The following is a 130464-nucleotide window of genomic DNA, read 5'->3' on the forward strand; positions in this document are numbered from 1 at the left end:
GGGTCTGTATTTAGCTCTTATTTAACAGTACTCCCGTGGAGATGAGTAGCACAGATCTTTTCTCATCCATTCTTGAATGGGGTGTAATTGCCAGCATCACGGAGAGATGTCCCACCAGCTTATGCGTACATGCTGCAGCAGGAACCTCAGTACAATAGTATTCAAGGAATGAGAACATTTCTCCCACTGCTGCCCCTTGGGATATGGAGGAGTCACCATACTAAATGCAATTCTTTCCTAGCTGGGAAAAAAATCCTGAGCAACTGCAAGACAATAGGCAGACGAGCCTCGCTGTCACTCCTCGTCTTCAGGAGACACGTGTGGTAGCTATGTGAGGCTTTTCTTGCTGCCCACTGAACTGGCAGTGCCACAGAGGGGTGATTTCTCCTCTGCTTTGTGTGCATAGACGATTTTGGAAGCCAAAATCACACCTTATCCATGAAGAGAAGCAATTCTGGAAGGCCAGCTTTCTGTTCCATGAGGTAAATGGAGATACGCGTGCTTATCTCTTTTGGTTATTGGAGTGACAGAGGTTCTCTATCTGTCGTGGAAAACTCATGGACAAAGCAGAAATGAAACAAAGCTGCAGTTGACTGATTAGGTGCTTTGCATGCCTCTGCTTCCCTCTGTTTCCGTTTCGGTCATTGACATTGTACGTCTGGGAAGATGAAAATGTCCTGGCATTCAGATACGGTCTCATATGAGCAATTTCTGCTGGGCGCACTCTTGCATCCCACTCTCAAATGGCAGCAATGTACATCTTGTCCTTCAGCATTTTGCCAGGTTTTCTTAAGGCAGGCCAGAAAAACTGTAGAGAAAACTAGCTCCAAAGAGCCTAATCCTCCACAGAAAGTGTTGTCTCTGGTTTCTGATGTCAAAAAAAAAAACCCTCCAAGAAGCTGGATAAAATGAGGAGTTACTTCCAAAGTCTGGACAAAAAGAAACTTTAGCCTTTGAGATACAGTAAAAGCTGTTGCAGGGAGTGGGCTTGTGGAAGAAGGTCACCAGCATCAGGGATGTAGGATTGAAAGCCAGGCTTGTCTTTGGAGAAACATCTTCCAGCCAATCTCATCATCACACCACCTACAGTCTTCAATGAGGAGCACATCGCAGCCCTATTGGTCAACTTGGATTAATACTTCTTCTGGCCCTGAAGAATGGAAAAAGCGAGGCTAAATCCAAAGTAAGGAGATGTCTAACATTCTGCTTCAGTGGAAAGGTCTCATCTTCACCATCACAGAGCAAATGGTGTCACACCAGCAAACACACCCACTCACCCCACTAGGAACTGGAGAAAGGAAGGTCAGATAAGAGATGTGGTACCGGTGAGCATGCTCAGGTCTGGTGGCAGTGGGGTGTAATGAGACCTTAAACCAAGCAGAACCAAAAGGAAAAGAGAGGAAGAAGGTGGCTAAATACAGAAGTGTAAAGGCAGGCTGGAAGTCACGTTTGCTGTTGTGAAAGGCCAGCCTGACAGCAGATCCCAAGACTTTTAGGGTTTTCCAGCATGGCCTAAGCCCAAGCTCATCCCAACGCATCATCAAAGACCTTTGGCACGGAAGTGCCAAGGAAGGTGGAACCACTCTTGCTCCATTATCAGCAGGTTTTTACCTCTTGCCCAAGCCTGTCCTGCTACCAAGGAACCGATCCAGGGGATATTTTGGTTCAGGGCTGGTTGTGACTGAAGGTCTAGCTCAAGTGATTCCAGTTGGAGTTCAGCATCATTCGAAGCCCAGGTGTGGCTGGGCGCTGTTTTGAGAAAAAAAGCCACAGCCTCCTGCAGGACGTGGCTATTCACACAGTGCATGGATCACATGCGATGTAGGAGTGGATTTTGGGGCACTTGTCTGTGAAGGAAGGACCGTGTAGTTTTTTGTTTAGTCTAGTTATAAACGTCATGCATTATATATCCTTTACCATTTCCTCCTAAGACCACTTTGCTAATGGATATCTGCCTCAGGAAACTTTTGTGGCTAGGCAGCCAAAATTTTACCTCCTTCACTTTCAGCCTTTCCTTATAACTCTGTAATTCCTCAGGATTTATGTCATTCCAATATTTGTTTCATTCTCCCCCAGTTGCTGCTAGCCAAGACAGTGATATTTTATTTATTTTAATCTTTCTTCCAGAATTTCCATTTTTCCAAGCTGATTCTCGGTGCCTTTTTCCCCCCTGGTGCTCATCACCTTTGCCAAGGAAAGGCTAAGGCGATATTGCACTAGATTCACAGTGAAAATCCTTTTATTAGAATAGTCAACTGGGCTAATAGAAGAACTTGTCTTAACCAGAGCTGATCACCTGCTTTGCCTTTTTAACTTTGACAGCAGTGAAAAAAAACTAAGTCACTAAATTGAGCTGCTGGCACTACCTAATTTCAGTGGGGAAAAATAAAGAATTCAATTGAGACTTTCGGGGTTTTTTGTATTGCTGACACTACTCATATTTAAGCACCAGCAGTATCACATAACACAAATTACTATTTTGTGTGGAATAACACAATAAGGTATTTTTCTCAGGAAGACTTAGCTCAGTTACGTGTATTCTCTGGTCATTACCATTTATAATTTTCATGGAATCAGAATTTTGGAAAGGTTTGGGTCAGAAGGAACCTTAAAGCCCATCCAATTCCAACCTTCCAGCCATGGGCAGGGACACCTCCCACTGGATCAGGGGCTCCAAGCCCCATCCAACCTGGCCTTGAACCCCTCCAGTGATGGGGCAGCCACCCCTGCTCTGGGCAACCTGGGCCAGGGCCTCCCCACCCTCACAGGAAACCATTTCTGCCTAAGATCTCATCTCAATCTCCCCTCTTTCAGCTTGAAGCCATTCCTTCTCACCCTGTCCCTGCACTCCCTGATCAAGGACCCCTCCCCAGCTTTCCTGGAGCCCCCTTTAAATAATGGAAGGGAGTTTTGTGTGTAAGGAATTTAAACTTTGAGTTGTGTTGCCTTGTGTGGAGAGGAAAGTTTGGCTGACTAAATCTGAGAAACTCTTACATCAGACCCACAGCAGGCAGCTCCCAAATACTGAAGGAAATAGCTTCATACATCAGCTGATAAATCATGTTATAATTATTTTAACATTAAAAGAAGAAAAATCAATTTGGATAGGTGTGAGGCTGTAGTAATAAATTGGGTTTGGGTGCTTCCTACTCCATTTGTGTCAGCCTTTTTCCAGGGGATAAGATTTGTCTTTGAAGTTTTGTTGAAATATTGGCCAACAGACCTATGTTGGAAATTATTTGACTAGTGAGAGAGAAGGTGAAAGTCAAATGATGGTTATGCTCTTTGGTTTGCATTTTTGAAAAACGCACCAAGTTGTTTACAGAATTTGAAGATATAAAGAGTTTTCCAACCTTTCCATAAAACTCTGATTTCCTTTGTATGCGTTCTTTCACTGACTGGAAGCTGTGTATTCTGTAATATATATTTTTTTCTGTAAACCAAACATTTCAACCTAATCTTGACAGTCTAGGGGAAAAAACAAAACAGATAAAACAAAACAATGTAATGCATGTCTCTTTTAAGCCACAAAAAAAATGTTTTCCAACCCTTTTTTAAAATACATTTGACTTTTTTTTGAGCTACCCTCCAGTCCACTTTCCCTTTGTAAAAGAAATCTGTCAAGAATGCTCACGTCACATTTTTTAAACACCAGATTGGCTTACTGGATAAACGTTCCTCAGAAAACAGTATTGACAAGGAAGTCCATCAATTAGCTATACAATTGATAACACTAATTGAATACATTTACCCTCTCTTCTGTATATAAGATAAAGTGACTTTGGGGCTCAAACCTGGGTGTAGTGGTTGAGTCCCTTTCCCTGGAGGGGTTTAAGGGACGAGTGGACGAGGTGCTGAGGGACATGGGTTAGTGTTTGATGGGAATGGTTGGACTCGATGATCCGGTGGGTCTCTTCCAACATGGTGATTCTATGATTCTATGATTCACACCAAGAGGAAGGGGGAAGACCTATTATTTCCACAGGAGGCAAAGGAGATGTCTAGGCAGAAAGGTTCTTGGTTTCAAGCACATAGATGGCATTAAGCTGGGGTAAGGGACCTCATAAAGTCCTCTGGTGGTGGCTCGGGGTGGGAGATGTGTGCACGGTCCCCCAGTGCTGGTTTCTGCGTCTGCCCAACGCTGTGCATGTGATTTTCCATCTCTTTCACCCTTGGGAACAGAGCCATTCAACCTTTTTCTGCAGAAGACTCCACAGCCTTTCCCTCCTGAAGAAGGACCCCTACGCGCACCCCCTGCCTGGGCCTTTCAAACTTCCCCTGGCCCCTAACCCTAGACCACAATTTCCTCCTTCATCCTCCTTCCCAATCCAGCAGCCACAGTCCCTCCCCAGAGCTCTGATCCCTTTCATCTCTTGTTTCTCCTTCCTAACTCATGGCCTACCTTTGATTTTCAAATGCTCATATTCCAGTCCCTCCTTCTCTGGTGGAAACTTTAACAAATGCACCAACATCTGCTATAGTTAGTCATCACACTTAATGTACAGGATATTCCAGCTGGCTTCACTCTCTTTTTATTATGTATTGGAAAGAGGCTTCATCTGTGTTCCTCTGGCTTGGCCAGACACACACCCAGCCTCACCTCCACGTGGTGTGGACGCAGCTGGGGTACCACGGGGTGCCTCTTGGCCACTTGCCCACGGCATCTTCTAGTCCAGCATCTCCTCTGCTCTCGTGATTGCCTGTACGACCAGGGAGGGACGTGCCTCGCCTGCAGGATCCTTCTTTGAGCAGTTGTGGTGCCCCATGAAGACAGCTTGAGGAGCAGAGGGGCATGGTTTAGTGTTTGATAGGAATGGTTGGACTCGATGATCCGATGGGTCTTTTCCAACCTGGTGATTCTATGATTCTATGAGAAGCTGGTAGATAGACAGATTCCACCCACCCCCCCCCCCGAAACATTTTCATATGGCTGGAGAGATGATCCCTTGCCCTTACTTCCCACAGCACAGCAGCAAATCACCAGCCCACATGACAAGACCTCCTGGCTTGTGGTTGGGTGTGCAAGTACGTGATGCCTGCGGCGTTTTCAGACACATCGTTAAAAGCTCCTGATTGCAGGAAATCAGTCCCTTTCCAAATCTGAGGGCAGAGCAACCACCCTCCATCCTTGACCCCAGGGAAGGAACTCAGCTCGTTGGCAGAAGGAGGGAGCTGAAATTACAGAAACACCAGCCCAAAACCCTCATCTAATGGAAAGCATGAGCCAGACTGACCTCAGACACCATCACACGGGCTTTCCCCACAGCAAAATGAAAATGTGAAGGCTGCATAACCGCATCATTTGGAGCTGGGTTTGTCTGAGGCATCAGGCAGGGAAGGGCAGCTGGGAGGAGAGACAAAAACACTGGGCATGGTCCTGAGGGAAGGGAGAGCCAGCTCCCCAAAGAATGAATAAATATCTTCAATTAATAAAAAGAAAGAATTTATGAAGAATATGATGTTTGGGTGCAAAAATACACGTTGCCCCTTGTCTTCCAGTGGGTGTTCCTTCCAGCACCGTGATCTTCAGCTCTGTGTGTTAAGCCCCGGCAGTCACTGAACGGCACTGGAGAGCCTGAGTTTGGTTCAGAAAGACAGGTTACAAGGAACTGTCATAAGGTTATTGCATGAATCAAAAGTAAAAACATGAAGAGGGACTGAGGATTTAAAGACTTCAAGGCGCACGCATTGACGTGGTGGCCTGGCTGGAGAGCGAACGCCTTCAGTGCACTGGAAGCACATTAGTCACATCAGGTGTGGGGCGAAGAAAAACACAACAGAAACACGCTGAGGCCATGAATGTGCCAAAACAGGTCTTGTGGCTGACTTCACACATGATCTGTGTCCTGGGGAGTTTCCATTTAATACCCTTTGTGAGATGAGTGGTTTATTTGGTTTCCTAGATAAATATGGACCCACGTCATGCACTTGTTCCCCCGACAACACTTCACAAAGGAGCATTTTTTTTTCCAAGTGTTTGATCGTCTTCAAATAAAGAAACAGCAGATGGTTAACACAGTTTCTGATTTTCTCTAATTGTAGGTGAAACTCCAGGGTCAGGAGGATTTCCAGCTGCTCATTCTGGTGTCAAATCAGTAAATGCAGAAACTGTGCTTCTAGACTCCAAGATGTTTATATGCCTCAACTTGGGGTCTTTTGGTAAGTATTATTCCGGTTAAATGAAAGCTGCCCTAGGACAGCTGTGTGCTTTTCAGTAGATTTGATGGAAAATACAGAAGTTCCTGCTAAAAATCTTTTTTGGTTATATTTCCTTTCATTGCCCAAGAATTCCCCAACTCCTCCAGAGATCAGCTGGTTTCATATTAAAAATAAAAGACGAGAGTGATCTAAAAAGAGTGTGTTTATTTACCAGATGCAGTGAGACAAAAGGAGCAGGCACAAGATGCGTTGTGGGGTCCATGTGAGGTCTGGGCTAATGTCCTGGGTCCATGCTGGGCTTTGGGGTGCAATGGAGGGGGCACAGGAGGGGTTTCTTGGCTGAGCTCAGGGTAAGCTGTGCAGAAAGGTCCCAGAGGAAAACCGGTTCTGTTATTTCAGAAGACTGAGAGTGTGCGGTAACAAAATGATAGAGCCTATCTATGTGACCGATGAGAAAGAAACCCAAGTGGAATCCATTTAAGGTTAAGTTTGGTACTTTCAATTTGAAATATTGACAATAAGTGGAGGAGTCATTCCCTCTAAAGAGAGTGACATCATCACAAATGGAGCTATCGATGTGTTTCATAAATTTCCCTGAAGTTACTGCAGGTGACAGACAATGTCTTCTAGGAACTGGAGGATGTTCAGGGAAGCCATAAATAACTCCTGTACTGCTAGAACTGCAAACTTTGACGCAATAAAATATAAAAGAATACAGCAAGATCTGTTGGGAAATGGCTGATTTACTCACAAAGAATGCTAGGTACTCTCAAAATAGTAGATCTTGAAAGCACTTGAAACACAATATCAGAGCAGACCTTCCAATTGCTGGAGCATGCCCAGAGGAGGGCACTGAAACTGGTGAAAGGTCTGGAGAACAAGTCTTATGAAGAGCAGCTGAGGGAACTGGGATGGTTTACCTTGCAGAAGAGGAGGCTGAGGGGAGACTTCATTGCTCTCTACGACTACCTAAAAGCTAGTTGTAGCGATGTGGGTGCTGGTCTCTTCTCCCAAGTGACAGGCAATAGGACAAGACGAAATGGCCTCAAGTTGCTCCAGGGGAGGTTTAAATGGGATATTAGAAAAAAATTCTTTACTAAAAGAGTGGTGAAGCATTTGACAAGGCTGCCCAGGCAAGGGTGAAGTCTCCATCCCTGGAGGTATTCAAAGAATGTCTAGCTGTGGCACTTTGGGACATGGTTTAGTGGGCACGGTGGTGTTGGGCTGGATGATCTCAGAGATCTTTTCCAAATTTAATGATTCTATGATCCTATGAATTCAAAAAGTGAGATTAATTTCCTCATGACTTAAAAGAGATGGGAAAATAAAGAGAACTCCGCTGGAATAGAGACATGTCCTTTCCTGAATTAATCTGCTACCGTCAGCGTTATCCTACACCTTATATTTGGTAAGAGTTCAAAAAACATCCAATTAATTTCGAAAAATTTAGGAACTTAATAACTCAGGTGCTCTGATAGTAGTGCCTCAGATGTCTGGGCGTGCTTCACTTCAGACTCTGACTGCTTTATTTTAACACTAGTATCAGCAATAAATTGCAAGGGGAATTTTATTTTTACTTAATTGCATGCTTGAAAATAGGTTGCTGTCTAAATGTCACATAGAAAAAGTGGATGTATTTTTAAAAAACAATCTCAATATGGTTAGTCTGAGTACCATATCACTGCATAAACTCTGGTATATGGTGAGGCAAATCCCAAATAAATTAATATTTTCATAGAATCATAGAATCACAGAATTGTTTGGGTTGGAAGGGACCTTAAAGCCCATCCAGTTCCACCCCTACCATGGGCAGGGACACCTCCCACTGCATTAGATTGACCAAAGCCTCATCCAACCTGGCCTTGAACCCCTCCAGGGATGGGGCAACCAGGGCTTTGCTGAGCAGGGGAGGAGCTGTTTAAAATATGCAAAATTGATAAAATTTGTGGTAGGTGCTGACATGAATCGCCAAAACACGTGTTGATTTAGCCTCGCTCCTCTCTAAAAAGAAATATTAGATCTTCCCTGCAAGGAAGCCACGCTTATTTAAAAATGAAAGAGTGCAATACTTAGCACTCTATCATGAACATATTCTTTTAGTAAAAACAGCCCTCCGAGGCCTGGAACAGTGACAAACTCAGGCAGGTTCAGAGGGGCAACAGGTAAAATGGGTTCAGTCTTTTGCTGGTGTAAATCAGTGCTACTGATCTGCACCAGCTTCTGTCCCCCTCCCGCACTACCATTGTTTGAAAGGACACGCTATAATTTAAGCCAGTGAGTTACTGTAATTAAAAAAATACACAAGTGACAGCATTTGACTCAAACTCCACCATCTTTCATGGTTTACATTTCCTACAAAGGGAGTTAACCGGTAAGATGTACATGTTTATTGGTTTCCTTCTTTGTGCTTTTACAAGTATTTTTCTCTTTGATGATCTAAACCATATGCTGAGGTACTTTGGAGGATTATTTTATCAGTTCCTCTGCAGAACGAGAGAAATACCAGGGCCGAGCCCATAGGTTTGCACACATACACACCACTAAATCATCCCTTGTTCCTGAGCAGCCAAGCTGCCATATTGATAAATAGCCCGTGTCACATTAATTTAATTCTGAATCACTCTGAGACATCGTTTTGCTACAAATATAAATTTTGTGGTGTAATGGAATGTGTTAAGCCTTTGACAAATGAACATTTAATGGCCGCTCATGGAAAAACATAAATAATCAGAAATAAAATTAGCGGGACTGGTAATGAGCTTACGAAGCAGCGTGGCACGGCCCTACTTCCCTGGGGCAGGGGACAGGTGGGAACTGCATCCACATTTTCCCTTCTTTGGTGGCTCTAACTGGGCTATAACTATCTGAACTAAACATTCAGAATCACAGAATGACTAGGTTGGAAAAGACCTCCAGGATCATCAAGTCCAACCAGCGAAGGGTTAATCTTTTTTTAACAAACTCAGTTTTAAAAAATTATCTGTTGGATCATTTTTTTGTAATAACATTGAAAAACACCTGTCCTTCCCTCAGTTCCTCTCTGTCTTTACTTTACTATTATTATTCCCAAGTTGCCTTTCATTTATTCCCTTCCACTACCAGCTAAAGCCCATCAATGTCCCACGCTCCGAAGAAACTCATTTTCTCATCAACAATTCTTTACTACTTCATGCCTCTGCTGTGCATCAGCATTTCACAGTGCATGGAACAGCCAGCATTGATATATAGAAATAACAATAATGTGTGCTTGCAGCCTGGAAAGCCAACCTTGTCCTGGGCTTCACCTGGAGCAGTGGGACCAGCAGGGAGGGAGGGGATCCTGCCCCTCTTCTCTGCTCTGGTGAGACCCACCTGGAGCCCTGTGTCCAGTTCTGGAGTCCTCAGCACAGGAAGGACATGGATCTGTCCAGAGGAGGCCACGAAGATGATCTGAGGACTGGAGCACCTCCAATGCAAAGACAGGCTGAGACAGTTGGGGTAGTTCAGCCCGGAGAAGAGAAGGCTGCAGGGAGACCTTAGAGCCACTTCCAGCATTGAAAGGGGCTCCAGGAAAGCTGGGGAGGGGCTCTTTATCGGGGAGTGCAGGGATAGGATGAGGGGGAATGGTTATAAGCTGAAAGAGGGGATATTTAGATGAGATCTTAGGAAGAAATATTTTCCTATGAGGGTGATGATGCCCTGGCACAGGTTGCCCAGATAATTCCTTTATGCCTCATCCCTGGAGGTGTTCAATATCAGGTTGGATGGGGCTTGGAGCACCACGATCCAGTGGGAGGTGTCCCTGCCTGTGGCAGCAGGTGGAAGCCCATGGACTTTGAGGTCCCTTCCAACCAAAATCATTCCATGATTCTACATTTCTTTTCTCTTTTTATTTTTTTTCCACAGAACCACCTGAATATATATATTTATTTAATTGTTTGTTTATATTTATATACATAATATACTCTTAATTGAACTCTTGCAGCCAGTACCTGTTAGAGGCAGCAGCTTCCCAGGCTGCACCAGCCTTATTGGACTTTTCTGCATGCCATTTTGGGGGGAAGCTGAAACCTCAGCATGCAGGAATGGGGATCCGTTAGTCCCTGGGTCAACTCGAGGGCAAGATGTTAAGCACAAAGGTGTTATGTGATTACTGGCAGTCATTGGAAAGAAGTTTTAGTATCTGTGACTATAGGCAGCTTGTGGCCTTCAGCCAAAATATTCTTTTTTAAAATATCAGAAAGTATCCCTAAAATTGCAAGAGACCACGGCATTCCGCAAACTGCCAAGAAAAACAACACGTAGCGCGTAAATCTGAAACAATCACTTCTTCCAGCTATGAAGGGACCAAACGACAAAACACTTGCCTAAATGCTTTTTATTTGCATTAGCATTTATTCAGAAATTATCCGAAAGTCTCAGTCACTTCGCCTTTGTGCGTACGTATGCTAAGGATTCCTGAGTGGGAACTCCCATTGCTGGGGTGGTGGGGTTAGTCAGACTCATTGTTTATGAAAAATGGGACACAAAAGGAGGCATAAAACCACCCTGTCTGCTCTTCAGTTTCTCTCTGTCACTTCTCTTTCATTTGCACCTGGGCTGACAACTTGTTTGCGGCTAAAGCCGTCTGAATGCAGAGGGAACTCATCCTGGTTTTAAATTTACAATGGTTAAAACTCACATCTGTGTTGGGAAGGTTCTGCTTCCAGGATCTATGTGTGTGACAATGTCCTCCTGTCCATCTATCCAGCCAGAAAGGTGGTCCTGGTTCTGGTCCTGGTAACTACCCCCAGCTCCTGCTCTGCATTTTCCTTACCTGAGGCATGGGATGGTGATATGTTCTCAAGATCCACTGTAAATCAGCAAATCTCTCTCCCTAGGATTTGCTCGCAAGTTGAAAATCTGACTTGAAACAATCGCCTTTCCCCTAGGGCACCATACGCAACTTCAATATATTAGTGGCGAAGGAAAATATGCTGGGCTTGGCGTTTACAATTCCCTCTCTAATTTACCAGACAGGTGTTTTTGAGGAACGGCTCATCTGGCAAGAAGAAGGAGAGTCACTGGGTTGGGGCTTTTTTTCACTCCCTCTTATTTTCATTAAGGGGACAGACTTGCAAAAGGTTGGTAGAAGGAATTGCTATGGGGGACGTTGTCCCTCCACGTTAATGAGACGAAGATGATCCAAGGGCTGATCTAGTGGGAGGTGTCCCTGCCTGTGGCAAGGGGGTGGAACTAGCTGGGCGTTAAGGTCCCTTCCAACCCAAACCAATCTATGATTCTATGATTAATGGTTGCATGGTAGATGGACAGAAGAAGATAACCACACTTGCTCAAAAAGGGTCCAGACAAAACTCCTGATTTTGTATGAAACAGCTCCCTCATTATCAAAGGTGGCTGGTGAGCAAGACTACCAGGACCCCAGCTCTGCAGGGTACCAGGATCTTGTCCTTCCCCTTCAAAATAGCCTTTTTCTGAGACTGTCTGCAGGATGAGTACCAACTTTATTGGTCCTGAAACTTGTGACTTGAATTCCTGCCATCCAGCCAGCAATTTCTTCCTTAGAGAGAAGGAAAAAAAAAAAAAGAAAAGAAAAAAAAACAGAAAAAAAATTAAGCTAAAGTAAATTAATCCCATTCTGAGAGCTAAATATGGTCAGGACATCTGTGACCTCCCCCGACTTCACCCTGGCTGAGCAGGGACAATAGCTGCCATGTGCCACTCTTTGTTGTTGAGCGTGGAAAAGATTTCTAGTCCCAGAATAACGCACATGTGCACCCATGCACGTAGGCACTCTCACACACACACACACACACACATGAGTGCTGCTAAACTCGCATTTCACATCCAAAAGGGAAGAGTTGGCAGCTGGGCTGCCCTCGCCGCGTTGGAGGGATGAAAGAGCTCCCCTGCTCTTTGCTTCATAAAATCTGTGTGTACACAGGGGTTTTTCTTTCGCCTACAGATGTCCATTCCTAGTGTTACAAGGTACAAATTCCGAGGTTCGGCAGACGCTGGAAGCTGTGTTCTCGTGTTGAAAAGCCGGTATGTGGTCCGCGTGTCTCTGATCTCCAGAGTTTCCTAGCATGACATCTTTCATCATCACCATCAAGTCGGAGGACGTAGATACATGTGGCCACCAGATTCCCTTCCAGCATGAAGGCGGGATGCATCCTTTAACTCCCCTCTTTCCCCTGTTATGGATGATGCTTTAAAGTCGCTCTTGCCCGGCTTCATGGGATGCCTGGCCTCGCAGCGCCAAGCTGAAGAAGTCCTGTAAATAAGGGCACATGCTGAAAGGAGACGGTTGGAGCCCTCGCTCCAGCCAGCAATGTTCTAACCTCTGCCGGCCCCTCTTTGAAGGGGATGGGCAAGGGTCATCCTGCAAGCTCCTGCTGCTCGGCTCATCTTGCCCCATGTCATTAAATGGTGGCCTTTTTCTTTATTTTTCTGAAAGGAATGGAATTCATTTGCAAACGCGCTCTTCCATCAAGAGCGAGGGAGGCTGCAGATCTGGCTTGTGTGGGAGGGAAACAGGGCTCTGTGGGAAGCCTGCAGAGAACAGCCAGAAGCAAAGCATCCCCTACCCCTGGCACACCCTGTTAAAGTCCTCTCGGCCACCCCACCACTCCTGGTCCCACAGGTGCCGTGTTCCCCGTGTGGGAGATCTCCCGCAAGGGCTATCACGCGCGTTCGGTGGATGTTTCTGATTCACATCAAAGTGGAAGCTGCAGCAAGTGTGCGTCAAGTCAGCTTTGGCAAGCCTCGTGGCCCTCCCTTTTTTATTTTTTATTCTTTTTCCCCTTTACTTTTTCTTGTTGCTGCTCGGCCCCGCAGAATGTAATTAGAAAATGAGCCATTTATAAAACAAATGTTTCCGGGAGAAACTCCCCTGAACACCCGTGTAATAAAATTATTGAACACAGCGTCTGAGAGCGTTCAGGGTCTAAAATTTCCTCGGGGCTCACCCCTATCCATTATTTTGTCACTGCTTCAACTGGGCGGTGACATTTTACTGGCGGCACCCGGTTCCCCTCCAGAAGAAGTTGGCCTTGTGTCTGTTCTGCTCGTAAACCAACGCGCCGCTCCCTTGCTGTCCTCCTCTGTCTGCTAAAACCATGGTGGGGATGTAGCAATCCTGGGGTTGCCTGGCTTATCTCCTGGGTGGGCTTTGCTCTCGCTCCCTTTCCCAGCACATCCAAGCGGACAGAGGGCAGCGGAGGTCCCCCACCCAGGTACCAGCACCACTTTCAGGCTGAGCAAAGCAGCTGGCTTTCCAGAGCTGTGCTGTCCCCCTTCTTCTAGAAATGCTCACAGCTTTCACTCAAGGTAAACACTTTGGCTGGAACATCCCATATTTCACCCTCCGCTGGGATCGCTTTTTCCCAACAAGTCCGTTCCCACTGGAGCACCATACAACTCGCAAGACTTTCCAACACACTCTACAAAGTGCTTTGAGATCCCTGCCAGCTCCTTCTCTGGTCTTCTGGTGCAGTTCAAGAGGCAGATATTAATCTTAACAGCTATACGCTGTCCAGGCCCTGGTTGCCTAAGAGATTCTCCGTGAATTTATTTATTTGGATTTATACAAAAGAGCATAGAAAGGAACACTCCTCCCAGACTCCAGGCTCACTAGCCATAAATTACAAAAACAAACTACAATGAAACCACCCACGGTACGTCCCGCCCCCGACACGACTGTTTTCCTCCAACACCCAGCTCCCCAGCAGCAACATTGAGCTTCTCCACATGCCTCGGCGTTCCCATGTGGAGCCATAGACTGCAGGCAGCCAAAGGTTGGGGCTTTAGGAAGCTCTTGTCCTCACTCCTTCATCAGACATGCTGGGGAAGCACTTGTGTGAGAAGTGGAAGAAACATTGGATGTGATTTCCAGCAGACAGGATGATCCCCTAGCCATTTCTCCCATATGGATGAAGCTAGAGTAGCTCAGCTTATGAATCCACACGAGATAGGGGTGGCCGGAGAGATCTCAAGAGGTCTTCCGATCCCAACAGGTCTTCTCCTCCACCTAGTCTGTCCTGACACATGGCTAAATAACTTGTTATTGAAAGGCTCCAGTGATGGAGTTTCAACCACCTCCCACACCAGGAATCCCAGTTCTCGCCCTTGGAAAATGTTTCCTAAAGTCTGACCTCAGTCACCTTTGCCCTTAGCCTAATCCCTTTATGTGCTAGCCCCAGAAGACATGGAAGACTGCTTCCTATCTCCTATCCAGTAGGGAAATTCAAAATACTTGAAGGCTGTTATCATGTTTTCCCTCAGTTTTCTCCTCTCTAGACTAAACAACCCCATTTTTTTCAGCGTCTCCTTGCAGGTCTTGTTTTCTAGAGCTCCATTCCTCTTTGTTCTCCTCCTCTGGACCCTATCCAAGGAGTCCGCATCTTTTCTCAAGTGTAGTGCCAAAAGCTGGATTCAATATCCATCTGAGGTCTTCCTGGGGCTGTGCAGAGCAGATGGGTAGCTTTGCATGTCTTCTGTGTAGCACTGTAAGCCTGATGACTGTTCTGCTTGCAAAAGGCAGAGCACCGCTGGCTCCTTCTCAGCCCGCGATACACTCTGCCCTCTGCAAATGCAACAGAGCCCCAGACAGGGTCTCTCCTTATCAGCAGAGCCCTCTCTGACTGAAGGTTCTTTGGCTTTGCTTTACAACTCTTCTTGCTGCTCGTGCTGAGTTTTGGCAATTTTAGCAATGTCGGAGCAATCCCTTGGGGTTTGAGTGCCCCGGGGCTACGTTTCTGCTGGGGGAAGGAAGACGGCCCATAGCTCTCTAAACATACTGCCATGAATTCACACTCATGTCCTCACTTTCCTTCTGAGCCCAAAAGTTTTTTTCCCAAGAAGGTAGGATGTCTCCCAGGACTTCTTTCCTTCCTTGAGGCAGCTGCACCCTAATCCCAGAGAGATGCTATGAATGCCGTGTGGACTCAATTTTTGAGGTCATGCTCAAGGTTTCCATACCACCCCAACACATCTCAGGAGCCACTTTCTTCCCTGAGTTGTGAAGACCCCTTAGAGCCTGCCTTGTCCTTCCTTGGAGGCTTGTCCTTTCCTTACGCCGCGGTGAAGGGTGGAATGAGAACAGAGAAAGAAGAAGTGATGGGGAGGCCACCAGTGAGCAGGCACCTTGATCTCCAGTCTCAGATACCACGGAAATTCCCAGCACGTGGCTGGGCTGGCATGAGGAGAGACGATGAGGCTCATGCATTCCTCATGCCAGATTGCACCACACCTAAAGTCTAAACTGAACGCGTGACAGGGTGCATCAGCTGTAGGTGACCACATGGTCTAGGAAATGATCCAATAAAAAAATAAGTGTTATAGGATCACAGCATAACTCAGGATGGAAGGAGCATTGGGAGGTCCCTAATCCCACCTCTGAGCTCAGCCCACGTTGCTCAGAACTTTGTCCAGTTCAGCTTCAAAAACCTCCAAGGTTGGAGACTGCACAGCCTCCTTGGGTCACCTGCTGGAATGGTTGACACCTCATCATGGAAAATATTTTCCTTTATATCCAGAAATTATATTCATGTATCACGCTTGTGTTTTTCTCTCAGTGCATCTGCCCCGGTCCTAAAACCTAGACACAGACCTAAACCAATCCTAAGGTCTTAGTTACAGCTTTACTGACATTCTACTGCCCCTTTTGTCCAGAGCATAGTCACATAGTGGGATTTAATGACAAATTAGGAACGAAATGGTGCAGAAGTACCTAAGTCACTGAGTTAGCAGGAGTAAGAAGCAAAGGGAACAAACTGAAGGCAGAAGGTGAATCATAGAATCACAGAATAATAGAATCATTAAGGCTGGAAAGACCTCTAAAATTAATCAGCCCAGCACCATCGTGCCTACTAAACCATGTCCTGAAGCGCTACGTCTACATGCTTTTTGAGCCTCCCTAGGGATGGAGAATCCACCACCACCCTCGGCAGCCTCTTCTAATGTTTCACCTCCTCTAATTTTACTCTTTGGGTAAAAAAAAATCTGAATCTCAGCTAAGGTGTGGGACCTCCCCCTCCAATGCAGCAGCGAGTCTTTTGAGCCGAAGCCACTTCAGAGGTAGATGTTGGTGCAAGTTCTCGGGCAGCGGGGTCTGCTGCTCAAGGGCGTCTTCAGACACTGCTGCAATTTAGACAAACACGCAGTCTCTAACAGGCATTCACGCTGAAGCGCAGGCTGCAGGTGGAGTAACACCACACAGAGATGTTGGATTCATCCCAAGCCCTGGGAGCTAAGGTCAGAAAAATCAGAATTAAATTGAAACGAGACAGAAATCCAAACCCGTCCAGGGTGTGTTCGTTCAGGATATTCTTTCTTTAACTCTGCCCTACAGTCAAGAAATAATGATGCAGTTATAATACGAGCATAGTTATGTTTGTAGCCCTTGTTTAGTTTCAACTAATTAGATTCAGCAAAGGTATTTCTTTCTCTCTTTTGCTTTCCTTCATGCTCTTTAAAGTCACGGTGTCATTCTGGGTGGGTGAAGGCTGCCAAATTATTAAGAAACTAACCAGCAGACACTCAGATCATCTTCTGTTGTTCCCAGGCAGAAGCAGACTTCAAGTTGCTGTCAGCATAGCCCAGACTTGGATGGGAATTACAAGCTTAATGATGGACCTCGGAAAACTGCAGTTAAGACAGTGCTAGTGAATTCTGTGGGTTTTTTTTTTTAAAGTAGCACACTGCTCTGTCATGTTATGATGCATTTTTACACCTGAGATCAAAGAATATAGAGATGGAAAACCCACTCCCACTGAGTCCAAACCACCTGGGTCTGCCAGGCTGAGGCTGTGACCTCATGGAAATGAACAGACAAAATGTCCCTAAGTTAGGAAGGGAATCACAGAATCATAAAATCATGAAGTAGCTTGGTTTGGAAGGGACCTGCCATGGGCAGGGACACCTCCCACTGGATCAGGGGCTCCAAGCCCCATCCAACCTGGCCTTGAACCCCTCCAGGGACGGAGCAGCCACAGCTTCCCCGGGCAACCTGTTCCAGGGCCTCCCCACCTTCATTGTGAAGAAATTCCTCCTTATGTCTAGTCTAAATCTGTCCCTCTCCAGTTTATACCCAGTACCCCTTGCCGCATCACTAACAAGCCTTGGTGAACAGCCCCTCCCCAGGTTTCCTGTAGCCCCTTCAGGTACTGGAAGGTCACTATTAGATCTCCTCAGAGCCTTCTCTTCTCCAGGCTGAACAACCCCAACTCTCTCAGACTGTCCTCATACGGGAGGTGCTCCAGCCATTAGATCATCTTTGTAGCCTCCTCTGGACCTGTTCCAGCAGTTCCTTCTCCTTCTCATGTTGAGGATGCCAGACACAGTACTCCAGATGAGGTCTCACAAGAGAGGAATAGAGGTACCGAATCCCCTCCCTTGCCCTGCTGGCCGCGTTGTTTTTGATGCAGCCCAGGACACAGTTGTCCTTCTGGGCTGTGAGCGCACGTTGCCGGCTCCTGTCAAGCTTCTCATTGACCAGAACCCCCAAGTCCTTCTCCTCAGGGCTGCTCTCAATCACATCATCCCCCAGCCTCTATTGAAACCATGGATTGTCCCTAACCAGGTGTAGGACCTTGCACTTGGTCTTGTTGAATCTCATGAGGTTCGCAAAGGCCCCCTTCTCCAGCCTGTAAGGGAAGCGGTACTGCCACAAGAAAGTCTCAGGTGAGAATGGCTGCATCCTGTCTTCAGGAGAAAACAAAAATTCGGAAGGAATTAAAAACACCTAAGTGTTTTGCCTTGGGTGATCAAAGACATCTGGGAGAGCAATGCACAACCGGAGAAGAAAACCCAGCAAGATGCTGCTGTGCAAATAAAAACCAGCAGATAAAAAGAAGATTAATGCATGTATATCCTTGGGCACAGAGGTGGCCAGGAAACTGCAGAAGGCCAGAGAGGAGAGAAGGGATCCATCTTGGACTGTCTGTACCCAAAACTGACTCCAATAATGCCACAAATCTGATCACAAACTACACCTGCCCACAGACCAAAGCTACACGCTAACAAAAGTCAAGAGGACTCGCGAGAACTGGCGGGTTGCTTTCTGTACCAAATGTCATAGCTATCCATGCTAGATCCACAATTCAGCCTGCATAGTGGTCATCAGCATTAAGATAAACTATTTATGGGAGGCAGGAATGAGTTGAAATTACATAAAATTAGTTCCTGGGTATCACTGAAAGGAGCAACAACTATGAGGTTTCACCTGAGGGCTCATGAAAGGAAACACTAGATCTCTTGGTCCAGAGAAGTCATGGCTGTCCCATCACTGGAGGGGTTCAAGGCCAGGCTGGATGGAGCTTGGAGACCCTGATCCAGTGGGAGGTGTCCCTGTCCATGGCGAAGGGTTGGAACTGGATGGGCTTTAAGTTCTCTTCCAAGCCAAACCATTCTATGACTCTGTGATTAATTAACCTGCTATTAATTTGGGTACTGGCTCAAGGTCAAAATTTATGAATGTATCCATACTCAGCCTTACTCCAAGCACAGCGTGTTGGGGCAGGGGAGTCAGTCCCTAAACAACAGCAGGCAGGACAGGATGAAGCTGGCATTGATTAACTGAGCTGATTTTCCCAGAAAAAGCAGTAAGGGGGATCTCGCAGCCGGGTCCAGACACGGGTGGGACCCATGGGTGCCAGCTGGATGAGAGGGTCAGCACAAGCAAGAGGCGTTGTGCATTCTTCTGTGCATCCCTCACCTACAGCTGGGCTCGAGGAGGAGGCAGCCAGCTTGCCTCCGAAGGGAGGGGTGTGTTAGTGCAAAATCTCAGTTCCCATGTGAGCCACCCCTGAGCCAAGCTACCGTTCAATTAATCAATCGTTCAATCCAGGTCCCTGCCTCCTTCCGCGTGCAACAAACATGAGCCGAACCGCACGCACTCATGGCCTTGAAGGGCTGGCTTAGGCAGCCCCTGATAGTGCTGTTTATACAGCTTCCCAATGGAAACAATGTGGATTTTATTAAACCATCCTATTAATGTTTCTCCATGTTGTCATTGCAGACTTCAAACGATGATTTATGTTGGCTCGTAGGTCTTTGTCCTCGCACCACGAGCAGCATCCAAGGACAAAGTGTTCTGGGATGGGACAGTGGGAGTCCTGCTGCTCCGACTGTGCAGCCACGCCGAGGTCTGCTCCTCTGGTGCCACGTGCCGGGGAACAAAGGGGACCGCCGACCGGCCGAGGACAGTGACACAAGACTCATGTCCACCTGGGACCATCCTTGGTGCTGCATCCTTGATCTCCCATGCTGATGGCTTAAAGGCAGAGCTGCATAGCGCTGCACCTCAAGGGAGCCCCCACAACCACCGGCCAATTTTTTACCCTATTATTTGAAGCATCACAGCTCCTTTTATCCCAGAAAGATCTTACCTGGTTGTCCCACGCTAGTTCTTAGCCCTAAGAATTAAATTTATACTGCCAGGGTGCTTTTCCCCCAGTTTTTCCCATTTTTCCAGACCATCATTCCCTGGCCAATTCAACTCAAATCAACCTTGCCTCCTTGCACTCAATTTTGCATATATGCCAGTTTTCCCCTGTGAAGTGAACCAAATAATCCACTTAGCAGAGCAAATCCAGGTATGGAGTGGAGCATTGCCCCCATCAACAAGCCCCAGAAAGCCATTCTTAGCCAAAGAAGGTGAAGGTGCTGTTCTCAAAGCTCCCCTTGAACATCCTTCTAGATTATTTTGATCACCCAGTCTTCCTGCCAGCGAGCGAGGACCTCACAGCCCTCACGCAATCTGCCCTGACCGCGTCCTTCAACATGAGTGGGGTGGTGACAAAAACACATCCAGCAACTGCATGGCCACATGCAGATGCTGAAAAATACAAATACAACCCCTGCCCTTGGCTGCAGTCTGGTGATATTTCACCCTGGGAAGACCTTGCTCTTTGGGGAACTGCAGTCACACTCTGACGCTGTGAGCAGATATCGTGAGGGGATTCAAAACTCCTCTCACACACACACTTAAGGTCACTGTAAGCACTGCAAACCAGAGCTTTTTGGAGTATAAGCTGTGATTTTCACACACTGGTTTTGTCGGCACCTGCGTGCACCAGAAATTTCCAAGCCTAAAACAGAGAACTGCAAGGTGATGTACTGAGGATTTTGAGCCTGTGCAGAATAGTAAAATGCAGCTCAGCTTCCTGCATATTTTTCCTTTAAAAATCACCACAAGCTGAAAGCAAAAGGTGGAATTACACCAAATAAAAAAGCCTCTTGTCATCCACAGATGAGTTTAAGATCATGGAGCATCAACAGACTTTTCTTGCCCAGCTTTGGAAAGCTCATGTCCTTGAGCTACAGCCCTCCTTGTGCTTCTTATTTCTTCTTTGTTGGCCTATTACTATCCTCAGGCCTTGAGATTCCCATGCACATTCCCTGGCCAGACAGGATTTCATCTCCATAGCGCTGTAACAAGCCTCAGATCAAACCCTGGGACCAGCTCTCCAGGTTTCTGGGATTGGAACATGATGGTCACCACATACGCCAGGTGACCCTGCAGAGGACAGTCACACGCACGCAGCTGCTCTCCTTGCCCTCCAGGGTGTCTCCTTGGAAGGGGGACCTGTGTCACCTTCTGGCTGCAAAGAAAGAGGATTCAGAGTTTTGCAGTGGTAAAAATTAAACCAGTCTTGACTTTCCTTCCTTCTCGGGAGGAAGACGGCTGTGTCTAGTTCGCAGCATCATTTAAAAGACCGTTGAACGACCAGATTTCTCTCCACTCCAGAGGGAAATGTGGGTTTGAAAGCCCAAGTCTAAGAAACCCACTGGAGCTGCCCAAGCAGGGATGAACCAAGGGCTGTATCCGAGCAGGTCTGTGTGACCTTTGCAGGTAATCCCTCTCCTGTGCAAGGTGGGAGGCGATGAGGTCTCATCCGCAGGTTTTTGCAGGGTAATCTTTCTCCTGAAATCTTTCTCCTTGAAAATGCAAAATACAGATGATGGAAAGAATATATTGGGGAGTCATATGGCTGGCTGGGAAATGCAGAGCTTTGAAAGGGGATGGGGCGGGACAGGAAGAACATTCCTTTCTCACTACAAATGCCTCAATCCGCTTGGGAAACATCCCACTGGGCCGCCTGCTCCGCACCCTGGGGCCAGCAGCTTGGGTCCTGCTCTCCAGCAGATGCTGCACCACCGAGCCGCAGGCTCATCCGAGACCACCACCGGAGATGGAGAGGGAAGAGGTGCCCGCGAAGAGGCAGCCTGAGCCCCCAGTGCTCTGGGTGGAGATCACCACGTGCACGAGGTGCAGGTGGCTGCAGGCAGCAGGTTCACCTCATCCGTGGCCACGGCTGCTGCCCCAGAGCTGCTGAGCTGTGTGCGTGGGAAAGGAGGGAGAGGGAAGCATGTTGCTGCGGGGATGGTTTTTGCAGCTTCATGTGGTGCTTACACTAGGACGCCTTCCCTCTTTCCTGAGTGGATGGAGAGAAGTGTAGTTCCTTTGTACTTTGGCCTGAAACAAGTCTCCTTTCATAGAATCATGGAATCACCAGGTTGGAAGAGACCCACCGGATCATCAAGTCCAACCATTCCCATCAATCACTAACCCATGTCCCTCAGTGCCTCGTCCACCCGTCCCTTAAACCCCTCCAGGGAAGGGGACTCAACCCCCTCCCTGGGCAGCCTCTGCCACTGCCCAATGACCCTTTCTGTGAAATTTTTTTCCTAATGTCCAGCCTGAACCTCCCCTGGTGGAGCTTGAGGCCATTCCCTCTCGTCCTGTCCCCTGTCCCTTGGGAGAAGAGCCCAGCTCCCTCCTCTCCACAACCTCTTTTCAAGTAGTTGTAGAGAGCAATGAGGTCTCCCCTTTCCACCACATTCTTCCTTCTCCCTCTGCCCTTGCCTCTTCCCTGCCCCACTGTTTAATCTCTATGTTATTCCTCAAATTTCTGAATTCCTGTTAAAATGACACACAATTACAGTACAAATACAGGCCAGGCAGGGAATGGATTGAGAGCAACCGTGAAGGGAAGGACCTGGTGGTGCTGGTGGATGAGAAGCTCAACATGAGCCAGTGAAGTGCACTTGCACTCCAGAAATCCAACCGTATCCTGGGCTGCATCCAAAGAAGTGTGACCAGCAAGGTGAGGGAAGAGATTCTACCCCTCTACCCCACCTGGAGTCCTGCATTAATTTCTGGAGTCTTCAGCACAGGAAGGACATGGATCTGTTGGAGTGAGTCCAGACTAAGACAGTCTGAGGGCTATGAGGACAAGCTGAGAGAGTTGGGGTTGTTCAGCCTGGAGAAGAGAAGGCTCCAAGGAGACCTTAGAGCAGCCTTCCAGTGCTGAAAGGGGCTCCAGGAGAGCTGGGGAGGGACTCTTGATCAGGGAGTGCAGGGATAGGATGAGGGGAAATGTTTTTAAGCTGTAAGAAGGGAGATTGAGATGAGATCTTGGGAAGAAATATTTTTCTGTGAGGGTGGGGAGGCCCTGGCCCAGGCTTCCTAGAGAGGTTTTGGCTGCCCCATCCCTGGAGGGGTTCAAGGCCAGGTTGGATGGGGCTTGGAGCCCCTGATCCAGTGAGAGGTGATCCAGGAGGGTGGGACTGAATGGCTTTTAAGGTCCCTTCCAACCCAAACCATTCTATGATTCCTTTTAAGATTCTATGAAGAGCAAAGCACATGGAAGTGAAGAATTAACCCCCCACTCTGCATCTCGATGCTGACAAAGCCATCACTTGGGACATCAAGGCCACCGCAAATGACCAAATGAGAATAACGACTTCTGAGCAAGCCCTAGGCTCCTGTGTAAGCAGCATAACCCTTTATATTGACTTTCACAGACACCAGAGAGAGGACCCAGCACTGTTTCCCCACTGCTGCATGCAATGCCACCAAAACTGGTGTGAGAACAGACCCCTTCCTGCAGTGGTGTTGGTTTTCTTCTTATTTACAAAGGGCTGGGTTTTTTCTTCCTTTTGATAATTATCAACCACACTGATGTGCTTTTGTTCCCTTTGAAGTCATTCATTTGTCCACACATGCTTATTGCTGCTTTGAGTCATGTTTTTGTCCCAGATTGCTGAGGACGCCCATGAAGAGTCATGGAAGCAAAGTGGCTCAGCTGTTTCCTCCCTGGCACAAAACTGCATAGGGAAGGTCTGTGCTCCTTCCCAAACAGGCACTGGCTTCCCAGAGAGAACCAACATTGCTTGTTTCCTGCAGGCAGGACGTTGAGGGAGCTCTTCTTGTGTAGAAACGTGCCACGCTGGCCTTTCCCTCCTCCTAGGTGGCTGGCGCTTGGCATTTTTTAAATTGATGTCTTAGTATCATAGAATCATGGAATGGTTTGAGTTGGAAGGGATCTGAAAGCCCATCCAGTTCACCACCCTGGTGACACAGAGCAGGGCACGGGAGGAGCACAAGGAGACCCCGAGTGGAGCCATGAGCCTAATTGCAGCAGATACGGGTGCAGGGTTTCTCTGATCTATGCAGCCCAGGACCTGGCAGGGTTCAGCATCCCCAGAGCTCAGCCCTTCCCACACCTGGAAAAAGCCCCTGCAGAAGCTGCAAGAGCAGGGATGCAGGCAGAGCGCATCTCACCGCTGACAGGCAACAGGTAGGGAGCAGAATTTCACCCTTTAACTTCCCCTCCTGACCAGAAAGGAAGATTTTTGGAGCTGGTGGGAGAGGCGTGATACTTTAAATCAACAGTTTGCTGTTAGTACTGAAGAGGCCCACTCTGCACATTGCCCAGTAAACAGACCGTGCTCTGAGAAAGAAAGGCCTGTTTATAAAAGCTCCTCTCGACATTCGCCTCCTCAAACATAGCAGAGCATGTGCTAGAAATAGATGCATAAATGATCGAGTCTGTTTTGAGTCTCCTCTCTTCAACAACCAAGGAAATCCCTATGTACAAACATTTAAACTGGAACATCTGGAGCACAGTAATTTTATCTTGAAGATCCACATCAAACAAACCTGCAGCTCAGCCCAAGAAGATATACAAATACTTCCCCAAGGAGACCCCGGTCTCATAACTTGAGTACCAGGAGACTTGTGATTTAAAAGGAAGATAATTCAGCATCTCTTTATCCACGCCTGACAAGTGTACCTTCAGAGGGCATTAGCATGAAATTATCGCTCTTAATCAAACCCAAAGCAAAACAGATTTGTCCCAATTATTTGATGCAGGCCTTGAAATACCCGGTTTAAAATTTATAATCCAAGAAACCCTATGCGTCATTTGCAGCTAGAATTTTACCCAAGAAATTTCACTTCGGTTGCCCTCTTTCTGTTCAGCTGAATCGCTAAAATAAGCCCCCAGCCATATATAGCCCTGGCACCCACAGCAGTGGGGAATGAGTGGATTCAATTTTCCATAGAAGAGGACAATTAAAATTACTTTCTTTGGTATATCCCATCCTTTCTGCTGGTTTGGGTTGGTTTTTTTTCTGTACTCTCCAAGCGCAGCGTAAATTTGGGACGCCGAGCTCCTTTTCCTTCAAAATCTCACTTCCAGTTTCCATCTTATTAAAGACATGTCTTAACTTTAATGTGTGTAACATAAACGGTATCATAAAGAGGAAGAATTAAAACAGCATGGGAACATTTGTAGTTTCAAGAGGGGGGAAATGGCACGGCATATTTCCTTTTAGGTTGTTATTGTTTATTCAGTGGATAAACCTTGGTGTTCCCTCTCCTACCGAATACTTCGCCTGCCTTGCAATAATTGGGAATTCCACGTTTCGCAAAGTTATTATATTATATCCACAAATAATCCATCTTGTCAAGTCCATCCCGTACATCGAAGATAAAGTTGGAGCTGAGTCACTGCAGACATCTGGAGAAGGTTCATTACTTGTAATTGCGAGCCCCTCTGTTAATGCACCCCATGAGAAAGGAGCTGACAGGCTGCATATTTCTGCAAACTGTTCCCAGAAAGAACCAATTTCCTGACTTCCATGTGGTGTCAATAATATAGGCATGAGATGGAGCAGTGCTTATGAAATATTAAATCTGCTTACAGGACCGAGCTATAAGCAAATTCAGACCACCTGGGAGATGAAGGTTTGCACTGGGTACCTCGAGTTGGGCACTCACCTGGTGGATGGGATCGATGGGCTCTAACCTATGGATTTTGACTTATTTACCACGAAACTTCCTGACAGTAGTAGAGGTGGGGGGTGAAAAAGGCAGAGGGTGGAGGGGGTAAAACACATTTCTTCACGTTTAGTATTCAAACCTTTCAAATCACTGACATTATTAAATTTACTATCACAAGCAGCCAGAGATCTTATTATTCATCAGCAAAAAAAAAAGAAAACGAAAAGGAAAAAGAAAAAAAGGCTGATATTTCATGGCTTTTGAGTTAGATCATTTTGCTTCGTGCCAATGAAAACAAAGCATTAGTGTTTTGATGTTTTAATATAATGATTTAATTCTCTCATTGATATTAGAACCCAGAAACACAACAAACACGAAGACCCCTTCGAAATCCTCGTGTCGGAGCAAAGGCTCTTAAATCACTTCAGCACTCCCACCTCTCGCTTCACAGCGCGTATTTTATGCCGCGGACACTGCAAAGAAGGGGTCCCCACGGCAAACGCCTGGAGCGATAGCGCTAACCTGCGCTCGGCGAGCCGGCCTGTGTAGACTGAGAAACATCTGGGCTCTTTCTCGCTGGAAAAAGCCTCAACTCCTTAACCTCTGAGCAGATCCATCGACTTGAGCTGCTACCCAGCCTTTTCCACTCTTTGTGCGCTGCTCCCCAGGAGCCAACCCAGCACCTGTGCGCTGGGAGCAGGCAGAGACCTGGAGCCACAAGCATGGGGAGAAAGCAATTTTAATGGCATTAGGCCTCCACCTATATTGTACCCCCCAGTATCCAGGGCTGGGGATGAACAGCGGTCTCTCTTTTCCCTAGATGAGAATAAAAGGCAGGTTTCCCTCAAGAAAGATGAGAGGAACCAGCAGGGGAGAAACAACAGCAAGATGCCAAGAAGCCTAACAGGGACATTTTGCTTAGTGCTGCACAGAAAATAGAGGTAAAACATTGCACGGGACTTACTAGCAACACGTTCCGGGAGGAGAAGTTGTCTGTGATGATGAGGACAGACCCCAGAGGGGATAGAAGATGGGATATGTACGTGGTACTGCAGATCAAGAGCTGGCCTGTGCCAAGCTGGGACACCAGGTTGGAAGAGACTCATCGGATCATCGAGTCCAACCATCCCCATCAATCACTAACCCATGTCCCTCAGCACCTCGTCCACCAGTCCCTTAAACCCCTCCAGGGAAGGGGACTCAACCCCCTCCCTGGGCAGCCTGTTGAGCAGGGCTGTATGTTGGCAGAGGGTTTGTGACCCCTCTGGCTTCTCTGCCATCTCAGCTCCAGCTCTGAGACCCCAAATCCCTCCATTCTGGCCCAATCCTGCCTGGCACTGAGTATGGAAGAAGACAAAAGCAGGGACCCAATTTCACCAATCGTTTCCTGCGTCAGCAAGAAGAGCTTGGTGACAGTCTGTTATCTTTAGAAGAAAGAAGCAGCAGAAAGGAGACACCAGGACTAGTTCACCAACCCCAGGTCATCTCCCAGGCCCATGCCGTTTTCAGTTATCTGTGCCTGCAGCTCTCCAGGTGCTCAGGGAACAGAGATACTCCTCACCACCCATGGATCATCTTACCCACCTATCGAAACTAGAGTCAGCTGCGTGTCACTGCCCGTCAGTTCATGCGAAGGCTTTTGCCAGCAGAGGTTTGAGATGGGGTGTGAGTCACCCCCCTGAGCTGTGCTGATTTACCCCAAAACAGACCTGCCCTGGCCTTCCAAGTGCAAGGAAGATAGAATCATAAGGTTGGAAAAGACCTCTAAGGTCATCCAGTCCAGCTATCGGCCCGGCACCACCATGCCTACTAAGCCATGTCCACAAGTGACATGTCTACATGCTTTTTAAACACCTCCATAGGCTTTTTAAACACCTCCAGGGAAGGAGACCCCATCACCACCTCTTGTGGTGGTAGCTTGTTCCGTGTTTGACCACTCAAACATGTTGCATCACCCTCAGCCTTCCTGTCTGCTTGTTTCTGATGGATCGTGGTGACCTTTTCAACATATTTTCTGGAGAGCTATAAAGCGTTATCTGAACGGGTCTCTTGCAAAAAAACAGCATAAACCAAAGCAGTTTGGGAAACGATGGCCTTTTGGTCCTGTTTATCCTGCACCAAACTCCATAGATGGCAACTCCGAGAGTTTCCCAGACCTTCACAGTAGACCTTGGAACTGTCTCTTTGATTTATCGGTTGTTTCACGACACATGCATTTCTCCTATATAATCCAAGTGTTTTGCTTAAAAGCCGTATTACAACCGGGAATCAATCTTCTTTATTTGAACATTTAGGACAGATTCACACATCATTTTACCATTAATTAGAATAGACTCAGCCTCACGGATCTTTCAGGTTTCCAGCCTGGCTGTGGTGTTTCGGTTCTTTGCTGCTGCTGGTGTCAAATGAAAAAAAATCAGAGACTTCAGGGTTTTCTGTTGCGGCTTGAAGAAGAACACAGGTTATTTCATCACTGGTTGTGAGACATGTGTTACCCGGCTCATTAATTCACAACAGTTCTTGTTTTCTCTGCCTTTTTCATGTTGATCTGATACATTTGTGAAGTCCGGGGCTGTACTGCAAGTGATTAATGCTGTTGTGAAGTCTAATAAACCGAAATTCCAACCAAAAAGTGTGAAAAATGTAATCTCTAATGTTCTGAAAGCTCACATATGACAAAACCCATAAATCACCCCAGAAGTAGTCATTATGGTGAGTTACTAACTAGATTATACAGCTGCATTTGTCATAATTTCCCATTACGTAGAGAATAAACCTATCAGCCTGATTTATGGCAGGGAGCTTCACAATATGGGAACTGGGACCTGTGCTGTTCTGCGGCAAACGAAGAGAAATGTTGTGTCTGCTCAAGTGCACGGTGGAAAAGGCAGGAGGGGAGATCTTTCCTTTGACTCACTGTCATTTGAAGGCACCGATTCAGGGTCAACGAGCACAGAGAGAGGAGTCAGGCTTACGCCCGTGGGATGGCAAGAGAGAGGATCCACCAACCCTGTCCCAGGGCCGGCAGCAGATGATACTCTCCACAATTAGGGGGAAGAGAGAAGCCTGGAGGTCTTTAGGGAGGACCAAAGCTGGTTATGAGGAAAGTGGGTGCTTTGGTCATGTCTGGGCATACATCATAGGATCATAGAATCACCAGGTTGGAAGAGACCCACCGGATCATCGAGTCCAACCATTCCTATCAACCACTAAACCATGTCCCTCAGCACCTCATCCACCTGTGCCTTAAACCTCTCCAGGGAAGGGGACTCAACCCCCTCCCTGGGCAGCCTCTACCAGTGCCCAACGACCCTTTCTGTGAAAACTTTTTTCCTAATCTCCAGGCTCCTTATATACACCAAACAGCCATGATTTGATCACGGACCTCAGCACAGGCTTTCTGCTTTTATGGAAGAGAGAACACAGAGGACTGGCTTGGGACAAAAATGGTTGAGTTCAGCCTGGAGAAGAGAATTTATCCGACTCAGAGAAATGGCCTCACAAACAAGAGTAGGCTTTGTTTCTCCAGAGCTTCAGTGTGGTTTTCAGATGACTGCAGAGCAAGTGACGTCCCTCTACAGTGACCTCCACATCTCCACGCCATTCTGGACTGTATGAGAACGTCTGCAGCAATCTGAGATAATTCCCAGCCCCTCCACAGAGGCAAGAAGTGAGCTGAAGTGTCTGAATTACTAGCAATGAAGGCAACATCAATGAGGACATTTGGCAAGCCTGGCTCCACGCAACCAGAGCCTGCCTGCCTGTGGTGGTACAGCCTGTAATTAGCTAACGCTCATCTGCTATATGCAGAAAGCATAAATATTGACAAACTTTGCAAGGGCCTCCATTTACTTGGCAGCTGCTGAAGCACCAGGTGGTTTTGGTATCCTGGTGCATCTGTCTGTCACTCCGAGCTGCCACCCACCCCTACGAACGCTCACAGCCAAGCACAAGGAAGAGGTTGCCCGTGTCCTCCTCTTCTAATTAAACATCATAAGGGCCGGTAAATCCAACCCAAGGCTCAGTGCAGCAGTGTGAACTCCTCCTTGCCTCAGTTTGCTGCTAGAGATCAGACACTGGAAGCTGCTAACAGCCACGCAGAAGGGACCGGAGAACCAAATTTTGGTGCTGGGTTCTTGCAGGAGTTTGGGCAGATCTCCTCGACCCTCTGTGTCTCAGGTCCTCACCTGCAAAATGAGTGGAGGAAAGACTGCTGTTTCTGACCCATCCAAATGAACCTGCTGAGATCCTCCCTCCAGAACATCCTGGAACGATGGGGACTTTGTGTTTTTTATTTTCAGATGGAGCAGCTACAGCCACCATAGAATCATTAAGGCTGGAAAAGACCTCTAAGCTCATCCAGTCCAACCATCAGCCCAACTCCACCATGCCTACTAAATCCAGTCCAAATGCTCCACACAATCCTTCACCCACAGGCCAAGGAGCCAGAGACGGGGAGAAACCTGAACAAGCACTTTTGCATTCCTGGTTGTGGAGAATCAAAAGCAGTTTGTGGGTTGTGGGAGGAAGGATCTGACAGGCTGGAGTAAGTCAGGAGCTCAGCAACCACAGGCCAGATGCCCAGAGCTCCTACGCTCTCCCGAGAGTCTCTCACTATGGTCTTCACTGCCTAAGAACCCCAGAGAGGGGCTAAATGTGCAAGAAAAGAGGGTGTGTTTGTCTCCCGGGGGGTTCTGCTCGTTGCAATTGTGCGACAGGTAAATACAGTGAAAAAAACCAGTGACCCTAAAGGTGATGGAGATCCCTAGGCGATGTCACTCAACAGACTCCACAGTCCCAACTCTCTCATGGGCCAGGTTGCCAGGTATTGCGTGGAGCGAAACAACATGGCTTTTTGGTTATTTATAGAGAACTCTGTCCTCTGTGTCACCTTCTGAGGGTATAAGCAGCACAAAAGAACTCAGAAAACAATTGGACAGGAGATGGGGGAGAGGATGTGCTGCCTCATTGCTCTCTCCAACTACCTGAAAGGAGGTTGTGGAGAGGAGGGAGCTGGGCTCTTCTCCCAAGGGACAGGGGACAGGACGAGAGGGAATGGCCTCAAGCTCCACCAGGGGAGGGTCAGGCTGGACATCAGGGAAAAAATTTTCATGGAAAGGGTCACTGGGCACTGGCAGAGGCTGCCCAGGGAGGGGGTTGAGTCACTTTCCCTGGAGGGGTTTAAGGGACGAGTGGACAAGGTGCTGAGGGACGTGGTTTAGTGTTTGATAGGAATGGTTGGACTCGATGATCCGGTGGGTCTCTTCCAACGTGGTGATTCTATGATTCTATGATTCTGAAAACCAGGAAAAGGTCTTTCAAGAATGATCCCCGAAGTGAGCTCACGTTGTTTGTGCTCGCTGTAGTGACAGCAAGGGCTAGCAACAGGTAAGCGTCACCTGAGCAAAGCACCTTATCTCTGTAACACCTGGAAGGCGACTTGCTAGATGTTATCGCTGAGCAATACTTTGATCTACCAGATGGGAGATCTACAAAGGGATCCCACATGTTTCTCAGGAGACTTCTCCATTCCAAGCTCCTGATCCACCTGAACCCGCATGCGACATCGAGCTCCGTCTCAGATTCCCAGCCCAGCAAAGCACCTGTGGAGCTGAAATCTACCTTGAAAAACAACTGGGAAAAAAAAAAATCAAACAGGAGGAGAAATTTTCTTTTGCAGCAGCCAGGAGAGGTTGCTTGGGCCAGACAGCAGAGCCCTCTTCAGTCCAGCAGTGGGTAGTGAAGAAGTGGTTGAACCAATGTGACCTTGCAAGCTCTGGCAATCTCCCAGTTGGGCCAAGCCGGGGTTTATCTGATTCCTGGGGACAGAGGAGACACAACCAAATGGAGCTCACCATCCAAGTTCTCACCACAGTCAGAAGACAAGGATCTATCAAAAGCAGAGGGTGGGAAACGCATCATATAATTACAGATTACGGTTCTAGGAGGAAGAAGTATCTCATGGAGAAATCTTCGGGTGGAAGAAGAAAAAAAAGAGGGAGAAAGGGAAGAAACCCACATTCTGGAGCTAATAAATAAAAAAGGAGATTTAACAAAACAATTCATCATGTGACAAGGTAGTTTTTCTTGCAAGCAGGTGCACCACGGTTTTAGAAATATGAAATCTTAAGAGGTTTGCATTGCACAATAGATGGCAGGCAGAAAGCATGTTGATGTTTTTTGGCCGGGTTTCAGATGTCATGGTATTTTTTTTTTTCTTTAAAGCTTCCATCAGCAGGAGGGAAAGCTGTGCCAAGGAAAAGGAATCAAATCTGGATGCAGCAAGACTCACATTCAGACGGAGGCTCCCTGCCAGATGCTACAGGGCCAGATCGGAAACAACCACATTGAGTTCATTACGGCAACTGCATAATCAAAAGCCTGCATAAAGGCAAAAAAAAAAATTTAATCTATTTAATCCTTAGCTAAATTCTCAACTGTTGAAATAGATTTGAAGAAAAATTCATCATAATCTCCCCTTCCTGTTGAGAAATTCCTCCGTGTTCTCCAAGACGTCCATGAGATGGCAGGAGCACACTCTCCAAAGGGCTGAAGGGACCATGATATGGGTACCATTTCCACACCCTTGCTCTGGCTATGGGCACTGCTGAGAAAACATTGATTTATCTTTCTGTTTATTGCTACTGGAAAGAGATGAGGGAGCCACACCTAAAGGCACATTCTCAGAGAAGGAATCAACGGATACCACTTTCCCAGAGAGGCTGGGAATGGCTCCATTTGCTCCTCTTGCTTTCAGCCCCTCTAAACTGCTTTGGGTGATGCCACCCTGCTCGCTGCAGACCCCGGGTCCACATGCTTTTCTTGTGCTGTGCACAGGAATTTATGAAAGAGCCTGAAGGAACTGAAAGAGTGCAACGAGAAAAGGACCCAGACATCCACCCGAAAGAAATCTGGAGGCTGTGATTTAGAAATCATAGCTCGGGCATTTATTTCCAGGGATGATTATACATATAAACTCTCAGGGATGCCCCAGCTGTCACGTGGGAGAAGAGACCAACACCCACCTCTCTACAACCTCCTTTTAGGTAGTTGTAAAGAGCAATAAGGTCTCCCCTCAGCCTCCTTTCCCCCAGGTTAAACAACCCCAGTTCCCTCAGCTGCTCATCATAACACTTGTTCTCCAACCCCTTCACCAGCTTTATGCTCAGCTCATGAAGTCACGTACAGTTATTGCAATTTTACATAGAGGGAAAGGGTCCATGTGCATATGCTGGCACTGTGAAGGGTAAAACCACCTGTTCACCAGGTTCATGCTTGCTCAGGGACCTTCAGCTCAAGTCCTACCAGGACAGGAAAGCAAAAAGAGCTCCAGCAGCCTCACGCTGGGTCCTCTCCAGCAGAGGACATAATTGGGACATTACAGCCAACCCTTTTTCCCACTGATCTGCTCACTGCCTCTGCACTGAGGGACCTGAGCTCAGAGGTCCCTCTGCATCTGTGAGTTCACACCACTGCGATCAAATACGTGGATGAGTCACCGGGTATATCTGCCTTGGACTGAGCAGCAGAGAATGAGGGTCCAGGAAACACTGATTGGGATGATCTCAAACACTTTGATGATCTCAAAGGTCTTTTCCAACCTAGTGATTCTATGATTCCTTAACTATCACCTGGCTTTCAAGCTTTGCAGCTCACTATCCCGAATGTGATCTACAAGAATGGGTTCCTGCTGCCTTACTTCTCCCTCACTTCTGCGCGGTACATCAATTGGTATCCTAGCTCCTGATTGCAGAACCAGTTTCCTATCGAGACACACAGACCCGATGTATCAGATTGCACAGGTGAATCATCACAAGAAGCTTATGTTTACCTGCCTCCATGGACCGTTACCTTGCTGGTTATGGATAATGTTCAGAAAACAGTGGGACAGGAGCAGCGTGACTCCATCAGCACGTGAGCTCTACTATCTGGCTTTGAGAGCCCATAGAGCCCCAAGGACAACAAAGGCACGTCATCAGGATACAACAGCTTTGAAGATGAGGGGACTGTGGAGCAGGAATCATCCCTTTCTCATGAGGACCATGTCATTCACAAAGTTAATGCCTTACAAACAACATGCAGACCCACAAGATTTGGCACTCGAGAGAGCCCTAATCTTGAACCCTCAATCTGACTTCAATCACTGCTGCTCTCTTCAGTGTTTAAATAAATTATTAGAAAACCTCTGCCAAATGCATAAATCCCATCCTAATGCCCCCTGATGTCAGAGGGAAGGTGCCTGGTAACATTACTGAGCTTTGGATCAGGCCTCAGAAGAGCAGCTGCAAGATATTAACCAGCAGACTTAGAAATTCATCTTTGCTTTAACTTGGTCTAAACCTTTGTAAATAACTCACAATAGGTCACGGGGAAAAAAAAAGAAGCTAACAGCTCATATCTGGCTGTGTTCCAGTGTCCTATAAAATAAGCTTACGCTCCTAAGAAAGAGGAAAGTTCGCTAAACAAATTCATTGAGAGTGGTTGTTCCAAAACCCAAACCATTCAAGAAGTGTAGAAATGGCTGGAATGGTTCTTCACCTTTTCCTGTGGCCGATAACCATTTCCTCCTTGTTCTGCTCGGCATTCCCGCTGCGAGTGTGTCCTACTGACTCCCAGTCGCTGCAAAACCTCCAGGGAGGGGGTTGAGTCCCCTTCCCTGGAGGGGTTTAAGGGACGGGTGGACGAGGCGCTGAGGGACATGGGTTAGTGATTGATGGGAATGGTTGGACTCAATGATCCGGTGGGTCTCTTCCAACCTGGTTTTTCTGTGATTCTGTGATTCTAAAACCCCTCCTGCCGCCACGAGAAGCTCCTAGGAACTATCTGCTCAGCCATGTAGAAGCAAGAAGCAAGTACAGGGAGGAGAAGCAGGTATGTCTTCTTCTGGCAGGAGATATCATGGACAATGTGGTCAGCCTGGGGGAGCACCAGGCTTTAGGGGACGAATTCTGTCCTAGCGTGGGGTACGGGTAAATTATTCCACCTTACTTTAGCTCCAGTTGTGTCAACCAGGATCTCAGAGTGCCACAATAACACAAATCATCAACAGAATGTCTAATTAATGGGGGTGAGGGGGTTGAGGTGGTTCTGAAGTGGCAGGTGCTGTTACCTGGATCAGTTGTGAAATTGTTTGGCGCTGCAGCAGGTCTGTAGAGCAATTATCACCGCTCCGACTGGGAAAACAACAGCTCGACAGGGAAATACAAAGCTGGGACAGACAGTAATAGCCGCACATCATGGGAAGATCCCCCACAGGCAGAAATATGGAAATATTAGCATATTTTCCATTATGCAAAGGACAGGATTCCCGTGCGGCATTGGCATATGCTGAGCAGCTGCGAAAGGTGGGGATCAAGCGTACCATGCTGTCACTTCTGGGGAAAGCAGCCAAATGCTACGAAGCTTTTCGAGTTCGCTGGCTCTGGACCAAATGGCTTTATAGCAGGACTTCCAAATTACTGCTTTGACCACCACACGTGCTGCTTTGATGGTCTCAAATTCCACCTATGTAAATTCTCATTCCTTTCTTCTACCGGGACAATTAATTTTTGCCCTAAAACTACATTTTTTCGTTCTCAGGTCTCCATAAAGATCTTAACAAGGCTGAGAAATCTCAGGACTCGTGCTGCCTGCATCGAGGGGTGTTTAACTTTATCTGTGAATCATCTCCCAACCCTCGGTGAGGGCAGCTCTGGTGAGAACAACCCCGTGTCACAGACCTTTGTGGGGCCAGAGCCCAACTGAACCGAACTGCGAAGAAGAAGGGCATCCCAGGGCTTGCTTAAACTGCTGCTGAAATGTGGTCTCTTCTGGAATGAAACACAATCGCCAGCTAACAACACACACCAGCGGCCGTTCGAAGCAGCGAGTGGAAGAGCTTCCAGGAGAAATTACAGACAGAAGTGGTCGTGGCACGAGGAGGGCAGAGCATCTGGCTGCGGATCTTGGTTGAATTAGGTGTTGGAGGAGCCTAGATCGTAACAGCAGCGTTAAACCCGATGCACTGCTGCTTTCCTATCAACAGGGATTACACTGGTTAAATCATTTATTTGATACTAACTAATTGAGGGAGGCTCGGAGGAGCTGGGAAATGAAAAGGGTAATCAGATATTCCGGAGCTCGCCTCCTTTGAGCGCACGTGCAAAACGTTCAAAGCCAAAGCGGTGCAGGTGCGTATTCCCAACCGCAGACCCTTGTCTTGTGCGATTTAAAACTGGGTTGGCTAATGACTCAGTTTTCCATGGGAGCTCCTACTGTATCTGCAAAGACTTCCCAGACTCCAGCTGCCATCTCGTGGTCGGATGAGACATATTCCTATTTTTCCCCTCGTGATCCATCACCACTCGTGGCTCCAGCAGTACTTTTCCGGGACTGATAAGGTCAAAAATTTCTGGAAAATGTTTTCCCCCAGGAAAGTCCTGGTTGGAAGCATCATATTCCCAGACTGCAGTGGTTTTGACCTTTCCACCGAACATTAGAGACGATACTTTATTTTCCATCAAGTGACGTTTGAAAAATGGGGACTCTAAAGGAGGGGGATGTTTAACGTTGCTTGTCATCCTTGAAAGCCCCAGGATGTCCAGGAATTGAACTTTGCTGCTGTTTTCTCCTGACTCACACCCTCCATCCCCCCACCCCAAGAAGGGAGGCTTCAGAAGGCTGGAGGCTGTGAAAAGCCAGTAGGTCAAGCTGCAGCACACTGTAGCCCCTCCAAGATGGAAATGTCTGCTGGCTCCTTCCTCTGTGAAGTTGCTCCATGCAGTAGATCTCAGTGCCATCTGCAGCCCAAGGAAAGCCGGTGAAACTTTGAGCAAAATGAGAGGTTCGTCTACACAGAACAGAATCATAGAATCAGCAGGTTGGAAAAGACCCACCGGGTCATCGAGTCCAACCATTAAACAGCTGGCGGTACAGAGAGTTACAGAATCATAGAATCACAGAATGGTTTGGGTTGGAAGGGACCTCGAAATTCATCCAGTTTCAATGCCCCTGACGTGGACAGGGACACCTCCCACTGGATCAGGTTGCTCAGAGCCTCATCCAGCCTGGCCTCGAACACCTCCAGTGTGCTGAAACCTACGCATTAGTTCTATTAACTTTCTCCAGTGCAGAGGAAAGGAAGCCTGCTTGCAATATTTCTGTACGGATGTCTAGAGAAGGGCTTGCCATAGCTGATTAAACTGATTCTAATGCGGCGCACTAGCAACTCCAAAAATAATCATAGAATCATAGAATCATAGAATAACCAGGTTGGAAGAGACCCAATGGATCATCGAGTCCGACCATTCCTATCAAACACTAAACCATGCCCCAACCATTACTTGGCTAATCAAAGATGAAGCCATTGTGTCTCATCTTAGAGTCATGGAGATAGACCTTGCCCACTGGCACGCTCTAGAGCTGATGGGGCTCACTGCCTCTCTAGATGTCAGGTGGCATCCAGCAAGCACCTGTTGCTTTCAACTGTTGCATCATTACATACAACTAAACGGTGGTGCATGGCCAGTCGCGTAACACCTACACAACTACCACTTAACTCCTGACTGATTTTTGATGCCAAGGGCTAATGATTGGCTCCTCCTGCCAGAGGAGGTTGAGATTGGATGTTAGGAAAAATTTCTTTACTGAAAGAGTGGTGAAGCACTGGAACAGACTGCCAAGGGGAGGGGTGGAGTCTCCAACCTGGAGGTGTTGAAAAAGCTTGTAGATGTGGCACTTCGGGATGTGGTTTTAGTAGGCACAGTGGTGTTGGGCTGATGGTTAGACTTGATGACCTTAGAGGTCTCTGGCAACCTTAACGATTCTATGATTCTATGAACAATAACATCCAATCTTCTCCCCTGAAAAACTGGGACCGGCAAACGGCAAATTTAATACAACCTACAGGCTGAAATAAGGCAGTAAGTGTGTAAAGAGGGAAGTGATCACTTAAACTATGTTTTAATGCCCCAGAGAGTTAGACTGCACTACATGTCTTCAGTACTAGGTCAACGTTCATTGTCCAGCTCATTGGGGCTAGAGAAGGTGAGACAGTGGAAAAATTTGAGTAACACAGGGCTTCTTCTGTGGCTCCACACTGACTCCATGAGGAACCACCCAAAAATATCTGCTTTCTGCTGCAGGAGCAGTGTCCAAGCAAGGCAGCGCCCAGAGCAGACAATACACTGAGTGGTGCATGACCACGTCTGCACATGCCAGGACCTGAGAGGGCTCTGGAGGAAGAATAGCAAGAGATCTGTGCCAAAGCTCATCAACACCTCTGTGCCAGAGGTTTAGTCACACCCCCAGCAAATACGTACACCAAGCATTTTAGGGTGTTTATTGCTTCGTGCAGGCTCCATCAGCTGTTTGTGCAAGGTTCCTGTAATCTCGTTTTCATCCCACACTTGCCAACCAGCTCCTGCTTAGTTCAACCCGCTTCCAGATGAGATGAAAGTGTATTTGCTCAATGCAGGGATAAGAATCACAAGTAAGAAAGGATGCCAGCTGTCAAGTGAAGTAGGTTTCTACCTGAAAGGGGTTGAAGCAAGGTAAGTGTTAGTCTCTTCCACCAAGTAACAAGGGATAGGATGAGAAGAAATGCCCTCAAATGGGGCCAGGGAAGGTTTAGGTTGGATAGCAAGTTAAAAATTCTTTACTGAAAGAGTGGTGAAGCATTGGAAGAGGCCGCCCAGGGCAACAGTGAAGTCTCTGGCCCTGAAGGGTTTCACAAATTGTGTACCCGTGGCAATTCAGGACATGGTTTAGTAGGCATAGTGGTGCTGGGCTGATGGTTAGACTTGATGAGCTTATAAGTCTTTTCCAAACATAGCGATTCTATGATTTTTCTAGCAGCACTCTGCTGAAGGATTCCAAAAAAAAAAAGCTCATGGTAATGCCAGTGAACACAGCTTCACAGAGATACCTAAAGGGATGAGCTTTAAAACACAAAAAATCAGCAAAAAGGTTTGGCAAGACAGTTCTATCCTTTGGTTCTTTTGTTCTGCCATTGGTCTTGGCCATGAGATCTCATCCTAGCCACTCCCACAACTCCAGCAATAACAAGGCATATGCAATATGATGAGATACTGGCACAGGCTCTCCAGAGACATCGTGGCTTGCAGTGATAGGACTAGGGGCAATGAGTATAAACTGGAGAGGGGCAGATTTAGACTAGACATAAGGAAGAAATTCTTCACAATGAGGGTGGCGAGGTCCTCGCCCAGGTTGCCCAGAGCAGAGGTGGCTGCCCCATCCCTGGAGGGGTTCAAGGCCAGGTTGGATGGGGTTTTGAGCACCCCGATCCAGTAGGAGGTGTCCCTACCCATGGCAGGGACGTTGGAACTGGATGGACTTTAAGGCCCCTTCCAACTCAAATTATCCTATGATTCTATGAATATCTGAGCTACCTTTCTGTAGAGCTGAGGAGCTGTGTGGACCCTCCCTTAAGATGTGGGTACATAGCTCATCAGCACATGTTTAGCTTTGTGCATCTGGTCTGTGGAGCTCTAAGAAGCTGGCACGCACAGGTGGAACAGGGAAAAACCTGCCTTTTTCCATTCTCCTTCTGGATCTGGTGTGAAGGTTTAATCAAGTTCAGTCCTCTTGTGGTGCTCTCAGAGTCAATGCCAATCGTAGGCACAGGCTGGCTAAGTAGTCACTGAGCACCTCTGCACATTGCCCAGCAGAGTTGTGCAATGGATCCAATGTTTTTCAACAACAATGGTGGGGAACTTCTTCCTTTCTGAGGGCAAAATAGGCATTACTAACACGTTAGCCAAGATTTTATTGTAAAACCATGGAAGGATGAGCCGCGTGATTAGGGCTGTATGAATGGAATTCCAGCTTGTAAATACTCTGGCTGCAGACTCCCCACCCTGGTTTACAAGCTTCCCTACACCGTTCTCCTGCTCTCGGCTCGTGCTGGCAAGCAGCAAGACTGGGGCCACAGTCAGCAGAGTGTGCCAGGTTCTGATACGCAAACCCCGTCCTTTCCAAGGAGCTTTTGTAGCAAGCTTGTTCTTGCCAGGTGCCACACACTCCCGGTTCCCATGAACTTCAGAGTGAGCTCTTGGCAGTTTGCAGGACTTGGCTCATCCTGCGTGAAGGAATGTCTCAGCATCTGCGACACTGGGATTAGCTGGCCTCGTGCTGCCAAGCAAAGCTGGAGCCGACTCCTCACATCTTTCCATCCAACTAACATTGGATAAGAAGAAAATTTCAATCTAGGGTCACTGGCCTTCAAGAAATTCCATGTATCATAGAAGCAGTCATGGAATGGGTTGCAATGGAAAGGACCTCAAAGCCCATCCAGTTCCACCCCTGCCATGGGCAGGGACACCTCCCACTGGATCAGGGGCTCCAAGCCCCATCCAACCTGGCCTGGAACCCCTCCAGGGATGGGGCAGCCACCCCTGCTCTGGGCAACCTGGGCCAGGGCCTCCCCACCCTCACAGCAAAACATTTCTTCCTAAGATCTCATCTCCATCACCCCTCTTTCAGCTGAAAATCATTTGCCCTCATCCAATCCCTGAACTCCCTGATAAAGAGCCCCTTCCCAGCTTTCATGCAGGTTCCTTTAAGTACTGGGAGGCTGCTACATAATACAGGTTTTACACTGAAATTCAGCTGTGTGCTGTGTGTAAAGCAGGGATTTGGATGCAGCTCCAGTTCCTCAGGACCATTCTGTATTTATTGGTATCACATGCTGCAGATCATAGAATCATAGAACAACCACGTTGGAAGAGACCCACTGGATCATCGAGTCCAACCATCCCCATCAATCACTAACCCATGTCCCTCAGCACCTTGTCCACCGGTCCCTTAAACCCCTCCAGGGAAGGTGACTCAACCCCCTCCCTGGGCAGCCTCTGCCAGGGACCAATGACCCTTTCTGTGAAAAATTTCTTCCTAATGTCCAGCCTGACCCTCCCCTGGTGGAGCTTGAGGCCATTCCCTCTCGTCCTGCCCCCTGTCCCTTGGGAGAAGAGCCCAGCTCCCTCCTCTCCACAACCTCCTCTCAGGTAGTTGCAGAGAGCAATGAGGTCTCCCCTCAGCCTCCTCTTCTCCAGGCTAAACACCCCCAGCTCTCTCAGCCGTTCCTCATAAGGCCTGTTCTCCAGCCCCTTGACCCCTTCACCAGATGATGCCTTTAGGACATTGTTTAACCTTATGAAGAAAACAGCTCACAAAAAGAAGGGTTCTAATTGCCTATGTATTTCTTTTCTTTTATTTAAACAGTCAGATTCCTGCAGAGACAAAAAGTACATCTGAAAAGTACAGATTTTGTGTGTGATGCTCAGGTAAGGGCTGATTTGTTGTAATTGGACCTCTTACTAAAATTCCAATTGGATCTCTACAGGTACTCACTGTATTATTTCCCAGTGGTGTTTCATGGATGCTACACGACACAACAAAATCAGTGTTTCACCAAAAGTGATGAAGGGCTCTCTTTCCATCACTGCTTCCCTGCACCGGTGGGCAAATCTGGAAATGCAGATGTGGAAATAGGAGGGGAAGGAAGCAGTGTCCAATCGTCACAGCGTAAGTTTGAAAAAACTGCTTTTAATGATGCTTGTAAGGAGCCACAGGGGACAGGAAATTTAAACCTCTGATCCCTCCATCACGTCCTTTTGGACAACATTGGATGCACTGTCATTCCAGATGGGTTCCAAATGCTTGGGACCGTCTGGCCGCAGAAAAATTAGCAAAATCCAGAAAAAAAAAAAACCAAACAACTCCTAAGCCAGTCATTTAAACACTTGGCAGCTTTTTATCAATCAGTATTTATCTAACATAGAAATGCAGTCAGCTTAGCTGTACTGACACACGCCTCAACTTGCCTTTTGCAGAGCAGCTGTGCCTTCCCTGAGCTGAGTGAAAGCTCCGTGCATTAATATCCTCTCTCCCCAGCGCTCGCTTTCTCCTCCTGGCAAGAGGGGAGAAGGCTGGGCCAGGAGCGGGGCTGCGGGAGACGTGAGCGCTCTCCCTCTGCCCTTTCTTGTCGTGTTGTTTTCATCATGGAGATTTTTCCCCGCTCCTTCTCGAAGGGTGGCCCTGAAGACAGATGTGAGAGAGGGAACAGCTGTTATTTGTGCAGCTCACACTGCCAGAAGGCTTGGAGAGCAGCTAGATGCTTTCTGACCCGGATCCCTGTCCAGACTCTGCAAGAGCCCCGTGTGTCCTCCCACAAACCAGTAAATCATGCAAGGCTTCGTTTTACTTTCTGCCAACATCATGTTAAAATGCTTCCTTTTTCTTGTTTTTTTCCATTTCTCCTTAGAGCTTGCATATTTTGGGGGGCAACCACAGCTGCATCTCCGTCTTTGGCACCACACCCTGCGCAGCGGTGCTCTGTTTTAGTTAAGGTCTTTAAATAATTCATAATCATATTTATTGAAAGACTCCTGGACAAGCGAGATATGTTCCAACTTGACCAAGCACTTCTAGATCATCAGCTATGTCATCGCTAGAAGAGGGGAAAGGATGATCCAAAATAAATGAGCATCATCATGTACAAATCAAATTGTGACACAAAAGCCATTTCAGATTCTAAAGAACAATTAACCGAGCAGCGCTTCACCTGCCAGGATGAAATCAACACAGAAGGAAGCTTGGATTCCCAAATTTTCCTGCCTAGAGTCGTCTTTCTACATACACTAAGGTCATCTCTGGTAGGATTCTTTTGGGTTAAGGAAGGAACAATCTGTATGGAGATGCTGTTCATGACCTGTGATGATCCATGGCGCTAAGAAGCTTGTTTTCATGGTGGCCGTATTTGCTCTTCGCGTTGCCCTGTCCCACTGTCTCCTGGCAGTGAGGACCAGCTCTGTGCCGACTGGCTCCCAGGGAACCCTCCTTCCTCCTGGGCTCCCTCATCTCGGCTGGCAGGAACGGAGCTGCCAAGAGGGCTGAGCGCCCAGCGTGGGGCAACCCTTCCTCCACCAGTTTTGTTCCTCCAGGGCACCGAATGGGGATGCCTGCAAATGTGGCTTTTGCAGCGTGGCCAGAGGAAAAACCATAGCAAGGTTGAGGTGTAGGAGGGAGGAAAGACCTCATTTTATAGAATCACAACATCATAGAATAGTTTGGGTTGGAAGAGACCTTAAAGATCATCTAGTTCCAACCCCTGCCATGGGCAGGGACACCTCCCACTGGATCAGGGGCTCCAAGCCCCATCCAACCTGGCCTTGAACCCCTCCAGGGATGGGGCAGCCACCCCTGCTCTGGGCAACCTGGGCCAGGGCCTCCTCACCCTTATCATGAAGAATTTCTTCCTTATGTCTAATTTAAACCTGCCCCTCTCCAGTTCATACCCATTATCCCTTGTCCTATCACAGCAAACCTTTGTGAACAGCCCCTCCCCAGCTTTCTTGTAGCCCCTTCAGGTGCTGGAAGGTCACTATTAGGTCTCCTCAGAGCCTTCTCTTCTCCAGGCTGAACAACCCCAACTCTCTCAGCCTGGCCTTATATGGGAGGTGCTCCAGCCCTCACATCATCTTTGTAGCCTCCTCTGGACCCGTTCCAACAGCTCCACCTCCTTCTTATGCTGAGGATTCCAGAACTGGACACCATACTCCAGATGAGGTCTCATAAGAGAGGAATAGAGGGGGGGAATCACCTCCCTTGACCTGATGGCCACGCTTGTTTTTAAATTCCCAGCTGTATTAACTGGAGAAAGGAAACGTGTGTGTGTATATATATATTGCATATGGAGAGCAGACATATACCCCCAGAAATGCACAGCAAAAAATAAATCAAATCACCTGAAAGAATTCATAAAAAGGTAAAGAACATTTAAAGTGCCTCCCATTCATGTGGACAAGGTTTCCCTGATCTCAGACAAGGAGCAGAATAAGGGAGAATATGAGTAGGGCAACATGAAGAAGGGTGGAACACTTGTCGGATGAGAAAAATGGTGAAATCACTCCGGCTTTGATGAAAACAAAGATAAAAAGTGAAAATCCTACTATCTATGTCTTCAAAGCAGTGTACAGAATAAGCAACATTCCCTCTTTCTTCCCCACTGTGGAGAAAAATCTGGGACAGGCTTCATGCAGAGATTATCTTGTGGAGTCCGTTAGGAAGGTGAAAGGTGAGTTAAACAAACAGATCGTGCTGCTGTTGCTACAGCGATGTGGTCAAACATCCCAGTGCAGCCCCTGCCGCCGACTTCTTGCTTGTATGAGAGGGGATGGCTTTAGGCTGGAAGGAAGAAGATTTAGGTTAGGTAATAGGAAGAAATTCTTCCCCGTGAGGGTGGTGAGGCACGAGCACAGGTGGCCCAGAAAAGCCGCGGCTGCCCCATGTCCATGACCAAGGTTGGATGGGACCTGATCCAGTGGGAGGTGTCCCTGCCCATGGCAGGGGGTTGGAACTGGGTGGGTTTTAAAATCCCTTCCAACCCAACCCATTCGATGATTCTACGAATCTATGAATCTATTTTCCTCTTTTCTCCAGCTGAAAAGGCAGAACAAAGATGCACAAAGCTCCTGCGGTGGAGGCTACCAGAGCTCTCAAAGCTTTTAGGATTGAAAAGCGTTGCCAGTGCGCTCAAGGATCCATGTGCAGCCTTTTGGCATCATTTTAGTGACTTGAGGAAGCAATGCACTGGCCGTGAACATTTTTAAAAGCTTCGCTCACCCTTCCAGCCTGAACTTAATCTAGTCTCTGGGTTTTAATACGCTCCATTAACAGGATTCCCTGGCTGAAAAGCAGACGTAGGAGGTAGAGCACAAGCCTATTTTTGGACATACAGTGTCATGCAATGTACAAAGGCCCCTTGTCAGTGGAGACTGTGGGATGGGGACAAGCAGAATGTGTAGGAGATGGGGGAATCGGGGAACACACGCACAGACCATATGAGGAACGGCTGAGAGAGCTGGGGGGGTTTAGCCTGGAGAAGAGGAGGCTGAGGGGAGACCTCATTGCTCTCTACAACTACCTGAAAGGAGGTTGTGGAGAGGAGGGAGCTGGGCTCTTCTCCCAAGGGACAGGGGACAGGACGAGAGGGAATGGCCTCAAGCTCCACCAGGGGAGGTTCATGCTGAACACTGGGAAAAAAATTTTCATGTAAAGGGTCATTGGTCCCTGGCAGAGGCTGCCCAGGGAGGTGGTTGAGTCACCTTCCCTGGAGGGGTTTAAGGGATGGGTGGATGAGGTGCTGAGGGACATGGGTTAGTGATTGATGGGGATGGTTGGACTTGATGATCCAGTGGGTCTTTTCCAATCTGATGATTCTATGATTCTGCGTATCCTGGTTTTTTTCCATAGCAAGGCTGTGAGATGGATTCTGCTGTAAATCAAGAATGACGCAGAGACACGTAGGGGTTGGGGCTCTCAAATGTGTACGACACTTAGCCAACGACTTTTCTTCCTGCACTCCACCTGTACACACACACAGACCCCCTCAGGTGGGGTAAACCCCAGCCATCCACTGCAAAGCAGCACATGCAGTCCAGAGGTGATATCCAGCCCCCCCTTTCCTTGTTCTGACCTTGGAAAAAAGCGTGTGAGAGTGTGCGTGTGTGAGGATGTCGGGTTGGAGCAGAGTTTGTGCATAGCCACATCCCCCCATTTGGCTGGAGGCTTCAGACCAGTCTCTGTCTGCGATGGCTGTAGGAGTTAGGCAGCAGGGATCTTGTACAGAGCAGGGAACGGCCTCAAGTTGCACCAGGGGAGGTTTAAATTTGATATTAGAAAAAAAATTCTTCATTGAAAGAGTGGTGAAGCACTGGAAGAGGCTGCCCAGGGAAGTGGTGGAGTCTCCATCCCTGGAAGGGTTCAAAAAAAAAGCATGTGTATTTGTCCCTTTTGGCCATGGTTTAGCAGGCACAGTGGTGCTGGGCTGATGGTTCGACTGGATGGGCTTAGAGGTCTTTTCCAACCTTAACTGTTCCATGATCCTAAATGTGCAGATATCAGCTCCCTCACCCTTGGAGATGGCAGTATCACTCTCATACCCACTCACCGCCTCTGGGGCGTGTTGCGAAAAGGGGGGATGTCTTGTAAACAAGTGACCTCACCCCAATAAGCCGGGGCGTGTTTCTGGGAGCCTCTCTCTTTCCCACACACACAAGCACAACCCTCAGCCCATGAGAAAGGATGGAGCTAGGGAACTGGCACTGTGGAGGTGATCCATCACTGCCCCTCACTTGGCTGTGGGGTGTGTGTTGGGTAAAATGCAGTCACCCTCCTTCATCCTTCTTCCTGCTCCAGGCTGCCAGGTGGTTTATCGCACAGATACGCATCGCAACACCCTCTCCTGTTGCTTGTGGGGTGTGTGTTGGGGATTCAAGTGGGTGTTTCTCACTTACAGACACAAACAAGCCTGGGTGAACTCCAATTTTGGGGGCCAGAGCGGGTGCTCAGAGGAATGGGGTCTCTCTCTCACACAAGGGTGACCCCAGGCTCTTGTCCCTCTGTTAGCTTGCAGAGCATGTTTGGGCTATGCCTGTCTTACACACGTCCCTACCTACCTAAGAAATGCCTGTCTGAAGGGAAAAGGGGTGTCATGCCAGCAAGAAGAGGTCAGACCTGACCACATCTCTCCCCTAAGGCAGCAGGTTGAGCACTGGGGGTGTCAAGTACCCCCCAAGTCAGCAGGATGAGCGCTGGCTCTGTCAAGGTACCCTCTTCACCAAGGCAGCAGGATGAGTGCTTGGGGTGTTAGGTACCACCTGAAGGCAGCAAGATGAGTGCTGGGGTGTCAGGTTCACACACCAGCACCCCAAGACAGCAGGATGAGCTCTGAGGGTGTCAGTTATCCCCCAGGGCAGCAGGATGAGCACTGGGGATGTCAGGTACCACCCAAAGGCAGCAGGATGAGAGCTGGGGGTGTCAGGTACCCCCTGAGGCAGCAGAACAAGCACTGGGGATGTCAGGTTACCCCCAAGTCAGCAGGATGAGCCTTGAGGGTGTCAGGTACCACCCTCCAAGGCAGCAGGATGAGCACTGGGGGTGTCAGGTACTCAGCCAAGGCAGCAGGATGAGTGTTGGAGGATCTCAGAGACACCAATCCCCTCTGAAGCTGCAGCCCGTGCATTATCACACACAGGACTGCAAGATGTGCTTTAAGAGCATCCGTGACCCACACGGGGCCACAGTTTGTGTCTGAAGGTGCTGGCCACCCACACAGACGGTTGTTTTAGGAGAGCCTGCCACAAAGACACCAAGCTGTGGTTTGTGTTCTGGAGGTGCCCCGTCTCAGGACAGTCTGACCCCATAGGCTCCCCTCTGTCTTGGGACACTGATCCCATGGGCTTCTCCCTATCTCAGGACCCTCCCTGTCTCAGGACACCTTGATCCCACGGGCTCCCCATCATCTCAGGACACTGATCCCATCAGCCCTCCCACGCAGGCTCCCCTCAATCTCGGGACACCCTTATCCCACGCTCTCCTCCCCACAGAATCACCAGGTTGGAAAAGACCTCTTGGATCATCGAGTCCAACCATTCCTATCTGCCACTAACCCATGTCCCTCAGCACCTGGTCCACCGGTCTTTTAAATCCCGCCAGTGATGGGGACTCAACCCCCTCCCTGGGCAGCCTCTGCCAGTGACCAATGACCCTTTCTGTGAAAAATGTTCTCGTGAAGTCCAGCCTGACCCTCCCCTGGTGGAGCTTGAGGCCATTCCCTCTCGTCCTGTCCCCTGTCACTTGGGAGAAGAGCCCAGCTCCCTCCTCTCCACAACCTCCTTTCAGGCAGTTGTAGAGAGCAATGAGGTCTCCCCTCAGCCTCCTCTTCTCCAGGCTAAACACCCCTTTCCCCATCTGGAGACACCCCGACCCCACGGGCTCCCCCCCATCCCAGCCCCTCCCTCCTCCCCGGTGTCCCCTGTCCTCCCTCCCCGGTATCCTCGCCCCTCCCTCCCTGGTGTGTCCCCCCCCACCCCTCAGTGTCCCTCCCCTTCATCTCAGCCCCTCCTCCTCCCTCCCAGGTGTGTACGCCCCCCCCCGGTGTCCCTGCTCCTCCCTCCCCTGATTCCCACCCCCCACCTCCCCGGTGTCCCCTCCCCACGGTGTCCCCCCTCATCTCAGCCCCCCCCCGGTGTCCTCCCCATCTCAGCCCCCCCCCCCCCGGTGTCCCTCCCCCCCATCTCAGCCCCCCCCCCCCGGTGTCCCTCCCCCCCATCTCAGCCCCCCCCTCTCTTTCCCCGGTACCCCCCCCCCGCTGTCCCCTCCCTTCCCGCCCCCCCCAGTGTCCCCTCCCTCCCCAGTCCCCCCACCGGTATCCCCCCCCTCTCCCCGGTGCCCCCTCCCTCCCCGGTCCCCCCTGCCCACTGTCCCCTCCCTCCCCGGTCCCCCCTCCCCGGTGTCCCCTCCCATCCAGGTTCCCCCCCCACCCAGTGTCCCCTCCCTTCCCGGTCCCCCCCTCCCCGGTGTCCCCTCCCTTCCCGGTCCCCCCTCCCTCCCCGGTGTCCCCTCCTTTCCCGTTCCCCCCTCCCCGGTGCCCCCTCCCTCCCCGGTCCCCCCTCCCCGGTGTTCCCTCCCTCCCCGGTCCCCCCTGCCCACTGTCCCCTCCCTTCCAGGTTCCCCCCTCCCCGCTGTCCCCTTCCTCCCCGTTCCCCCCTCCCTTCCCGGTCCCCCCTCCCTCCCCGGTGTCCCCTCCCTCCCCGTTCCCCCCTTCCCGGTGTCCCCTCCCTCCCCGGTCCCCGCCCCCCCGTGTCCCCTCCCTCCCGGTGTCCCCGCCTCCCTCCCCGCCTCCCTCCGCGCTCGCGGGCGCCGCCGGCGCTGGTGCGGCTTGCGGCGGGGAGGCTGCGGCATGGAGCCCCGGCGGCCCCCGCCGCCCCAGGGCCTCGCGGGGGGCTCGGAGCCGCCGGCCGGCGGCGAGGGCGACGAGGCCGCGCCGAGCGGCGAGGGGCAGCGCCGCCCGGCCCCCCCCGCCTCCCCCCCGCCGCCGTCCTCCTCCTTCTCCTCCTCCTCCTCCTCCAACGGGGACGCCGAGGCGTTCGCCGCCGCGCTGCAGCGGGACGCCAGCCTCAGCTTCCACTCGGCCGAGTCGGGGGCTTCGCCGCCCTGCTCCGCGGCCGAGGGCGGCGGCGAGTGGGGCGGCGGCCGCTCGCTGGGGCCCGAGCGCAGGCGGCCCCGCGGCCGCCGGCCCCGCCAGCACGTCGTGAAGGAGCTGGAGGCGCAGGAGATCCGCTGGTTCTACCTGGAGGAGCGCAAGGTCTGGAGGGCCTTCATCGGCTACGACTCCCTCCGCCTCGAGCAGGCGTTCCGCGCCGCCGGGCCGCGGGCGGCGGCCGAGGACAGCGCCGGGGCGGCCGCGGGGGAGCCGGTGTGCGTGCGGGGGGGGCTCTACGAGGTCAACGTGGTGAGCGCCGAGAGCTACCCCGTCTACTGGAACCGTGAGTGCCGCCGGGGGCTGCCCCTCCTCCCCATTGCCCCTCTCCTCCCCCCCATTCCCCCTGCCCCTTCTCTCTTCCTCCCCCCATTCCCCCTGCCCCTTCTTCTTCCTCCCCCCCATTCCCCCTGCCCCTTCTCTCTTCCTCCCCCCATTCCCCCTGCCCCTTCTTCTTCCTCCCCCCCATTCCCCCTGCCCCTTCTTCTTCCTCCCCCCCATTCCCCCTGCCCCTTCTTCTTCCTCCCCCCCATTCCCCCTGCCCCTTCTTCTTCCTCCCCCCCATTCCCCCTGCCCCTTCTCTCTTCCTCCCCCCATTCCCCCTGCCCCTTCTTCTTCCTCCCCCCCATTCCCCCTGCCCCTTCTTCTTCCTCCCCCCCATTCCCCCTGCCCCTTCTTCTTCCTCCCCCCCATTCCCCCTGCCCCTTCTTCTTCCTCCCCCCCATTCCCCCTGCCCCTTCTTCTTCCTCCCCCCCCATTCCCCCTGCCCCTTCTTCTTCCTCCCCTGCCCATTCCCCCTGCCCCTTCTTCTTCCTCCCCCCCCATTCCCCCTGCCCCTTCTTCTTCCTCCCCCCCCTCATTCCCCCTGCCCCTTCTTCTTCCCCCCCCTCATTCCCCCTGCCCCTTCTTCTTCCCCCCCCCCATTCCCCCTGCCCCTTCTTCTTCCTCTCCCCCCATTCGTAGAATCATAGAATGACCAGGTTGGAAGAGACCCACTGGATCATCGAGTCCAACCATTCCCCCTGCCCCTTTTTCTTTTCCTTCCATCCATCCATCCATGCATCCTCTGCTCCTGGGGCACCGGGGGTCTCAGATTCCTCTGCCCTTTTCCCTTCTCACGGGGACAGGGGTCTCCCCTGCGCCTTCCTCCCCTTCCCCTGCCTGTAGGACACTGCGGAGACTCTCCTTCTTTGTCTTCCTGCTGGGACTGGGGTTGCTCCCTGTCCTCTTCCCGCAGGGACCAGGGAGATCTGGAAATCCTCGCGCTGAGACCGTGGGGGCACCTGGAGGTGACTGAGCTGCCTTCCACTCTCCCCAGTGAGGGAGGGACGTGGTGGGCACACAGAGCCCCCACTGGGTCTCCCACCCCGCTGTGGGGACACCTGGTAGCACTTTCTGCCTTCAGCGCACCCCATTTTCCTGCAGTTGGGGCACAACAACCCTGAGCAGCTACAGACTAGGAGAAGTCTGGCTGGAAACTGCCTGGAGGAGAGGGACCTGGGGGTGTTGGTTGAACATGAGCCAGCAGTGGCCCAGATGGCCAAGAAGGCCAATGGCATCTTGGCTTGGATCAGAAACGGCGTGGCCGGCAGGGCCAGGGAGGTTCTTCTCCCACTGGACTCGGCACTGGTGAGACCGCTCCTCGAATCCTGTGTTCAGTTCTGGGCCCCTCACCACAAGGAGGATGTTGAGGCTCTGGAGCGAGTCCAGAGAAGAGCAACGAAGCTGGGGAAGGGGCTGGAGAACAGGCCTTATGAGGAGCGGCTGAGAGAGCTGGGGGTGTTTAGCCTGGAGAAGAGGAGGCTGAGGGGAGACCTCATTGCTCTCTCCAACTGCCTGAAAGGAGGTTGTGGAGAGGAGGGAGCTGGGCTCTTCTCCCAAGTGACAGGGGACAGGACGAGAGGGAATGGTCTCAAGCTCCACCAGGGGAGGGTCAGGCTGGACATTAGGAAAAAATTGTTGACAGAAAGGGTCATTGGTCCCTGGCAGAGGCTGCCCAGGGAGGGGGTTGAGTCCCCTTCCCTGGAGGGGTTTAAGGGACGGGTGGACGAGGTGCTGAGGGACATGGGTTAGTGTTTGATAGGAATGGTTGGACTCAATGATCCCGTGGGTCTTCTCCAACCTGGTGATACTATGATTCCATGATAGGTGAATGGGGGTCCGAGCACTCCCCACCACCCTAGAGGACCCACTGCTTGCTGCCCGGGTGCATCTGGGGAGAAGGGCTCCAGGACAAAACATTCCGTAGGCTGATCCTAGGGACCCATCTCCTGAGGGAGGGACAACTGGGAATTCTTCTTCCCAGTCTTGGACATGGGCATGAAATGGCAGTTAGTGGGTATCCCATCCTCCCAGGCACACCTCAAAGGGAAGTGGTGTGGACATTGCTCAGCGTGTCCTGAAAGAGGAGACGCTGGACCCACAACACACCTAGAGGGTGGGAGGCACTGGGTAACCCACAAAGAAGGGTGATGGAGGAAGGTGTAGTGGGTGCTTCTTCCTCCCACTTCCAGCCGCAAAGGCCAGCGGGCGTCTTTCCCTCTCGCCCACCTGTGCTCAGGTACCTGATGGAAAGGGGGTATCTAGGTGGGCATTCACACGCTGGCATACAGAGACATGGGAAAGGGAGGCCTGGGCATCTGCTCATTTCTTGACACATGCAGAAGAAAGTGGGAGAGAAGGTGCCTGAGAGCCTTCTTGCTTACACTTCCTTTTTCCTAAAGAAAGGGTGAGGTTGGAGATTTGCCTTCAACATTCCCCCCCTTCAGAAAGAGCAGTGTAGAAACAATTGTTTGTCTGCTGCCTTCACACCACACACACACGCGTCTTTAGTGAGGAATGATGGATGAGAGGGCTGATACCTGGCTTCCCCTCCGCTACCCTTGTCCTCTCTGCTAGGAAAGTCATAATATTGTGCTTCATCTTCCTTCCCCTTTCACCTCTCCACTGGAAGGGGGAGTGAAATGTGATTTCCCTTCCTTTCTACTGGATGGGATGCAACAGCCATCTCCAATACTCACAGAGTCCTTACCCTTCCAGTACAGGGGTATTGCCTCCCTCAACTTCAAAACGAGGTGGTGATGCACTCCTTCCACCCTTCCTTTCGCGTTCATCTGCGCTTTGCTGGAGGAGACGGGGGACCTTGGGCAACAGAGATGAAAGAAGAGCAGGCACCTCAGCTCTTCTGCCCCTTCCTTTGGCGGGAATGTCTCACAGGGTCTCGCTGGACAAGTGGGCATCTGCTCTCCTGAGTATTGAAGCCACACCACTGCTCGCCTTCTGTGCCTGAGGACTTGCTTTCCAACTGCATTCTTTCAAGAACAAGGGAAATCTTACGGCGTAGAGTGAGATGCAGAGCAGCTAAGCAGCACACACTGTCGTAGAGGGGACTTGGGAGAGGGGCAGGCAGGCTTCTCTCATTTTCTCTGTGTATTTTCGAGACTCGGGTCAAGGAGTTGCAGAGGAGCAGCAGAGCTCTTTCAGATACGGAAAACAGGGCTTTAGGTTGCTTTCCCTCTTCTTTATCAGCATCTTTATGGGAAGGGGGGTTCCATAAGTGACAAGAGTAGGTGGTACAATTCACATGCAGTGTGGTTTGTCTTTCAAATTGTTGTCCCAGCAGACAGACGCTGAGCTCAGGGGGCAAGCAGAGGTCTCTGTTCACATGTGGTTTGAGTTAGAGGAACTGGGCACAGCTCCTGGAGCAGAAAATGGAGATGGTTCTCCTTGTTACCAGTCTGAAGCCCCTGCTGCTGGCACTCGATGCATCTGCCACGTGGTTACTGGAAAGAGATGACGTGGGTCATTGAAGGAATGAGGAAACTTTCTGCCATCCATTTTGTAACCATGCCACGGAGAGAGGAGTGAGCAGAGCTGTCAGGTGAGGCAAAGTTGCTCCCAGTATTGGGAGCATGAGGTTTTGTTCATCAGCAGCTGAGAGGTCTCATTTCTTGACCCTGGGCCTTGTCCATTTTGGAAGTTGATTCAGTCTCATTAAGCCTGAGGAGCAGATGTTTTGAATGATAACATAGGCTGTGCAGAGCTGATTTCTGGTGTTTGGAAGGAGAGAATCCAACAGTTAGCACCAGAAACGGTGCTGTGCAGTGGGGAAATAAACTCACGGTCCTGAGAAGACTGATGACAGTGATGTTTTCTAGTCCTCATAAAGCTGATTAAGGAGAGCGCTCAAATCTTTTCTTATTAGCAAGTCAGCTCTTTGCAAGACTAAGATAAACTTTTGATGTTTCAAGGGTCTGTCAGTGCCTTCTGGTCTGACTTCTTCACTTGCATGTTTCCTTGCCTCTATTCCCTGTGTACATCAGCACTCTTGCTTTTCTTCTGTTCATTTGTCCCAGCTGCTGTGTCCAAACCTGAGAGAACAGCCAAGTCAGATCGCAGGGTTTCGGTCTCATCTTTGCTTTTGAAGGCCTTGGTGTCGTCGTTAATCCCAAATTATTCCCATTTGATAGCGTGCGTGTAATTTTGGATCCACAGGGTAGCTGCTACGTTGGTCCACTGGAGTGTGGGATGGAGGTGGTGGTAGCTAACTAGATCTCATGCTGGCGAAGCCCATGAGTAAGGGAGGAGATCACGCAAGTGTCAGGTTTAATGAGTACAACTGACTTAAAATACGCTGAGGTGCACGTTAAAGAGTACAGAAAGCGTGGTCTGGTTTTGCTGATTCGCATTTTCAGTTCAGAGCAAAGGTCAAGCTTTTATGTGTCGCTCTTGCCTATTTTGTTGTTGCTTTTCGTGCATGAGCCATACTTCAGGGAAAGATTCTGTCTCACAGCTACAATACCGAACACGCTGACAGTTCTTCGGCTACTGTGGCATCTTAATGACAGGAAAATGTTGGTTATAGATTGGCATGTGATGAAATATTTTTTCGCTCCACATATTCAGTGGAATCACAGGATTCATTTGTAACGCCAGGAATATCATCAAGCTGACTTAAAATTTGAACAGATTAATTAATGAGAATTTTATCCTTACCTTGTGACCTCTTATTTAATCAGTGTTGTAGAACTAGCAAAGACGGCGCAAGAGGACTAAAATTATTAGTGTAGGCATCCAAAGCAGTGAGAAACTTGGAGTTGGGCTGCTGCTTGTCTTCTGAGGATGTAGAGACAAGTGATATTTTCTACAAGGGCCTTCATTTGAATCTTCTTAAATTACCCAGCCCTTTTCTTCCCCCCCTACTTGAAAAGGGCTGTGTTACAACCACTTTTCTAGAGAGTTACTCCATCTAGTTTTCAAAGTCCTCGGTGAGTCTGTTAAATCCACAGCCTGTGAATTTCTGGGTACCTCCTGTTCCCTGGCTTGTGGGTTTGTCTCATGCAAATGTTGCCCTGTCTGGTACTTGCTTTTCCCTTGCTTTTTGATGGTTCCATTGCTAAGTTGTCTGTATTTAGTTTTTGCAGTGTTTTCTTCTAAATGAGTTCCCTTTTGCTCCCCAGGTAGTTGTATTAATCCCAGCACGCTCTCCAGTTTGAATTCTGACTGTGTGCCAGCGAAACTGATGTCTGTCTTGCAAGGGTAGTTTTTAAAATTGAAGTAGGACCATTGTAAAATCTGGTGGAGTGGGGTGAGCAGCAACTGCTTCTACAGCCATTCAGGGAGTCTGTGGAGCATTTTCATTTAGGGAAGGATAAAATACTCCATTCCCAGACACAGTTTTGGCAGGGTGGTTTTTAATATGTTTTTTTTTCCTTTGTTTTTTAACTTGCATGGTTTTGTACCTAGTAGTTGCAGAAGTCTATTAAGTAAAATACGTCTTGTTGTATTTAAAAAAAAAATTGTTCTACATACGGTTCTGGAGTCCATTGCAAGGGAAGGACATGGATCTGTTAGAGCACATCCAGAGGAGGCCACAAAGATGATCTGAGAGCTGGAGCACCTCCTGTACAACAACAGGTTGAGAGAGTTGGGATTGTGCAGCCCGAAGAGGAGAAGGCTTTGGGGAGACCTTAGAGCAGCTTCCAGTACGGAAGGGGGCTCCAGGAAAGCTGGGAAGGGGCTCTTGATCGGGGAGTGCAGGGATAGGGCAAGGGGAATGGTTTGAAGCTGAAAGAGGTGAGATTGTGATGAGATCTTAGGAAGAAATGTTTTCGTAGTAGAGTGGTTAGGCCCTGGCCCAGGTTGCCCAGAGCAGGGGTGGCTGCCCCATCCCTGGAGGGGTTCAAGGCCAGGTTGGATGGGGCTTGGAGCCCCTGATCCAGTGGGAGGTGTCCCTGCCCATGGCAGGGGTGGGACTGGATGGGCTTTGAGATTCCTTTCAACCTGTACCATTCTATGACCATCCCCCAGTGAAGGAGTAAGATCTGTACTTATAGAACAGATATTTCACTAACCTTAGCCTGGAAACACCCGCGAATACTGCGTGGACTGCTGGATCTTAATTTTAAAATCTGTATGCTCAGGCTGGAATTGGGCAGCTTTTCAAAACTATTTCAGCTGCCTTTAAACTTGTACCGAAAGAAATATCCAAGGCCCTGTACTTCTTTCATAAGCTGTCTGTGAGCTACTTTGAAAACTGGAAAAAGAAGCAGTTATTATCATCTCATGAAAAGCCTCAGCAGGGTGAGCTCTTGCAAAATGTGAGGTGGATGCCAGGGAAGTGTTGTCTGCCCTCTGAACTTCAGATTCCTGAAAAACCTCGGAGTGTAGCAGGTGATGCTTGGTGCTAGATGATTACAAAAGGCTTTTTTTTTTTTTTTTTTAAACCATGTGCTTGTTCTGATGTAGAGGTCAGCCCAAAGACACAAAGCCTTTTGTACCTCAACAACTGGTGATTTTTTTAGGCTGCACTGTCAAGACTCAAAATCAACATTTCAGAGGTGCTGTCTGCTTGGTGCTGGAGCGTTTGGTGCTTGTACCTTCCCTACAGCTGGCAGCATAAATTTGCATGTTGACACTTTACATAGACTGTCAACCTTAAGCCCATCTTGAGGCCCTCCTGGAGCTCTTGCCTGGCTGCTTTAGTCGATGTCTGATAGTTCTTCTGAGGCTGTGTGTTTAGTTTAAGGGCTTTTTTTTTCTGAATCAGAGATACTATTAAAATAATTTCATGAAGCAAGATGAAAATTAAGGGTTTGGGATTGAGAGTTTATCAGTATGTTAGTGACTTGCTGTTGTTTGAGTCTGTTCTTAGCAGCAGAACACATTTTCACTTGCTTTACAGCTTAGAACGCTGCTCTTGGTGTGCTGGCCACTCTTTGAACTTGGTTGATACAATTTCCTTTATGTCAGGTACCTTTTGCTCAAAGGCTGAATTCCTGCTTTTCTCTACAGGTATGCTATTCTTTGGCAAATAAAATACTGGTAGTTTACCTGGCAAGCTAAATTGTTAGTTTTGCTACTCAAAGATTTTTCCTGTGTTTTACTTTTTTTTGCTCTGTTCTTACCATACTATCATTCCAAAAGGCTTTTAGCTCAGTTTTGGCCAGCAAATAGAGGAAACAATTTTTTATATTTACCATGCTCCATGTGTTAAATCATAAATTACATTTGGATGTATGTTGTGTTTATGTTCATGGTCTCTACCTTCCCTTCTTTCAGTAGAGAGAAAGGTCACTAGTGTGGTGGGATCTGTTTGAGTGGGTTGCAAGTAACTGAAGCCACAGGGAAAAGTGAAATCTGAGTACAAACATGTAGGGAAATCAGGAGATGGGGTGAAGTAGACAGAAAAATTGACTGAGGCCAGGAAGAGGGTGCAGAAAAAAATACCCTGCAGAGGGGAAGGGCAAAGGAGTTGAGAGCAAAGGCTGGTGTGCCCTTGAATATCTTTATTTTCTTCATTAGCAGTAGGTTTGAGGCATGCACAGGACAAACCTTGTTGCACTTTTTCTGAAATACATTCCAGTATAGGAACCTGGTTGCTCAAATTGTACATACAAGATCGTTGCTGGTTGACACAGAGCTCACTAGGGAGTTCCAGGAGAGCACGCGAACTTACAGCCAAGTGGGTGATTGTGCGAAAGTCCCATGGTTTTCAGTGGGATTTGAGCACATGTTTCCATTTTAGGATGTACTCACGTGTTTGTCATGTGGTATGGTCATTCCTTTGTGGGTCAGTTTTGCTTTCACCCAGTGCTGTTTCAGAAACCAGTTTTTTTTTCTGGGTAAGAAAAAGGGATGAGCTCCTACAGCTACTGACCCCAGCAGCTTCACTTCAGGGTACTAGTATTGAAACTTGGTCAACTATTTTAATTGTTAAGAACTCAGTAAAAATAAAGCTCTAAAATTAAAAGTACCACGCTATTTCAGATTTCGACAGTCCAGGGTTTTTGAGGAGTGTTTCCTGCTCATCATTGATATGGTCAGTAAGGTGGGCTTTGGGATTTTGACTTGGACCATCAGGTTCAGGTCTGTGAAAAGAGCAGTTGTAGAGATGCCAATTAAACTACTATCTTAAGGGATTCTCTGGTTTGAAGAACATAATAGGCACTATATTTCTGTAGGATCATAGAATCACTAGGTTGGGAAAGATCTTTGAGATCATGAAGACCAACCGTAGCTGTCCACCCCTAAATCACATCCCTAGGCAAATTTTGAGGTGATCTATAGCAATTGAGAGGAGAGGTGGCTGAGGGCATTCGTCTCTTTTCAGGGGTTCAGGGGAAAGATGTTACAAGCTCTTGCTTGACTTCTACATGAGGCCTTGGTGAAACAGGTGATTTCACATTGTCAGTGGAGCAAAGCGTGTGTGTGTCCCTCCTTTGCTGCATCTAGCACTGAAGCAAGCGTGGAGGATGGTGTGTGCGGCTGCTCTGCAGGTCAGAGCTTGGAAAGAAGGCCCTGTCTGTACCTGTCGAATTGCTCTTGACACGCTTAGCCTCTGCAAAACTCACAATTAACTTCCATCTGTAATTTTGCTATTGTTTTAATAAAGCAATTTAGACTTAGCAAAATAATATTCTTTACTGCTAGGTGAATGAACTGTCTCTTCATCGCAGGCACAGAAGGAGTCTGCCTCTGGAAATTCAGGGAGCTCTGTTAAGTGTTCAGAGGCCAGGATTTCTCCCCTGAGCTCCCCGTTGGGTAACGTCTCTTCTGAAAGAGCAGAGCAGGTTGTGTGTGTGGCTGCACAAAGGGAGGTCACCAGGCTGTGATGAAACGAGTGGCTCCATTAGTTTAAATGGCAGTGACCTTGTCTGTTCTGAAATCCTCTGCTGGGGAATAGCTGGAAAGCTGTAGAACACGAAGCTATAAAGAAGTCTGTTATGTTTCCTGCTGAACGTGAAATAATGAAATATTGGGGTTTGGCTGTTTTGTTATAACAACTGTTAGTCTGCCCAGCATGCAGTAAAACACAGGAATATTGAGTCTCAGGATCGCTTTCTGCATCCATCTATTCACATAACAAATCTTCCCGTCCTTGTGAGCTTTTCTCTCTTTCTTTTTTTTTTTTTTTTTTTTTTCTTTCACGGGACTCTACAAGCGCAGCCACGAGGGAACTGAGTAAGAGGAACAGACCCTGTCCCCAAACTACAAAAGCAGAACCTGCAGATGGTTCTTGCTGTAGAGGCAGGGATGGCTGCAGCTGCTGGGTGTTTGCACTAGCAGAAAGTGTTGTGGTCTGCACAGTGATTAATACACCCAAAGTATAATTTTAGGCCTGATACAGTAGGAGACGATAGTAAATTTTAAGAAATCTTTAACATTACTCCTGGTGTTGTCCTGGGATACGGTTATTTGGCTGCAGGAAAGCTCTTGATCAGGGAGAGCAGGGATAGGACAAGGGGGAAGAGTTTTAAGCTGAAAGAGAGGAGATTGAGATGAGATTTTAGGATGAAATGTTTTGCTGTGAGGGTGGGGAGGCCTCTTATTATATATTAGGAACCATTCTATGTATAATTATGCACCAGGATCCTATGAAGACGAAAGAGAGTTGCATAAAATAAACTTGGTGAGGCCTTGAGGATACCAGAGCTTAGATTAGGTTTGTATCTGAAACTAATTCCGGAGAAGCTGAGAAGTGTTGTGATGAAGGGGAACAGTCTCCAAATGAAGCACTGAAAGGTCATTGCTGAGGTTTTAAAACAGTGTGGAAGGCTCTTAGTTTTGCAATGGTTTCCTAGTTCTGAATCAAGCAAGGTGAAAGGAGCCTTGGGTGAGCCACGAGTTGAGTTGGAATATATTTAATTTATACCGTTTCAAACAATGTGGTGGTACGAGAACACCTAAGAGCATTCGTGTCATAGAATCTTAGAATGGTACATGTTGGAGGGGACCTCAAAGCCCATCCAGTCCCACCCCTGCCATGGGCAGCGACACCTCCCACTGGATCAGGGGCTCCAAGCCCCATCCAGCCTGGCCTTGAACCCCTCCAGGGATGGGGCAGCCACAACTTCCCTGGGCAACCTGGGCCAGGGCCTCCTCACCCTCATTGCGAAGAATTTCTTCTTTCTTTGTAGTACAAGAAAAAAAACCAGAAGCAAATTCAGCTTAGTTATTACTTTTCCTTACTTAGTTATTACTTTTCCGGTTTCTGATGGGTAGCGTAGCTTTTCCTGCGATGCATATTCACTGAGGTTTCTTGAGACGTTCTTTAACAAGAGTTTAAAGATCTTCATGGAAAAAAGGAGTGGTTTTGGTATACACATACCAATTACTGCGTATGATTACTGCATTTTTTTTGACATAGTCTTTGTTCTACAGAGGATTTAGGTGATTATCATAATGCAAATCACTCTTGTTCCTTCACATCAGCACTCGTTTTCTTTTATTCTTGGGATTTTCAGGGAAAAGAAAAAAGACCCCTTTTGTAAACATAAATAAATCCTTTGTTGCAGTCTAGATCTTTTAAACTGTTTTCCTCTGAAAGTGGTAAAATATGTATGACTAATTAAAATAAAGTGGCTTTCATCAGCTCATAATCTCTGCCATTCACATTTATTTAGAAATTCTTGTATAAATAAACCATGCAAGTGTGTAATCGGCCAGATATATTGGTGCCTTTCAGTTTGAAGCACTGCCAGCTGCAGATTACATGGTGTAAGACTTAAGGCAGTAAAGAAATCAAGACAAATCCTTTCCCAGTGATCATGAACATCAGGACAAAGATAAACATCGCTTCATACTATAGATTTGGAATTCTGTATTGGCAAAAAAAATGTTAAATTGTAACATGAGGTAAATATCTATGTATTTAATTCTCCCATGAACCAAAAATAACAGAAAGAATGGAATTTAAGCTTTCTTAAGTTACCTGAATATCCAAGACATAGGTTAATTTATTGAAGGTGGCTAGGAATGAGTGAAAGTGGATGATAAAATGGCAATTTTCGTTCATCACTTTGTAATGGTAATTACTCTAATAGCTTGCATGAAGCTCTCTGGATGAATTGCAGAGAGATCTTTAAATAACAGCCCCCACCCCAGATTAAACAGAGGAATTGTGTTTGTGAAGGGATGCCTTTATTCTTTTTCTGGTCAAATAGCCTCTTGTGTTGCAGTCACCTCGTTCTTCCCCCCAGTCCAGAGTGTTTGGTGTAATTATTGTTAACACACCTTTGTCGTTATAGCTGAAAGACCACTTGCTTTTGGGACTTTGAGCATCAGTAGGTCACCTTCATCACCACAGCAACTGGAGTTAGACTTTGACCTGGACTGACATCCAGCATCACTCATGTGTGATATTATAGTAGTTGGTGTCCAGTTTTGAAACACGGATGTTAATGAGGAGTTGATTTTCTTCACTTCTACCAAGTGTTGGCTGCGGTCACAAGTTTGATTGTTTCATTTCTGAAAGACGCTATTCAGTTTTCGTAAAAACAAACGTGGCTGTGATAGAAGGAGACGTTGTTTACTTGCTTTCTCAGCCAGGTGGTTTCCTCCTGAGCTTTCTCAGTAGCACAGTGGTCAAACTGGCCATCCAACTGGCAATGTGGAATACGACAAGGCTGTAGGTCAAGGTGCTGTGGTTGCACACACAGCATGTGGTGGTTTAAAAGGAGTAGAAGTGATCCTCCTTCCACTGAACTTTGGAAAAGAGAATCACCACTCTTGGCTTTTGAAGCCCTAGGCTGAAAACAAAGCTCCATGTGCTCTCATAGCCCAGAGGAGAAAGCTCCGGGGAGACCTTGGAGCAGTTTCCAGTACTGAAAGGAAGCTGCAAGAAAGCTGGGGAGGGACTTTTTACAAGTGTATGGAGTGATAGGATGAGGAGGAATGGCATTAAATTGGAAGGGGGAAGATTTAGGTTAGATATTAGGAAGAAATTCTTCACAATGAGGGTGGGGAGGCCCTGGAACAGGTTGCCCAGAGCAGAGGTGGCTGCCCCATCCCTGGAGGGGTTCAAGGCCAGGTTGGATGGGGCTTGGAGCCCCTGATCCAGTGGGAGGTATCCCTGCCCATGGCAGGGGTGGAACTGGATGGGCTTTGAGGTCCCTTCCAACCCAAACCATTCTATGATTCTAATGATGAGCCTTGCCATGTGTAGCCGTGGCACTCTGGGACATGGTTTATTAGGCACCGTGGGGTTGACCTGATGGCTGATGATATTAGATGTCTTTTTCCAATCTTATTGATTCTATCATTCTATGAATAATCTGCCTTTGGATCTGGAAGTGATTAATATTGCCATATAGAATGATCATAGAATGCCTTGAGTTGGGAGGCAGCTTAAAGATCGTCTAGTTCCAACCCTCCGGCTATATCAATGCCCTTTCCAGAGCTGGATGTCTTAGTTTGTTCCCAGCTAAATTATACTTTAGTGATTTTACCATAAAAAATATTCTTATTTCAAACATACCATTTTTTCCTGACTGAGCCTTTCTGGAAGAGGCGCTGCCCATCTGATGTCTGAGAGCTGCTGTGCAATGCTACTCTTGTAAAGAACTGCTTTGGGAAAGTTTCTCTCAGGGAAAAAAAACTGAAAATGAATTGTCTTGAATTTTAGAAATCCGTAGGTGGAAATTCCCATGTGAAAAACCTAAAGACCTTCAGAACTGAAAAAGAGATTTCTTGTTTTCATTTGGTTTGGAGTCTAAAATAGTCCAAAGTGATTTTTCTTTTTAAATTCAGTGAATGGAGCCTCATCAATCAAGAATTAAGGAATTGCTTACAGATTTTCCCAGTAAGGATTAACATCGTGTTAAGACGTGTCATTGCTTTGGCAACAATGGGGTCCCTTATCTACACTCACATATTACGTGCATTTCTTTTTTTCCTACAGACAAGGCTTTCTTTGTGAGGGCAGCAGGACTGGGTCTGTGTAGAGCTCTGTGGAGAAGCACAGATAGCCAAGAGGTGTAAATAGAGAGGAACACCGCAAAGGTTAAGACAAACGCGTGATGAGAACCTGCTGTTTATGGTGACAGCTGACATTGCTGCAGTTACCCTTCATTTCATACTGCATTGATGGGATGTAGACTCCAGAATTAGTTTAATTTTTCATAGACAGTTGGATTTTCTCTGTCATTTGCGGTGCTTAAGGCCAGGTTGGATGGAGCCTTGGGCACTGATCTAGTGGGATGTCCCTGCCCATGGCAGGAGGATTGGAACTAGGTGATCTTTAAGGTCCCTTCCAACCCAAACTATTCTGCGATTCTGCGGTTTAAAGCCACTCAGATCTGATGTTGCTCTAATACGTAGGAATTCATTTCCATTAAATCACCATGTCCTTTCAACTCCACAACCCCTTATTTCATCTGATAGATCGTCATCGTCCAGAACATCAGAAATTCAGTGCGTGACGGTTGCCTCCTGTTTGGAGTTGCTATTTTAGCAGGGCAAACAGCAGTTGAGTGGCAGAACTGGGTCTGGTGCTCTGTCTGCCTGCAGTTTGGTCAGAGCAACGAGACTGGACTCGTCTGCGTTCCGCGTAGGCAGAGCCGAGGGTGCAGGAGGATCGAAGAGTTTCAGTAGGGATTTGGGGGACTTGAGGGGTACGAAGCAGCAGTCACAATGCCTACAGAAGAATGCTGGGCTGTGTGGGGAGCTGGGATGAGAGAGGCTGGTGGCACTTGGAGCCACTGTTTTGGGAAATGCACTCTCTGTGCCCTCCCATGGTACACAGAGGGACTGTTTTATAGGGCTGCCTGCGGGATTCCCAGTCACAAGGATGTGTGGATAGCAGGGAGGGCCCTTGTGCCAGTACCATGTGAGGGAGGCTTGGAGGTGATCTGGGCTCCTTGCTCCACATCATCTGCCTCCAGCATCTGCTTCCCTCCCTGCCTTGACCTTTCCTGCTGCTTACTTTTCCTCTCTGACTGCTGCAGGTCCAGCTTAAGGATGCCGTCACCTGCGAGTATACCTTTCTTCTCTTACAAAGATGGGGTATTAAGAGCTTATCATCATTTCTAGTAGCGCAGAAACCGTGTTCCCCTGTTAATCTGTTATGGGAAGGGTTTCAAAGTTGACTTTGAAACATTTTGAGTGTTACTGGCCCCGTGGGGAGATTATTGCAAGCGGATTTTCCTTTTACTTCCATAGCTTTCAGGTGCAGTGGTTGGAGGGATGAAGACTTTGGAAGAATTATGGGGTTACAAGTAAATTATGGAGGTGCTTGCGATTCTCTATTGCATTCTCATCCACAAGCAGTTGGTGTGACAGTTATCTGTGCCGTATACTTGTGTCCACAGGCACAACAAGCGTTAGTGGTGTATCCATAGTGGAGGACAGCGCAGAGACTTCTGAACCACCATCAGGCTCGGTGGGACATGCCGAGACCTGGTGTGAGTCTCTGTGAAGTGGGTACTTCTGTGGCCTAAAGTCACTTGATCTGTTTAGCTTGGAGAAAAGGAGATGGAGGGAAGCCTTCATCACAGTTACAGCGTCCTCATAAGGGGAGGAGGAGGAGCAGGTGCTGAGCTCTTCTCTCTGGTGACGAAGGACAGGACCCGAGGGAATGGCAGGAAGATGTGCCAGGGGAAGGTTTGGTTGGACATTAGGAAGAGGTTCTTCACTCAGGTGATAATGGAGCACTGAAACAGCTCCCCAGGGAAGCAGTCACGGCGCCAAGCCTGACAATATTCCAGAAGCATTGGGACAACGCCCTCAGACACACAGTGTGAATGTTGGGATGTTCTGTGCAGGGACAGGAGTTGGACTCAATCCTTGTGGGTCCCTTCCAGCTCAGGACATTCTATGATTCTAACAGCTAAATCCCACTGCCCTTGGCTGGGTCACCTCATCCCACTGTGTGTATACCAGTCTGGTGGCAGATCAGAGAGATCCCTTCCAGTAACTCTGGAATCTCTGTACTCTCAGTTGTTTCTTAGTGTTTTTTCACCTGATTTTCATTTATTGTTTCTTTGCATCTATTGGTTCTTTTCCAGGCTGTCTTTACCTGCTTTTTTTCTCACCTTCCAGGTAGGAACAGGTCTTCCGAATTTAGCAGTGGACAGGTATGGTTGGACTTGATGATCTCAAAGGCCTTTTCCGACCTAGTGATTCTATGATCCACGTAGGAATGCCTTTTTCCCCCCAGTCTCCTTTTTTGAGTCTCTTCTTCTGTGGTTGAGTTCTTAGCTGCTTTGGAGAGCTAAACTTGTGCAGCTGGTATGGACACACACAAGACATTTGCATTTGGCCAGGTCTCTCTGTGTGTGTGCAGGGTAGAGCAGCACATGTTAGTGGACACTGGAGGTCAGAGATCTGACTGCTCTGGGGTCTCAGCAAACCTGTATCTTTGCTGATCCCATGATGCTGAAGGTTGGGGTCTTACAGGCTTGTGGAGCACAGGCACAAACAGTGTTTCTCTTTGATTTTCCAGATGGAGGAGGTGAAATTCTGAGCTGAGCTACAATGGGTATTGTTATTATCTCAGCTTGCTTGCAGGGATGGATGTAAGAGGAGAATCTGTGCTCCGTAAAGCCCCAGAAGTTAGTGTGGGCATCAAGCACAGCTGGATGAAGAATAAGCAGATTAGATTTTGCCTAGAGACTTCTCTCTTGTCTCATGGGCAGGAAATGCTGGGCACCCAGCTTCCTCGTCTGGGGTGCCGAAACTGAAACTGGAATGACAGTGACTGAAAACAGCCCTCGGTGAAAGACTGGTTTTCATGGAAAAAGCCTCTTTCATCATTAAAATCACCTTTTCTGCCAATTGATGTGGGGTTTGGGGTATTGTAAGTGCAATTCCCAAAGGGAAAGGCTCTCTGTGCTAAGGATAAATATCAGTCATTTTGTGTCTCCTCATTCTGCGTTCACTTGATGACTTTGAAACCAGTGGTTTTATTGTTCAGATTTAAAACAGGAGCATGAGTCTCCCAAAGTTTCTATTTTTTTTTGAAAATAAAAGGCAACTGGGTAGAGAGGAATAAATCCCATTAAAGTTGGCAGGTTTAAACTTAACCCTGAATGACGTTTGCAGAGCCTGCATGCTTCCTTCCACCTCCCACATCTTCACACTCATTCTGAAAACTTGCCCTTCCTAGCTCAGCTGTTTGTGGATTAACCCTACTTTCACAGCTCATTTCAGCCCCACAGGAAAAGGTGGTGGTGTTTCTCGAGGCATTTGTGGTTCCCCTGTTACAGGTCCTGGCAGCGGGAGTAGGACTTTTGCATCAGAACACCAAAGAGAACTCCTTTTCCCTCTTATCTGCTGTCAGTTTGTGATTCACTGGATAAAATGCATGAATAAAACCTAAAGTCCTGTTTGATTTTTCAGAAACGGAAACAGAAAAGATCCCTGTGATGCGTGGACAGTGGTTTATTGATGGCACTTGGCAACCTCTGGAAGAGGAGGAAAGTAACCTGATAGAACAGGAGCACCTCAACCACTTCAGAGGCCAGCAGCTGCGAGAGAGCTTCGATATGGAAGTTTCACAACCTGCTGATGGGAGGGAGGGTAAGATTGTTTAGATCATTATTTTTATATTATGTTCATCTGGGCAGTTGGGGTCTGTTTTTCTTAAGTTTAAGAAGGCGATCTCTGATGGTTTTCCAACCTACGTAGTGTGGAACTTAGTTATAAGCATCAGTTTTCTCTCCATATTTTCAATGCATCACAATATTGTAGGATTTCCTACTGCAGCGCATTTGATGTATGCTGTAAAGTTGATATTCATGGATAAATTTCTTGTTCCCATCTCCCTTTACATTTGCTATCTTTTAATTGTGTTTGAAACCTGACTTGAGACTGAAATCTGTTGATGGGACAAGAAGAGTCAGTGTCCAAATGCGAAGTGGCTATTAGTTCTCTGGCCAGCATTCCTAATTCTGCCCTAGAGGGAGTATCAGTTTTACAGATCCCTTTTCATTTTCCGTTTGTTGGCTTGGAGAGATTTTTTTCAACAATGCAGAGAGCAGTTAAGTTTCCTGTTGTTTCCTGGAGATGTCACAGCCTCGCACCTCACAGGGTTCCTCAGATACTTTCCACATGGGTTGTAATTCTTTCCCTTCGTGTTGCTAATAATTCTGAACTCTTCCGACTACAGTCCCTCTGTGATCAGGGATACCATGTTCCAAGAGATCTCAAGAGAACTGGTTTTGTTTGGCAAACCTATTACTTTAAAGCTAAGTAGTCCTGGATGAACTTAACCAGAAATTCAGATATCAGTGCCTTTTCTAAAACTAAAGTTAAAATTAAAAAGCTGTGTATACAGTCACTTCCAAATGAAGTGGAATACATGTAAAACCACCAGTAACTTCAATAGATTTTTTTTTCTTTGTGGTAATAGGAGAGTAGCAGGAAAATTATAGCTATCAGTAGGTGTGAAAAGTGGTTTTGTCATTATAATATGCTTCCTGATAGTTATCTGCTCAGCTGGCGTCCATGATTGCCATCTGCATGTGACACTGGGAGAAAATTCACAACTTGAATTATTATACAATTATAGAATGGTTTGGGTTGGAAGAGACCTCAAAGCCCATCCAGTTCCACCCCTGCCATGGGCAGGGACACCTCCCACTGGATCAGGGGCTCCAAGCCCCATCCAACCTGGCCTTGAACCCCTCCAGGGATGGGGCAGCCACCCCTGCTCTGGGCATCCTGTTCCAGGGCCTCCCCACCCTCATCATGAAGAATTTCTTCCTAATGTCTAATCCAAATCTTCCTCATTCCAATTTAAAGCCATTCCTCCTCACCCTGTCACTCCAGGCCCTTGTAAAAAGTCCCTTCCCAGCTTTCGTAGAGGGAGGGACTTCCCCTTTCAGTACTGGAAGCTGCTCTAAGGTCTTCCTGAAGCCTTCTCTTCCCCAGGCTGAACAACCCCAACTCTCTCAGCCTGGCCTCAGAGCAGGGTGCTTCAGCCCTTGGATCATCTCTGTGGTCTCCTCTGGACCCCTTCCAAGAGTTCCATCTCCTTCTTCTGTTGAGGCCTCCAGAACTGGATACAGGACTCCAGGTGGAGTCACAAGAGCAGAGTAGAGGGGCAGAATCCCCTCCCTTGCCCTGCTGGCCATGCTGCTTTTGATGCAGCCGAGGATGTGATTGTCCCTCTGGGCTGCAAGCACACATTGCTGGCTCATTTCAAGCTTCTCGTGAAGCACCCCAAATCCTTCTCCGCAGGGCTGCTCTCAATCACATCATCATCATCCAGCCTGTATTAAAGCTGCGGATAGCCCTGACACAGGTCTTAGGACCTTGCATTTGGCCCTGTTGAACCTCACGAGGTTCACACAGCCCCACTTCTCCAGCTTGTCTGGGTCCCCCAGGACGACATCCCATCAGGCATTACGGCTGCACTGTAAGATCATAGAATCATAGAATAACCAGGTTGGAAGAGACCCACTGGATCATCGAGTCCAACCATTCCTATCAAACACTAAACCATGCCCCTTAGATGAGAGTTATCATGTTTCTGTTTTATACTTGTATTGAGGAGTAGAGCTTGACATTTGCCACTTGAGTCTTTGCTAAAGAACAATCGAGTCTCATGACCATGTAACCCCCTAGATGAGATGCGCTGCTGTCACAGTGCGCGTGGCTTCCAGGGCTGATTTGTTGTTCTGTTGCTCTGTTGATAGGTGGACAATGCTGGGTTTTTTTAGGGCCCTCAAATTCATTTGTCCAGTGCTTGAGTTTTAAAATCCGCATAGCACAAGGCTTTTTTGTTTTGTTTGTCCTTCTTACAGAACATGCAAGATGCATTATTTGAGCTTAATATATGCAAATTAATATCAACACAAGATGTAAGGTGGCATTTTATCTAAGTTCTTGGGCTCACTATTTTAGATGAGGCAAACTTCAACCCTTAAAATACTGCAATATCTGAGATGTTTGATCACAGTGAGAAAGGTTTATAACTGTGCAGAACTGACCTGCCTTGTACTACATCTACCCAGGGATTACACTTAAAGACATTACTACTGTAAAATAATTCTGTAATATTTCTGAGGAAGGCCTGGGTTAGAACAGTTGTTCTTTGAAGCAGTATTTCAGCTGAAACCACTTTGAAAAGAATACAAAAATGGGTATTATAACACCTTTTTAACACTCAATAAGCTTAAAACTTACAGAATAATGTAAGATTTAGAAGCTGCTCTTTGTGCATATGTAGACAGACAGCGAGTTCAGGACCCACCTAAAGCAGTTCATCAGAGGAACAGCGTTTTTAAGTGATTTCAGTAGTGAGAAGGCCATAAAACAAGACCATGAACTCAGATCATAGCAGATGCTTAAGAGTTCTCAGACCAGATATTTTCCTAACAGTATTTAACCACAATGAAGGCAATGATATTCAGGCCAAAAGTTTCTTGATAGAGAGTCAAATTCACTAATTCAGTGTTGATTTTTCTCTTACTTTGCAACTGGAGCCCACGTACCCCTTGCTGTGAGCTCCTGGAGCCGTTAGCAGGCAAAGAGCGGGTGCCCAGCACTTCAGGTCAAGGATGGACAAGCAGCTTTTGTCCTCCAGTCTGACTTTTAGCTGGAGGTTCAATCTGCAGGACCCACAGCTGCCAGGTACATGGTAAAACTGCTGTCCCTTGCCTTTTGTATAGCAGGACTGGTGCCAAACAGCAGAGCAGGAACAGCAAGCTCTCAGTGTATTCCTGGGGAGGTAGTGACAGGAGATAATTCCCACTGCTCCAGGCTGGCACAACACCTCCAGGGATAGGGAAGAATATTAGCATGGAATATCACTTTCTCGTACTGGCATAAGTTACTGGAGCATAGAGTATTAGCTGCTAGTGGTGTTGGTGAGGGGACAATGTCATCCCATTGCATTTCTCCCCCTCCAGCAAGCTAACTGATTTCAGGTAATTGCAGCTTATTGTCTTCATGGATTCAGAAGCCAGGCTGGAGCATCTTGATTTCTTATTGGATTTAAACATACTCTCTTGACTATATCAGGTTTTTGAGGCTAGAACATTTTGAGATTAAGAGTGTTTGTATTAGTGAGGGCTCACAGTGTGGTAACACAGAAGACGTAGATTAGGACTTTACTTTCAGCCTTGTTCAGGAGCCCTCCAAGAAGCTTGTAACTGAGTTACCAGCGACTAGCACTCCCCTGTTGTTCAAGTGGTAAGAGAGCTTCTTACTGCTCACATAAACTCACCTACTCCTTAGAATCATAGAATCACTTGGTTGGGAAAGATCTTTGAGATCATCGAGTCCCGCCATACCTGTCCACTACTAACACAGATCCCTGAGCACCTCATCTGCCCGTCTTTAAATGCCTCCAGGGATGGGGACTCCACCACCTCCCTGGGCAGCCTCTGCCAGGGCCTGAGAGCCCTTTTGGTGAAGAGCTTTTTCTTGATGTCTAATCTGAACCTTCCCTGGTGCAGCTTGAGGACATTTCCTCTCCTCTGTCCCTTGATACTTGTGAGAATAGACCAACACCCACCTCACTACAACCTTCTTTCAGGTAACTGTATACAGCGGTGACTTCTCTGCTTAGATTCCTTTTCTCCAGGCTAAACAACCCCAATTCTCTCGGCCCCTCACATAACCCCTGGTCTCCAGCCCCTTCCCCAGCTCTGTTCCCTTCTCTGGACGCGCTCCAACCCCTCAGCGTCCTTCGTGTAGTGAGGGACCCAAAACTGAACACTAGTTTTCACTTACCTCAAAGTATTTCTTCGATAATCACACAGCGCCAATACATAAGTCCCTGAAAAAGAACCTTTTGGATTGCTGTGCAATATTTCAATGTTCTCACAAGGCATGAAACAAGGTGATTGAATGCTTCGTTAAAAAAATTGGGGGCTTACCTTACCGTCAAGGGGAAGCTCAAGGGCAAACCACACCTGCTGTTCCATTTCACCACAGAAAATAGCTCCTTGAGGGCTTACAGAACAGGGTAAGAGTAGGATGTTTTGTCTAATCGAACATTTAATGATGCTCTTACACTCTCTGAGGAAAATAGTAGAGCTGTGTTAGAAATGGAGTGGGTTTTTCTTCTAATGTTAAGTGTATATTTAAGAGAGGTTGCTGTGTTCTACCTGGTACAAAGACAACACTTATTTGTGCTTTTCTACATGTGAATGCAAAGGCGCTTGCTGAGCCTGGTTACACTGTGTTCCTGCTGTCTTCTGCTGATGCCCTTAGCTCTGTTGTGATGGCATAACTGTTTATAAAGACTGAAGAAATTGAGTATGGCTAATGTGACCTGACACTTCTGCTACAAAACCAGTTCTTTACGTGTATGTACTTTTTCAGAAAACGTGCCAGCTTTTTTTGGGGAGGTGGGGGGGTTAAAAATGATAATACTAACAACAAAAAATTACATCCCTTTTAAAAACTTTACTTTGAAGCTCAGTGTTTTTACTTTTAGTTTCCTACAACTTCCTCCCCTTCTCCCTCCTTTCTTTGTTCAAATGGAGAGGACATAACGAAAATTCAGATGCTGCATGTGTTAAACGAAAGCGTTCCCAAGGTACAGTAATTGGAGATTTCTTTTTTTTTTTTGTAGTGCTCCTGGCTTAGCATACTTTAAATTCTAGTGTGTTTATATTAGTTAAATGTGTTAGATTTACATGCTCCTTCTCCCCGCTCCTGTTCTCCCCCCTCCCATCTCACAGGAGCCAGTAGTGATCACAGAAGGCTCAAAAGCACTTCTCACCAGTCTTACTCTTCTACTATCAAAGCCAGTAGTGATTAAACTTCTACTGACTTTAGCGACTGTGGAACTGGATTTAAACAGCAGAAAATCCCTGAAAAAAAAGAAGGCAGAAAAGGTTTTCAGACAGTATGGATCCCTTCTCTGGGCTTTAGCCCTGACTGGAGTGGCAGTGCCTTTGTGGAGGAGATGGAGATAATATCAGCTCTTCACCTTTCAGAGATGCTTTCCTCTAGGTTGATTTTGACTTGAGCATCATCACACTCCAGCAGAAGGGAATCGCCCTGTGCTTTGTGCTTGGCAGGCAGATGATAGTACCAAGTAAAAAAAAAAAATAAAAACAGTTGCTTACCTTAAAAGGTATTCAGTTTTAAACTGTTGGCTCTGTGAAATACTGTGTTCAAGTGCCATCTGCCTGCGCTTGATGCTGGAGGTGTTCAGCTCCTTAAGCACTTGAGCTGGGAGGGTGTTTGCAAAAGCAGCAAACAGGCAATGTGTACATCCCCAGCTTCTCCATGGGTTTTATGCTGTAAGCTCTCTGCTCCTTAGTTTTTGTTCCAGTTATTTTGACTCACAACGGGTTGCTGCAGTCTAATTGAGATCAGGTTCTTAGAGGCTTTAGAAATATGTATTCTGTATTTTAAGTTTACCTCTTCAATTTTCATGTTTAAACTTTTCAGAGGGATTTTCCCCTCTGTGTTCATCTATCTGTTGGACGTTTGTGTGAGAGTAAGCCTTCATGTCTTCAGCTGAAAGAAGTCCTTTCTTGATTCTTTTCCCTTTCTCTGTGCTTCTCTCCTTGTTTTTGCGTGGCTGGCTTGCTCCTCCGTAGCATCAAGCTGTCTTCCATCTACAGTGAGATTATACCTCCCACATATATGTACTCTAGGTGTCTGTCTTGGTTGGTATTTCTGAAAAAACATTTCATTTCTAGTATCTGACTGCAAGGAAACCCCAAATTTCATCTCATCTCCATGGGCTTGGCCTTCAATCCCAAACTAGAAAACTAATCAGTGTGCGAAACACCTAGCATTTTCTGCAGCCGATAAGATGCACCTAAGGAGATGTCTACTAAAAAAAACTGTGCCTGTTGTCAGTGTCAGAAAAGTAGTTCATCTGAAAGCAAAGCTGCGAGAAGCCTGGTCCAGAAGAAGATTCCTGTCCTGTGGTTTTACCACAGACCCTTCATCTTCTGTGCCTGACCTTCAGAGATGCCATAGGCACAGTCAGATCTTGGTGAAGCTTGGCAGCGTCCTAGTCTGATGCCCTGGAGGGAATCCGCAAAGATAGAAGGCGTGCTTCTGAACAACGCAGGACATGAAGAGCGTTCCCCTGTGCCAGACCCACTGCCTAATCTGAATTCTGCAACGTGGCTTCCTCAGCCATGCTACGAAATGACTTGGTGACTTCCTGACACTCGGTGACATCTCTTGATGAGAAAAGCTCCCAAGTGGTCTGTCAGACCAACTCTGCAGCATGCAAGATGTTTATAGACAGTCATTGTTCTGCAAAGAGAATGTAAATCATGTTATCTTATCATCTTGAGGAAAACGTAACTTTCTTTTGCTTGTGTTCAGTTTCCAGTCACCAGTGGCAACCTTTGTTATCCCATACCTGGAGGGCACAGTTTGCATAGTTTTATCTTTTTGGTGGATGCTCATTTCCAGAGTGCTATCAAATCATCTCCAAAGATGTTTTTCTTGTTCCCTGCCTCGCTATTAACACACCTTGGGACTGTCCACAGCAGCAGAAGCTCCTTTTCATTGGGGTCTTGCGAGTCTCTTCACAGTCCTTGGTGCAGTGTTTGTCCTCATAAGGAGGTACCTTAGTGCATGGTGGGTTTTTTTTTTTTACTTTGCGAGTGTCTGCTGTGCACGGTGACGGTGACCACTGTCCCAGCCAAGCTTGCGCATGCAGACGTGGCTTTTGGATTGTGTCTCTGACTGATCTCAGCCAGGCAGTCCTCTCAGCTGGGTTTCTGCCATGCAAATCTGCAAGGCTGTACCCCTACTCTGCTTAGGGATGTGATTTAGCAGTGGACAGGTACGGTTGGACTTAATGATCTCAAAGGTCTTTTCCAACCTAGTGATTCTATGATTCTCTTTCCAGACATTGTCATCACTGGGGCAGATTCTTATGTAAGGACAGAGAAAGCACAATAGTCATCAAGTGGGTGTCACTTCTGTTTTAAAGGGATATTCTTGCACACCAAGAGAGCCTGGAACTCGGGATGATAGGGTTTCCCTTACTTGGGGATTTCTGTTCCACAGGTGGAACAGGTTGCCTAGGGAGATAGCGGAGGCCCCATCCCTGGAAACATTCACAGTCAGGTTGGATGGGGCTCTGAGCAACATGGTCTGGTTAAAGCTGTCCCTGCTCCTGCAGGGAGGTCGAACTGGATGACCTGTAAAAGTCCCTTCCAAACCAAAGCGTTCCACGGTACTACAGTGGACATCTCATCCAGGGTCTGAGGGTGAACAGACCTCCTAATTTTTATATAAATTTAAAATGGGGAGACAAAATCTCATCCCACCTCAGTAAGAGGGTGGGTTGGTCAGTGGAACAGGTGCATAAATTCTCAGGTGGACTTTTTAAACAGCCCATCCCATGGGATTTCAAAACAGTGCCAACGTGGAGCAACCAGCTTTGTTTGGTTTGATCCAGGTGACTCTTGTTGACTTTTAAAGGAATGTGTCTACTTCTGGTTGGTAAGATAGACACACTGGAGGTGTTATCCAGACTTGTGCAAAATACTTCGCTGGAGTACCTGGTGTCTTTGAAATGTCCTGCAGCCGTGGTTTTTCTTTACTGGTGATTTGGTGTTTGCTCAGGAGCATGCAAACAAGGATTCAGAAGCAAAGAGGTGAATGTGTTGGTAAAGAAAATTTACCAAGAGATGCAAAATAAGATGTAAATATGTCAATTAGACTGGCAAAATCTATCATCTTACTGGCAAGTTGGTGGAGTCTCTGAAGAGTGTTGTGCACATGCACGTTCTGGATCCTGCCACTTCCCTAAATACTCCTGACACTTTGTGGTTGAAGGAAAACTGAAGAGCAAGAACAAGCACATGCTTTTTTCTTTTAATGCTGGGTAGAAAGGCAGGGTGTATAGTGCAAGTGCTGTAAAAAATACAGCTGAGCTTGAATGCAATGTGTATGTTAACAACACATCTCGGAGAGGTAAGCTACTCTGTTGTCAAGAGACAAGGAGTTACAGTCCTGCAGAAGGTTGCTGGGAGTTTTGTGTGGTGCTTGTGATAACAGTAGAGAAAATTTTCCAGGTTCCCTTTTGAAGGCATTAATAAATATGCAGAGAAATAGTGTTGGATATTTCATTTGCAGTTCCTCAGTGCTTGCATGTCTTGTAATTGATTCTGATGAGTTCTTCAGCATATGTGTTTGTTTAAAAACACAATAAGAGTAAAAGTTAGGAATCTGTTCTTCCCAAGGGAAAATAGTTCATGCAGGGTAGGGAAAGCTTTTTTTTCTGTATATTCTTTCCAACAGAGGGGCTGGACTTGATTCCAGGGTGAGTTTGAGAATCACTCCTCCCCAAACTGCTGTTCTTCCACTGGTAACTCAGCCACGGGCCTCTCTGTCTCTCCCTCTGCATGTTTTGGAGGTTGAGCACAGTGCTCTCCAAAGGCATCAAGCTTCTGGCTCCTCTGTCAGATTCAGAAGAAACGTACTCGGAGAGGGATTTTACAGAATGCAGATGGAACAGCTCTTAAAGACCTGCTGGACAGTGCATAAAAAGTTTACATGGGTCATGGAACTGAGGATGGAGGAGATTGCTGAAGCATCTGCAAGGAGGTCTCTTGCCTTTGCTGCTAGAATATGTGCCTGTCTCAAGACATTACAATCTCTCTTGTGTTGTCTCCAAGTCTCATATAGGAAAATTTGCTAGGGCACTATGATGCTATGAATTTCCTTTCCTTCTCCAGCTCTAAATTGAGATTTCTGGACATGGACTCACCTCTGTGCCTGCGGGGATGTTTATGAAAGCATGTTCACTGAGTTCTCACTAGATTGCTTCTGCTTCTCAGCTGTAAGACTAAGCTGATACCTCTGCTCTTCAAAGTCAGGCTTACTTCCACTCCTGTCCTTGCTCTGTCAATTTAAAGCAGCAGTATAGTCATAGAATCCTAGAATGGATTGAGTTGGAAGGGACCTTAAAGCCCATCCAATTCCAGCCGCTCTGCCATGGGCAGGGACACCTCCCACAGGGTCAGGTTGCTCCAAGCCCCATCCAACCTGGCCTTGAACCCCTCCAGGGATGGGGCAGCCATGACTTTCTGCCTTAACCTGTGCGAGTGCCTCTCCACCCTCATCATGAAGCATTTCTTCCTGAGGTCTAATCTGTATCTTCCCCCTTCCACTCTCCTCCATCCTGTCACTCGATGCTCTTGTATAAGGTCCCTCCCCAGCTTTCCTTTCAGCACTGGAAGCTGACTCAAGATCTCCCCAGAGCCTTCTCTTCTTCAGGCTGAACAACCCCAACTCTCAGCCTGTCCTCGTAGCAGAGATGCTCCAGCCCTTGGATTATCTTCATGGCCTCCCCTGTACCTGTTCCAGTAGTTCCGTATCCTTCTTATGTTGGGGATTCCAGTCCTAGTTATTTTTTGTGAATCAGTTGTTCACTGTAACAGAAGGGGGTAATCCTCTTCTAGTCCCCTTGTTCCTTACAGGCTTAATTTAGTTTTTCATCAGGCTATGTCAGGTCTATCTGCCTTGGCAAGGAAAAAAGAAGTTCTGCAGGAGAGGGGTCACCACATTTAGGTTACTGGGGCTGGTTTGTGCTGTAGCAGTTAAATTACGAAATTGTGATGGCTCAGGCTTTCTCAGAATGTTTTCTGTAGCATATAGAAAATTAATTCAAGTAGCTTCATGTAGGAAGCAGGTGAGAGCTCCACTTGTTATGGAAAGAAACAAACCCCAAACAACCCTTCTGGGTGTTTTCCATGACTTTAAACTTATTTAGCTAGACCAATGACAGTTAAATGACCCTCTTTTGGGTTACAGGACTGTTGTTGTCAGCTCTCCACATGTTGTGTCTGCTTCATTAGATGAGACCTAAGAAGCAGGTTTCTAAATGTAGGTGAGATCTGAATTACTAGTAACAAAGTTGTGGCACTGCTTTGCTCAAGCAAGCTCAAAGCCTTATATGAGAGATTCTGACTTGTATTATAACGTGCCTGCTCTGCTTAATCCTGACAATCAGGCAGTGTGTCATGAGGTTGGTCCCAGAGCTCAATCAGTTCCAAATCTGGAAAACACAACAATTGCACGAAAAAAAAAAACAAAACCACCAAACACTAGAGCTCTTCTTAGTGGCTTTTGAAAGAGCTGGGTTCTTTTCTGTGCCAGAAATTACTCATTCAGAGGCTTTCCCATTGAAATCTATTTCCAGCTCTTAGATGTTTCTGAAAGGAGAGAAATACAATGGAGCCTTCTAGTAATGGAGCCTTGAAAGTTCCTGTAATGCACTGTAGCCTCAGTCATAACCAGGGATCTTGCTGTACAGACACAGGAGAGAGAAGTTAGGAGTAAAATTGCTCTTTTTCTAGCGATGAGAGTGCATGGGGCAGCCACCTGGTCACCACACAACCTGCATTATTTCAGGACGTGTTGCTTTGCCTCCCCGTTCTTTTTGTTTTCAGCTAAAGGAATATTTTGGAAACCTACCATCCCACGAGGGTGGGAGGACAATGGTGTGAAATGTTCTCAAGGGTGGTCTCTGAACTGCTGCTTGTCCTGCTCTGATTAATCCTAAACATAAAAACTTTTCAAGGTAAGGAGCAACATAGATTTAGGTGTAAATGGAGCTCTTATGTGCAAATTACTTTTCTCTCTCTGTATTTGATGAGGCTTTTTTTTTTCCTCTTGCTCATCTGAATTAAACGTTGTTCCTTTTTGCTGCAGTTATTCATAGTCTAAAGTTGAATTACAAACATGTGGACTGGCACAGTGTGGATGAAGTGTATCTTTACAGCGATGCAGCGACATCCAAAATTGCAAGAACTGTTAAACGAAAGTTGGGGTTTTCCAAAGGTAATATTGCTCAGAGTTTGTAAAGAATGTTGTAAGTACCAGTCTTTTAAGTTTGTTGCTTTAATGCTAGAGGGAGGTTTCCAGCGTGAAGTTTTAATATGTGACTAAGCCCAGTTTGGCCCCTGCAGTTGTTACAGAAGGGTATATTGGGGTCCTTAGGCTGTTGTACATAGTTGTAATTAGATGTGAGTAGGCTATAACTTATTTTTATTGCGTATTTTATCATTATTTTTAATGCAGCAGTCAGAATTACATAATAAGTACATGAAAATCTGACAGCAGCAGCTACAATGTAAGAATTGTTCCCTGTGCAACCTTAACTTTACCGCTGTGTACTTGCATCCTCTGATGCACTCCTTAAATGTGTGACCATCCCATCCCCTCTCGTTAGCTCTTGCTTTGTTTCAGTTCATTAACAGACATATGAGAGGAGGGGTGAAGCCTTTAGACAGCAATTGTTTCCAGCAGGAATCCAGGCTCATTTAAACTCCAAACTACCAGTTATAAGGCTGGCAAGGCTGAGACGATTGGAGGAGAGGATGATGTTTCTCTCAAGGAAAAGGCATATTGTGGCCAACCCAGAAAACTGGAGCTTGTCCTCTCTGTTGTATTGCTCCTATGCACTAAAACAAGAACCTACACGTTTCACAGAATCACAGTTTGTTTTGTTCCTTGGTCTCGGAAGAGACGAGATCAGGTAATAGGTTTGGCTTCAGTTGCCATGCCTCTGTTCTGTAATTAATGCTGTCTTACCCCGCAGGGCTCCTGGGTGGATGCTTAATTAACATTTGCCAAGAATTAATACAATTCAGTGTTTCAGTTCCAGAAGTGTTCTGTATCCAGAACACGATTAGGATAGTGTGTAATAAGTAGCACCTGTCCTAAACAGTTTGGGGGGTGAAATACCCACATAGAAATCCACTTACTAAACAAAACCTGTCCTATGTAAAAACTGCCTGTAGCATTTTCCTTCTTAAAACTGAAATAAATTGTTTGTTTCAGGGTTTTGAGGGGGGAGAATGCTGCTGCCTCCCTCCGCACGGCCATCTGGAGGGGTTGCTTGCTTCCTGCTCAGCCTGCACTCCTGCAGGGTCCTCTCCATGGGTCTGTCACAAGACAGGGATGGAGATGCTCTGGGCCAGCGCGTTTCCCCAGCCATCAGCCCCACACTGAGGGAATGGTCGTGTTTGCCCTGGCTATTTGATTTTTGGTTTGGCCACTGAGCTGGAGAACGAGTGGGGAAGTTTGAGGTTGTATCGACTTGAAGTAAAACATAGTTTTTCCCCATCCAAATGAAAAATCATAAAGCTTCCCAACCAGCTCTCTTAATTGGGTCAGAGGGGATGACAGCTCAGTTCTGTGGCCAGATTTCCATAGTCCTTCCATGCCATGGGAGTGAGGTGGAGGTAAAGGAAACTGAGTGACTGAGGCACACAGAAGAAGGATATTGTGTTGTAAGAGTGGATGGACAATTGTACAACTGTTTTCCAAAAGGTTGTTTTTCAAAACATTATTGGAATTGGTTATTTTTACACTGGAAATGGCCTGGTGATGCAACAGCTGAGAGAATTAATATCACCTGGTTGCTCAGCTCTCTCAGGAGTTTAAAACTGCAGTTATTTAAAAATGCATGCTATTTCTCTATGTATAATCTTATTTTAATGTTTTGGTCTGAGTAAAGTCAAGCTTATTTCATCATGTAAGACTGTTGCACTTTATAGACTGTAACTGATCTAGGATAATGTTTTTTTCTACAGCTTCAAGTAGTGGGACAAGGCTACATAGAGGCTATGTAGAAGAAGCTACGTTAGAAGACAAGCCACCAGAAACTAGTCACATTGTGTTTGTTGTGCATGGTATTGGGCAGAAAATGGACCAAGGAAGGATCATCAAAAACACAGCTCTGTGAGTGCTTCCTAATATTTGCAGTACCAGCTGTAGCTGTTCTTATAAATGGCAGCAGAGCCTTTGGTTTAAGCTGTTGCCTTTTCCTGTTTCCTTCTCCTCCTCTTCCCCCGAGTCTTTAATCTTTATGTTGTGGGAACAATTTGGATGTATTCGGGTGGATGAGGTGCTGAGGGATATGGTTTAGTGTTTGATAGGAACGGTTGGACTCGATGATCCGGTGGGTCTCTTCCAACCTGGTTATTCTGTGATTCTGTATGAGATTAGCAAGAGCAGCTGCAAGCCAGAGCAGCAAAGATCTATTCTGTTTTCCTGACCAACACCTGCAGCTTCTAGGGAACTGGCATATGAATTCCCAGTACCGGGGGTCAGTGACTTTCTTGAGTGGGGAGAGATTTCTCATTTAGTCCAAGTCAGTGGGAATCTCCATTGTTCCTGCTCATTGTCAGAAAACTGGTAAGAGAGAGGGGAAAATGGGGAGCGACTTTCTGAACAGGCCAGAGTTACTTCATGTAGTTGGAAGCTGTGGCTGAGAGACAGCTCATGGTGAAGGATGTTGAGGCTCTGGAGCGAGTCCAGAGGAGAACAACGAAGCTGGTGAGGGGGCTGGAGAACAGGCCTTATGAGGAGCGGCTGAGAGAGCTGGGGGTGTTTAGCCTGGAGAAGGGGAGGCTGAGGGGAGACCTCATTGCTCTCTGCAACTCCCTGAGAGGAGGTTGTGGAGAGGAGGGAGCTGGGCTCTTCTCCCAAGGGACAGGGGACAGGACGAGAGGGAATGGCCTCAAGCTCCACCAGGGGAGGTTTAGGCAGAACATTAGGGAAAAATGTTTCAGAGAAAGGGTCATTGGTCCCTGGCAGAGGCTGCCCAGGGAGGGGGTTGAGTCACCTTCCCTGGAGGGGTTTAAGGGGCCGGTGGATGAGATGCTGAGGGACATGGTTTAGTGATTGATAGGAATAGTTGCACTTGATGATCCCATGGGTCTCTTCCAACCTGGTGATTCTATGATTCTGGGCACAGTTGCCCATTGAAAAGTAGAACATGATTGAAAGCTTACAGTTCTCTTCATTGAATGACTTTGGTGAAGGCTCATTTGTGAATAGCTTTTGACTTGACATCTGAGCTAGATCTGAAGGCCACGTGGGGAGGTGGTGAATGGGAAGAGAAACTCTGGAGCTGTTACAAATGCTGTACTAGAAAAGAAAGAAGAAATTGTAAAGGTGGGATGACAGTGTTGTGGGGACAAGGTGATGTTAAGGAATGCTTCATTAGCTGAAAGAAGAGGCTAACAGTGTGTTAATTGCAGATTGGTATTGCTTGGATGGTTTGGTATGTGTGTCCCAAATAGTTCCACATTGCATCAAAGTTGACAGAAATAGTGACAGTGACTCCTGTCAAAGTGTGCATAGAGCTGGGACTGCTGGTTTTGTGGGAAGAGCCTTGTGAACCTCCCTTTAAATCCACAATGTAGGTCAGTGCTTCTGTGCCATCGCTGTAGTGTGGACCATCCTGTCAGCAGGCTCTCATGTTCGTTCAGCTCAAGGGTCCTCTCGATTTCACTGCTCTGTCATTCATCATCTACGCTAGACATAAGGAAGACTTTCTTCACCATGAGAGTGATGGGGCACTGGAACAGGTTGCCCAGGGAAGTTTTGGCTGCCTCATCCCTGGAGGTTGGATGGAGCTTGGAGCCCCTGATCTAGTGGGAGGTGTCCCTGCCCATGGCAGGGGGTTGGATCTGGATGATCTTTAAGGTCCCTTCCAACCCAAACTATTCTATGATCCTATCTAAGAGCAGCAGCCTGCGGCTCCCTGTGCCCCCTGTGCTGGCACTTCACTGCCCCTTCCTTTGTGTTGTTTAAAAGCAAGCAATCAAAACCCAAGAGATCCACTGCCACTGAGAAAAAGCTGAAGTTAGGCACCAAAATAAATGTAAAAACTTAAATTTCTGTAGGATGCAGTCACACTGGAAATGCAAACACCCTAAATATCAATTTGCTGTTTTAACAGTGATGAGAAATGGAACTTCCACCTTGGAATCATTAAGGTTTTCTCCTTTTTCTTTCTCCCTACCCCAACCTACAGGGGTTGTATGGGTGGATTAACTCCAACTCAGGACAGAGTGTGTAGGTGTTCATTCCATAAGAAGTCCTGCTGTAATTGGCAGCCCATTATGGGAAATCTTTTCTCTTAGAGGTAAACAAGACTTCTTGTGCTTCAGTAGATCTCGCTTGTATCTTCAAGACATGTCAGACAGTGTGGCATAGCCTTATAAAATGCTAATTATTGCATAGTAAATTGTGTATTCCAAACAAAATCCGCAAATGAAAGCACCATTTTAGATTGAAGTCTCTTTTTTTTTAAATTATTTTTCTTTTTAATAGCTTAAAACTGTCAGTGAGGAACATTCCATATGTTCTAGGAGGAGATTTTAGAAGTAATGTCTGCCAGGCCAGCACAACAGCAGCTCTGACAAGCTCCACTAGCACTTTCTGTTAGCACCTTCATCTCTGGTAGATGGGGATGGGGGGTTGGTTTGAGTTGGTTTTTTGCTTTCTTTTGCATTAGGAACACAGGGAGTCAAATGTTGCCTTCATGAAAAATGGTAAAACAGCTAAGGTGAAATCTTTTTTGACCGTTTACACTTCAAAGTAGAATGTAAGGAGAATAGAACTCTGTTTTTCTCCTTTTAAATGCACATTCTTTAGTAGGAAAGCTGTAGTTGATCAAATCATAGAATCGTTAGGGTTGGAAAAGACCTCTAAACCCACCCAGTCCAACTGTTAGCCCAACCCCACTGTGCCTACTAAATCATGTCCTGAAGTGCCACGGCTACATGTTTCTTTAACCCCTCCAGGGACAGAGACGTCACCACTGCCCTGGGCAGCCTCTGCCAGGGCTTCACCACAATTTCAGTAAAGACGTATTTCCTAATATCCAACCTCAACCTCCGCTGCTGTAACTCGAGGCCATTTCCTCTCATCCTAGCGCATGGGAGAAGAGACCAAGACCCACCTCACCAAACCTCCTTTCAGGGAGCTGCAGAGAGTGTTGAGGTCTCCCCTCAGCCTCCTCTTCTCCAGGATAAACAACCCTATGACCCCTGGGCTCCAGGCACTTCCTCAGCTCTGTTGCTCAGATGCACTCCAGCCCCTCAATGTCTTTCTTGTACTGAGGGCCCCAAAACTGAAGCCAGGAATTTAAGCCATATGTCTGCCCATCAATATCATCACTCCTTTCTGCCCTCATCGATATCTGGGTACCACCACAGCAGGTGTAGAAGGCACTATCAGCCCTTGGAGCTCATCGTGGTCTTGGGCTCCTTGCAGCTTTGAAGGACATCCATGAGGCAGGTTGGATGAGGCAATCTCCACAACACCTCCCGTTCTTTTGGTGTGGTGCTTGGAGGGACTCTGGGATCTGCAGAAGGGAGTATTTTTTTCTGGCGCCTTTCCTTTCTACCATCCACAAAACTATCTCTTGTGCATTTTGTCTTTGCCTTGTGCATTTAGTGTTGCTTCTTTTGGGGTTCCTTCTCCCGCGGGATAAAGCTTTTGTATTTATTTCAGCCTGTGTGAGAGCAACGCTTCAAAAACACAGCCTCACTTGAACCAGTGGTTCTAGAAGAACTAAAAAGAAAGAAAACTGCAAAAACAGAGCTTCTAACTCAGGCATGGAAAACATTGTCTGTAACCCAGGCTGAGGAGAGACCTCATTTAATATGCTCTGTCCTCAAGCTTCTGCCTTGGAAAGATGTTGATGCAGCTCACTTGGTGCATCTGCATTAGTAGTCAGATCCTATTGGTTACTGAGGTGAAAACAGAACCTTTATTTCAGGATAATTTAACATTATATGTGCTGACTTCATTAAGGAGAGGGGTTCAATCTAATCCTTAATGTGGTTCGATGCTGTGGTCACGGGGTGTCCCCTAAGTAGGTAAATGGAAAAGATGTATTTTCTTGATGCTTGAATGGCCAGGTCTTTGGTAGATGTGGTATTATTTTGTTTTTTCACAGTGTAGTTAAACACATTTGTTATCTAAATGTAGGAGAGCAGCTGGTACAACAAGCTGCTGCTGTCAGTGCTGATATGAAGTGCAGGACTCATCTGGGAAGAGACGGTGCCTCCTCCAGGCTGGAACAGTGATTCAGCACGCCTAACGCAGACAGAATAATGTGCTGCCAGCCGCTTTCATAGCGTAGAGGGGATTATGTAAGGAAGGAGACAGTATACTCTGTATTTCTGTGTAATATAAACTAAGATATTATGGTATAATGGCCTGAATTGGAGGGCTTTTATTTGCCACCAGGTGCAGTATCCTGGCATTACTGGGCTTCTGACAAGGCACAATGTTAATGTTTTGAGATATACTTTTTATTTTATTGTACACACTCATACTGTTATCTGGAGTATTTTTTCCCTGAAGCCTGATTTCTGATTTTGTCAAACTCATCCTTCTAGAATGGGGCTGGGGAGGGTCCTTACACAAATTAAACAGAATAAGGAATGTTACTTTCCATGTTTCCAATGTCCTTTAAAAAAAACTGTTGTTCTTCTTGACCTTTAGGCAGACTCTCTAAATTTCATCACCTCCTGTCCTTACAAACTGAGGGAAGTAACAGTTCTGTGGTTTCTGTTATAGCTGAATGTTGTGACGTCTCTAGGCTGCTCTTACCTTAAAGCTGGTATCTGTCTGCTTCTCTCTGAGTCTCCTCTTGGATTCAAAAATTATATTTGCCTGTGCTGCTGCTCCTTGCACAAATATTGCTGTCTGCACAAGCAGCAGCATCTTCCAGCAGCATTCCATAATCACCCATTACATTTTTATTGCAAATCCTACTAGAAACCATTTTAATTGTGGATTATCATTATAATAATTACTTCAGAAGAGCCATTTTGGTGCATTTCCAGTGGTGTGCGAGCCCTTACAGAGTGCAGAGCCTCTCAGAGGCCTTCCAGTGCATTCAATATGTGCTGCTGGGATCTAAAATAAAGATTTGCTGTTAAATTTTTCCTGTTATTTTTAGGACCTTTCACTTGGCCTTGTTGAACTTCATGATTTTCACATAGACCCTGTTCTCCAGCTTGTCCAGGTCCCTTCAGGCATTTTGCTCTGTTACCATCTATCATAAGGTCATTTTATCAAATTCTTGAATAAGCTGAAGCTTCCTTGTTTGTGTGTCTCTGGTATTTAATGCAGTATTTGTGAGTGCTCCACAAGAGTAAAATTAGAAGCATAACACAGCAATAATCATAAATATGTTAATGTATCACTGGAATATACATGCTTAAGCAGAGATGTATACCTGTGAAAATATGTGGGTTTTATTTATTATTTTAATCAGAGAAAGACAGCCAAGCACATTTTATTTATGGTGAATCTCAAAGTATCTGTTTTCAGTCAATTACTTTGTGCTTGGAAAAAAGCAATATGTCAAAATGCTTTCCAAGGTATGTGTTGCATCTGCACCTGAGTGGGTTTTTTTTCTTAATAAATTTTAGTTGGAACCATGTGTTTTGATGTATAAATTTAAGTAATTGTTGCTCCAGGGTCAGTATTTCAACATCCATTTGTGCTGGAAAGGAGAATTTTCTCCCTGTTTAAAGGTGGATTTATTCCTTCAGTTAGTGGTAATTTAGCAGGTGAGTAGAGGGACTTGCCATCTAATAAAATAGCTCTAAATATTTGTTTTTAAAAAAGCCAGGAGCGGGGAAAAAAAAGACTTTACAGATGAATAGATCAGCATGGGGTAACAGGTATATACTCTGGGGGTCTGCATGAGGGCTTTGCCACATCGCTTGGCAATTACACCACAGTTGCCTTTAGAATTTATAACCTCAAAGAACTGATCAAAATCAGTGGGTTGGGGGCTGTAAATGAGATGTGTTGCTCTGGGAAATGTTCTGCTGGTGTGTTTTAATGCATTGAGGATCTTGTGATGAGATCATCAGTGTGACATTGCTGATAAGTAACGAAGTGTGAATCATAGAATAATAATGAAAAACAGAATAATGAATAAAATAATGAATCAGAGAATCATAGAATAGTTTGCGTTGGAAGGGACTTTAAAGATCGTACAGTTCCAACACCCCTGCCATGGGCAGGGACACCTCCCACTGGATCAGGGGCTCCAAGCCCCATCCAACCTGGCCCTGAACCCCTCCAGGGATGGGGCAGCCACCCCTGCTCTGGGCAACCTGGGCCAGGGCCTCCCCACCCTCACAGCAAAACGTTTCTTCCTAAGGTCTCATCTCAATCTCCCCTCTCTCATCTTCAAACCATTCCCCCTCGTCCTATCCCTGAACCCTCTGATAAAGAGCAATCCCCCCAAGCTTTCCTGTGTTTTTCCAGGCATAAGGAAGACACACACAAAGTTGGGACGTGGTTTTCTAATGTACCCAAGTGCTTTTGAATGTTTGCCCACGATCCTTTCTAGCAGAAGTCTAGGACTACTCTGCCAGAGGCTGGTCCTTCAGATGATGTCGGGGGAACCCTCCAGATCCAAGTAAAATCAGGCTGTGTATTTCACAACATTTTGGACAACGACATAAAGCTGGCACAGCTTTTAGGAGGGTAGACTTGAAGCTTTTCCCAAAAGCTTTGGCAGACTTGCTAGGTTGCGCTGTTCTTCCAAACTCCTGGATGTGTTGGCTTCGTTTGTTAAGAGGCTGATAGTAGTCTTTACAAGTATATCTTCTTTTTTCTGTTTTATAGGATGCGAGATAATGCAAGAAAAATAGAAGAAAAGTGTTTTCCTAATCTTGCAACGCGTGTTGAATTTCTCCCGGTTGAATGGAGATCTAAACTTACCCTCGATAAAGGTACATTACTTCCTTACTGGTTCTTTTGCTGCTTCAGTAGCTGCAGTCTGCAAAATTGTCCCCAGAAGGTTCCTGTTGTGCCTCGTTTGGATTTTATCATTCTCTGGCTTATAATTCCAATGTCTTGTGGTTTTTTCAGACACTGTGGACTCCATTACTCCAGATACAGTACGAGGATTAAGGGCTATGCTGAACAGCAGCGCGATGGATATCATGTATTATACAAGTCCTTTTTACAGAGATGAAGTAAGTGCTTTTTTTTTATGGAACTTTATTGAGCAGGGCATAGAGGCCAAAACAAGCGGGACTTAGGAGTGTAAGCAAAGCTTCTGTTCCTTCTGAGAGACCTTGCGTGAGGAACACTGACACTTTGCAAGTACGTAATGGTCATCCACAGTCATCAAAGTGCAGTGTTTTAAGTGTGAGAGGGGTAGAGAAACAGAGAAAAGTCAAATCAGCGTAATTTTATTTGGAGCAGAAATGGCTGTCTAAAATGGGTCTTATCAGCAGCTTATGGGAGGGTTTTTCATGGCGTTTTCATTCATCAATGTATTCAGAGCAGTGAGAGAGAGCTGAGGTTCTTCTTACCTCTTGCAAGCTCTGTGGGCATTTGTTACTTCATTTGTGTCCAGTGGGGTGGCAGCATGTGGAAACAAGCCCAAGGCAATTTTAACACCTTTGAGTGCACTTGTCTTGCAGGAAGAGCAAGACGACCCTCAGTTACGTGTTTATTAGGGGACTGGACCCTCAGTTACGTGTTTATTAGGGGACTGGTCACGTAGCAGAACCTCCTATCTTACCTTGCCCCATCTGTGTAGGCGTCTCCATTTGACCTTAAGTCTCTATAGCTTTAGTTTATATAAGCTTTAGTCTATGTAGCTGTAAAGTGACCCCATCCATCAAAGGGTAAAGGCCTTGAATAACTGATAAAGTAGCCTGTAAAACATACAGTGCATCGCCTCAGTAGCATCCTTTGTGTGTCAGGCTTCCTGGAAACCCCTGTTGGGATGGTTTAGGATTCGTTTCTATCGGAATTATAGCTTTTTTCTGTATTAATTATGTTATGTATGGAGCAATGGTAATCTTTTTTCAGGCTTGGTGCTCAGTGCATGGTTGGGCTGGGGCAAGGAGAGGACAGACATTCAAAGTTTACCTGTGGATTTGATGCTGCTTTTCACTAAAATGAAAGATTTTAAAGTCCTTTAGACTGGTAATATATTTTTAAACACTAAACTACCTAGTAATACTTATTTTCCTGATAGCAGCAACGGCATTGAGATCGCTGTTTTAATCTTCTAACAGCAGCAATAGGTGTATCACAAGCTGTGTTGTGTTGCTCAGGAACGCAGAGTTCTTTGTTCAGAGCTCCTGAGTTCTCTGCTGTGTATTAGGTTTCTCTGTTGTGAAACTGAGACCAGCTTGAACCTTTATAGCAAGTGCTGAAAACTTCTCTGGCAGCTTTAGAATAGATTTTAAACTGTGTTAGAGGCTTGGCACATCTGTGGGCATCTTCTGGGAAGCAGGCTAATGAGGGAAGTTCAAGTATGTATGAAAAATGTAATTCATTGCTCAGTAGAACTGTAGTTTTGCAGGTACTTCGCCGTCCCTCAGGTACGGGAATTGACAAATACAATGAGTGTCCTGTGGCTGTGCTTAGAATTCTAGAATGCTTTGGGTTGGAAGGGACCTTTACAGGTCGTTCAGTCCAACTCACCTGGAGGAGCAGGGACATCTTCAACTCGATCAGGTTGCTCAGAGCCCCATCCAACCTGACCAGATTTTAATAATTAATACCAGGTATTAATGATTCAGTAGAGCCCAATGAACAACGCAGACAGCCTGGTCTCAGAGTTCAGTCTGCAGGGTGTCTGCAGCCAGCAGATTCAGCAGTGGCAGTTGTGTGTGGCTGCAAGAGAATCATGCTATGCCGATCCTCATCCGCAGCAGTCCACGATGAGTAAAGCAGAATCCCTCTTTAAACATTTCACAGATAATAAGGCAAAGCAATAAACTGGTATTTCAATGCAGACGTGCCTATTCCTAAACAATCATTTCAAACTTTTATTTCCAACCTTGCTAGTGCCATCTATGGTAACATAACCGCGGCTGTAGTATCTTCAGTGGGTGACTTTGTTTCACATCTGTGTCATTGTAGTTTCATATTTCTTTAATAATAAATGGCTGTAACAGAGACTAAAAGTCTAATCGATGCATAGTAAATGTAGTATTGTCACCTTCGTTATATTGTTAAGTGTTTATTTTACTGAACTTCACTGTATTTACTTGCACAGTACTTGTAATTCTGTGAATTATTGATATATGTCTTGGCAGAAAATGCCTTTGGTACATGATAAATATTGTCTACGCCTGTCATCCCAGGTCTCTAAGGATTTAGTGCAAACATTGTGATAGTCTCCAAAGATTAATAGGAGACGCTTATAGATTCCTTCCGTAGCTAAAGAGCAGGGAAACGCGGTGGGTGTTGAGCATTTCTCCCCAGCTGAGGTCAGGAAACAGCAAAGCCAGCGTGTGGGATGTGGTGCCTGTGGGTTGGTGTGGGAGATGCATTACGGTCTTCAGGAAGCTGGTGGGAGGAATGTCGTGTAACACAGGCAGCCTAGCGCTGCTGCCTGGGGCAGGCTGCACTGTCCACCTTGCAGTGGCTTGATGATTTCCCATTATATATGTATTTAAATGGGAATTAATGACTGCTCTTGAAATTCAGGGTGAGTGTTAACTTTTACTGCATTCCTCTTGGAATGAGGTTTTGCAATAGCAACATCCTTCTCTGATGCACTCCTCTCAGGTGATTGTTTTATGAAAAGCAGGAGATTTTTAACTATTTTGTAGAATATTCCATAGAGCCATAGAATCCTTTGTTTGGGAAACACCTTTGAGAACATTGGGTCCAACCACATCTGTCCATTACTAAAACAGATCCCTGAGCATCTCATCTACCAATATTCTAAACGCCTTCAAGGATGGTGACTCCACCACCTCCCTGGCAGCCTCTGACAGTGCTTGAGAACCCTTTTTGGGAAAGAAATTTTTCCTGATGTCTGATCTGAACCTCCCCTTAAGTTCGTTTGAGGCCATTTCCTCTCATCCTGTCCCTTGTTACTTGGGAAATTTCAACAGTGGCTTTGCTTATTCTGTTGAACTTAGTAGTCAAGAAGCTGTTTGGCAGCACTTCCATGGCTTGCTGAATTCATTTGATTGTCCTTGAGTGTATTCTCAGCTTTATAAAGCGATAGGTTACTGGATCTGCCTGAACCTGAATTTAGTCTGGAATGCAGTGACTTGGTTAGAAATGCTTTAGACTCAGCTTTTCCACAGGAAGAGGGTACTGAGGGAGAAACTCAGATCCGGCCAGGCCTGCACATCTCCTTTCTGTAACGCCACTAAGACGCGCAGCCATTCCCATCTGCTCACACAGTTCAGTCTCGTTCTGACCTCTCATCTGTTGTAATATTCTTGTGGCACCCATGGGAACATGAGAGCTATTGTGTTCTGGAGGGTCAGCAGTCTCACCATCTCTGCATTGCGAGCTGGCACGTTCTTCTGGTTCACATGAAGCAAACGCTCCTTGTCTTTGCTTTCGTGGTCCTTTACAATCCATCCTTGAGCTGCGGTGCTTTCACTGGCTTTTAAGGACCTTCTTGTCCTTCCAGTTGACTCACACCCCTTCTTATTGCCTGCTTGCTGAATTTCCAATGAGTTTACACTTTCTCCTGAAGTCCTCTTGACATTTGGAGGGAGCTGCTGGCAAAACTCACTGTTCCTCGGGTCTCCTTGAAATTCCTTTCCCATGAAGCCTTAAAAAACCAGTCATGCTGTTCAAGCTAGAGAGTTGCAAAAGTAAGGTTTCCTGCACTCTATTTTCATACATAGCTGTCTTGGGTTTTTTGTCTTGGGCTTCAAGCTGTTCATGTGGAAAAATTGTCCAGTGGATGAGGGTCCTGTGGAGACAGCAGAGAGAAAGGCCCTCCAAAAGTTACAGCAAAGGGGGACAGTCAGAGCCAAGAGCAGTCTCAGCAGAGGACAACCAGCACAGCCCAAGAGGAGAGCAAGTACTTTTGTTGGCTTTGACAGATCAGAGAGATTGGGACTGGAATGCTGTGTCCAAATTTCAGCATTGAGCAGGTCCCTGAGGATCTGAGCCAGAGCAGTGCAAGCTCTGTATGACTTCTGCGCTCAGGGTGCCAGCCCAGGGGGGTTGTACTCTTTGTTTCCTCAGAGAAACTCATTCCCTGGATATTGAGGTCTCACTGATAGGCCTGCTCCTTGAATCCTGTGTTCAGTTCTGGGCCCCTCACCACAAGAAGGATGTTGAGGCTCTGGAGAGAGTCCAGAGAAGAGCAACAAAGCTGGTGAGGGGGCTGGAGAACAGGCCTTATGAGGAACGGCTGAGAGAGCTGGGGGTGTTTAGCCTGGAGAAGAGGAGGCTGAGGGGAGACCTCATTGCTCTCTGCAACTCCCTGAAAGGAGGTTGTGGAGAGGAGGGAGCTGGGCTCTTCTCCCAAGGGACAGGGGACAGGACAAGAGGGAATGGCCTCAAGCTCCACCAGGGGATGTTTAGGCTGGACATTAGGAAAAAATTTTTCACAGAAAGGGTCATTGGTCCCTGGCAGAGGCTGCCCAGGGAGGGGGTTGAGTCCCCTTCCCTGGAGGGGTTTAAGGGATGGGTGGATGAGGTGCTGAGGGACATGGTTTAGTGATTGATGGGAATGGTTGGACTTGATGATCTGGTGGGTCTCTTCCAACCTGGTGATTCTATGATTCTATTTTATGAAATGACATTTTCTACCCTGGTACCTTTGGGGTGCACTGAAAAGCCCCTTCAGCCCCAGCCAGAATGGGCAAGGGGTGAAGTTCTTCATCCTGCTTGGATCTCCTTGGTGTAGGTCCAGGAGGTGTTTGTCCGCCACACACACAGCGACTTCCTTCTGCTTTGCAAGAAACAGGCACGAGTATTTACGCTGATGTCTCACAAGGCTTCTTTTCCATCAGAGCAGGAATGAACAGCTGGTTTGATGCTAGTGCTGGCATTTAGAGGTCTGGTTTTATTCCAGTCGGCACAAGATGCTTTTAGTGTCCTGGGCAAAAGGGCTTCAGCTGAGACAGACAGCAGCTCTGGACGTGTCACTGCTTGCACGGTTATTTGCTCCCCATCGTGATCCAGCAGTTCAGGCTTACTCAATGCCCAAGAGGTGATTAAAGATGTGATCCCTCTGCCCTTATCAGCCTTGCCACAGCTCCTTCATCTGTCTGACATGACAGTGGCATCTCTCATCTGATGCAGACTCCCCTCTTGTCTTTATAAAACACATGCCCTTGCCACCAGGATTCCTGAAAAGGCAGAACGAGCTGTTATTTTATGACTTGCTGGAAGTCACACATCAGACAGCCATGTCACTGGAAAGCAAAGGGCGTTTTTGGCCTGAACAGGTCCAACAACCTGTTCCTTGGTCAGCAGTCTGGTGCTTGGCTTCCCCTTGAATCTCACGGCTGTCACGCTAACTCTCAATTAATGTGCAGAAAGACCATACCTTGCTCTGTGTTTATGTGGTTTCTGAAGGGCGTAGAGCGTTTGACCTCAGTTTGTCAGGATTTAAGATGATGACTTCAGAGCAACTCGATCCCGCGGGCTTGAGTTTCCTGCATGGAAGATTTATTGGCAAAACTTCAGCTGATAAAAGGAGCTTCAGGCAACTAGTAATCAATCTCCTCTTCGTGAAGCAAAAATGAAACAGATTCCCAGAAGAGCTTCACAGGGGAACAGCAGTGTTCCGCTTCTGCTCAGTTGTCCTCTGGTGGTTTTTCTGCATTCACCCTGTTTTGCTGAGATCTTTGATTGCTTTATTTGTATTTCATTTTCTCTGGGTATCTATGAGTATCTATTAACTGAGGCTTTTTGTCTGGAGAAGAGGAGGCTGAGGGAAGACCTTATCGCCCTCTACAGCTCCCTGAAAGGAGGTTGTGGCAAGGTGGGTGTTGGTCTCTTCTCCCTGGTGACAAGGGATAGGATGAGAGGAAATGGCCTCAAGCTGTGCCAGGAGAGGTTTATGTGGGATATTAGGAAAAATTTCTCTCCTGAAAGAGTGATGAAGCCCTAGCAGAGGCTGCCCAGGGAGGTGGTAGAGTCTCTACCCCTGGAGGTGTTCAAAAAGCATGTACCTGTGGCACGTCAGGACATGGTTTAGTAGGCACGATGCTGTTGGGTTGGATGATCTTAGAGGTCTTTTCTAACCTCAATGATTCCATGATTCTGAGAGTTTTTTCAGGGGTACCTCAGTTCTGGGCCCCTCGCTACAAGAAGGACGTTGAGGCTCTGGAGTGAATCCAGGGAAGAGCAACAAAGCTGGTGAGGGGGCTGGAGAACAGGCCTTATGAGGAGCGGCTGAGAGAGCTGGGGGTGTTTAGCCTGGAGAAGAGGAGGCTGAGGGGAGACCTCATTGCTCTCTCCAACTCCCTGAAAGGAGGTTGTGGAGAGGAGGGAGCTGGGCTCTTCTCCCAAGTGACAGGGGACAGGACAAGGGGCAATGGCCTCAACCTCCACCAGGGGAGGTTCAGACTGGATATCAGGAAAAAATTTTTCACAGAAAGGGTCATTGGACACTGGCAGAGGCTGCCCAGGGAGGGGGTTGAGTCCCCATCCTTGGAGGTGTTTAAAAGACAGGTGGATGAGGTGCTCAGGGACATGGTTTAGTGGCAGACAGGGATGGTTGCACTCAGTGATCCAAGAGGTCTTTTCCAACCTGGTGATTCTGTGATTCTATGATCTCCAGGCCTCATAGCATTTTAATCCTGCACTAAACATTTTCACTGAAACAATTTCTCTGCAAAAGGTGCTCTAAAAAAATTTTCCCTAAAAAATCAGAACGGGGAGAAAGGAGTTTCCTGAGGAAGAAAATAATGGGCAGACTTTTTTGTAACTTTCTTGGAAATATTACATCATTCTCAGGCAGATGCTAAACTGATGCTGTGGTGGAAAGGTCAGCTGGGAGGAAGGGAGTTGATAGGACTCTATTTTCTGAAGGAATAGGAAGTGTTCCCTTTGTTAGTGTGGTTTGATCTGTTCAGCTACAGGTACCTAAGCATGCTTCATTTCACTGATCCTCCTGAAAGAGCTGAGGTTAGTGGAGCAGAGCAGAGCAGCCAGCAGATTAGGAGGCAGAGCAGAGAGCAGCATTCATGGGAGCAGCTGCACGGGTAAATAAAATCAACTCAATTGACTGCTGCTAATTTTATTCTTTTGTGAGCTGTCTGAGCTTGTTTAGTCTGTGGGAGAAGCCTTAGGAAATGGTGTAATATGGGTAGGTCGGCAGCTCAAGCAATCTCTAGCCTTTCAGTGGGGAAAGACCTATCGAACGCCTTACTGGGAACACTGGAGAGATGGCTCATGGTGAAGGTTCAGCCCCACTGGTCCTCAAAACAAGGTGGGAACTGGGAGGGGAGGGTAGAAAAAGAGACAGGTCTGGTCACGTTGCATTCTGCTATTCTACTTTTTTTTTTTTTTTTCTGGATGATTCCTACTTTCCTGTTTTCAGGCAGTCAGCAGGTGCTTCCTAAGCACATAAATACCATGGACTGGCAAGCAGTGAGGCTTGGAGTTGATGGAAGTACTGGGAAAACCGGTGTGGAAAGAACTGCCTTAACTGTGAATTCATGAGATGTAGGTGCAGAGAGAACAGGAGAAGCTGTCAGCGAGCTCTGGGTGAGACACCCTGTCCTGGCAGCGAGGAATATACATGGAGCAGCCGCTCGACTGTCGTGGTTTTGCGAGGTTCAGAAGAGAGTTGTTAACTTTCCTTGGGTTTTTTTCCCCTTTTTTAATTAAACAGACTCCCAGAGACCCATTATAGGGAGTAAAAATGCAAACTGTGAATAAAAAAAAAAAACAGCTCTTAAAAAATTGGTTTTAATTATAGCGATGCCATTTAGGAGAGAAAATTTGATAGGAGTTCTATTTTTCATGTTTAATTCAAATGAAAAAAGTCACTGATTTTAACAAATATGAAGATGACTGGGGTTTGTAGAATGCATTTTTATATGGAGTGTTAGGATAAATACCAGGCTGTAACTACAAATGAGATTTCAAAGCACTTCATGTTGCATTTGCAGAGCTGAAGTCCCTTTCAAACCAAGCTTTGTTGCTGGTTAGAATATTGTATGCTTTTTAAGACTAAGAAAAACAATCAGGATTAAATATTGTCTTAACCTTGTATTCTGCTTAACCAAACAATTTTTTTAGCTGGCTCTTAAAACTAATTTTTCTTCCCTTTTTTTATCCTTACAATATACCAAAAGGTTCAGTTTCTAACCTCAGTGCTGACTCAGAGCTGTTAGGAGGATACAAACATCCGTGAGCACTCACTGCAGGTGAAGGGCTTCTGGTTTTGTTAAGGCAGCAAACCAGACTGTTCTTAGCGCCTGAAAATCTGGGGGCTTTACTACTGCAGAGCTTCCTCTCTAAAGTTGGGTAACCGGTGGTTTGGAGATTAGAAGCAATCTCCATCAGATGATCTGGTTGAGCTAAATGCCTGGGCTCTATCTGCAGCTATTGGAAACCCACGCAGAGTTTCTTACTTGCTGTCCATGTGTTTGCCTAACTTCTCAGTAACGGCCTGTTTTTAAGGAGCAAGAGTGTTAAAAACAGGCTTAAACTCGATTTTCAACCAGAACTTTCCAAGAATATTGTGTCTTATGCCCCAAGATTGCAAGAGAACCAGACCTTTGTGATGAAATGCCACGGATGCCAGAAGATTACTTACCTGCTTTGTGCCAAAGAGACGTAGGGGAAACTGAAATAAGATCATTCTTCCAGGAATATATCCGCTTTTCCAGGAAAAAAGAGTGTACAGGAATAGGGTACAGGAGAGCAGGGTACAGGGCTGTTGAGCAATTTGGGCAGGACTATGGGAGCAATAGCTTTTATCCACTAGGATACTAAGAGAAGCAGTTGACTTGCACATCTTTTCCCAGCAGGGAAAAAACTTGGAGACACTGAGAAAAGTTAATAGAGTTTATTTAGGGTGTTTTAAAACAAGATGGCATTACTCATCTTCCCTCCTGGTAGCTGTGATGGGTCCAGCAGTGGTTTGTGTGGCGTCTTTACACTGCTGGCTATGAAACCAGCTCTCCATCTCTGGAGAGCAGCGTTTCTTCATTTCACTGAATTCAATCCCCAAATGCTTGATTTCAACAGATCTCTGTTGTTTTGTTCTGGGTTTTAATCGAGCTGCCAGAGCATGTCCAGAGGAGGGCAACAGGGCTGGTGAAGGGTCTGGAGCACAAGTCTTATGAGGAGTGCCTGAGGGACCTGGGGTTGTTCAGCCTGGAGAAGAAGAGGCTGAGGGGAGACCTCATCACTGTCTGCAGCTCCCTGAAGGGAGGTTGTGGGGAGGTGGGGGTTGGTCTCTTCTCCTGAGTAAGAAGTGATAGGATGAGAGGAAACGGCCTTGAGCCAGGGGAGGTTTATATTGGATATTAAGGAAAAATTCTTTACTGACAAAATGAAGTATTGGAAGACGCTGCCCAGGGCAGTGGTGGAGTCTCCATCCATGGAGGTGTTCAAAAAGCACGTAGGTGTGGTGCTTTGGGACATGGTTTAGTAGGTACGGTGGTGTAGGGCTGACAGTTGGACTGGGCAAGCATACAGGTCTTTCCCAGCCTCAACGATTCTGTGTTTCTGAATGGAGAAAATGCAAACCAGCCAAAGCTAGTCCTCATTTCAGTTTTCAGCTGCAACTCTTGCCAAAGCCGCTGCCTGTTTGTTCATGCATGGAAGTAGTGCCCAAAGCTGGATAGAGCCAAACACAAGAATAAGCAGCATCACGCTCAAAGAGGCTTGAAAATGGGAATGTTACTTATTTCTCCAGGGTGCTGCAAGGCTTTGTTTGTCATTTTGCAGTGCTTTAGGCACAGGGTTTGTTGTGTGGATACTCTCTCAGTAAAGCGTGTATCAAGCACTGGTAGTTCTTGTGCCATTCATATTTATATTTGGTAATGATTCAGCCTCTTGAAAAATCATGTTCAAATTACATGTTTTATAGCTTTAATTTCCTGCTGCTAACAAGGGAATGATGTGCAATTCCTTGTTTGTCCTCCTCTATGCCATAGCCTGGAAGCATTGCTCAGTTACCATTTTGAGTTTTGCAAGCAAAGCTGCCTCTTTTTAACTGTCTCGTTCCTAAATCTCATGGCTTTCAACATTCCCTCTAAGAAATACTTCCTGTGAATCTGAGTATTTTTATGCCTATGTACACTAGTGTAGGATTTGAAGCAGTTGAGCAGCTCAGAGATTCAATTCACAAAGGATCGATCTATCTTTATTGCAGTGCTACAGGAGACCTCATCACTGTCTGCAGCTCCCTGAAAGGAGGTTGTTGAGAGATGGGTGCTGGTCTCTTCTCCAAAGTAACAAGTGATAGGACAAGAGAAATGGCCTCAAGCTGTGCCAGGGGAGGTTTGGGTTGGACATTAGGAAACATTTGTCTGCTGAGAGAATGGCGAAGCACTGGCAGAGGCTGCCCAGGGCAGTGGTGGAGTCTCCCTCCCTGGATGTGTTCAAAAAATGTATAGATGTGGCACTTCAGGACATGGTTTAGCAGACACGGTGGTGTTGGGCTAACAGTTGGACTGGGTGAGCTTACAGGTGTTTTCCAGCCTTAGTGATTCTATGATTTGTGCATTTTTCTCTCCCATTTTTTTATTCTTTAGTGACATCATTTTATTCTGATTTCTTCAGGAAAGAATTATAATAGGTGCGGTATGGCCGGAGGAGAAGCAGGACAGAAAGCTGCGTCTCCATAGCCAAGCAGTGGGCAGGATGATAAAAGACTTGATGATTTCAAGCTTGCTTTACAAAGATCCCAAAGCAATTGCAGGCTGATTTCCCAGAACCCATGTAAGCTGTCACTGCAGCTAGTACCTGAGCCTGTCCACTTTAGGGGATTTATCTTCCCAGTTCCCTGCAATGAGGGAGGGATTTTGTTGCTCACTTTGATAAATGGAGAAGAGAGAGTATGACTTGTCTAGGGTTATGTGCCAAGCTTGTGGTAGAGATGCGAGTTGATTCCATATAACTTGTAGCTCAGGCGCCTTCCACCTTCTTGGGGTTAAAAATGGAGCTAAACCTCTGACACAAGAAAGGTTTAGTGCTGTGAAAAGGTAGAGAAGCAAGCATATGGCTGTGTTAATGGTCGCTGTTGTGCTAATGAACCGTTCCTGAAAACCCAAGTACCTTGCTATTGTTCTCCTCAGAGGATCCTGTTGAGTACTTTAAGCACACTGTCATTTGTTTAAGGGTTATTTCCATTTAATACCTTGGGCTGTGTGGCATATCAGTTCTAGAGTCACCACGTGTCCTATCTGGGGGTTGATGCTGGGTCTGGAGGGGAGAGATGAACCACTGGAATCAGGGACAGTTAACCAAACTGTTGTTGCTGACCATAAGCTTTTGCTTCTCTTCCCAGCCTAACTGAACAGACCATCATGCTCCTCCTTTATGATTGCTCGAGAAGCTCATCAGTGTTGGTACACGAACATACTTGAACATGAACAGGAGTGGTAAGATGTTGATACTAAACTTTCCTCCCTTACCTTCTTGAAACAGCTGGTGGGAAGTCTGCAGCAGGAGCTGAACCGGCTCTACACACTCTTCTGCTCCCGGAATCCAGAGTTTGAGAAGAAAGGAGGGAAAGTCTCTATTGTGTCCCACTCGCTGGGCTGTGTCATCGCCTACGACGTCATGACTGGCTGGAATCCAGTCAGGTTTTATGAACAGTTGTTGCAGAGGGAGGAGGAGGAAGAGGAGCTTGAAGACAGAAGGATGAGCTATGAGGAGCGATGTTTACTTGAAGAACTTCACTTAGCTAAGCAACGGTAATGTGTATTCACTTCTGATTATTAAAGGAGAAAACCGCGTCACTAGGTGACACCCTTTGAGTGAGAGAATGGGCAGGTGCTGGGGATGGTGAACTGTCATATCTTGATGGATTCCTTCTGTAATCAGGATTTCACATACATTCATTCTTAATCAATTGTGCTGCCTCCAAGAAATACTGATGCCATCGCTCTCTCTTCCCAGCTGACAAAACTGTTGGAGCCCACAGGAATGCCTGTTGGGATCAGAGAGGTTAAGGCTACAGTTTTTATTTGGTCTCAGAATGATCTCTGTTTTCTAGGTCGAGAGAGATAGAAGAAAGGTTACATGAGCTAAGGGCATCTGCCATATCAAACCCACCTGTCTTAAAATTTAAGGTACGTACATTTGAGAGGTTTTTACTGCATGTTCTACTCACTCTAAAAACACACTTGAGATATGAGTTGTTCTACTTGTTTTTTGCCATATCCTTAGTCATGATGTCAGTAGAATAGTTTTAATGTGTTGGTTGAAATGCACATAACACCTGTTACTGTATTCATATATTACTATTTATTACAAATGTTTATCTGTATTACATGTTTATGTGTATATAAGCCTGCATATAGGTTGTTAATATATTACACACACATGAAACTATGCGGGAAGCTAAAAGCCTTTAATTAATCATATATCTTAAAACAGTTTCACTTCTCCTTTGACTAACCCATTTTCCTTGGGGAATACTTCTAACGTGTTGCATCTCTGAGCAAATATGATTGCATTTCCATCTCTGAGCAAATATGATTGCATTTCCTCCAGCAGTGGATTTTCCTTCCAAATTACACAGGTTTGACAGTTACCACAAGTTACTGTTAATCTCATGAAATGGATTCCTTGATAATCAGGTGTATAAATTGCTGTGGTTTCCTATCACTGGGAAAAGGCATTTTCCAGCTTCTTTTCACCATCCCTGGAGGGGTTTAAAAGACAGGCAGATGAGGTGCTCAGGGATCTGGTTTAGTAGTGGACAGGTACGGTTGGACTCGATCTCAAAGGTCTTTTCCAACCAAAGGATTCTCTGATCCTATTATCTGTACTGTCAAGGAAGCTGATGCTTCTCCAGCCTTGTGAAAGATTGTTGTTCTCTCATTTGGGTTTAAACCTTATAGCAGCTTTCCAGTACTGAAGAGAGGGTACAGGAAAACTGGGGAGGGGCTCTTGATCAGGGAGCACAGGGATAGGACGAGGGGGAATGGTTTGAAAATGAGAGAGGGGAGATTGAGATGAGATCTTGGGAAGAAAGGTTTTGCTGTGAGGGCGGGGAGGCCCTGGCCCAGGTTGCCCAGAGCAGGGGTGGCTGCCCCATCCCTGGAGGGGTTCAAGGCCAGGTTGGATGGGGCTTGGAGCCCCTGATCCCGTGGGAGGTGTCCCTGCCCATGGCAGGGGTGGGGCTGGATGGGCTTTGAGGTCCCCTCTGACCCAAACCATTCTGTGGCTCCATGATTTATTTATAAGATACTAGAGATTTACCACACATACAAGAATTACGAGAGTTTAATGGGATACTGATGTGCAGCCTCATCTGAGAGGAGGCACCTTTAAACTGAATGTAGAAATGTGCTCTCTTAGTTCAACATGAGTCACTGTTCACCTTTTCTGCTAAGGCTGCAGAACACTCCTGGGCACAGGAACGGGTAAAAGCTGCTGCAGAAGTCTGTATTTCGTTGCTCTGGGAGGATGTTTGCGGTCCTGCAGGCTGAAAGGCAGCACAGAAACATAAATTTTAATCACTTTCTGTGTCTTTATTTTAACATCACTGATAAACACGTTCCTTTGTCCCCCACACTTTACCTATGCACAGAAGAGCTGCACTGCCTCATTGCTGTTGGCTCATTCAGCTTTAATTCTGAAAATACTGCAGTCTTAAGTTTAATGGATGAGTATTTGGCTCAGCTTCTACTTAAAATACAAAAAAATCCATTAAGTCTTCTGTTTATGAAACATAACCATGAGAAAAGTGCTATGCTGGAAGGTCATGTTCTGAAACATTTCCTTTCTGTTGTTAAACATTTCCAGGAGTATTTGTGAAGTGTCCCACTCCTACTTCTAGGAGAAACACCAAAATGAATAAATCTTTTCCAGGATGGAGGTGCTGATTGATTAGAAGCTCAACATGACCCAGCAGTGCACTTGCAGCCCAGAAAGCAAACCGTATCCTGGGCTGCATCCAAAGCAGCGTGGCCAGCAGGGCAAGGGAGGGGATTCTCCCCCTCTGCTTCTCTCTTGTGAGACCTCACCTGGAAGACTGAGTCCAGTTCTGGAATGCCCAACGTAAGAAGGACATTGAACTGTTGGAATGGGTCCAGAGCAGGCCACGGAGATGATCCAAGGGCTGGAGCACCTTTGCTGTGAAACCAGGCTGAGAGTTGGGGTTGTTCAGCCTGGAGAGGAGAAGGCTCTGGGGATATCCTGTAACAGCTTTACAGCACTGAAAGGGGCTTCAGGAAAGCTGGGGAGGGACTTTTTCCAAGAGTTTGGAGTGACAGGATGAGAGGAATGGCTTTAAATTGGAAGGGGGAAGATTTAGATTAGACATCAGGAAGAAATTCTTCATGTTGAGGGTGGGGAGGCCCTGGCCCAGGTTGCCCAGAGCTGTGGTGGCTGCCCCATCCCTGGAGGGGTTCAAGGCCAGGTTGGATGGGGCTTGGAGCCCCTGATCCAGTGGGAGGTGTCCCTGCCCAGGGCAGGGGTGGGACTGGATGGGCTTTGAGGTCCCTTCTGACCCAAATCATTCTGTGATTCTATGATTTATTTGTAAGATACTAGAAATTTGCCATGTGTACAAGAATCATGAGAGCTTGAGTCCCTTCTAACCTAAACCATCCCGTGATTTTATGGTTCTGTAAGATTTTAGTCCTCTATTTTTAGCAGGTTTCATGGCCTGGCGTTCTTGTCTTCAGCCACTGTGCAGCAGAGCTGAAAGTGTAATGGCTGCAATTTAAAGGACTTTATTTTTTTTGGAAGCCTCACTGTTGACTTTTAGTGTCCACTGCTTTGATATTGGTCTGGAGCCACACGTTTAGGTACCTACCAATTGGCTGTTTGTAAGCTTTTCCAGAGCTAGAAGACCACATTGAAAGGCTTTTGCCTGTAAGAAAATACATAGCAAAGAACAGTGTCATCCAAGAAGAAGAAAAGATCTGTATGTCAACACTGTTAATCCTGCATTTTTTCAGTGGAAATAATATAACAAAAGCCATGCACTGTGTAACCACTGAAACTATTTACCTTTTGAGGTTTTTGTCTAGTCTGGAGTGAATTCATGGAAACATCTTTTGCGCATCTGCTAGCGCATGTAAACTGGCAGTCACTTTTTGATGTCTTTGTGGAGCAGAAAGACTGTAATTATGTCCCCCAGGTGCTCAGTACAGAAATATCAGATGGACAGGGTTAAAGGCTATTTATTCGTCATAAAAGATTGCACTATGAATATCTGTTGCTCTTGTATTTGAAGATGAGAAAGCTTTTTATCCACACTGCACAAATGTAAGGCTTGATTATAAGAAAGTTGAGGAGCTTTGCACTCAACTGGAGTGACAATGTAGAGAACAGTGCTTTGACATGGAATAGCTTTGCTGGAGACCTAGGGATTTTTCTCCATTGATCTGGGACTTGTGCATCCTTTTGGAAGGAAGAAGTGGGGTACCAGTGCCAAGTCAGAGGAGGAGGAATGTTTTGTGTAGTGCTGGAATCAGATAGATGAAACAAAACATTATTTCTAGACTTTCCATGCACTGACGTGGGATGAAGGCACATAGGAATCTAGGCATCATCCACGTGCACTTAGCATGAACGCAGCAGTTTCTCTTGCTGGTTAACTAGCAGCGTGCTAAGAGTTGCTTAGTTGTAGTGCCCTGCAAACTGGGACTGCTATTGGGAAAGCTGCAGTGAAGGTCTGGTAATGGTAAAATTGAGGGGTTTTATATATATAGAAAATACTCTAAAGGTTAAAAAGTAAGTTTGACTTACAAAAATATTTTTGACTACAGAGTTTTACATTTGTTGTTTCTAGAAGACAGTGTCTGAGGATTGGTAAGGGGATACAAAGCCATTTATCTCTAGGTCAATGTTGATTCCTGGCCTCAGGTTGGTAGTGACCAAAAGTCATCACCACCGATGCATGTTCAGTGACCTCTGTCAGATGGAACAGCAGTTGGAGTCCAAGTTTACTCGGTTGCCTCCCAGTATCACCTGCAGTCCTTTCAAAACAGAGTCCCAGTAGCTTTGGACGGCGTGCGAGTAGCCTGCAGAGTCACTCGGGGTGCTGGACGTGTCCCTGCACAGCGGTTCCGAGTGCCCAATGTGGTGGCGCTTGACAAGAACCGTTCTGTTGGGAGAGAGAAGTCCAATCCAGCCACATTGGAAAGCATGATTTCCATCCTTATTAATGTGGATGAAATCTCTCCTTAGGTTGAGAATTTCTTCTGCATGGGATCTCCATTAGCAGTATTTTTGGCATTGCGTGGTATCCAGCCAGGAAACAGCGGTAGTCAAGATCATATTCTACCCAGAACAACTTGTAACCGCTTACTAAATATTTTTCATCCATCAGATCCAGTGGTGAGTTTTAATTGCAGTTGCAAGCTTTTACCTTAACTGGTTTTAAGCATCAGCTGTGTGATGTCTGATCTTCAAGGTGTGTGAATCAACCCAGGCGTGGTCCAGCATGGAACTGTTTGTTATTAATTACTGTATAATGCATTGGTTTTTATAACTGTAGAACAAGAGTTTTTACAAATAACTGCTTTAAATGTTGTATGCTTATTTTATCTTATCATATATAAGATTTAAGATTACTCTGCTTTTTTTTATTTTTTTGATGAGAATTACTATTTCTCAGACAAGTTCCAACTTGTGTTTAACTTATTGACTTTGATTAAACATCATGTGTTTGAATATATAGTACTGCTGTTAAAATAAAGGCTTTACAAGCAGTTTACAAGATACTGTAGAAAAACAGAGAGTTCTTTCCCGAAAGGGTTCTGAAGATCAGCTTGTTAGAGGCTGGGGTAGTTCTTGGGAGGGCACTATTGGTATAATTTTCGTCTGTCCTTGCACGCTTCCACAGCCAGCCAGCGTTTGCTGTTATCAGGGGCAGATGCTGAACCTTTGATCTCTATCACCTTGGCAACTTCTTTGATGAAACTTTGATTGGGGATTTCGTGTTTACTGTAGAACAGTGATTTGGGGGTATTTTTTGGTATAAACGCTGCCGAACTGGATCTGTTGGAGAGAGTCCGGCAGAGGCCACCAAGATGATCTGAGGGCTGGAGCACCTCCTATACAAAGACAGGCTGAGAGAGTTGGGGTTGTTCAGCCTGGAGAAGAGGAGGTTCTGGGGAGACCTTAGAGCAGCTTCCAGTGCCGAAAGGGGCTCCAGGAAAGCTGGGGAGGGCTCTTGATGAGGCAGTGCAGGGACAGGATGAGGGGGAATGGTTTTAAGCAGAAAGAGGGGAGATTGAGATGAAATCTTAGGAAATTGTTTTCCTGTGAGGCACAGTTTGCCCAGAGAAGTCGTGGCTGCCCCATCTGTGGAGGTTTCAAGGCCAGGTTGGATGAGGTTTTGAGCAACCTGATCCAGCAGGAGGTGTCCCTGCTGACAGCAGTGGGGTTGGAACTGGGTGGGCATTAAGGACCCTTCTGACCCAAACCGTTCTATGATTCTGTATTCAGACTTCAATCACAACATGATGATTCTGTTCATCTCGGCATCTTGTCCTGCTCCACCTATTCCAAAACCAGAATTTTCCTTGGCCATCTAGGACAACTGGCCGGGATGCAGTCTGTGGTCCCACTCTGCAAATAGTTACTTCATTTAGCTTTAAGATAAAATAGTGCAGAATGCTTTTTCTGCTTCCAAGTAATCAAAGGAAACTAAAGAATTGATAGTTTGTTTGGTTTTTTTTATTAAACATGCTGATTCCTGGTTTGCACAGGGATCAATGAAGAGTCATTAAACAAAATGTTTACACGACCAGTTCCTCCCTCTCTGTTGTGTTGTGCAGAATCAGTTCAATATTGGTCCATCAAGCCATAATAACAAATATTTGTTAAGAGTAGCTTTTGTGTCGGTAACAGCAACGCATGGGAGAAGGGCTGCAGAGAAAGGTGCAAGAGTGAAGCATGGGGCAGCGAATTTATCTTCCAGGTTGTGAACTTAAAAGCGAACCAGAAGGTAGCACCACTATTCTGTCTCTTCCTAGGCTTCACTCGTTACAGATATTTTGGATTTAAGGTTGGAGAGGGCTCTGTATGGGAGACAGCTCTATATGGGAAGGGAATGTGATTTTTATTTTTTTTTTTTTTTCAATCTTGACAGTCAGGAGTTTCTTTTCTCAATCTTGCAGGCCTATAGATTAGAACCTTTAATTCTGAAACACTACAGCACCATCCCGCCTGTCCAGATCCACTGGTACGACCCTGCAAACCTTCTGCCGTATGACGATGTGGGACTAAATTTTAGCAACCCCACAAACGAACCTACCTCATTTAATGACAGCGAAAGTGGTTCAGCTGGACCAAGCCCAACTACGTCACCAGTCATGGCTCGACGCCGCTATGGAGAGTCTATAACCAACATAGGCAGAGCGAGTATGTTAGGTAAGCGCTCTTTATATCCTTTTTTTGATGTTTAGGACCTCCTTGTAGAGTTACACTGCTCTGTGGTGCAATGTTTGAATCATAGAATCATAGAATAACCAGGTTGGAAGAGACCCACCGGATCATCGAGTCCAACCGTTCCTGTCAAACACTAACCCATGTCCCTCAGCACCTCGTCCACCCGTGCCTTAAACACCTCCAGGGAAGGTGAATCAACCATCTCCTTGGACAGCCTGTTCCAGTGCCCGATGACCCTTGAGTGAAACCATAAGCTAACTATCCCTGGGTGTTTGTTCTGCATAGGTATATGTGGCTTATTTTAATCCAAACTAACGTTTACTTGGAAGAAAAGACAGTTTATGAACTCTGAAGTCAAGGTTTGCCAGGAGAGGATGTGGGTCAGGGACTTTATGCTACTGCAGCCTTATTGGTTTTTGCCTTGTTGAAGTAACAGCCTGGTGATTAACAGTTTCCACTGTACTTCATGGGAGGAAAAAAGCTTTAAAGCTTGTTTTGTGACTGCATTTTCTCATATTGGCAAATAAGAGAAAAATCACTCTATGTAACCTATTCCGTTTATCTCATGATCTTACAGTGGGAAATTCATGCTGTTTTAATAAGAAATCTATCCCCTTCTGGCTTTCGGATTCAAAATAAGCTCTGGTTTAAGTGAGCTTAAATTCACTTTCACTGGGGACTGGATTTGAGCACACACTTGCAGTTTTTGTTGACTCAAGGCTTTTCTTTAGCTCTCTGTCTGGGATTTGGAAGAAGACTAATGTGACCTAGTGCCAAGAATCTTCCCAATCAAATAAGTGAAGTATATAAAAGCACGTTAGTATTTCAAAGCAGGGTTGCTCTTTGCTGCCTTCCTGTCCCAACTTTAATGCCATGTCCATAAGGTGGCAGCAAAGCCGGGAGAAAACATCACAGATCTGTTCTTACCTTTTACACCCCTCTTCCCTGAGCAACCAAGATAATCCTTCTAAAGACTGATGGAGGATTGCTAAATATGAGGGTTGTGCCAACTCAAGGACCCTTAATGCGCAGAGTGTTTTGATTATCCTGGTGGGATTTTTATGTGAAGAAAGCTCTATGTTGATATAAAAGCAACTTTTTCTTAGGCTTTTTTATGAAAGAGGAATTAAAACAGACCTGTAAAAGCACCACATTTCATGCTGTAGAATTGTTCTCGTGTATTTTTTTATCCCTAACTACAGTTTCCAAATTGCTGTATTAGATTAGTCTCAGGATAAACAGTGCACACTTAAGTCAGATAACCTGTTCCCATCCTCAAAAAGCATGAATAGTGTTTTCTTTGTCTGTCACTCAGTTCTAATTGATGGGTGCTACAGTGACTTTTAATTTGCGGTTTGATTTAGCTGCTTTTGTGCTTGGGTTTTTTCCCCCTCCGTGCTGAATGCAGGAGCTGCGAGCATTGGGATGGGCCTCAGGAGGATGCTTTTCTCAAGATTTGGTCAATCCAGTACAACCACCCTACAGCCACTCGAGACAGGGAATGATGGAGCCAAGGAGGATGAGGGGGAGACCGCAACTGTTGGAACGCCGCCTTTCTCACACAGCACCTCGGGCTTTCCCAGACCCACAGGTAAGTGACGAGAGCACCTTACAAACCCCATGGAAACAAGACCTTTAATGGGCTGTGTCTGCATGTTCTATGAGGCTGGAAATCATAGAATCACCAGGTTGGAAAAGACCCACTGGATCATCGAGTCCAACCATGTGGCATCAAATGCCATAGCAACATGTATTTCCCTGTATTTCAGAAAGTTCTAGGCATCCACCTTCTGAAATAAATATTTTCTAGAGGGATCTCAGCATTTGCTGGATACATCGGTGTAGTTACCATAAGGACCACAAATAAATATATTTATATAGTTAATATAAGGAAAAGAGCTGCTTTTTAATGCTGGGCTTTAGGTTTAGTTTCTTTTCTCACCCCACCCCTGCACAGCAACCGCTCTTAGCTCAGGTTTGTGCTAACACATGTACCTTAAAATGTTTGTACGTATCGTTAAGAGTCACAGTTGACTTAGGTGAATGCCCTGGGGAAATGATTTTGAACCAGAAGAGAAGTTTAGACTAGATATTAAGAAGAAATTTTTTACACTGAAGGTGAGAACCCTTATCTTCTTGTCACCCAGAGTTATTGAGATTGACTACTCAGGTACGGCCACACCTTAACGACTCTGAGCTGATTTGATTTCATTCCCCTGGATCTGCAATGAGCTTCCAGGAATAAAGTATGCTTGCCATTTTGGGGAAAAATATGAATTTGAAAACAATTCTGTATATAAATTTTCTGTGAAGTCTCTGCTTGGCAGAAGCACTCTGAGGACAAACCCCGAGTCTTCTCCAGCGCTGAGTGAAGTGTACCTGCCTTAATGGTTAAATTAAACTGTTCAGCATAAGTTTGTTTCAACATGCTGGTGTTTTTATGCTGACATACAATTCTAACAGCGTTTCTGTTTCTTGTTTGATTTCTAGCGGAGCTGGAGCACAGGATTGATTTTGAGCTCAGGGAAGGTCTCGTGGGGAGCAGATACCTGTCCGCAGTCACATCCCACACTGCCTACTGGTCATCTATGGATATTGCTCTTTTCCTTCTGAAGTTCTTGTACAAAGATGACCAGGAAGATGCTGACGAATCCAATTTAGTCACCGGTTGACTGAGAGTGGCACGAGGTGGAAAAGGAAATATTAAAGCAAATGGCACAAACCTGGTGTTGTACTGTTGTACTGCGGAACTGCAGCATGGAGGTTTCAGGTTTAAGTGCATGTTTGGATTTTTTCCTGTTTCTAAAGAGAAAGAAAAGTTTATTTGTATTTACAAGCACTTTATCGTTTTAAACATTTTGCAGTGCTTAATTACACCTGAAATGATTCCAAATTCCTGGACTCTATCAAAAGCCAATCCGACGTGTAACATCCCGTAAGCACGATTGTGCATTGTGCTTGGGTGACATACTTGTTAATGACCATAATTGCCGTTTAGTTCATGAAAGTATAAAACATCAGTTGATTTTAAAAAAAAAATAAAATAAATAAAATAATTTCCATTAACAAAAGTATATGTTAGATACAGACCTAAAACTGCCATGTTCTGATGTTTTACGTCTCGGTAAATAACAAACGGTGGTGTCATTTTTCTAGGACTGTATTTCAGCTCCGCACCCTGTTATCCACAGCACCATTTGAAAGACCATTCTGACTGCTGGCTTCGGAGGGCGTATTGTGTGTGGCACATCTAGAAACTAATGCTGAAAAAAAGCATGAATCAAATATTTCAAATACTGTAATTATAATTTTTTTCGTATCTCTAATTGTTTCATTTTATCCCAGTGTATACAACATTACTTTTTTACTGGTTTCTTTTGACATAATTTAAGAACCACATTTATTTTCTACAGTGTTAAGACTTTTTCTCAGAAATACATATCTTTGTACTACTATTCAAATGAATATATGGACACTGTGGCACACTTTAAGTATTTTTTCATTAAAAACAAATATTTGTGGTTTCACACCAATGACATCGGTCCCATTATTCTCAAAGGTAAGTAACTGCCTCTGCTCTTTAGGACAGAAGAATCATGGAATCACAGAATGGTTTGGGTTGAAAGGGACCTTAAAGATCATCCAGTCCCACCCCCTGCTGTGTTACCCGACAATATCTGCACATCTTTTAGTGCATTGATTTTTACTTTTAACTGAGCCTTTTGAGGGTCTGTTGTGTGTTGTAAAATTTTGCATCCCGAATATTTCCATGGAACTTCTCTCTGGATTTTTTCAGGAGAAATTTGTAACCCATATTGCTGTAGACCATGTTGCAACTCCTTCAGTACCATATTCAGATCTGCCTTTCCCGTTACCAGAATGTCATCCATATAATGATAAACAATCAATTCTTTATGATACTCTCTAAAACTGCACAGGGCACGATCTACATATTAATTGGCACATTGTTGGTGAGTTTTTCATTCCCTTTCATTGGTTATAGACTCTCCATAGCGGCGTCGAGCCATGAAATAACTGAGGTCAGTTCGTTTGTGGGGTTGCCAACATTGAGAATGGGTTTATTTCAATTTCCCAATACATTTGCAGTTCTGAAGTAAAAGGCACCAGTGACTGGGAACAGAAGCTGTCTTGTCCTGATCTGAACGTCCCAGAAGAGAAATTGCAATTTTAGCAGCTGCGTTTTTGGAAAAGGGTACGTACTTCCTTTACAGGAACTCATACTTGATTTTATTTCTGAACTTCTCATTGGCACTGTTGCAAGGCGGGGGTTTCTGCAATCGAAGGAGTCACAAGTGTGTTGTATCTTGTGATAGCGTCCACATGATACACTGCTGTCCCTTCGTCACTGCCAATTTCAACAGATAACCTGCCTGAGTCAGTGTTTGAGGACAGAGACTTCATTTTAAACACAAGGAAAACACAGCTGCCTGACAGCGAATGTTGTCGAGCTGCTGCTGAGGTCCTTTTTGGGGCTCTGGCATGTCAAGGGCCTTCTCCATGGTTCCTGCATCCCCCTCTGCTGAAAGCCCAGCCCTGCTCCATAGGGGAGAACGTGGAGTGGAGGCCACAACCAGTCTCCAGAGAGACCTTAGAATGGCCTTCCAGCACCTGAAGGGGCTACAGGAAAGCTGGAGAGGGACTGTTTACAAGGGCTTGGAGTGATAGGACATGGGGGAATGGCTTTGAACTGGCAAGGGGATGATTTAGATGAGACATGAGGAAGAAATTCTTCACAGTGAGGGTGGTAAAACAGTGGCACAGGTTGTCCAGAGAAGCTGTGGCTGCCCTATCCCTGGAGGGGTTCAAGGCCGGTCTGGATGGGGCTTGGAGCCCCTGATCCCATGGGAGGCATCCTGTTGCCTTCGGAGGTGTTGCCTTTGGAGGCGTGGCGACCTGGTTCAGGAACGGCATGGTGACCAAACCCAGGCCGCTCCAACCCAGCTACCAACATTTCCCCCCTCCCTATGCTTAACGGAATAGCCAAAAAATTATAAAATATAAAAATCTTAGCAAATATAAAATCTTAACAATATATAATCTTACCAAATTTAAATAAATTAACAAATATAAAAATCTTAACAAGTCTCAAATATAACATCAAAAGCCTAAATTTAAAATATAAAGTCTAAAAAGTGCAAACAACAGTTTCATAGTAACAAACACTTGGCACACTTGGGTAAATGGTAACTTGAATGTAACTGGGTGTAATGCTAACCAAATACCTTCTTAAAGCAGCTGCTGGTGTTCTACAAACATAAAATTAACCTTCGCTGGCCAGCTCTTAACAAACGACACAAGTTTACTCAATATACAGAATCACAGAATCACGAGGTTGGAAGAGACCCACTGGATCATCGAGTCCAACCATTCCTATCAGACACTAAACCATAACCCTCAGCACCTCGTCCACCCGTCCCTTAAACCCCTCCAGGGAAGGTGACTCAACCCCCTCCCTGGGCAGCCTCTGCCAGGGACCAATGACCCTTTCTGTAAAGAATTTTTTCCTAACGTCCAGCCTGACCCTCCCCTGGTGGAGCTTGAGGCCATTCCCTCTCGTCCTGTCCCCTGTCACTGGGGAGAAGAGGCCAGCTCCCTCCTCTCTACAACCACCTTTCAGGTAGTTGTAGAGAGCAACGAGGTCATCCCTCAGCCTCCCATACTGGGTCGGACGATTTCCACTTCAGTTTAATTGGTGGAAGTGGGTATGCGGCAGTGGCCCTTATGGTAAATTTGTCACTCTGGCTTTTAATAGGGCTAGAGCGTCCCTTCCCAGCAGGGGTGGGACTCCCGACACAACATATGGGAAGAGGGTAATAGTTTTCTCCGGCCCCTTTTCAGTGTGCAGCGTTATTACTATCGGTTGAGCGCTCTTCCGAGCTCGGGTTAATCCCCCAACTCCTCCCACCATAGGGGCGTCTTCCAATTTCCAACGTGGGGGCCAACTCGTCTCGGGAATAACTGTAACGTCTGCTACGGTATCGATCAAAAAGGGGACACTAATGGTGGTGCCATTTAGGGTATTATAAAGGGAACAACTCCCCTACACCACTGGTGGGTTATCACACTTCACTGCCAGGGCCACCCTGGGGTCTCGCCCCCAGAGGGTGGTCCTTGCTGTCCCTGAGATAAGGGCAGGTTCGACTGGACCGCTGGTTGGATCATAAAGTTGGTTGCTTCTCGGGGGGGCTGCAGGTTCGGGGGCGCTTCGCCCCATTCGGGGTTGGCAAGTTGGGCCGCCTGGTGTCCCAAGTGGGAGAGGGCCGTGCGCGGCCCAGGTGCCCTCTCCCCCTCCCGTTTCCCTGAGTTTTAGATCTGCATTCCTTGGCAAAATGCCCTTGCTTCCCGCAGACCCAACACAGTCCTCTGGGTCGATTCTGGCACAGGGGGAATGCTGTTGGCAAGTCATGAAACCGAGGGCAGTTTGTTACAACGTGACCCACCTGGCCACATGTAGAGCATGCCATCACGTTGGTGATTGCAGTGCTAACGGCCACCTGGATTGGGGCTAGATGCTCTTCCTTCGCGACATGCTTGATCATGTCCGCGATACTTGACCCCAGCGGCAATGACCGCAGGATTTCTTTGGTTGTCGAGTTGCACTGCTGACGCAAGCATTCTGCTACCACCGGGCCTTTTGCTTCCGCAGGCAGGCTCGAAGAGTCGACTGCTGCCTGGAGACGGTCCACGAATTGTATGAAACTCTCACTTTCACTTTGTTTTATCGTGGACCATGGTGATGGCTTGGCGATAACTCTAGAGGCTGTGCGAATGGCTTCTCTGGCCGCACGGGTAGTCGCCGTGACTTCATGGGCCCGGAGGCCCTGAGCTTGCGCCTGAGGGGTGATCATTGCTGGGGCTGTTCCCATGAGCCGCTGCAGGCTGGAGCCGTGCAGTGGGCGATCTGCCCCAGCTACTTGGGCCAGCTGCTTCACGCAGTTGTCCTCCCATTCTTGTTTGAACACAATCATCCCTGCCCCGTCAAATATTAATCTACAAGCTTGTTTTATATCAAAGGGCAGCATATCATCTCCACCGAAAACGCTGTCTATGAGGGTGGAGACCATGGCAGAAGTAAGCCCTTTATCCCTAATTGCTTTAACAATTGCTTGTACGTCCTTAGGGTTTATTGGTGAGTGGACCCTCTGTCCCCTCTGTCACCCGGACCGGGAACGCCAGCGTGGCCCATGGGGCCCGATCGGCACATGCCATCTTTATTTTTCTCCAACCCGTGAGAGGGATTTGTCCCCCTCTCGGCTTTTCTTTAATTTGAGTGGGGATGTGTCGGCTTTTAACTCTATGCACCCCCACTCCCTCCTCCTCTGAGCTCGAGTCGGTTGTGACCCACCCACCCCGACTAGTGTCCGAGCCGGAGCCGGAACTCGACTGACCGGCCACTTCCGGGCCCCGAGCTCTTTTTGTTGGGCCCCAGCCCCGCCCACCTCCCTTGCGGACGTTCTGATTGGCTGATTTTTCCAGACGGAGCTCTGATTGGCTCTCCGCCCCTCGCCCCCCCCCCCTTCTCTTTCACAATCTCCTCCCTCTCACGCTCGCACGCGCTATTCAATTCCCGCGCTACCTCCCTGTTCCCGCCGCGAGCGTTCTCACCCCGCCTTTCCCTTTCCCGCCCGGCGCCATCTTGGGCCGCAGGAGGTGCCGCTCTACCCGAGACCCCCTCGGGCTCCGCTTTTCCAGCGGCGCCCCTGGCCTCCTCGGCCAACCCACCCCAGAAGGATTGATTGGGGATTGAGGGGACGTATCACCCTTTCGCAAACATTTAGACTCTGCATAATCATCACCACGTGGGGGGTGCAGAGTCCGCGTGGCCGCCCCGACCCCCAGTCCCGGGGTGGCCGGCAAACAGTCCCTGGCCGCCCCCCAGGTCTCCTGCTCCTGTGTGGCCTCCTGCAGGGCCTGTACGACTTTCCCCCACGACTTAAGGCTTTTCGCACAACCCGAGGACATCGCCTCCTCGGCTAACGCTTTGGTGCATTCATCCCGCACCTCGGGGTGGAGAATATCCACCGGCTGGTCAATGACCCCAAGCTCTAAAAGTCTCGCAATGGCGAGAATAAAATCTTTAGGCTTACAATCTGTCTTATATAATTGTGATACGACCTTCACAAGGGCTTCCATCCTCCTTGTGGGTCCGGGAGCGTCCTCCCCGCCGGGCTGGTCCAGCCGCACCGGCCGCCGTTCACACGATTCCAAGCGACTTCCCGATTCCCGGAGCTCCTTCCCGGCTCCTGGGTTTCGGCACCACTTGTTGCCTTCGGAGGTGTTGCCTTCGGAGACGTGGCGACCTGGTTCAGGAACAGCACGGCGACCAAACCCAGGTCACTCGGTCCCTGAGCTCACAGACACCGATGTGGTGGACGGCAAATGGCGTTTATTGATACGTAACACAGCCTTATATAGCCTGGGCTTAGGACGTCACTGCCGTCTGCTTACATCATGAACTAATACGCAATTGGCTACTCGGAGGGGGTCCTACCTTTCCGTACATCGCGAGATCTTCCGACCGCCGGGCCTTAGCTACCCACAGCGTCCCTGCCCATGTCAGGGGTGGAACTGGATGGGCTTTAAGCTCCCTTCCAGCCCAAATATTCTATGATTTATTTGCTTCTGAGAGGGTGGCCGCTCAGCTTATTGTGGGGTTTGGCCGCCTCCCAAGCTCCTGTGGAGTCTTTTCATCCGAGGGAGACGGGGTTGTTTGGGGCATCCTCCCCGCACAGTGACTGGGTTTTTGAATATACGCCTCTAGAAGTGACTGCCATTGCCTCCTGGTGTTCAGAGGCTCTGACACCCTCTCCCTGCTGTGTTTGTGAAGCGGTGTGATGCTCCTGTGAGCACCCAGAGAAGGGTTCTCATTCCCCGAGCGCTGCTGTGTTGTGACAGCAGAGGCAGCACTTGTGCGATGCTCCCTTTATCCCCGCTTGGAGCCAAGAATTAAAATTCCTTCCAACGGGCTTTGATAAATGGCTGCATTTTTTGCTCAGTATGGGGGTTTGGCTTTTCTAGCCAAACAGGCTTTTAGTTTTGTCCTTTTTATTCCCTTGCTCCTTGTAGAGATTCTCTAACCGCTAAAGTGTCTTAACAATAGGTTACCCATTGGCCCAGTTAAACAAGCACTGCAAACTGCTCTGAATGTTGTATCAATCAAAGCAGCTATTGAAATGAAACGATAACTGCTGAAATCTCTATGGGATAATCTGGAAATTAATTATTTTTTTCTTGTAGAGCCACTAAAGATACAGGGAGTCTGTGTATTTCAGAAAGTTCTAGACATTCACCTTCTGAAAGTCCATGTTTCCTAGAGGGGCCTCAGCATTTGCTGGATACTTCGGTGTAGTTACCATAAGGACCACAAATAAATATATTTATATAGTTAATATAAGGAAAAGAGCTGCTTTAAAATGTTGGGCTTTAGGTTTAGTTTCTTTTCTCACCCCACCCCTGCGCAGCACCGCTCTTAGCTCAGGTTTGTGCTAACACATGTACCTTAAAATGTATGTACACATCGTTAAGAGTCACAGTTGACTTAGGTGAATGCCCTGGGGAAATGATTTTGAACCAGAAGAGAAATTTAGACTAGATATTAAGAAGAAATTCTTCACACTGAGGGTGGGGAGGCCCTGGCCCAAGCTGCCCAGAGCAGGGGTGGCTGCCCCATCCCTGGAGGGGTTCAAGGCCAGGTTGGATGGGGCTTGGAGCCCCTGATCCAGTGGGAGGTGTCCCCATGTCAGGGTGGAACTGAATGGGCTTTGAGGTCTCTTCCAACCCGAACCATTCTATGATTCTATGTATAATTATGCACCAGGATCCTTTCAAGACAAAAGAGAGTTGCATAAAATCAACTTGGTTGAGGCCGGAGAATACCAGATCTCAGATTAGCTTTGTATCTGAAACTAATTCAGGAGAAGCTGAGAAGTTTTGTGATGAAAGGAAACAGTCTCCAAATAAAGCACTGAAAGGTCATTGCTGAGGTTTTAAAACAACGTGGAAGGCTCTGGAGTAGATGTGTTGGATGTACGGCCCCTGGGCTGCCCTGGCAGTGGTATTTGTGAGCTCTGTGGCTTATGTAGAAGGTGCAGAATCTAAACTGTTGTTAATCAGGCTGTGTTGCTGAATAGCAGCGTTCTCAGTGTAAACAGATGTGGCATCATCAGCCCACGCCAGCAGGCAGCCACAACAGTGCCTCAGAAATGTGGAAACCACCCAGATGTCCCTTTCTGGAATTAGAATCATTAGGTTGGAAAAGACCTTAGAGATCATCAACTCCAACTCTACCTGTCTGCTACTAAACCACGTCCCCAGGTACCTCGTCTACCCACCTTTTAAACCCCTCCAGGGATGGGGACTCCACCACCTCCCTGGGCAGCCTCTGCCAGGGCCCGAGAACCCTTTCAGGGAAGTTTTTCCTGATGTCCGATCTAAACTTCCCCTGGCACATCTTGAGGCTGTTCTGTCTTGTCTTCCCACCTATCACTTGGGAGAAGAGACCAACACCCACCTCTCTGCGATCTCTTTTTTTCTGGTGGAGAGGATGGTTCTTCCTCCCAAACAATATCGTGGGGGCTGTTGCTTGTTTCCCTGATCTGGAGCAATGGGAAAGGAATCAGGAGCTGTGGTGGGGTTATGGGTTTAGGAATCATTTGGAAGAGGAAGAAACAACACAAAGAAACAGAGAAGGGAGGGGAGAGGAATGGAAGGGAAGCAGATGACAGAAGCAGCACTACTGAATCAATACCCAACATAGATGTTCAGCTGGTGGGAAGGACCTTGCTTCAATACGCATCTCTGACGTATGAGGACAGGCTGAGAGAGTCGGGGCTGTTCAGCCTGGAGAAGGCTCCAGGGAGACCTTAGAGCAGCTTCCAGTGCTGAAAGGGGCTCCAGGAGAGCTGGGGAGGGGCTCTGGATCAGGGAGGACAGGGACAGGCCGAGGAGGAATGGTTTTAAGTGGAAAGAGGGGAGACTGAGATGAGATCTTAGGAAGAAATGTTCTCCTGTGAGGATGGTGAGGCACGGGCACAGGAGGCTGCCCCATCCCTGGAAACATTCAAGGTTAGCGTGGATGGGGCTTGGAGCCCCTGATCCAGTGGGAGGTGTCCCTGCCCATGGGATGACCAGTAGAGGTCCCTTCCAGTCCAGAGCGTTCCATGATTCTGTGCTACTGAACCAACAGCTGAATGCTTGGTGTTTACGAAGCATAATGTTCGGCTGGGACAGTCGTGTCTCCTGGCACACTCCTCGGGTTTTCTCCTTTATGCTTCCCAGACTGCTCCTTGAACGCTGTTGAGTGTGGGTTTTTTTAATTTTCATATAAATAGAGTATTAAAAAAACAGCAGGGAGAAGGGAGGGAGGTGAGGCCGCTTTGTGGTGGTTACAGAAAAGGGAAGAGGGTAGAAATGTTCCTTCCAACGATGTGTGCTGTGCTGTCACGAAAGAAACCTGTGATCTCCTCTGCCTTGGAGGGACCACATCTGCGTTTGGGGGGGAGGAGGGAGAAGGAAAAACAGGCAGAAGTGCTGATTAAATCAAGGCAAAGCTTGGCAGGGCTGTGGAACAGCCTGATGCAGATCAGCCAGCACGTGTTTAACACATGTCGGAGCTTGATGCTCCCATCAGGAGACGTGGGCGCAAGGCGGATGGCAGCGAGCAGGATGAGAGCTACGGCCCTCGCCCCCCCTGAGGGGCTCAGTCATAGAATCGTTTGGGCTGGAAAAGACCTCTAAGCTCATCCAGTCCAACTGTCAGCCCAACACCACCATGCCTGATAAACCATGTCCCCAGGTGCCATGGTTATACATTTTTCTAATCCCTCCAGGAATGGAGACTCCACCACTGCCCTGGGCAGCCTCTGCCAGGGCTTCACCGCTCTTTCAGTAAAGAAATTTTTACTAACACCCAATCTAAACCTCCCCTGGTGCATCTTGAGGCTATTTCCTCTCATCCTATCACGTGTTACTTGGCAGAAGAGACCAACATCCACCCTGCTACTACCTCTTTTCAGGTCCTACGTCTTCCCCTCAGCACCTTCTTATTCTTTGAGGTTGAGTGATCTCCTCCCACTCACCATGAGCACATCTGAACAAAGGCCCTGCTGTTCATCCAAAATACCACTGCAGCAGGGTTTCTACCGCTCCTCAAATCCTGCGTTCAGTTCTGGGCCCCTCACCACAAGAAGGATGTTGAGGCTCTGGAGCGAGTCCAGAGAAGAGCAACAAAGCTGGTGAGGGGGCTGGAGAACAGGCCTTATGAGGAACGGCTGAGAGAGCTGGGGGTGTTTATCCTGGAGAAGAGGAGGCTGAGGGGAGACCTCATTGCTCTCTCCAACTCCCTGAAAGGAGGTTGTGGAGAGAAGGGAGCTGGGCTCTTCTCCCAAGGGACAGGGGACAGGACGAGAGGGAATGGCCTCAAGCTCCACCAGGGGAGGGTCAGGCTGGACATTAGGAAAATTATTTTCACGGAAAGGGTCATTGGTCCCTGGCAGAGGCTGCCCAGGGAGGGGGTTGAGTCCCCTTCCCTGGAGGGGTTTAAGGGACGGGTGGACGAGGTGCTGAGGGACGTGGGTTAGTGATTGATGGGAATGGTTGGACTCGATGATCTGATGGGTCTCTTCCAACCTGGTGATTCTGTGATTCTATGATTGCCCCAGTGACCACACTCAGTCAATGACAGTCCTGCAAGTCACCTTGTGGCCTGTCTGCTTCAGAGGCATCTCGCAGAACGGGAGCAGGGAGCCCAAAACGTACACATTGAGGCTCCAGGGGAACTGAAACCCCTTCCTGAGCTTGTTCTGATCCTGGGGGTTATCTGGTACGTGCTTTCCAACCCATTTTCAGGAGGCAGCCTCTAAGGAGGAGCTGGGCTGCAGTTCTGTGCCAGGACAATAGGACCCTTTGCTTCCCTGCCCAAAGCCACCCAAAGTTAGACAATATTGACCAGCTAAAGTGAGGAGAGACCAGTGGGTCTGGTCTGACCTCCCGCAGGCAAGAACTTCCCACCCAGCATCGCCAGGCTGCTTTCTAGGGATTATTTCCTTCCCAAGTCACTGGGCTGACTGAGGGTTACAGCTTTGACATCTGCAACCACAAAGTCTCATGGAAAAAAAAAAAATGTTGAGGACTGGCTGCTCCAAGCTGCCTCTCTCCGCCTTGGATTTGGGTTCCAAACAGCCTCAGCAGGTGACGGTGCCTGCAGACGTCTGCAGCCCATCCTGGCCCTGCATTCTGCTGCGCGTCCTATTCTTTTATTCCAGCTACCCAATGCAAATCAGACCCGCAGGGATTTTGCGGTGAATGTCTTGCCAATTCTAGTTATGTTGCATAATCACGATGGCATTCTTGGCCTCCTTGGGTTTATGATTTATGGTGACATTTTCGCAGCCTTCTGGGAGCTCTGGCTGCAAGCTGTTCCTGGGGAAGCGTTAAGGTGCCCCTGGGTTTATTCTGTGGAGAAAGTGTGTGCCTATATATTCTGTGCATTATACACGTCTGCAGAGTGCGCTTGTTTCTTCACAGCCTAACCAGTGTTTAAATCAAGGCTTTCAAATGAGCCTCGAGGCTTTCAAATGAGCCTCAAAGCTTCTGCAACATCATTTTACCCTCTCCAAACTGTTTAGTTAATTAACCTGCTAAATCAGCTCTTGCTGACTCTCCCTGAAGATACCCCTCCTGAACATGATTTTTTCTTTAGATTTGGATGAAATGCAATGGTTGAGTCATGGGTTTTCATTCTGGCTCGGGTGCTGGAGCAGGGAACGTTGTTCATAGTGTTGGCTGTTGCCGTATGCTTTTTTCATCAAGGAAAAGGGTGCAACTTTCTTTTTTGCTTCGCTCTCTGCTGACTCATTCCCCAAATATGTTTCTGGTTAGGGTGCCTTGGAACTTCTTCCTGACATAAGGTTTTCTAGTTTGCAGTCAGCTTTGTGAATCGCCTCCACGAGCTCTAAAACCTCCCAGCTCCTGGGAGGAGAGAACGGGTGTCCCAGAGAGCAGTGGGAGCAGCAAGATGCTTGCCTGGACCTTGGGTGCTTTCTGTGTTTGGTTCTCCTGCTCTGATGCCCGCCAAGTCCTTCACATCCTGCCTGTGGATTGTTCATCGAATCACTAGGTTGGAAAAGACCTTTGAGATCATCAAGCCCAACCATACTTGTCCACTACTAAATCACATCCCGAAGCACTTCATCTCCCCGTCTTTTAAGCAGCACCAGGGTTGGGGACTCCACCACCTCCCTGGGCAGCCTGGTCCAGTGCTTGAGAACCCTTTCGGTGAAGAAATTTTTCCGAATGTCCTTGTTGTGCCTGGGCGGTCTAGGAAAAGCCCAGGGAGTTTCAGAGAGTTCTCCCTTCTGGATTAAGTGCAATGACCTTTACCACTGATGCCAAATTTCCTTGGAGAAGGTGGGTTAATGGGGCTTTTGTCAGAGCCAACCCTGTGCTCCCGGCATCCCGTTCTTAGCAGTGGGCAGCTTAGAATCATAGAAGCACCAGGTTGGAAGAGACCCACGGGATCATCGAGTCCGACCATTCCCATCAAACACTAACCCATGTCCCTTAGCACCTCGTCCACCTGTGCTTCCAGTGCTTGGCCAACAGAAGGGAACAGGTCCCCAAACAGGGGACAACAAAATCATTCAAATGATGTTTCCTGAACCTGACTTTGCAGAAAGCAGCCTTGCCCCTCGGAGCACGAGGCTGGGTTCCTGAAAACCAGTGTCCGTCACACCCTACCAGTGACAGCTCGCTGCGACTGGGCTGTAGGTGTACGCCCCATCCTCACCTCCCAGAGTCCTAACAGCCCAGGAGGTGCCAGAGAGGCCAAGAAGAACAGCTCGCTTCTTTCCCAGCTAAGGGAACTGGGATGCCGAGAGTTAAGCGACTGGCCCAAAGCCAGAGTGCTTGGAAACAAGCCCACGTATTCCCTGTATTAGCTGGAACGTGAGCGGGTGCCATGCCCTGCCCTGCTGGAAACGTCACCCACGATCTCTGCTATTCTGCAAAGAAGCATCTCCTCTTTTTTTTTTCTCCCAGCCTTAAACTCCTCTGCCTTGCAGGACAATCCCCATCTGTTTGATCTTCTGGGATGCAGGAGAGCCGAAACGCGCCGCCTTTGCAATCTCCCTTCTCACTTCCTACGACTTTGCTTGGAAAGTTAACTCCAGGCTTACCCGCACCGGGAGTTTCCGCAGCGGCCGCTCTGCTGGCGTGATGCTACGGAGGAAGTTATTGCAGCAGAGCAGCTCTCTGGCAGCACATTCCGGGATGTCCCACTGATGGCAGAAGACACGACATGTAAGGGCTCTGTGAGCTGAGGAAATGGAGAGTGAAATACTCCCTCCTCAAAGCTTGAGAGCTGCCCCTTGCTGTGCCACCTGGGATGTCACATTGAGACCACTCCAAGCCTTTTGGGTACTGAAGGTAGCAATCGTCACGTTCCAAAGTCTCCTCCTGGGACTCAGGTTCTTGTCAGAAGGAGCTTGCTCCGTTACGCCGCAGGTTCCATGTCTGTGCTGGGGTCCCTTCCAGGAAAGACACATCATTTATAACCAGCCTCCACAAGACGGTTATCCACGTGGCCTTGGTGACCTCTCCTTTGAAATCCAGGATGGTGCCTAATTTCCATGAGATTTGATGGAACTTTGGGGGATTTTTGCTGTTTTGATTTTTTTTCATTATTCTTTCCAGTGCTGCTATCACTGCTTTTTCCTGTCCTGGCTCTGTCACTGTCCGGTGTCATCACTCAGGAGATGGAGAGGTGTTTCCTTGCAAGGAGAAAATGCTGGAATAACCCATCCTTGCTCAACTGGCAGCACCTCTGGTGCCCAAAAGACACTGGAGAGATGTGAGCAAAGTCGGGCCACAGCACAGCCCCGCAGGGAGGGACGGGGGACTTGATGCTTGGAAAAAATTCTCTGGCAGCACAATCTCCGTGAGTTTGCCTTTAAAAGAAAGAAATCTCCCAAAGGAACTGATGGAACCCAACATTCGTGTTATTTTAAACTGACTAAAATCAAGGGCTGGAGGCTGCAAGCTCAGTATAAACGGCAGCACTTCTCAGGGCCTTGGTTGAAGCCCCCTGGGAGGAAAGCACATCAGACGGCAAAAATAGGTCTCTCCTCCTCTCCATTTCCATGTTTCCGTGTAGCTGGGAAAACGAGTGAGGTCTTGGGAAGATCTTTTTGCCAGCTGTGCATTCAAACACACAGTTGAGATACTTTCCTGTATCACGTCGCCTCCCTCTAGTCTCCTGCCAAGAAGCATTGGGGACTTGCTCTTCCCCATCTGCACGACCACCGGTGTGAAGGACGCTGCTGGACGCAGGGGTTCACAGACCTCCGAGAGTCAGTGCTGGGCAACATGAGGAAAAAAATTTTCACAGAAAGTGTCATTGGGCACTGGCAGAGGCTGCCCAGGGAGGGGGTTGAGTCACCTTCCCTGGAGGGGTTTAAGGGACGGGTGGATGAGGTGCTGAGGGACATGAGGGACATGGATTGATGGGAATGGTTGGACTCGATGATCCGGTGGGTCTCTTCCAACCTGGTGATTCTGTGATTCTATGATTCGGGCTGTGGGATGGAGATGGTGTTTCCCAGTAGCAGTGGGTGCTTGGTGCAGAGAGCTTTGGGGAGCCAAAGGAGGTGATAAATGCTTTCCTGGGCTCCTCCGTGCCACGCGAGCATGACACCTCTCCAAAGAGGGGCTCATAGCAAACCCCAGGTCTACATGCTCTCATCCTGTCCATCACTTCACAGGCCAAGATGGGAGGGTGGAGGGGGCCTGAGTTGGGATCCCAAAGCTGCCCAGTGTCCCTGTCTATCCCCTAGTAGGTGGCACTAAACCTCTTCCCACTCACCAGTTCAATTCATGGTTCCCGGGGCTCTTGCTGCGTTTGTGCCACCCGTGGAGCTGAAACCATGACATCCATCACAAGGAATAACCATCACCCCATCTGGAAAGGACAAAGAGGGTGATGGTTTTAAACTAAAAGAGGGGAGATTCAAACCAGATTTAAGGAATAAATTTTCTATGACGTGTGTGGTGAGGCACCGGCACAAGTTGCCTAGGGAGGTAGTGGATGCCTCCTTCCTGGACACATTCAGTGTCAGGTTGGACGGGGCTCTGAGCACTCTGCTCCAGTGGAAGGTTTCACTGCTCGCTGCAGGAGGGTTGGACTGCATGGACTTTAAAGGTCGCTTCCAAACCAAACCATTCCAACATTCCACGGTCTCTTATCTACAGAGTCCCCCACTCACCTGACGCATCCCCCCCATACACCCCCCTTCACGAAAACTTCCCTATATCCTGTTAAGCCACATCAGAGCATTGACCTGATTTTTTCCTCTTTGCTGTGCGTCTCCAGGCTGTTTCCTATCAGGCTGCCATGGGTTTGGCTTCTCCTCCCACCCTCCCACAGCTGCGCGCAGCAACGACTCACAGTGCATTCCTTCGCATCGTAATCTCCAGCTTGCTGTCTAAGGAGTTGAAGGATATTTCCAACCCAACGCTGCCAGAAAATACTGGCACCCACCTCCAGCTACCTTCCTCTTGTGCACACATCCAGCTCCTCGAGCGCTCTGATACTCTGCCGTGTTTAAAGAACCGTCACTTACAGTCAGCTCTCAATGTGGCAGGTTATTTTCTCGCTGTTCTTTTTTATTCTTTTCCAAACCCCGGATGATTTCTGCAGTTTTTTGCCATAGTGGCTGGGCTTGACTTTTCACACCAACTGCTCATGCTCTGCCTGCTGCACAAGAGCTGCAGCTTTAACCAGGCACCTCTGCTATGAGGCCAGGCTGAGAGAGTTGGGGTTGTTCAGCCTGGAGAAGAAAAGGCTCCGGGGAGACCTTTGAGCAGCTTCCAGTGCTGAAAGGAGGCTTACAAGGATGATGGGGACAGACGTTTTAGCAGGGCCTGGAGTGATCAGACAAGGGATAATGATTTTAAACTGAAAGAAGAGAGATTCAGACTGGATGTAAACGATAAACCATTCACGCTGAGGGTGGTGAGGCACTGGCATGGGTTGTCCCAGAGAGGTGGTGGCTACCCCAGCTCTGGAAACACTCAAGGCCAGGTTGGATGGGGCTCTGAGTAACCAGATCGAGTTGAAGATGTCCCTGCTCACTGCAGTGGGGCTGGAACTGGATGGGTTTTAAAGGTCCCTTCCAACCCAAAGCATTCTGTGATTCTATGATCCTACTGCACCTCAGGAGCAACCCTAGCCAGCCAGAGGGATGAAGGATCCTGGCCCCTGAGCACTTGCCAGCTTTGTGATTCCACCCATGCTGCGTTGCTGGTATTTTTGTTGGCCTATGAGACAGTCTAGCAGCAAGATGTTCTCCATCCTGAGGTCTTAGCCACATGCAGCTGCAAGGACATGAATGGATGGCCCTCCTTCTGGTACCCAGGGGGCTGCAGCATCCTCACTGCTGGATGCAGCACACAGAGGAACGTAGAGATTCACCTGCCAGTGGGGACTGGACCAAGTCTGTGCACGGCATTAATTTCAAGCCCATCTTTTGAGAGAATGAAGGTGTTACTCTTCAGATCAGGCAGCAGTTCCAGCGTCCTCCTGCTTCAGCAATGAGCCGTCAAAAGCTTTTTCTGATCGGAGAGGTTGGGAGAGCCCCACTGGCACGGAGCAGGCAAAGAGATGATTTGGGACACTTGCTTTCCAGCTGAGCTTTAAAATCCTCAGACAATGGTGATTCCCCTCCCTCTGCAGTTCTTCACTCCCCTACACCTAAAGTCTCCCTGAAGAGCTCACCTGAACCGTTCTCCAGGGGATTTGCCCATTGCTTTTTGCCTGCCCATTGTGGGAAGAGCCTGAATTCTTTTAGCCTTCCCTCATCCCTCACCATCCCATCCCACCACCAGCTGCCGATGAACTGGGACCCTATCAAGCCTACCTGTGCCCAGTTTGCAGGGCACACGGGGCTGTACCAGGAACTGGAGGCGCATGACAACACCCTTGGCTGCAGACCACTGTGTGTCTTCTAGGAGTTCACAAGCCACCACAATTTTGTTCTTTGGTGGGATTTTGGGGATTGTCCATTCCTGGCTGGCTGCCAGCACACCTCTCCTTCCTATGGGAGCTGCCGATCATTCTGACTGCTCCGCTTGGAGATGAAGTTCATCCCACCCAGCTGATTCAATAACGCCTACCTTGTTAAACCACTCTGCTCTGCTCTGTCTCTATTTTTCCAGCACTAACTGCATTACCATCCTGCTTGCATCTGACCTTCCCGGTGAAGACTGAAGCTGAAAAAGCACAAAACCAACCAGCTCTGTGGGCATCATCCATCTCCAGCTTCCCCAGTGAAACAGGCTCCCAAATATTCTCAGCTGATGCAGCCACATGGGGCATCTTGGGTGTGCAAGAGGCAAATAAAAGGTATCAACTCTGCCTCCTCCTTTAACAGATGCATTTGTTTTCTGCTTGATGTTCTCCAAATCATAGAATCGTAGAATTGTAGAATAGTTCGGGTTGTAAGGGACCTTAAAGCCCATCCAGTTCCAACCCCCTGGCATGGGCAGGGACACCTCCTACTGGCTCAGGCTTCCCAAGGCTCCATCCAACCTGGCCTTGAACCCCTCCAGGGATGGGGCCGCCACAGCTCCCCTGGGCAACCTGTTCCTGTGCCTCCCCACTCTCATCATGAAGAAATTCCTCCTTATGTCTAGTCTAAATCTGCCCCTCTCTAGTTTATAGTCATTAAATCCCTTCAGTTGGCTCAGAAAACTTCAATGCAGCACTGAGAGTGATCCACAGTGGAGAGATGTGGACGTGGCTGGGACATCTGAGCCCAGCACCCACTGGTGCACTGCCCCTCCAGTTTCTCTGCAGCCTCCCAGTATTATTTGCACTGCCCAAGGAAGTGGTTTGGGGTTCTTTTTGACCCAAAGCTGCAGACAAGGGCTGTCGTGCTTTTCCACCACACCAGACCACACCAGCCATCTCAGGTGGCACGATCCCGGCTCCATCACAGAGCTGCATCCTTAGTGGTTGTCAGTGGTTTGATAGGAATGGTTGGACTCGATGATCCGGTGGGTCTCTTCCAACCTGGTTATTCTATGATTCTATGATTCAGTGTGTCCAGCCTCAGCATTTCCATCTGTAAAATAGGGACAAAATTGCTGCAGCTTCCTTGGCTGCAGCTGGATTTGAGTGGGGAAGCTGGGAGACCTGTCCCCAGAGAGGCTGCTCACAAACACCCAGTGAGAGGAGCCAGGAGACGCTTGTGTTTGGTTAAAACCAAGGCAGGAGAGCAGTCTGGGGGGCTGGGGGAGCCCAAGTGGATGCCTGAGTGAAACGGTTGTAGGGGATGATGCTGGGTGACTCCCCCTGAGCCCATGGCCTGGAGGCTGGGGCAAATTCCGGGGATTCACACAGTTGCCCTACACGGTGGCTCCATGGCCGAACGCCGCGCCGTGCCACAGGTGCACCCGGTGCCTTTGCTCGGGTGCCTCTTATCAGCTCGGCTTTGGCCAAGCTCTGACGTGCCTGTCGATAAAACCCTTGTTGGAGGCAGTTTGTCCTCCAGCAGCACACAAGGAAAGGCAGCCAAACCCCTGCGGCTTCGTCCTCAGTGCCCTCCTCCTCCAGTCTTCACAGCTTCACGCGGCATGGGGGGGATTTATCAGGAGGGTGTGATTTATAGGCTGGGTGTGTTTGTTGAGGCCGCTGCAATTCTTGTTTGGCCTTCGGGGCTTTGCAGCCTTGGGGAATTCTCATTTCTCTGCGCTGGTGTGGCTGGCTCCGAGTCCCTTGTTCCAGAGGATTTGGGGGGTAATTGATCCACGAGGGTGTCCCAGCTGCCCACTGGTGTCACCTCTCCACATTGTGGTAGAGCGTTTAGGTTTCCCCCCAGTCTGCTGCTGTTGTAACCCTGGTCATGGGAGATGAAGAATGAGGCCATCTCCAGGGCATATTTTTGGGGCTGCAGGGTGGGGACCAGGACACCAGCACAAGGCACTGTTGGTGGTGCAACCAGCACGGAACATCCCAGTATTGGCCAGTGGGGACAGTGGCCCAGGCTGGGGTTTCTGTGGTTTCCACAGTGGGAAAATGAACCCAGCCCTTCCCCATCCTCATGTCCTTTGAGCACCACCGCATATCCAGTCCAGGGATGGATTTCCTACTCCATTTCACAATTCGGTGATTTTTGCAATGCCATAGGATCAAACAGCGGCCAGGGGAGTTCATCTTGTGCTGAGCAAAATTCACCCAGGGTTGCAGGAGTCAAGCAATGCTTGCAAAGAAAAACTAGCATGCCAAAACACCAAGGACACGGATCTGCTCTTGCTGGGCTTTGCTTCTGAGCCCACATGGAATCAATGAACGGTTTGGATTGGACGGGACCTTAAAGCCCATCCAATTCCAACCCTCTGCCATGGGCAGGGACACCTCCCACTGCATCAGGGGCTCCAAGCCCCATCCAACCTGGCCTTGAACCCCTCCAGGGATGGGGCAGCCACCCCTGCTCTGGGCAACCTGGGCCAGGGCCTCCCCACCCTCATTGTGAAGAATTTCTTCCTTATTTCCAACTGAAATCTTTCCCCTGCCAATTTAAAGCCATTCCCTCTCGTCCTGTCACTCCAGGCCCATGTAAAAAGCCCCTTCCCAGCTTTCCACGTGCATCCACATGCTTGGGAATGGTCCAGCATGTCTCAGGGGTGTCCTATACCTCCGGTGCCCTCGGATCCCCTAACGACGCATGACAATGAGCTTCCCCCTCCTGCTCCTTGTCATGATAGAGGGAAAACCCACAGGCTGGGAGCCAGTTTCCCCAGACCGTTGGGGAGGGGAGACCTGGGGCTGGAGAGATAACGGGAAGCGTCAGTGCCAGGGCTTGTGGTGGGGTGGAGGTTTGATGCTGTAGCACTTGGTGATGCTCACTACGGGGCTGCGCTTTGCAAATACACTGGACTGGGCTACACAGGCTGTTGGGGACGGTTTTTCTCCTCCACTCCTCATGACCAGGGCAGATCTGCAGGGTGTTGGGTGCCAGCACAGGGTGCTTTCCAACAGCTCCGCTTCCCATCAAGCGGCTTCCCTGAAAGGGCTTGAAAAGCAGCTATGAATAATGGATGGTTCTATCTGGGGATTTTTTGGTTTTCCCTGCTGCTTCCCAGTAAATCACTTCCAAATAGACCCTTTCTACTATCTGGCTGGCTCTGCAGATGATGGTGTCAGAGCCATCAGAGGAATTATTTGGGATCTGAGGCTTTTCTTCTTGCAGTGCAGGAATGACACTGGCTGTTTCTTCTAATGCCCCAGAGTGACCAGCTCCAGGGGTGGTGATTGAGCGTTGTGTGACATTAGGGTTTTCTTCCAGCCCCAGCTCCATGGGAGAAATCCAGCCTTCCAGCCTGTACTTTGTATTTGTAAAAGCGAATGAATAGGAGGCTTTCTGGAGGTGGAGAACAGCCAGAATGGGAGTGGCAAAGGCTCAAAAAATCTGATAGACAATAGAAAGCTGTTTAATATGTTGCATATCAGAGGAGAAGGGGGAGGGTGGGAGATGTTTGGACCTTTGAGCTGGAGTTGCCTACTTTCTTTGGGCAAGTGCAAATCAGTAGCATGGTAAAGTACCCACTCAAAGTTGCTTTTAGCAAAAGGCTACAGATTGGTAGAGATCTGGGATTGCCTCATCAAAACACTGTGTTTTCATAAAATCACAGAATCCTAGAATCATGGAATGGTTTCTGTTGGAAGGGACCCTAAAGACCATCCAATTCCAACCCCCTGCCATGGGCAGGGACACGTCCCACCAGATCAGGTTGCTCCAAGCCCCATCCAACCTGGCCTGGAACCCCTCCAGGGATGGGGCAGCCACCACTTCTCGGGGCAACCCGTGTCAGGGCCTCCCTCAGAGGATAACATTTCTTCCTGAAATCTCATCTCAATCTCCCCTCTTTCAGCTTAAAACCATTCCCCCTCATCTTGTCCCTGCATTCCCTGACAATGAGCCCCTCCCCAGCTTTCCTGGAGCCCTTTCCAGTACTGGGAATGTTTTCCATCCTGGGCTTCTAGAAAACGAGTTATGCCACCCACTTGCCAACAGCATCACGCAAAGCACCTGCAACACCCACAGGAGAGCACCCTGCAAGAACCAGTGGAAGCAGCTGGGGAAAGCTACGTTTGGGATAGGTTTTGCCAGAAGGATCTGGATGGAGGCAATGGTCCAACGTCCCTGGGGATCTTCTGGCCCTGCAGATGACTCAGGAATGATTTGGGGCAAGTTGCCTCCTTTCTGGGCCAAGGCAAGAGTCACCCTCGGTGAAGGCAACACCTGGCAGCTGGAAACATCAGAAGGATGCTATTGCATGATAGAGAAAGGATAAAAGATAAACGACGGCACAGGGATTAATGTCAACAGGAAACTATTGCTTGACACACGCCGAGCTAGGAGAGCCAGCAGAGTCATTTGTTATGAAGAGCTGTTTGCGGAGGAAGAAGCTGGGAAACAAACCTCACAGCCTGAGGCTTCAAGAGCTTAATTGACCCCAATTCCTGGAAAGAAGGTGAAGAGAGGACAGTGAAGAGCCCTGCAGCAGAGTTTGTCCTGCGGCACAAACCTAGCAGGCTCCAGCGCAGCGCTGCTGATGTTGGACACACACAGAATGAAAATGAGATGCAATTTTGTACCTGTAGGGCAATGAAACCTTGGCTTGACTTAGCAAGGGAGGAGGAAGCTCACTCTGGCTCCACGTCTCTTATCTAAACGTAGCCATCTCTTGCAAACTAGGATTTATTCCAGCTGCAGGGGTGTATTTTGTAACCTTTGGACATGAAGGACCAAGGTGGATGGTTGTGTTTGCATCAAATCTTGGTCCCTGGCTTCATCCTATGTGTTCTTGGCCATCATAGGATCATAGAATCATTAAGGTTGGAAAAGACCTCTAAGATCATCAGGTCCAACCATCTACCCAACTCTACCATGCCTACTAAACTGTGTCCTGAAGTGTCATGTCTATATGCTTTCTGACCACCTTCCAGGAACGGAGACTCCACCACTTCCCTGGGCAGCCTCTTCCGATGCTTCACCACTCTTTCAGAAAAGAAATTTTTCCTCATATCCAATCTAAAGCTTCCCTGGTGCAACTTGAGGCTGTTTCCTCTCATCCTATCACTTGTTAATTGGGAGAAGAAACATCAGGAAGAGAGACCTGGCTACATGACCCTACTAAGATCGATGGCTCTGCTCTCATCTTGGCAGCAGCATTCCTTATGCAGAGCACCCAGCTGCATTTCCACATCGCACTGCCTGAACTTCCCTTGGGGTGACGAGGACAAACATCCTATTCTGAAGACACAAGGACTCGAGTCTACAGAACTACAGGTTTTCCTGGCCCTCAGACTCTGTGAAGAAATGCAGTGTTACCTTGTGTGTTCCACCCTGGGTTCCACATACCCCTCCAGCTCTGGTACCTACTGTAATCTCCATTCTCACCTACAGCTGGTGGGAAAACCCAAAGACACCACACCAGCTACAAACCCACCTTGAAAAGGCTGCTGAGGCTCTGTTATGGACAGGCCCAAAGACGAGACAAAATCTGGCTATTAATCTGGCTTTATTCATCAGGAGAAAGCATTTCAGCATCCAGCTGAGATGATGGACCTGGGAGAAGTCTACACATGAGCATAGCAGTGGGACTGCATGGTTGGAGTTGTGTCCAAAGAGACAGAGCATGTAATGGATGGAGAGCAGCCCTGAGGAGAAGGACTTGGGGTGCTGGGGGATGAGAAGCTCAACATGAGCCAGCAATGTGTGCTCGCAGCCCAGAAACCACCCGTGTCCTGGGCTGCATCAAAAGCAGCGTGGCCAGCAGGGAAGGAGGGATCCTGCCCCTCTGCTCTGCTCTGTGAGACCTCATCTGGAGCTCTGTGTCCAGTTCTGGAATCCTCAGCACAGGGAGGACATGGAGCTGTTGGAGCGACTCCAGAGGATTCCATGAAGATGATCCAAGGGCTGGAGCACCACTGCTATGAGGCCAGGCTGAGAGAGTTGGGGTTGTTCAGCCTGGAGAAGAGAAAGCTCTGAAGAGACCTTAGAGCAGCTTCCAGCACTGAAAGGGGCTCCAGCAAAGCTGGGGACAGGCTCTTGATCAGGGAGTGCAGGGACAGGACAAGGGGGAATGGCTTTAAGATGAAAGACCGGAGATTGAGATGAGATTTTAGGAAGAAATGTTTTCCTGCGAAGGTGGTGAGGCCCTGGCCCAGGTTGCCCAGAGCAGGGGTGGCTGCCCCATCCCTGGAGGGGTTCAAGGCCAGGCTGGATGGGGCTTGGAGCCCCTGATCCAGTGGGAGGTGTCCCTGCCCATGGAAGGGGGTGGGACTGGATGGGCTTTGAGGTCCCTTCTAATCCAAAGCATTCCATGATTCTATAAGCTGCAGACAGAGAATAGCGAGACCCATGTGAACCGGATGGACGATGGAGGCCAAGCAGGGGCTGATTGCTACTAGGTCAGAGCACATCGCGCTCAGCCATGCGGGAGCATTTGAGGAAACGGAGCTTTTGTTTACACAGAGGTTTGGGGAATTTCTCTGCCTCTGTCTACGGAGGAAGGCCAGGTGCTCAGTTGTGCTGCTTTTCCTGCTGCAGGCACCCAGCGGCACAGGGCAGATCGCTGTGGCCAGTCACCCTGGAAAGAGCCAGTCCGACTAGCTTGCCCGGAGCAGGAAAACCCGCTGGCTTCAGCAACCACATATAACAGTTTTAAAAGCCAAAATAGACCATGAATTTTAAAAAAAAAAGGCAAAACGAGTCAAATAAATCTACAACTGGGAAGGAGCTACTTAGTTTCACCGCTGATTTCCCATTTCACTGGAAAAGCATCCTTGTTTTGGAGGAGAAGAAGCTGAAGGAGCTGTGCTGCTTGGCAGACCTGGTAGGCATCGTCCCTGTCCCGCTGGAAGCAGCCGTGCATTTCGGCACCTTATTTGGCGATTGCTGCACGTACGGAGTGAGGACTTCTTGCAAACAGTGGGAAGAGCCCTGGGGAAGCTTGGCTGCTTCTGACGCAAGAGCCTCGCCGCTTCATTTTGGACCTTGCTTTGCGTCTTAGCCAAGAACTGGAGATGGGGCTGCCCACCTCTCCACACACCCACCGGCGAGCAGCTCCCCTGGGAGGAACAGAGAGCCCCAAGAACGGCATCACACAGCCTTGGCTGGGACAGAGAGGGCAGAGGGAGCGGCTTTCCCCATCCTCAGGGAAAGAGAAACCCCACAAATGCTTTTTTAAATGCAGGCTCTACCCAAGAGCAAGCAATACACTGTACTAAAAGGTTACCAGCTTCAGCGGAGCCGTATTGAATTGCATCAGCTTGGAACCTCATCCAAACCGTCCGCGTTGAGAGTAACCCTTTCTATTTATTGCCCTATTGTTTCCCTCTGGAAGAAAACCGAGATACGATCTGTGAAAGCTTTGTTCTTCCAGCCTAGCTTTCCCCTGCCCTCCCAAGCTGTCACCCTGGAAATTAGGAGCCAGCTTCCAAAGGTTGGGGAGATGAAACGGGGGTTACACTGACAGGGATTAAAGCCCTCACAAGGATTTGGTGGGAGAGGTCATCTGCTGCCCTCCCACCATTTGGAGCAGCGTCAGCCACCTTAGACCAAGTTATCTGTTCCGTTTACGTGTAAAACCTGGCTTATCCTGCCCAGAGCGAGCCTGGGAAAGCTTTTATGAATGCATATGGGAAAACAGAGGAACAGCCCTTTATAAATATCTCCATTATAAAGGTGGCAAGACTTTCTCATCCCCACTAAGAGGTTTTTGTTGCAAAAAGCAAAGATCCTGCTGCCGTTCACAGCTCAGGATGTGGGAATGGTGCTCATGGAGAGCTAGTAGAGCCAACCCCGAGGCTGCTCGGGAGGCACGGCTTTTACGAGAAGTGGTTTCCCATTGC

At 47.6% G+C, this 130464-nt stretch overlaps 1 protein-coding gene across 4 annotated transcripts; it reads left to right on the forward strand.

The window, feature by feature from the left end:
• The first annotated feature begins 64850 nt into the window (after positions 1 to 64850).
• DDHD1 (DDHD domain containing 1) lies at positions 64851 to 107058 on the forward strand. 4 transcript variants are annotated; one of them, XM_069856840.1, is made up of 12 exons: positions 64851 to 65048; positions 69919 to 70020; positions 76128 to 76256; positions 78014 to 78161; positions 84876 to 84982; positions 85122 to 85228; positions 96600 to 96868; positions 97171 to 97246; positions 101322 to 101471; positions 103259 to 103511; positions 104938 to 105120; positions 106020 to 107058. In XM_069856840.1, the coding sequence occupies exons 1-12, from the start codon at positions 64895 to 64897 to the stop codon at positions 106199 to 106201; spliced, it is 1860 nt and encodes a 619-aa protein (XP_069712941.1). In that variant the 5' UTR covers positions 64851 to 64894; the 3' UTR covers positions 106202 to 107058. The 4 variants fall into 4 exon arrangements, with proteins under 4 accessions (XP_069712941.1, XP_069712942.1, XP_069712943.1 ...); XM_069856841.1 differs by having other exon boundaries at positions 104941 to 105120; XM_069856842.1 differs by lacking the exon at positions 69919 to 70020 and having other exon boundaries at positions 64852 to 65048.
• The last annotated feature ends 23406 nt before the right edge of the window (positions 107059 to 130464 follow it).

This window comes from Phaenicophaeus curvirostris, chromosome 5, assembly GCF_032191515.1.
Source record: "Phaenicophaeus curvirostris isolate KB17595 chromosome 5, BPBGC_Pcur_1.0, whole genome shotgun sequence".
Taxonomy (NCBI): Eukaryota; Metazoa; Chordata; class Aves; order Cuculiformes; family Cuculidae; genus Phaenicophaeus; species Phaenicophaeus curvirostris.

What these genes read in the sequence shown, in the direction of transcription:
- DDHD1 (XM_069856840.1), top strand. Translation starts at nt 64,895, where the DNA reads ATGCGTGGACAGTGGTTTATTGATGGCACTTGGCAACCTCTGGAAGAG. An exon ending in ACCTGCTGATGGGAGGGAGG is followed by an intron (nt 65,049 to 69,918) that starts GTAAGATTGTTT and finishes TTTTACTTTTAG; the next exon opens with TTTCCTACAACTTCCTCCCC. An exon ending in TTCATCCATCAGATCCAGTG is followed by an intron (nt 101,472 to 103,258) that starts GTGAGTTTTAAT and finishes TCAATCTTGCAG; the next exon opens with GCCTATAGATTAGAACCTTT.